The sequence below is a fragment of the Panthera uncia genome, chromosome B4, assembly GCF_023721935.1.
Source record: "Panthera uncia isolate 11264 chromosome B4, Puncia_PCG_1.0, whole genome shotgun sequence".
In the NCBI taxonomy this organism is placed as follows: domain Eukaryota; kingdom Metazoa; phylum Chordata; class Mammalia; order Carnivora; family Felidae; genus Panthera; species Panthera uncia.
Genome location: NC_064809.1, coordinates 54,523,126 through 54,667,304, shown reverse-complemented (window position 1 = coordinate 54,667,304; position 144,179 = coordinate 54,523,126). Strand labels below are relative to the sequence as shown.

The following is a 144,179-nucleotide window of genomic DNA, read 5'->3' as shown; positions in this document are numbered from 1 at the left end:
ACTCTTAATTGCCTTCACCTATTTCACCCATTGCCCATATAGCAATCAAAGCATCTTCCTGAATTATTTCTCTCCTTCCTGGAGCATTTCTTCCAAGACAATTTTAAAATATGGTCTTTATGTGTCAAAACTTCTAAAGCCATGTCATGACTAAAACTATCTTTGTCATGATCATGCATTTAAAAGATAGTTTAGCAAAATATAAAATTATAGTTTTAAAAGACTTTGGAATTAGATCTGAGCTTAAATCCTTATTCTCCCACTATCTGTGTTACCATGAGCAAATTGCTTAATAGCTGTGAGCCTCAATTTCCTCATTTGTAATGAAAGGATGTTAATATCTAACATGCAGCATTACCAGGGCAATGATGATACATGCAAGTTACTGAAATGTTATATTAATCAAGGACTTAATTGCTTTTTAAAAGTACTATAGTTTGAGTCCTTTTCCTTTAACATGTTGACACTATTGTTTCATTGTCTTCTTGCCTCCTATGTTGCTATTGAGAAGTCTACCTTCAATGTGATATTTTTAATTTTCTGGATCATCTTTATATTAAGAAACTTTTATAATTTTAATTTTTTCTCTTTGAATTTGATGTTCTTAAATATCACACCTGTAAGTGTGAGGTTTTCCTTCTTTAATCCCCATGAGGGTAATAAAATTCCACCTCTTTTTCTTTTTTTTAAGTTTATTTATTTGAGAGAGACAGAAACAGCACAAGTAGGGGAAGGGCAGAGAAAGAATCCCAAGCAAGTTCTTCACTGCCAGCACAGAGTCTGTCGTGGGGCTCGAAACTCACAAAACCATGAGATCACGACCTGAGCTGAAACCAAGAGTCAGAAGCTTAACTGACTGAGCCACCCAGGTGTCCCAACCTCCACCACTGAAAGTGAAAGAAGGATCAAAGAATTTGTAAGCATCTTTAAAAATAACCACTGAGGTTATTTTTAAATAACCTAGATGGCTCAGTGGATTGAGTGCCCAACACTTGATTTTGGCTCAGGTCATGATCTTACGGTCCTGAGATCCAGCCCCACAGTGATGGGATCAAGCCCTGCATCACGCTCTGCCCAGGCTCTCTCCTGCATCAGCATGGAGCCTGCTTAAGATTCTCTCTCTTCTGCCCCTCCCCGACTCATGTTTATTCCCCTCACTCTCTCTGGCTTTAAAAAAAAATAAAAGGAAGGAAGGAAGGAAGGAAGGAAGAAAGGAAGGAAGGAAGGGAGGGAGGGAGGGAGGAAGGAATACATGATCTCCCTTGGTCAACATAAGGTGTAACAAATCAAATGTCATATCAAACTTCGGAACTTTCTTTGTAAATTAATTTTTTTTATCATTGAGGTCAAATTAACATACAATGTTATATTAGCCTCAGGTGTACAGCATACTGATTCAACAGTCCTACACATCACTCAGTGCTAACCACAACAAGTGTAGTCACCATCCATCACCAAACAACATTATTACCATATTATTGGCTACATCGCCTGTGCTGTACTTTCATCTCTGTGACTTATTTCATAACCAGAAGTTTGTACCTCTTAATCCCCTTCACCTATTTTACCTATCCATCCCCCCACTTCCCTCTAGCAACCACCTGTTTGTTGTCTATATTTAAGAGTATTTTTTTGTTTATCTGTTGTCTTTGTAAATTAACAAAGAGTTTCAAGGACATAAAAGCAGTATGTCATGACATAGCAAATACTATTCAATCATTTCTCTAAGCCTTTATAATATTGAAAAATGCTGTTTAAAGTTATAAAAATTCTAAGATGTTAGAACTGTTCAGGAAAATTATCCAAAACTTGGAAACAAGGCAAAAAAATGTCAGAATTACTTTTCAATGTCATACTAGAACACTGTCCAGCAGGTCTGCCCAAAATTTATTTAATTTCCTAGGGGATTATATCTTTGACTCATTATTTGCTGTTCATCATAGCCAATATCCTGTGACGATATATATTAATTTGTGGATTTCTGTCTGATTAAGTAATGAATTCTCTCCAATAGAAAAAAAATAATCCTAATGCTTATGGTTATATTTCTCTGTAAAACATAACTTCTTCTGTCTCTTACTTAGCAAGCTTATTTCATCATGCCTTTCATAAAATGACTATATAAATCTTTGTTCCTTGAATTCTTCTTCAAATTAGCCAACTTTACCTTCCACTTGGATCCCTCATTAATGAATTAAATAAATCTTTGACACATTCTTTATATTTGTACGAGATTCATGTTTTTTAACTTTTTGATGAGTATGTTCAATAATTTGTGAGGTTTTCTCCACTGAGATAGACTCATCTGCTGGAGTCTATTCTACTGTATTACCCAAGACGTGTAACTTATGAGTTCTTCCCTGCCAGGAGCATCTCTTCTTGAATCCTGGAGTAAATCCTAAAGACATTATAACTTTTCCTCATTGAGTCTCTGTGTCTTTATTCTTCTAATTTTATGTCTTTATTTTTGTTTCTGGCTGTTCTTTCTGCATTTTGTCCAATTTGTGATTTGGGTCATGTCTTCCTCTACCATGCAGCCCAAGGATTCTCAAATTATGAACCAGTAGGTCAATCTCAACTAGGTAGCTAGAGATCACTCTACATATACATGAGTCTGATAAGTTATTCCCCCCGGTACAGACAGCGATTGGAAACTGATTTTATGGTATGACTACTTTGTTATCTCTGTATATATAATGGCACCTACTTTTTATCAAGTGAGTGACGACAGAAAATCTAGTTTGTTGGACTTTTTCGATTGTTGTTTTGTATACTCTTGAGTTCAACCCAATTAGGAAAAAACTGAAAAGGAGAAAATCTCTTTAAAATCTAGAGTGGTGAGTGCTTTTGTTTCTGTTTACTGTAGACCTATGTCTGTAGTTACAGAGTTGAAGCTGCAAGCTTTCTATGCGTCTCTGTTTCAAAAACTGAGAAAAGTATTTTCCTTTCATGTATGAGCACAAAATATTTTCCTACTTCTGTCAGATATTAATACATTAAACTATAAAACCTCTTAAAGAAGCTCTGTTCTGTTTGGTTATACAAACCAAGTAGGATTTGCATAAATTTAATATTTCTAAAATTCTTACAAAAATAAAGAAACTTAACTTCTAATACTCTGAGTGTATTAGCCTTTAAAAAACAAAAAACTTTTCACAGACACTGCCAGCTCAGAAGTATTTTTATATAATAATTCAAGTTCATGTAATTAAAGTGAATATTATTGGACAAATCACAACAGATTTTCATAATTTTGCTTAAAAAGAGTTTCATGTCAGGGCACCTGGGTGGCTCAGTCCCTTAGGCATCCAACTTTGGCTCAGGTCATGATCTCACAGTTTATGGGTTCAAGCCCCACATCAAGTTCCTCATTGGCAGTGTGTGGAACCTGCTTGGGATGCTCTCTCTTTCCATCTCTGCCTCCCCCCTCCCCGACTCACGCTTTCTCCCTCTCTCTTTCAAAAATAAATAAACTTAAAAACAAAAAAAGAACTTCATGTCTTTTCCCGATTTTTATCAACGTGGAACATAATAAAAGCATACTTTCTAAAAATTTTTTTAATGTTTACTTTTGAGAGAGAGAGAGTACACACAAGTGAGTGCGAGCAGGGGAAGGGCAGAGAGAGAGGGAGACACAGAATCCAAAGCAGGCTCCAGGCTCTGAGCTGTCAGCACAGAGACTGATGTGGGGCTTGAACTCACAAACCATCAGATCATGACCTGATCCAAAGCCAGACACTCAACCAACTGAGCCACCCAGGTACCCCTAAAAGGACTTGTATTTTTTAAGATTTGTATTTACTTCTCACAAAGGAACTAGGAATCTGAAGTTCCTAGACGACTTATACTGATTTGTAAGTTCAGATAAGTTACTTTTCCTTTACATAGTGTTTTAAATTGAGAAACATTATATGTTCAGCTAAAAAGAATTATAATAATAAAGCTGATAAACATTTTATATCAACAGTAACTATGTCCTAAAGTATGTCTGCTGAAACTTGTTATTCAAGATCTTTTTTTAAACATTCATGATTTGGGTTTTGTTTTTTATTTTAATTTTTTATTTGAGAGACAGAGAGCAGGGAGAAGAGCAGAGGGAAAGAGAGAGAATCCCAAGCAGGCTCCACTCTCAGCACAGAGCCCAACACAGGGCTCAATCCTATGGCCCTCAGATCATAACCTGAGCAGAAATCAAGTGTCGGTCACACAACCAATTGAGCCACCCAGGTGACCCAAGATCTTTTTTTAACTTTAAGACAAAAAAAAATTAATATTAAATTGAGTTAATTAATGGCTAATTCTTGGATACCTGTATAGTATCTAACTATTTTTATTGCTTTCTAATTTTTTTAATATAGTTGACACACAATGTTACATTAGTTTCAAGTGTAGCATAGCTTTAATATATGTGCTTTTCTTTCTTTTTCTTGTACATTGTAGAGAGGCTATGCCTCTATGCTCTGTTAACAAATGTGTATATTTTTGCTACTATAAGAGGATATAAAAAGCTGTATGTGACTATCGAGGATGTGTGTGCTCATGAGTTTTGTGGTCACTAAAATAGACAGTTCACAATGAGCTACCTCCAGATTTCCTCTGATTAATAGAAGTTAGTTATTTTGGTTAAATGCTGAGTTGTTGAAGCTATGCTAAAACTATTAGAGCAGAGAAGTACAAATATATATGCATAAAAATGAGATGGGTGTGTTTCTCTTCCAAAGGAAAAAAAAAGTGGTTTTGTTTTAAAGTAAAATATCTTATTGTTTCTGAATATGGAAGGGAATAAAGAAACAACATTTAAATGGATATAGAAAGTTGCAGAAGGTTAGAGAAAATAAGCTCTATTTGCTTTGGTTTTGCATACCGGCAAACAATGAACCTGAAATGAGGAAACGAAATATGTAAAAAGAGGATCAGCAGAGTATGTTTAGTTTGATGAATTCATTCAAAATACAATGCTTTTATGAAAGTTCAGGTCATAATCTCAGGGTCATGGAATAGAGCCCCACATCAGGCTCTGCACAGAGCATGCAATCTGTTTAACATTCTCTCTCTCTTTCTCTCTCTCTCTCCCCCTCCACCCCCTCTCCCACTTGCATGTTCTCTATCTCTCTCCCTAAAATTAAAAAAATAATAATAAAGAATAATCTTTGGAGATTCTTTACAATTGCGAAGGAGAAGTGATTTGTTAAAAAAAAACAAAAAAACTTTTTTTCCAAAACCTGAAAATAAAGCAAAAGGATAACAGCTTATCTTTTCAATGTGACACTGAATGTTACACATTCTCTAATAGGTCTGTCCCAAGTCTATTTAAGAATGTACTTTTGAGTTACTATTTACCATTGATTATAATCCAGACTCTGAAGTTACACACTCTAATTTACAGATTTTTATCCAGCAGAGATACAAATGACTTCTTGGATACATGTTCACTTTATATTTGAAGAAGTGCTATTTTCAATTTTTTGAAATATTTGGCAGGATGAAATCACTGAAATACAATTTTTGAAAAGTCAAATGACCACCCATGAAACTTTGGTTGTAGGCAGAGACTGATACAGAATCTTCTCCAAAGAGCTATTTTGTGTGTTTGTTTTTAGTGGATGATTGATGTAGCCTTAGACAATTTCTTGTAGTTGCTGATTTCATGAGGCAAACAAAACCTGATGTATAGGATTAAATGCTGCTTTATAAATCATTAAAAAGCATCCTAAAATCAATTCAAAAATTGACCAGAAGCCACTGCACTTTGCTCCAAAGAGAAATAACATGCTGAGTAAGCAACGCAAATGCTACTCACTCTTCTCCAAACTGAAGCAACCTGCTGGGTCAGCACTGTGACAGCTAACACCAGTGGACAATGGCAGTAAAAGTCAAAAACAGCAAAAACTACCAAATGAAAGCCAAAATATTGGAAATTTCATTTACTCTGTGGTTAGTAACTATTTTAGTATAAGTTTCTAGGAAAGGGGTTAAGTCAGAATGTGACATAAAATCATACACCAAAAAAAAAAAGTTTTTGAAATATACTAGAAACTGGTGTGAAATATGCTAGAAAGCTACCTCAAAAATAAGAGAAATGCCATCAATTCCCATAAGATAAAATAATCAGTTTTTTTCATATCATCTGTTATTGACCAACAGACCTAAACTCAAATCAGTTTGATGTTTTGACTCCAAAGGTCAGCAGCATACTCTGCAACAGAAGTAGCAGCTGTTTTCCCACAGATTAGGTCTCTTTAAGCCACTGTCGCAAGTCTTCTCCTAAAGTCACCAGAATCAGACATTCTAAGCTCCCATAAACATACTAAGGTCCTGCTGTAATGGTTCTTGGGGCCCTCACGCTATGATGTTACTGTAGATGATATTTATTAAAAGTATCCTTCCAGTGTCTTCAAAGCTTACAGAGTCTTAGTTGAGCTCAATAAATATGTACAATCATTTCCTTTCCTCTCCCCCAACCTCTCCCCTGACCACACACACACACAACCTGAAATAAGTAAAATTCCAGAATATGCCATGTAATAATGAGAGAGACATTGTTAATTGAAGATTAACAATTCCATGCATACATGGAAAATAGTTTGAGAAAGTGGAGAAAAAAATACTCAAAATCTGATATTTTTGAAAAATGTTATGTATTTGCTTTTCTATTTGGGCCTAAGATTACTACATCCAGAAGCTTATCCTAGCAATGCAATAACAGTTATGAAGTGGGAAAGAAATAGAAAGAGGGTAACATTTCAAGTTTGATTTTTTTCTCATAAAGTCCATGGATTATGGAAGAAAAGTAAAAGACATGAGGAGAAAAATATAGCATTAATTAGAGGACATAGTTTTGAAGAAACGGGAAAAAATATGTTTTTTGTTGAGTGTTTTGGGGTTTTTTTTTGTTTGTTTGTTTTATTTTTATAAGCCTGTTATACTATGAGCTCTGTGTGCAGGGACTACGCTTATATCCCCAACTCCTAGCACATGTAGTACCAAGAATTTCTAGGCATCAAGGAGCACCTGGCTGGCTCAGCTGGTAGAGCATGCAACTCTTGATCTAAGGGTTGTGAGTTCAAGCCCCACATTAGGTGTGGAGATTACTTAAAAATAAAAAATCTTAAAAAACAAAGAGTACATAGGCACTCAAATACTTACTAAAGACATGACAAAATTAACCAATTATTGAGCTGTTAACAAGTGCCTATAATGGTTAACATTATTTACAAATCAAATTTTAGTTAGGACTAGATATGAAGAAGTGTTCTGGGCCAGAGCTTCTCAAACTTCAATGTTCACACAAATTACCTGGATATTGAAATGCAGATTCTGACTCCATAGTCTAGGGCGGAGCTGAAGAGTATGCATTTCTAACATGCTCCTAGATGATGCTGATACTGCTGGTTTGTGGACCACATTTTGAGAATCACCATTCTGGGCAATCTAATGCTTCGTGTCAATAAGGAGGCTTCAGAGCAGGGTATCAGTGAGCACCAGTGTTGGGGCAGATGACTATCAAGGGAAGAAGTCTTGGGCTAAACAGGCAAGGCAATAGTAGGAGGGTAGATGACTACCCAAGGAGTATTCCACTGTCCTGTTCCCTTTTCCTCTGTAAAATGAAAACTTTTATGTTTTATCTGAAAAAAAAAGAAAAAAGAAAAGAAAAGAAGAGAAAAGAAAAGAAAAGAAGAGAAGAGAAAAGAAAGAAAAGAAAAGAAAAAGTTTCAAGAATCAGAAAGCAAATGGAAGAAACTATCTTGTAACCTTGAAATCATATTATGTCCATCCATATGGCTTTAGGAATGGAGTAATAAGAAGGCTTGTGAAGTCTCCTCCCATTATGGCACTTTCTCAAGGACTTTCATTTCCTGGAGGAGAAATTGTGGTTACAACCACAGGAGGCCTATTCCCAAGAACTCTGAGTTTAAAGGAGAGTGTTCTGGCACCTCTGGCCTCTCAAACAGATTTCACCAATTAGCTACCCTTTCCCTCTCTCCCTCATTCTACCCACTCTAATCCCACCCACTGTGCTCCAAGACTCACAAACTCCAAAGATACCAAGATGATTCACACTCTGCCCACCCTCTCCCCTGTGTCTGCTCAGCCATCATTCTCCATCATGGCTGTCCTACCAATGGCGGCCACATGCACTCAAGGAGATTGTCCCTTTTCTGAAAACGTTATTGAAGGGTCTGAGAGACTGAATCTATTCACCTAGGTTATTGGCTCAGAAGTTATGTAGATCTCTCATTTGAAACTCCTGAAGTTATCTTTTGAGCTCAAGTTTTATAGAAGCACAAAATACTTAAAGATGATAGAACCCAAAGTATGAAAAAAAAAATATATATATATATGGTTATTTCCTATTTCTCACTCTTTACCAGAGATGTGATGTGTAGTAAGTAGTTTCCTGCCTCCCCTATTATTACAATAGTGTTTATTATTACAATGGTGCCACAAGCCTCACAGCACCAACTAAGAGGCAGGTATGAAGATGGGAAGGAGGAAGTTAAATGCTACTGGGATGCCACTGTTGAGGCAGCCACTTTACACAGTTCCAGGGGGTGTAATTAACACAGAATACAATGTGAAAGGCACCCCCTGGAGCTGCAGGATCCTGTAGCACTAGACGGGACTCTGGAGAAAAGATGACCCACAGGAGAGGACTGTGGAAGGGGGGTGCACGAGGGCCAAGGAAGGGAAAGGAATTCCAGCACTCAGGAACTTTTCTCCAAAAAGTTTCTCCTTGACTCTATATGGATATATATACTGTAATCATGATCATTAAAATGCATATATTGCCTCAGGAAACTATCAGTGGCCATTCGTTATTTGCTAGAGAACTAATGCAGTTATCTCCCTGGCTTTGTAAAAGAAACACAAATTATTATCTCCTGTGTAGACTATTGAGCATTTATCCCTAATTATCATGCTTTACAAGAAGAAGTATGCATAATACTGAATGGGGTAGTTTATATTGTTGGGAGTCTTACTTTATCATAACAACAACCTATAGATTTTATGGACTATATGTTCCTGAACCTAAATTCAGCAAGTGCAAAGGAAAAGAATTAGTAAAATGATCAGCAAGAAATACATGACAAAATGGATGGGCCACCTATAACATAAAGAGAAAAACTGAGTAGTTGAATTTCAGCAGAAACAAAAAACCAATCATGACTCATATGTGCAATCTTATAAAAAATAAGCAATGTTAAATGCATACTCAGTATCATTTTGCTTAATCTAATTTCATCCTAGCAAAAATCCTATTAAATTGGTAACTTATGGTCCCCATTTTATCCCTAAGCAAAGTAAAGCACAAAGAGGATCAGTAACTCACCCAAGGCCGTACAACTGGTAAGGGACAGAACTGGAATTCAAGCCCAGGCAGGCTGGCAGCAGAGCCCAAGCTTTTGTCACTAAGATGTAAATACTCCCTATTACAAGCAACAAACATTTGTTCCTCTCTACCTATGTAATGTTTCACAAACATTATATGAATTATTAACATGGCCATATTTAGTTCTACTTAGGCTAGTCTGAAAAAAGAAACAACATCCAGAAGCCCAGAAAATGTAAGTCTAAAGAAGAAGAATTTCTTAAAATTTATCCAGGATAGGGGCGCCTGGGTGGCTCAGTCGGTTAAGTGTCCTACTTCGGCTCAGGTCATGATCTCACGGTCCGTGAGTTCCAGCCCCGTGTTGGGCTCTGTGCTGATGGCTCAGAGCCTGGAGCCTATTTCAGATTCTGTGTCTCCCACTCTCTCTGACCCTCCGCCGTTCATGCTCTCTCTCTGTCTCAAAAATAAATAAACGTTAAAAAGAAATTTTTTTTTTTTTATTTATCCAGGATAATCCAGGAGAGGCAGCACTCTGGCCAAATGGTGTGAGCAGTCAAAATAACTTGACCATAAGGAAGGATGTTTCAGATCAAGGTCATCCAACCAATTGCTCTTGACCCCATACCATAATTACTAACCTTCTGGTTATAATTCATTTTTATTTTTTTAGCTATTTTTTTCAGTTTTATTGAGATATAATTGACGTATAACAATGTATTAAAGTACACAACATAATAATTTGAGATATGTTATATTGCAGAATGATTACCGCAGTAAGTTTAGTTAATATCTACCACCTCTCATGGCTGCAATAATTTCATCTTTTAGGTTTTCTTTCCCTCTGTAAGGAGAGAATGGAGAAACAATTGGCACCACTTCACAGCTTTCTCAGAGTAAACTAATAAATTGGTATTCAAGCCCATGCAGTTTTTAAAACCAGGGGAAACTTACTTCTTGACTACGGATTTGTTGGCATAAATTCTAAAGTATACAATTTTTTTAAAAGGAGGAAATAAAAGAGAATGAGAAATAACCACTGATTAATAGCCAGTGGTATGGAATCTAAAAAAAAAGAAAAAAGAATAATGAACTCATTGATACAGAGAATAGGTTGGCAATTGTCAGAGGTGGGAGGCGGGAGTGGGTGAAATGAAAAGTGGTCAAAAGGTACAGAACTTCCAGTTATAAAATAAATACATCATGGGATGTAATATACAGCATAGTTAATAATACTCTATTATATATTTGAAAGTTACTAAGAGAGTAGGTTTTAAAAGGTCTCATCACAAATAAAAAAATTTGTAATATGTGGGGCAATGCATGCTAACTCGACTTATTCTGGCGATCATTTCACAATATATACAAAATCAAATCATGTCGTACATCTGAAACTAATATAATGTCATAGGTCAATTATATCCCAATTAAAAATATATGACAGGGGTGCCTGGGTGGCTCAGTAGGTTAAGCATTTGACTTCCACTCAGGACTCAGGTCATGATCTTACAGTTCGTGGATTCGAGCCCCGCATTGGGCTCTGTGCTGACAGCTCAGACCCTGGAGCCTGCTTTGGATTCTGTGTCTCCCTCTCTCTCTCTCTTTCCCTCCCCACTTACATTCTGTCTCTCTCAAAAATAAATAAAGATAGATAGATAGATAGATAGATAGGTATATAGATATAGATATAGATGTCAGAATGAGGATGGGGGTGTGAGGGAAAAGTCAGAGATTTACTTTCCTGGAAGAGTAATTTTTGTTAATGACTTCTCATTTTACTAAACAAGGCTTCTTTTTTTTTTTTAATGTTTATTTATTTTTTAAGAGAGAGAGAGACAGAACACAAGCAGGGAAAGGGCAGAGAGAGAGGAAGACACAGAATCTGAAGCAGGTTCCAGGCTCTGAGCTGTCAGCACAGCTGACACAGAGATAATGACCAGAGCCAAAGCTGGATGCTCAACCAACCGAGCCACCCAGGTGCCCCGTAAACAAGGCTTCTGTACAACAGATCTGGCTACTTCCATCCAATCAACTATACTTCAATTAAGAATAAATGACAGACTTGGTTTTCCTCACATACCATGCTTAAATAAGGTGAGTAGTGTGATAGAATGAGGAAATGAAATAATGAAATTAATAAATAAAGACAGCAGAAGCATTATTGGCAAGAAAGACTGAACAAAAATTAATCATGTTCCCAATAGAAGAAGTTGAATAGAAAGATAATCCAAAGTCACACAAAATCAAGGCTAAATAGAAGCCTCAGAGAAAGTCAGAGTTCTTTGGTCTCTTCCTAATTTCCAGAAAATGCTTTTACAAATGGTCAGGCAACTGAGCATCTGAGATCTAATTGTGTCACGTCTAACAAACTGGTTTGATGTTCTCCTTTTAGAAGAGCAGATGGAGTCGTCTAAAGACTAAGAGAAACCCCTGAAGAAAGATGTGACAGCCTGAGGGACAGACTTAAACTAATGTTTAAAAAATAAATCTTTGATGAATTAGCAAGGATTCTGCAACCCAGATCTAAATGAGATTTTTCACCATTCTTTAAACAAGGCCAAAGTAATTTTCTGATTTTAAGGAAGAAAAGAAGACACAAATTTAAGAAGTTAAATAAAAAGCAGTTGATAAGAAGGAGTTAAACCATGAATACAATATCAAGGAAAGTCACTTTAGATGGTTTCTCTTCATTAAAAATTCCTTTAAAATACAAGGCATTGCAAATAAAAATATAATAAAAGCTATGTATCCACTACCCAGTTTTAATAAATGTTATTATTTTGCCATACTTGCCTCAAATCACTTTTGAGGGATATATATGTTTGACTATTTCTATATTTCCCTTCCCAGTGCAATATTCCTCCCTTTCTCCTAGAAGCAAACATTATTGAGTTTTGATAGGTACTACATCAACTATACATCAACTACACCGACTATATATGTATGAAAACAGATAACACAATACATACATAATATACATATGAAGTACATGCAGTATTAAAATATGAACTGGAAAAACAACAAACTTGTATAGCTCATGTGACTCATGTATATATCTTTTAAATACATATATATATATATATATATATTACTAAAATTGCCTTTAATCTGGGAAATTTTAGAGAATGAATTTCAGAGCTAGTTGGCATGGCTAAAAAACAGTGGTCATTTCTTCTTGGAAAAAAAAAATAAGAATAGAAACAAAATTTAGAACAAGGACTTTGTTATAGTGAATTTGGAAGCTATTTTACAAGCTCTAAGAAGATACTGAGAATGGGAAAGGATTTCAAAGGTGGTAACATGATCAAATTGCTACCAAGAAGCTCTCATTTTATAAATTTGAAATTATAAATGAGACGAGTCCAAAACAGATTTCAAAGGTGAACCCAGGTACTAAAAAAAAGATTACGGTTACTCATTGAACTCTCTTCCATGCATGCTAAACTACTCTCCAGGAGTAACTTACACAGCATCAGAAATTACATTAATTCTTCAAACCTCCAGGGTACTGTTTAGTAAGTTATTATCTGATGTATTAAATTTTCTTAGCACCTAAATTATTCTCACAACATCAGCTATTCCCTGGGTAATCCCAGTCATGGCCTCCATAAACCATATAGCTTTCTGATTACTTAAGAGTTCATGTGACTCCCAAAAGTGCTCAATTTATTCACAGAAGTAATTTAGGCCACCTAGAAAATCCAACTAAACAAGTGAAATTCACTCTGATGCCATTGTGTCCATATGCTTAAAGACAACAGAGTGGGAAAGGTCAATCTGATGTATGCAAACCTATTAAAGACAGAATCTATTAACTGTACAGCCAATCCAAATGGACATTATGATTGGCAAGCAAAGCCAATTAAATAAAGAATAGTTCACTTACTGGTTTTATGTAGTCAGAGCTTTAGTAAGTTATAAATGCTCCATAAGTCTGGCTCTTGGTCAGACTTCCTGGGATCATTAACAGTCTCTTGGTAATTTTATCAAAGAGAGACATATTGATCCCGTATTCCAGCCAAATTCTAATTTAAAGAATTATAGTCTACTCTCCTCCAAATTCCCTCAGATTAAGTGATATTTTCTGAGAGGACAACCACCCCCACTTCTAAGGTGCTTCTCCCAACCTCAAGCCTCTCTTGGGAAAACCAAAACTTCTCTCTGGCCCAACTCTATAGCACAGATGCCTTGATGGGTTCACAGAAGCCTCTTTTCTCATCACCCACTTCACAATAAAGTGTACATTTCTAATCCTTTTTTTAACAAGAGATGTGTTTTTTATCATTACACAGTTGATCTCAACTGAACAGGTCATGGACAAGTATTTATTTACTACTGATTTCTCTACATATCATCCCAGGAGTGATAAAGAGAAGGTAAAAGTGTGAGGAGCAAAGTTGTGAGCTTCAACTCTTCCTAGAAGAAGAGAAAATAATTAGCTTTATTGCTATTCCTCTTGGAAATAAAAATTAGCCTTACTGGTTCATAAATAGAGGTTGGAAAACACCAAACCATCCCATTGTGGTAGCCAACCAGAAATATGATCATTACTTTTTTCATCAAAACACCTAGGGGAGGGCAATCCCTATCAAAATGACACCAGCATTCTTCACAGAGCTAGAACAAACAATCTTAAATTTTGTATGGAACCAGAAAGACCTGAATAGCCAAAGCAATCTTGAGAAAGAAAAGTGAAGCTGGAGGCATCACACTCCCAGGGATAAATGGATAAAGAAGATGTGGTATATACATACAATGGAGTATAACACAGCAATCGAAAAGAATGAAATCTTGCCATTTGCAACTACGTGGATGGAACTAGAGGGTATTATACCAAGCGAAATTAGTCAGGGTAAGACAAATATCATATGACTTCACTCATATGAGGAATTTAAGATACAAAACAGATGGCCATAAGGGAAGGGAAGGGAAGGAAAAATAATGTAAAAACAGGGAGGGGAACAAAACATAAGAGACTCTTAAATATAGAGAACAAACTGAGGGTTGCTGGAGGGTTTGTGGAAGGAGGGATGGGCTAAATTGGTAAGCAGCATTAAGGAATCTACTCCCGAAATCACTGTGCACTATATGCTAACTAACTTGGATGTAAATTTTTTTAAATAAATTATTTTTAAAAAAACACACACCTAGGAGGGGCACTTGGGTGGTTCAGTCAGTTAAGTGTCAACTTCAGCTCAGGTCATGATCTCATGGTTCATGGGTTCGAGCCCTGTGTCAGGCCCTGTGCTGACAGCTCAGAGCCTGGAACCTCCTTTAGATTCCGTGCCTCCCTCTCTCTCTGCCGCTCCCCTGCTCTCAATCTCTCTCTCTCTCTCTCAAAAATAAATAAACACACACACACACACACACACACACACACACACACACACCTAGTAGAGATTATCTATAAGTGAGCATGACCTAACATGGAGCAAAATGGCAGGTCTGATAGGGTAAGCGTGCATGGTGGGCCACCAGTCTGCAGGATAACTTGGGGTGAGATATCACAAACTAGATTTTTTAAATCATCACCAGTCTTACAATTTTGTCAATAGAAAACTAAATAGTTGGGTATTTGTTTGTGTGGTTTCATTTTAAAAATCAGTTAATTCAGTGAGGAAAAAATGAATTACTCTGGTTTGACATCACATAGGCATTAATAGGCATCACGTGGGCATTCACAGGTTGACAGAGTTTTAGTTTCCACATGCATGTTTTGTATCATGTTTGCAAAGTTCAAGCTACCTACAAGTAAGACATTTCTTTGGTAAAAAAGGTAAGAGGCATTGTTATCATGGAAAATAATAAAAATGACCATAGCTCAGAAAGCATTAATGCCATCTCTATGCATTTAAACTACAGCATAGTTGGCTGTGAAACATAAATACATCTAGTTAACACATAAGCACATATTGAGCATCTAAAAAATCATCTTTTCTTTTTTTAAGCAATACTGACACTCATTAGCACCTTTGAATATAATTTCATGCAATATAATTTTTTTATTTATAAAACTGTTTCCAGGTGTGATTATTATTCACCCATCACAAGATATATTTTTAAAAATAAAAACTGACAGCATTCACTTCCAAAATTTATGTATGCTGGTAAAATGCTCTAATTATACAACAAGGTAATTTTGTTAATGTAATTTTTTGGTATCAGTTTACACCGCCTAAAGATGTTTGCAAAGTTAAAGAAAAAAAATTTTTAACTCCAAAGTGTAGGTATTTTCCGTTAATGCTATTCACTATTTCCTTATGGATTACAATGGATTACAGCTATATGTAACCCAGGGTGATGTCTGGCAATTCTTTCTCAAATTCCTTTTCTTAATACGCATAACCAGAATCCCAAGGATGGGGGGAAATAGCATCTTTGATATAACTGCAAACTTATTCTTACCAAAGCAAACTGTGACAGCAGAGTATGAAAGAACTCCTTCAGAAGGAGGGTCCTAAAAGTGAGGAAACTCAGGAAAATTCTAGACAATTCAGATTCACCTAGTTGTGATTCCAGGAAACAAAAGTACAACAAATTACCGCCAGTACTAAAGAACTCCAGAAAGGTATTCCACTTTAGGTAGAAATAGAGTTGTAATTATTTATCCACTCGATATTTATTGAATACCTACTGGATGATAGGTAATGTGCTAGGTGATGAGCATCCAGAAATAAAAAGCATGGGTCTCTGCTCCACTCTGATGGGGGAGACAGATAGATGCACGAGGTGATTTGCCTGTAGTGATTAAGTTTGAGTGTGGAAGATGAGATTCTCCTGGGAATGACGGTTATTCAGGAGAAATATCAGTCAGGTCTACTCTGCAGGAAGATCATCTTGATAAAGAACAACAAAGAACAAAAGGTACCGGCCTCAGGGCTCCTCTGAGCATCAGAGTCTGCCAGCAGGGACCCTGGGGTCTCCCGCTTAAAAGGTTCCCCTTACATTCTGAGTGCCCATGGACAATGTGTCCCATAGAGGGCTTTCCCTGACAACGGGACCTGTTGGGACTTTCTGCTTACTGCATTGTTTATTTTTCCTTTCTCATAATTAAACTTTCTTTAATCCTACAAGGTAATAATATTTGCAAATGAAGAACACCTGCTTATCGAACATGATGAATTTTCCAGGCTTCTGGGGAAAAAGTTGTTCAAGCCAAAGAAATCTAATACACACCTAGAAAGTAACCCGAACCCTCCAATGATAGGAATACATGGGCACAGGAGTTAAGTGTATATTCATACAGAGAAACCATGAAAATTGTGCCTCTGTGTGTGCGTGTATAACCACAGAATTCTAAGCTTGTAGGGTGTGCTTTATATCTATATCATATGTTATCCAGATACCAGTTGTATATTATAAGCTGCATATGCAATACCATATGGACACCATAAAATATCACATGTGTTGTCAGGATAATTTTACATTTAGTGCACGATTAAAATGTCTTATATACCTAGTTTTTCTGTGTATACATGGATTTATCTAACAAACTGCTTTCATTATCAAATTCAGATATAGATCAAAGTTAAAGTCTCTTTACTTAAATTTAATAAAAAGCAATATGGAAACGTGAATACAGTTTGTTTTTCTTCACTAGATTTTTCTGCCACGCAGCATTTAACACTGGTGCAGCTGTCAATACCCATTCATCTGCTATCGGGCAGCTTTTTCCTTTCACTCACTGTGACATTTTTAAAGTGGCAAAAAAAAACAGCTTAAAACAGCATATTTGTCACTTTTTTTTCCTAGTGACCTTTTAAGCACTAGGGAAAATTATATGTACTAAACCTTTTAATCATTACACACACATTTCACAATAGTGCTTTATATAGGGGTATCATTTAATTAAATTTAAGAAATTTACATGGTACGTGCTGCTGTTCATTTAATTATTCAAAAATTTAAACATAAGAAAGCCTCATAGCTCTTAGCTATGGCAACCATGTAACGCAACTATAATTTATATTAAGAATCATTTTTTATAAGTGGAATTTCAGAAATAACTTGTACACACCCGCAGTTTCCAGCTTTTAAGATAAATAGCTATATAAAATACTTTTCTTCAGTAAATAAAAAAGGTATGTGAATGGTTAGGTATCACAAGGAAGGTTTTGAAAAAGAAGATGCAAGAGTGAGTCTCAACCTTATTTTAGATTAGCTGTGTGACCTTGAGGGAGTCACTGTGTATCTCTGATTCGTAGCTCCTATCTCATCATGTACAAAATAAGATACTCATAGCCACTTCTATCACAGTGCGATTATGAGAATCAAATTAGCAAATATTTGTGAAAGTGCAATGAAATCTCTACAAAATGGAAAGTAATACTACTTTTAGCTGAAAAACAAATATTGTGTTTCCTACAAGTAGTAGAGAAATGTAAAATTCTTATAACACATTAGAAAGAAATAAAATTTTCAAAACAGGCTAAAATATCAACATTAGCAATACAATATTTAAAGTTAGTGTCCTTTATAAAAATAGAAACAGAAATATTGCCATGCCTGCCATAGCATGACATTAAAAATTGTAAAAGTTAATAATTCTGGATTCCCCATTTAGTCTCATTTTTGTTCTTACACTTTCACTATAACTGACATATCTTTAGAAGTGACCACGTCTTTTTCCTCCGATCCTCTCTACTCTGCAGCCATGAATACAGAAAGTGAATGGGCTTTACACCCTAAGACAGAATAGCCACTTCACCACTTATGAGTTGGTCATCAAGAGTACTTAGCTTCTCAAAGCACCAGATTCCTCATCTCTTCAAAAGAGATCATAATTCCTCTCGCACAGGTACTTTTGTGGGTCATAAATAGTGTATATTCAGGGCCTGATATGTAATAAGCTCTTGGTTATGGTATTCATCACTGTTGTTCAGGGAAGAAACTCTCTTACCACATTTTGCTCTGACAGCAACAGGGAAGACTTACTGATTCTACAGTTGAGCCAGAATCCTGTCAGGAATCAAGACACAGGCCTTCCCATCCTTCAGGCGGTCCTCTTGGAGCCCTCCTCATTTGGCTTTGGCATCATGGTGAAGCGACAGCTGGGAAGGACAACCCTCCCTTCAAGGTCAAGGGTCACTGTTGGTTTGCAACCTCAGGAGTTTGTTTTGTAACCTGGGTGAAATTTGAAATTGGCCCCCATACAGAGAGGACAAGGAGAGATGAAAGAAGGAGGCAGGCCGCTCCAGACTGGTAGGTGGCAGTTTTAATAAGCAAGGGAATTTGCAGACTAGGCTTATCTTGAGCAATCACAAAATGAGAAAATCTCCACACATGCCCTTGAGAATCTTAGACGTTTACACACAGGCTTTAACTGGGTTTAGTCACACATGCTATCCAGATGATCTTAATAACACTTTATTCTCTCAAGGTTATGTCCAGGAAATAGTTCCTCGTGTGGGAATAGTGGGGTGAAACATGAATTCTAAGGACAGGGGAGGGGGTGAGGACCCTCCAATTATCTGCATCTAGCTAGCTGATCAACCAATAGTCACATCCTTTCAATGAGCAACTCCAACAATCATGGTGTCCTTCTCCCCTCCATGCCAGTCTCTTTATATAGACAGGGAAATGGGGGGAATGGACTCAAGTCATGCCTGGTAGTAATAGGACTGTTCTAATAGAGATCACTAAACACCATAAGAAAGATGAGTATTAGGAGAACTCGAAACCATCATGTCTGGGAGATTTGGGACAACTTGGGCTGGGTCTTAAAGGATGAATGAAATTTGTCAAGGTGGCGGGATTGAGTAGAAAGATTCCCTGACAAAGACAATAGCACGTTCAAATCTCAGAGAAGTGAAACAGTATGAATGGTTCTTTTCATATCACTGAAGCATTGTTTGGGAGCAGAAGGAGATCAACAGTGATTGCATCATCATGGTACCATCTTGGAAAGTCTGTTTTATCCTCTCTTCAGCTAGGACCCAGTAAAGTTTTCAGCAAGGAAGCAACACTCCCAGATTTGTGTTTTAGAAAGATTGCTTTAATGTTTATATGGAAAAGAGGTTGGAAAATATTGCACAATGAGAGATTAAGTAGCAGACTTTAGAACAGTCTAGACAAGAAATAGTGTGATCCTGAGCTAAGGCCGTACGGGGGTAAGTGGGAGAAGGGGGCAACTAAGAGATAGAATCAACAGAAATTAGTGAATGAAGATAGGGAGTGAGAATAGAAAAGTTGAGGGTTATTCCTAGTTTCCTGGTTAGTGTGACTAAGTGGATAGAGGACAGATTACACATAACACAATGAGCTAGATTTCATAATAAAATGAACTTGTGCTAAAACACAATTACACCAGAAGACAAAATGAAGCAATCTCATGTTTACACTTATTTATGATAAATGTCTGGATTTAAGAGACACTGTTTTTCAGTATCTGACATTTTGAAATAAAGCCTGAATAACTGTATTCCTGTAAACTTAAAATCACCTTGAATGTGTAGCAGATGCTAGGCCATCTTATGGGCAATGATATGCATTTCAAAACTGGGACACAATTCTTAGTAAAGTTATATCATGCTCAATAATGTTCTCAACAGAACATGGTATAATTCCCCTTCCATTTACATTGTAGTTGCCTTAGAAAATTCTGCATATGTTTAAACTTACATAAGTACAAACTTATTCATGTTCTTAGGTAAAATGGAATACTTTCTAGGCTTAGGAAATTGTAAACAGCTTTTTTCACCTACATGAATGGCTACTGGGAATATCTGAAGTTGTACAGAATACAGGATAATTCTTTGGGTGGACTGTTCCGGGTAATAACAAAACCTTGAGAATCCCTGCTTCCTCATATGCCAAGTCACTGTGGCACCTAAATCATTGAGACAATTAAAAATCTTCCCAACAAATTTGGGGCGCCTGGGTGGCTCAGTCGGTTAAGCGTCCGACTTCGGCTCAGGTCATGATCTCGTGGTCCGTGAGTTCGAGCCCCGCGTCGGGCTCTGTGCTGACAGCTCAGAGCCTGGAGCCTGTTTCATATTTTGTGTGTGTGTCTCTCTCTCTGACCTTCCCCCATTCATGCTCTGTCTCTCTCTGTCTCAAAAATAAATAAACGTTAAAAAAAAAAATTTAAGGGGCGCCTGGGTGGCTCAGTCGGTTGGGCGTCCGACTTCGGCTCAGGTCATGATCTCACGGTTTGTGAGTTCGAGCCCCGCGTCAGGCTCTGTGCTGACAGCTCAGAGCCTGGAGCCTGTTTTGGATTCTGTCTCCCCCTCTCTGTGCCCCTCCCCTGCTCCTGCTCTGTCTCTGTCTCTCTCAAAAAATAAATAAACATTAAAAATTTAAAAAAAAAAAATTAAAAAAAAAATCTTCCCAACAAATTTACAAAACATTCTCCAGGGAATGGTATCACTCTGAGCCCTTAAGAATGAGTATGCTTAGGAAATGCTCCAGAGAAAACATCACAGTATCCTTTTCCTCGGCATCTGGGAGGACTGTTTCAGCCCCAAAATAAAAAGTCACCTTCCTTAAAAGGAACATTGATCCTACTAATTGAGATCGTCTTAGTTTTGACTCAAACTGTAATGGCCAATCAGAAAGTATGAGAAGGGAAAAGACAGTATCATATCTATTCTTTAGTTTTTAGAAAAAGCCTCCTATCTTTCTCTGAGTGTTTGTGTGACCTTAGACAATGCAGGAACTCTACAGACCCTGCTAGTCCTGGGGTAGAGTGGGGTTAGATACGGAGAATGACCATATCTTTACTTTATGGCTGCCCCTGCCCACTGGCTTGTTGAATCCAGGAGTCTATTGGAGGAATCTCCCACTGGCTTTTGAGAACCAACCTAAATTTTCTAGAATTCTTCGAGCTGGTTGACAATACATTGGCAGCCTGAAATTGGCCATGATTGTAGCATTTAAACTGCAGAAATTGGCAAACACTACAAATCAGGGCTCTCCCTAATACCCAGAGACAGTTGTTAAACATTACTATCCTATAGGAAAGGGAAAGATCGTCACTGAGAAGGCATTTTACAAAAGCCCATCATCCTCTACATCCTGTCTGGCCTCACAGCCTGCTCATTATAACCTTAAATCTTGTTAGTGGTGGACTTCACAATGCTGTTGCTCTGAAGCACCCATGCAAGTGTTTCATGGATGAGCAGTCTCTGTGCCAGCCACAGATATATATATAGGCAACTAAAATGACTCACCCTAAATAGACACTTCTGGGAAATCCTAGCACTTCTACCTGTCAAGGAGTGAATTCCAGTCCTCCCTTAATCCTCGTACAGCAGCTAAGTTTTACTCAAACCTCCCCCTTGGGCATAAAAACAGACACGCTCAGTTGTCCCTCACTATGCTGCCCCTGCAAGATCAAGCTTGGGGAAAAGCCACAATAGCCTCAATGCAACTTGAAACTGACAAATCCCTGAGCTTCAGCCTCTGGGCCAGAAAGAGTTAAGAGTTTTGTCAGCTCCAAGTCACTAGAGGCTTCAGAAGTCAGTCAAATCTGCCCACTCAACACATTTTGCTTTAAATAGGAAAGATGCCAACTGAAGTTGAATGGCAAAGGAGATTTCCAGGCAGTGGTAAAACTAAGAAGAAGGCAGGGAAAGGGAATACGTAATAATAGCAATGATTCTTACTTCGAACAATATGACCTCACTTTGACTAGCTGTTCTGTCTCCTTTCTCACATGTCCTCGAGTTAAGTGTTATTTTGGCCATTTTACAAGTGGCAAAGTTAGAATGGTCAGATAAATAAGCCAATTCCAGAACATCTGGAGAAAACAGAACTAAAATCTGGGTCTTCTGATATCTTTCTCTCAATAATTCTGACCCTAGGTACATGTTTCCCACTTAGTAACAAGAAGATAATGTAACTAAATATCCCTCCAACCACAAATGTGCTTAGGCTTTTATGCACAGGAACCAGTTTTTAAATAGCTGAAGAGTCAAATATCCATTTACTTCAATTGAATTCTAGCATGTTTTAAAAAAAAATCAATATAAACTACAAATAACTCCGTATGCTATCTACTCCTTATATCTTTTTTCTTCTTTTTTAAAAAAGTTTTATTGAGCTATAAAAAGCATATGATAAACACAGTAAGTGTACAATGTGATGAGCTTCGATATATATATATAAACCCATGAAACCATTACCACATTCAAGATAATGAATATTCATCACTCCCAAAATTTCCTTGTGCCTTTGTAATCACTCACCTACCCATCCCACACACCAGGCAACACCTGATCAGTTTTCTGTCAATACAGATAAGTTTTCATTTTCAAAGTTTTATAAAAATAGACTCATACAATATATAGTCTGTATGCGTCCGCTTTCATTCAGCATAACCATTTTGAGATATATTCATGTTGTTGTACATATATGCTGTGTTCCATATAGTTCCTTCCATTTTATTACTGAGTGCATTCCATCGTATGGATATACTACAATTTGTTTGTCCATTCACCTATTGAAGGACATTTAGTTATTTTCCAGTTTGGAGCTATTACAAATAAAGCTGCTATGAGCATTCATATGAAAGTATTTGTAGACATATGATTTCTTTTCTCTTACAATAATACCCTCCAGTGGAATGACTGGCTCATATGTAAGCGTATGCTTAACTTTTTAAAAACTGTCCAACTTTTCCAAAAGTGGCTGCATAATTTTATATTCCCAACAGCACCATCTGAGAACTCCAGTTCCTCCGTATCCTGGTCAACACTTGGTAGGTCAATCTTTTTCATTTTAACCATTCCAATAGGTATGTATCTCATTGTGTGGTATCTCATTGTGGTTTTAATTTTCATTTCCTTAATGAATAATTATATTGAGCATCTGTTCATGTGTTTATTTGCCATCCATATAGCTTCTTTGGTGAAGACTGTTTAAATCTGTTGCCCATTTTTAATTGGGCTGTTTTCTTATTATTGAGTTTTAAGAGTTCTTTATATATTGTTCATACAGTCCCTTCACAGATATATGCTTTGTGCATATTTTCTCCCAGTCTGTGGTTGTCTTTTGAGTCTCTTAACAGCACCCTTTGGAGAGGAGAGGTTTCTAATTTTTATGAGCTTTAGTTTACCAGTATTTTATTTTATAGACTTTGGGTGTCATATCTAAAAAATCTTTGTCTAACCTAGGGTCACAAAGATTTATACTTTCTTTTTCTAGACACTTTATAGTTCTAGGTTTCACATTTAGGTCTATGATCCATTTTGAGATTTTGACTTAATTTTTGCATATGGTAGAAGGTTTGGATTGAAGTTTGTTTTTTTGTACATATAGATATACAATTATTCTAGCACCATTTGTTGAAAACACTATCCTTTTTCCATTGAATTATCTCTGCATGTTTGTCAAAAATCAGTTAGCCATGTGTGCCTGTTTCTATAGTCTATTCTGTTTCAGTTTCATTGATCTGTCTATCCTTACATCATTACCATAGCTTGATTACTGTAACCTTATGATAAGTCTTTAAATCAGGTGATATTAGCCTTCCAGTTTTATTCTTAATTTTCAAAGTCATTTTAGCTACTCCAGGTCCTTTACATTTCCATGTGAATTTTAGGATCAGCTTGTCAACATCACAAACACACACACACAGCCTGCTAGGATTTTAATCAGGTCTGTATTGAATCTATAAACCATTCTGGAGAGAATTGACAATTGTATTTTTATATATGTGCAACACTCAAAAATTAAAAATAATGCCACTTACAATAGCATCAAAAATATGAAATATTTAAAAATAGGTCTGATAAAAGATGTGAAAGACCTGTTCACTGAACAGGTGAACTAATTACAGAAGATCTACAAAACTGGAGTGATATGCTCTGTTCATACGTCAAATACTCAGTAGTGGAAGGATTTCTTCTTCCTTTTAATAAAAGAAAAGTCGTCACCTTGTAGCTTCTCTTGGAAGTAGGTGTTCCCATTTCACTAAAAGTATCTAAGCAGAAGAGATATGTATAATCTCTGGGTCATATCTTTTTCACTTTCTGTTTTTCCCTTCCCGTGGGCTGGTGAGCATGAGGTCAGCACTCCAGGCCAAGCCTCTTCAGTGTGGTTTCCTGACCAGCAGCAACAGCATCACCTGGGAACTTGTTAAAAATGCAAATTCGTGGTCCCCACCCCAGAGCTATTGAATCAGAAACTCTGGAGTTGGAGCCCAGTACTCTGTTTTTAAAAGTGTTTCAAAGGATTCTGACGTGTGCTAATGTTTGAGAAGATCCACCCTCAGAACTGCAAAACATCAGTTAGAACCTGGTTGGCTGAATATCCCCACAGAGCAGAGTTGTCCACTCTTCCAGGATTACCAGCCCATCTCTATCCTCACACATGACAGAGAAATAAACTTCTCTTGCTTGAGACTTTTGTCATAACTGTCTCTCTGTTATACCAATTTACCCCCTCCCTAACTATAACTCCATCTTACCTCTATGTGATAGTATCTTGCCCTTGTGTCAGGGAAGATGCTCTTTTCAGATACACTGTTTATCTCAATGCTGGTATCAAAGGAATCACTTCATGGCAAGGACTGTGTTTGCAAGGATTGCACACTGATGGGTAGACCACAGTAGCAAGTAGTACCTTTCCTATATAAATTTTTACGTTCTGAAAAGTTGGATAGGAGTGCCTGGCTGACTCAGTCAGTTAGGCATCAGACTCTTGCTTCCAGCTCAGGACATGATCTCATGGTTCAGGAGTTCAAGCCCCACATCAGGCTCTGACCTGACAGCACAGAGCCTGCTTAGGATTCTCTCTCTTGCTCTCTCTCTGCCCCTCCCCTGCTCATGTGTACTCTCTCTATCTCTCAAAATAAATAAATAAACCTAAAAATTTTTCTAATAAAAAAGGATAATAAAGTTACATTAGTATGCTACATTCAAATAGATATAATTTGGTGCCTGGGTGGCTCAGTCGGTTAAGCGGCCGAATTCGGCTCAGGTCATGATCTCGCAGTCCGTGAGTTCGAGCCCCGTGTCGGGCTCTGTGCTGACAGCTCAGAGCCTGGAGCCTGTTTCAGATTCTGTGTCTCCCTCTCTCTGACCCTCCCCTATTCATGCTCTGTCTCTCCCTTTCTCAAAAATAAATCAAAAACATTAAAAAAAATTCAAATAGATAGAATTTATAAATTGTCATATATAAGTTAGTCATAAAAATTAAAATAAGAAACATATTTTCTGCCACTTTCCCTTTTTGCATAACTCCCTTTCTTTTTCTCTAACTTTGAAAAGGAACCACAAGATTTTTTCTTCCCCTCCAAAGTGTTTACTCTTTCCAACTCCTTCACCTCATGTAGGTACTTTAGTTGTCAATAGCAGCAAGAATGGCCCAGAAGACTCTTTCAAAGGAATTAAAAAAGGTATGAATAGCCCTAGTTCCTAAAAGTAATGGAAGTAATGCTTTAAATAATATTCACACTTGATTGTTCTAATCAAATCTTCAATCAGAAAAAAAAAAGAGAAAGAATTATGACCTGGAAAAAAATGTATTGTTTTAATTAGTTAGATATTTATCTTTTTATATATCATGATAGATGTATATAAATATATATATATACTTTCACTATATTTGAAGCATCTTTATATTTGTAGAAATGCTTCAAATATAGTGGAAGTACAATCCAGTAACTCTTGGTGGAAACTTTTCAGTGGTTCATCATGAAGCACTTCTTATGATGCTTGAATGAGCCTGTCAAACAACTTAAATATTTCCTGGTGGCACAAGATTCAAGTCTTCACAGCCCATTCAATACTCTACTTATTTGTTAAGTACCTACTCTGTATCAGGCAGCCTCTTCAATTTTTGAACAACTTTAATTGTTTAAAAGTTCTAACTCATACGGAGATTAACAACCTCCTTGTAAATAGCTTCAACACAGCTCCATTGCAGAAACACACTGTGCTTGGAACTGGGGTTATAGATACAACTGCCTTCAGGGAGCTTATAGTGTCATGGGGGTAGGGACAAGTCATTCCAAGATGACTTCCTCATTCATGAACTTGGTACCTCTGTGCTCTTTGGACTCTCCCCTCTGCCACCTTTTCCTGCTCCTCCCAACAATGGAATTAATCTGACAATGAAATTAATAAATGCCAATGCACAGATGCACAAAGTGTTTTGATAAAATGGAGGAAGAAGCCACTAACTCTGCTAAAGGAGTGTTCAGAGAAGGCTCCAGAGAGAACAAAGTATTAGAGAGAGTTCTAAAAAATGAGTAGGGGGACGCCTGGGCGGCTCAGTCGGTTAAGCGGCCGACTTTGGCTCAGGTCATGATCTCACAGTCCGTGAGTTCGAGCCCCGCGTCGGGCTCTGTGCTGACAGCTCAGAGCCTGGAGCTTGTTTCAGATTCTGTGTCTCCCTCTCTCTGACCCTCCCCCTGTTCATGCTCTGTCTCTCTCTGTCTCAAAAATAAATAAACGTTAAAAAAAATTTTTAATAAAAAAAATAAATAAAAAATGAGTAGGAATCAAAAGAGAAAGAACATTGTGGGTATAAGGAAGAGTATGGGGCAGCATGGAGGCATAAGAGAGTATGACATTTTTAGGAAACTTCAAATAGCTCAGTATGTCCAGAATAATAGGTCGTGGGATAAAAGATAAGACTGGCACAAATCTGCAAGAGACAAATTAGGAAGAGACTTGTACATCATGATAAGGGGCTTGGTTCTTTATTCTCCAGGCACTGGGGAATCAGAAAAGAATGTTCAGCTCTGATTAGAACAATTAGTCTGACTGGGGCACTTGGGTGGCTCAGTCAGTTTGGTGTCTGACTCTTGACTTCTGCTCAGGTCATGATCTCACAGTTCATGAGATAGAGCCCTGCACTGGGCTCTACACTGACAGCATGGAGCCTGTTTGGGATTCTCTCCCTCTGCCTCTCCCAGCCTCTGTCTGTCTCTCAATAAATAAATAAATAAACTTTAAGATTTTTTTAAAAAAGAACAATTACTCTAACTGAAGTGTAGATAATGACTCAGAAAAAGGGGAAAATATAAGAAAGCATAGAGAAGAGAACTATAAAATGTTTATAAGTTTCTTCCTGTTTCTTTCTCCTACCCTCTCCCTGTTCCTTCCTTCAGAAATAGGAAATATGTCTAAACCAAGGTTGCAGAAGTAAGGGTACAGATGAACCAACATATTTGAGAGAGAAGGAAATAAGATCATCATCAGGACTTAGCAACTAATTCAGTACTGGGATTGAGGGAGAGGGCTCTTATTCCCCTTGGAGCATCACAAAATTCTTCCCTAGGATCTCTCTTCAGTCATTTGAGAAAAATTATCCCATTCTTTTCCTCACTCACTACTCAAATAAACTAATCCTCATCTCTTCAACCTAAGAACAATAAAATGCCATTCCCCAGTCTTACCACCCTCCAGTGTCTAATTAGGTAAAGAGGGTGCCTTGTATAAAATTTCTTCAACTCAATAATACACTCAAAACTTAGTAAGTTGATAAATTCACTCCTCTTCAGCCTATAGGTATTTACACGAGCCAAAACATCTCCCTCACTGTTCAGTTGTCAAGAAAATATATTAATGCCTCTAAATCAAGAACAAAAATAAAATCACTCAGAAATAAAGTTTAACATTTCATATTTTTGGCACTTAAAATATTCTTCTATTTGTGCTATCCTAACATGAGCATATGACTTGCAAAGTAAGGTAGCCATAAATCAGGCTACTATAACACCCCTCCTCACAGATATTTGTCAGGAAAAAGAATTAGTATACTGGCTAAAGGAACACTAATAAAGTAGTGCATTTCATTTCATTTGGTCCTTATTTAACAACGGCACAAAAGACAAAGAAAATTAGAATTATCATTATCCTGTAACCAGCCCTACTGATGAAACACATTTCTTGATGCTGGCAAAACTCCTGGACCCAATCTTTATTTTTTAACCTATTGATCCTTTTCCATCAGTGACAGACTTGTTCTGCCATAAGAGTTGGGTTTCCAAATTGGCCTTAAGGAGGCATGTGGGTTAGAAACAATATTGTCATTTGCCTAGTTTTGGCAGGATTGGTGGAAAATCAGACAACTGTTATGTTTTGGAGTTGTGGGCTAATAGTGCCCTCTGTTTTCCATTTTTGCTCCCGTCAACAGAATTACCAGATGGCCAAGAAGCCACTAGAATAGAAGTAATGTTCCAATATAGTGGAAAAAGACCAACCCCATAAACACTCTAACATCTATCCAGTGGTTTGAAATAGCAATTTAAATGTTGAAAGGTGAAGAGAAAAAAAAAAAAAGAAAGAAAGAAAGAAAAGAAAAGAAAAAAGCAAAAATTCTGTAACAGGCAGCCCTTTCACCATCATATCTTGCCTTTTAGAGCAATAAATTCATTACATATTCCAGCACTCTCAGAATATCACACCCATCCTCCCAAATGTCAGACCTTATAGCTCAGAGAACCACAATGACCTGAAAGATTTGTAAGATGCCTCCTAAGTCCCCACAGTGGGTCCACAGTGAAGCACAGGAAAGTTTTAAAAATCTTTCCAGGTGATTCTGATGGTCACAGTGGCGAATCATTTAGACGAGTCTCAGGTCTACCTAAAGGAAAAATTTTCAAGTGAGGGTGCTGAACAGGGAAGTCATCAGTTGGGTAGCATGTCAGTTTACATACATCCTCTGCTCCTACCTCCCAATTTCTTCTGTGTCCCCCAGTGAAGAGAAGTATAGTACCCAGGGTGACTGTGGTCCCCAAGTTGAAAACCAATGCTCTTTGGAATGACAAGTCAGGGAACTGCCTGAAGAAACAACAACAACAACAACAACAACAACAAACATTCCTTTCTGAAAGTGTGGACATGTAGAACTAGTAGAATTCAATCATAAAACCACTGTCTTCTTCACTACTGCCCTTGGTTTTGGTTCATTCCATGGAGCTGAGTCTTCCCTTCTGCCTGTAAGAAATTCTGGGAAGATGGAACTGGGTTTTCCAGGCATTCTCAGATAACAAAGTCATTTTGTCTGGAGAAGTCTCATTTTATAATTAAGAATCAATTCAAAACTACAGGGCTTAATGTGAAAATTTTCTTCCTTCCTCATTTCAACCTGCACTCCCAGTTTGGGCCTGCACATTCAACTTTTTCTCAATTTCCTTTCTTGCTTCCCCCTACCCTTCCCCCACTCTGTGGGCTTCCCTTTCTCCATGAAAGACTGAAGGTGGGACTGGGGTCAGGAGAGGGAAGGGAAAAAAAACTAAGGATACAGAGAGAAATGCCTTGCTTGACCAAAACTGATTCAATCTGACACGGTTGCTGATTCATAAAACTGACTCTCACCCTTGAGATGTAAGGGAAGTTTCCTTGGAGGCCCCTGCTCTCACTGAGACTGCTTACCTGAAGAACTAGAAGGATTCATTTGCTCAGGTTCATGACTCACAATTCCTCCCTCCAGCTCCTGACTTCCACCACATGCCTGTAGCCTTTCTTGGACGAGCTTCCCCTGCCTTCTCAACCCCAAAGTACCTGGGCAGTACCTAAGGCATTTTGAGGCCAGCTTTCTTTCTCACATGTGGCCCACCTTTAATGCATGGAAAAGACTCATGTGTCAGTCCCCGTCCCGCCATCAAGACAGGAAACTCTAGCCAGAGCATCTTATTTTTAGGTTCTTCAAGCTTGTCTCAGACACCAGTCAACTGTGTCTCCCAAACAGTAGAGAACAGTATCAGGATATCCACTTTACCCCTTTGAAGCCCATTTTGCTTGACTTGAGGCTTAGAAGAAGCCTTTCATTCAGTCCATCTGAATGATGTAAGAGAATGAGCAGCATACTAAAAACTCTCTCTAAAAAATCCTCTCCTATCTCCAACCACCTCCTCTTGATCCCTCCAACTTCCTTGGGAGATTGGAGGTGGACGCTCTGTAAAATCAGTTCATAGCTACCATCTTCTCAAAATGTGTTTAAGTGATCTTGCACTCACCCTTGGCATGCAGTGTTTCTATTGTCTTCAGGCCTTAGATGAAAAAGGGTTTAAAGAGTCCCATTTTGCAACTGGGTAGCTAAAATCCTAGTCCTTTAGACTGCCAAACTGAGAAGGGCAATGGATTTCCATTAGAGGATCTGAACATACCCTGCATTCAGTTGGCTCTTTGACATTTAAAGTCTGGGCAGACTGGCAGATCCCATTTGCCAAGGAGCAATTACTTCTGTAGTAATTAGGTCTGAAATGATGTTTCCTCTTTGAATCAAAAGCAGTTATCTGCACAAGATAACATTCAACCAGCGCAGACACAGAAAGTAAATAAACAACCAATGTTTCTTCTACCAGGCACAGCACTGAATTTCATAGCAGATAAAGATTCTGAGAGTATTAAACATCATAAGACTATAATCATAAGGATACCAAAGACATTTATTAATTAAAGCCAAAATCTGGAAACATACACTGAAGCTATTATTTATATTATAATAGAAAAGGAACAGAGGGAAAAAGGAGGAGAAAAGAAAAAATCCTAAATGAAAAGCGAAATCATAAAAATTTAGATAAACCAAGTATTCTAAAGATCAACTAGTTTAATTCTTATTTTACATAAAACAGTAACAATAGTAATAGGCAGCCCTAATGAGCATTTATTGTGTTTCAAGTACTTTATATATGTTATTTCACTTAATCATATGAAAGGCTGTGGTAGATTTGATTATTGTTCTTTTTTTAAAGTTAATTTATTTATTCTTTATGGGGGAGGGGGGAGAGGAGCAGAAAGAGAGTAAGGGAGAGAATCCCAAGGGGTTCCACACTGTCCGCGCATGAGCCTGATGCAGTGCTCAACCCCACGAACCACAGGATCATGACTTGAGCTGAAACCAAGAGTTGGAGGCTTAACCAACTGAGTCACCCATGTGTCCCTTGATGATCTTGGGTCTTCATTCTCTCCCTCTCCCTGCTATGGAACCTTATAATGCACTGTAAGGGGAAAGTATAATTTTCCCCCTCATCCCCACATTGATACCGGGCTTGGCCACGTGACTTGCTTTGACTAATTTGTTATTAGCACAGGTAACACAAGTAGAGGAATTATGTGTGTTTGTATGATTTGACTTGTCATCTTGTATTCTTGATATCATTGCTGGTACAGGGAGAATTAAAAAACATAAAAATGGAAGGAAAACTTCCAAACTCTTTCTATGAAGCCAGCATTACCTTGATTCCAAAACCAGACAAAGACCCCACTAAAAGGGAGAACTATAGACCAATTTCGCTGATGAACATGGATGCAAAAATCCTCAACAAGATATTAGCCAACAGGATCCAACAATACATTAAAAGAATTATTCATCACGAGCAAGTGGGATTTATACCTGGAATGCAGTCTGGTTCAGTATCTGCAAAACAATCAATGTGATTCATCACATTCATAAAAGAAAGGACAAAACCACATGATCCTCTCAATAGTTGCAGAGAAAGCATTTGACAAAATACAGCATCCTTTCTTGATAAAAACCCTCAAGGAAGAAGGGATAGAAGGATTATACCTCAAGATCATAAACTCCATATGTGAAACACCCACTGCTAATATTATCCTCAGTGGGGAAAAACTGAGAGCCTTCCCCCTAAGGTCAGAAACACAATAGGGATTTCCACTCTCACCACTGTTACTGAACATAGTACTGGAAGTCTTAGCCTCAGCAATCACACAACACAAAGGAATAAAGGCATCCAAATTGGCTAGGAGGAAGGCAAACTTTCACTCTTCTCAGATGACATGATACTCTGGAAAACCCAAAAGATTCCACCAAAAAACTGCTGCTAGAACTGATCCATGAATTCAGCAAAGTTGCAGGATATAAAATCAATGCACAGAAATTGGTTGCATTCCTATATACCAATAATGAAGGAACAGGAAGAGAAATCAAGGAATCGATCCCATTTACAATTGCACCAAAAACCATAAAGTACCTAGGGATAAACATAAGCAAAGAGGTGAAAAATCTAAACAGTGAAAACTATAGAACGCTTATGAAAGACATTGAAGAAGACACAAAAAAAATGGAAAAGATATTCCATACTCTTGGATAGGAAGAACAAACATTGTTAAAATGTTGATACTACCCAAAGCAATATACATATTCAATGCAATACCTATCAAAAAATGACACCAGCATTATTCACAGAGCTAGAACAAACCATCCTAAAATTTGTATGGAACCAGAAAAGACCCAAATAGCCAAAGCAATCTTGAAAAAGAAAACCGAAGCTGGAGGCATCACACTCCCGGACTTCAAGCTGTAGTACAAAGCTGTAATCAAGACAGTTTGGTATTGGCACAAGAACAGACACATAGATTAATGGAACAGAATAGAGAACCTAGAAATGGACCCACAAATGTGTGGCCAACTAATCTTTGACAAAGCAGGAAAGAATATCCAATGGAAAAAAAGACAGTCTCTCCAGCAAATGGTGTTGGGAAAACTGGACAGCGACATGCAGAAAAACGAACCACTTTCTTACGCCATACACAAAAATAAACTCAAAATGGACGAAAGACCTCAATATAAGACAGGAAGCCATCAAAATCCTCGAGGAGAAAGCAGGCAAAAACCTCTTTAACCTTGGCCACAGCAACTTCTTACTCAACACGTCTCTGGAGGCAAGGGAAATAAAAGCAAAAATGAACTATTGGGACCTCATGAAAATAAAAAGCTTCTGCACAGCGAAGGAAACAATCAGCAAAACTAAAAGGCAGCCAACAGAACGGCAGAAGATATTTGTAAATGACATATCAAATAAAGGGTTAGTATCCAAAACCTATAAAGAACTTATCAAACCCAATACCCAAAAAAACAAATAATCCAGTGAAGAAATGGGAAAAAGACATGAATAGACGCTTCTCCAAAGAAGACATTCAGATGGCCAACTGACACATGAAAAAATGCTCCACATCACTCATCATCAGCGAAATACAAATCAAAACCACAATGAGATACCACCTCACACCTGTCAGAATGGCTAACATTACCAACTTAGGCAACAATAGATGTTGGCAAGGATGTGGAGAAAGAGGATCTCTTTTGCACTGCTGGTGGGAATGAAAACTGGTGCAGCCACTCTGGAAAATGGTATGGAGGTTCCTCAAAAAATTAAAAACAGAACTACCTTACAACCTAGGAATTGCACTACTAGGAATTTATCAAAGGGATACAGGTGTGCTGTTTCAAAGGGGCACATGCACCCCAATGTTTATAGCAGCACTATTAACAATAGCCAAAGTATTGGGGCGCCTGGGTGGCTCAGTTGGTTAAGCATCCGACTTCGGCTCAGGTCATGATCTCGCAGTTCATGAGTTCGAGCCCCACATCGGGCTCTGTGCTGACAGCTAGGAGCCTGGAGCCTGCTTCAGATTCTATGTCTCCCTCTCTCTCTGCCCCTCCCCTGCTCACACTCTGTCTCTTTCTCTCTCTCAAAAATAAATAAACATTTTAAAAAAATTAAAAAAACAACAAACAATAGCCAAAGTATGGGAAGACCCCAAATGGCCACCAACGGATGAATGGATAAAGAAGATGTGGTATATATATATAATATATTATATTAGTCAGAGAAAGACAAGTATCATATGACTTCACTCATATGAAGAATTTAAGATACAAAACAGATGAACATAAGAGAAGGGAAGCAAAAATAATATAAAAACAGGGATGGGGACAAAACATAAAGGACTCTTCAATATAGAGAACAAACAGAGGGTTACTGGATGGGTTGTGGAAGGGGGGATGGGCTAAATGGGTACGGAGCATTACGGAATCTACTCCTGAAATCATTGTTGCACCTAAGTTGGATGTAAGTTAAACAATATGCTACCTAAGTTGGATGTAAGTTAAACAATAAATTAGATATACATCTTTACTGAAAGTCATAATATTTTACTGAAAGGCATAAACTATAAATAAATGAGAGAGGTACCACTTTCATGGGTTATATAAACATATGTATATATTGCAACCATGTTGACTATCACTAATATGTTCTATATATTCAATTTTGTTCCATTCACCATCCAATAAGGTTTTATGAGACATTAAAAGCTATTTTAAAAATCATATGTAGATTAGTGAACGGATAGTTATGTGACAGAACAATATAGTAAAATGTTCATTGTAGCATCTAAGTAGTGGGTTCACCAACGTTAGCTTACTATACAATTCTTTCAACTTCTTTTCATTTTTGAAGCTTTTCATAATGAAATATTGAGGAGAAATCATATGGAAAGATCAAGGGCTAGAATAGGTCAGACATTCCTGAAAAGGAAGAACCAGGTGCTTTACCATATAAGAAAAGTTTGAACAGAAGTTATAATAATTGGGAAGCCTGCGTGGCTCAGTCAGTTAAGTGTCCTACTGTTGGTTTCTGCTCAGGTCATGATCTCATGGTTTGTGGGTTCGATCCCTGCATCGAGTTCTGCACTGTCAGATCTGCTTCAGATCCTCTGTCTCCCTCTCTCTGTCCTTACATTCTCGTGCGTGCTCTCTCTCAAAAATAAATAAACATTAAAAAAAAGAAGTTAAAATAATTAAGAAAGGGTGGCAGTTTGAGAATAGAAAAGTGCAAAATGGAATATAGTAGAATGAAGACATTTATGCCAGATCTGACATTATTGATCTTGGGGAAAGGATGGGCCATTCAATAAACGGTGCTAGGAAAATTGGCTATGCATATTAAAAATTATAAGAATATTAGGGACAAAACTTTAAAACTTATTTCAAAAAAAGTAAATACATCTTCTAAATATCTTTGTAAACGGGAAAGTTTTTAATGACAAAAAAGCATAACCCATAAAGGAAAAGAGAAATGTAATGTATCATAAGATAAATTTTATTACATTAAAATTAAAAAGTACCTGGGGCGCCTGGGTGGCTCAGTCGGTTGAGCATCCGACTTTGGCTCAGGTCATGATCTCACGGTTTGTGGGTTCAAGCCCCGCGTCAGGCTCTGTGCTGTCGGCTTGGAGCCTGGAGCCTGCTTCAATTCTGTGTCTCCCTCTCTCTCTGCCCCTTCCCTGCTCATGATCTGTCTCTCTCTGTCTCTCAAAAATGAATAAATGTTAAAAAAAATTTTTTTAAATAAAAAATAAAAAGAAAGAAAGAAAGAAAGAAAGAAGGAAAGAAAGAAAGAAAAAGAAAATTAAAAAGTACTGTTCAACAAAACATGGCATTAAGGGAGTAAAATATTGAGGTACCTGGCTGACTTAATTAGAAGAGTATGCAACTCTTGATTTCAGGGCCATGAGTTTGAGCCTGTGTGGGTGTAGAGATTACTTAAATAAATAAACTTTAAAAAAAGAGAGAATAAAAGATAATTCCACAACCTGAAAACAGTTACTTTTCAACTCCTATACCTCAGTAATATCCATATTTTATAAGGAAATTGTGTAAGTCTTTGAGGAAAACGACAAACAACCTTATGGAAAAAATGGACAAAAGACACAAATAGGCATCTCACAAGAAACAAAGTACAAATAGACCATACGTATATTAAAACACGTTCAAACCATTAGTTATAGAGGGAATACAAATTAAAACCACAATGAAATGTTTTAATTGGGCAATATGTATGTGAATGTTTATTTTGTTAATGTTTTTAAACTGTACACATATATACAATTTGCTATATGATTTTATGATACCTGTCTCTTAAACAAATATATTAAACATATATGTCTTAAACAAAAATTCAAAATGGAAAAGAATGTTGAAAGCCTAATACGGAAGTAAAAATCTAAAAATCTCATCAAGACGGAAAGAGATAAGCAAACTCCATTGGAAATCTTAAACATTTCAGTACCCTTCGACTTCAACAGAAATAAGGCAAAACAAAGGTGCCACTTGTTTATAATATACTTTAGTAACTTTCCTAAACATTCCATAAAATATAATCTAGAAGCTTAAAAACCACATAGGAATTGATGAAGTCTTATTTATTACTGTCATCAAAATTTATGAATTGTGGTTAAGTATATCTCTGTCCTAGGAAAGAGAGCAAAGGATGGAAACTATGAGCAAATATCTCTTTTTTTCCTTCCTTTCCTTCTCCCTCTTTTTGTCCCTCCCTCCTTCCTTCTCTTCCTTCCTTCTCCTTCTCTCCCTCCTTCCTTCCATCCTTTCTGTCTCCTTCTGTATTCGTTTTCCATTATTGCAGAACAAATTACAAAAAAACAAAAAACAAAAAAAATTAGCAGTTTAAAATAAAACAAAACAATTAGTTCAAGGTTTCTGTGGGTCAGGAGTTTGGTGGCAGATTAACTGTATGCTCAGGGTCTAACCAAGCTGAAAACAAGGTGTGGCCAGGGCTAGGATTCTCTTCCAAGCTCATTCAGGTTGTTGGCCAAATTCAGTTCCTTGTGGTTGTAGGACTGAGGTCCCAGCATTCTTGCCGAGTATGGGTTGAGGGGTCACTGTCAGCTCGTAAAGGCTGCCCTCAGGTTCTAACTACATGGTGCTCCTTCAACAAGCAGCTTACTTCTTCAAAGTCAGTGGGAGAATCTCTCTCATGCTTCAAATCTCTCTTGACTTCTTTTAAGGGTTTGCCTGATTATGTCAGGCCCTCCTAGGATAATCTCTGTTTTGATTAACAGAAATTCAGCTGACTCGAGACTTTAATTACAGCTGGAAACCACAAATTATTTAAGATCTCTGAAACAGAGTGACAGGTGGCAAGTGGGAGAAAGCTAAAGATATAGAGGCTAAGTCACACAGGACTTTGTAAGCCATATATGGAATGTGGCCGTTGTCCTAGCAACAGTTAGAAATCACTGAAGGAGTGAAGGTTTTTAAGAACAAAAATGTTAGAATGGAAGGGTCAGATCTGCATTTTAAAAGGATGGCTCTAGGGAGGAGTAAGAAGGAGAAAAAGGGCAATTGACTTGAGCAAGTATTTGTGGGATGAAGAGAGAACATGTGGCAAAAAATAAGTGTAGAAGCTATTCCAAAACACTATGGCATGCTCTCAGAAATTCTTTAGTCTGAAAAAATTATGTAGCATTTATTCCATGCCCACGAACAAAGCATGTAACCAAAAGAAAAGAAAAGAAAAGAAAAGAAAAGAAAAGAAAAAAATTATGCCCCTTCTCCTCTAGCTTACTACAGATATGCACACATGACTTTTGATAAAATAGTTGAGAGAGAGCAAAAGGCAAAGTGCAAAAGAGAATAAAATTTAGGGGCGAAGATTAGTACATTCCAATTCACACCATGTCTTCATCTATTGTTGCCAGGTAGAGTAAAATTTCATTCTTAAGTGTCCTTGAAGTCAAGGTATGCAGGAAACGTGGTCAGTTACAAATGTCATTGTATCCACAGGATAAACTGCTCAGGAGAAGAATAAACATGCCTGATGGCAAGCTTGAGCAAAACTTTTCCCAAGGATCCTCTGTTATTTTAAGTAATACACGAAGCATTGAAAGAGGTAAAAATAGAAGAGTGACCAGTGCACAGCTGGGTTTGCCAAAAAAGGTCTCCTGATGAAGGAAAGAGACTATGTCCCTACAGAGAGAAGAGGTAAATCCTACTAATAAATTTATATCCATAAGCAGCATTCGCCTGCTACTTATTCGATTTGTCAAAGTGCTTATTTTGTGATTGGAGCATCCCATGTGTATAATAAATTGCTAACTTCATCTCTGACTGATTTGTAAGTCTTGGTCCTTTTCAGGGATTAACTACTTGCTAAATTCATTTATCAAAATTAAAACTAGGTTTTCAGTATGCTGCCCTCCAAATCCCAAGAAACTGTGAAAGATTAACCTTTTGCAGATCCTTCCAGACTGAACACCAGTGGGTGACATCAATGCAAGTGATTAATAGGCACTATCTAAGGTCTGGGGGAGATGCTGACAGACATTCCCCATGGTGACAGCATAAGTCATCTCATAATCAACCTAAGAAAACACACACTCCGATACTCTCCACACTAATGTAACATCTCCAATTCATATCAGAATATCCATAGGCATTCTATTTTGTACTAATACCAGAGGTTTTTAGAAGTATACCAGACCTCCTTGATGCTGTAAAACAATTCATTAGCTCACTCTTTTTTTAATTATTCTAGAAGAATCAGTAGCAGCAGCAGAATGAAACATCAAATCCAGAATGAATTAGTCATAGCTTCTCTGTGATGCCATTCTGAAAAAAGGACACTGGCTAACATTTTTGTATCCCACTGACCCTGAACCATTTGAGTTGTGTAGTCTATGTATTCATCATAGAGAAGCACACTCCTCTTCTGGCTTCTTTCTCCCTTGTCTATTTACAGCCTGCGGTGCTATCTTGGGGCCTTAGAGGCATTTCATCCGAATATCCACATTCACACAAAATGTTCCAACACCTTCCCAGTACAATCCTTGACATTTTCTCTTCCCTCCCTGAGAGGCGCATGCTGTGAGCCTGCTTCTTCTTGCATGTGAAATGGCAGCTGGGCTCGTTAATGGTTCCCTCAGATCCTCTACCTCCTTTATTCCTCTAAACAAACTCTTTGCCTCAGTTCACAACAGGTCTGATGATATCCTAAATAAAGTGCCACCAATACTTTGCTTCCCACTAAAAGGTACAGGTTAGACCCAGTTGGAGATATAAAACGGCATGTGCCCTATCAAAGTATTCCCAGATTCCCTTAATTATACTTCATGGAATTATTCCCTTTGAATCTTCCAAACCAGTTGTGAGTGATCTTTTTTTTTCCCCTTGGGGGTACAGTATATTTTACAGTATAATCACTTGGGTGCAGATCATACAGGTTATGCTAACTCCATTCATTTTACAAGCATCTGTGAAAGCTAGCATTACTGAGCAAGTAAGGTTACTATGCACTGTGTGAAGTGATTTGTATGCATTATTTCCACCAAACTTTACAATTCTGTGAGATATATTCAATTACCAATATCCATTTAAACATGAGGGGACTGAGGCACTGGAAGTGTATGTAACTTGCTCAAAGTCACATAGCTAGTGAGTGGCCAGACCAGTAGTCAGACCCTGGCCTGCCTGGCCCAGAGCTCTGGCCTTCTGATTCACCACCTGGGTGAAGCTCCACAGTAGGTCCTAGAATCACATGGATGGGTGAGACACACGGAAGCAGAAAACAATATTTCTGCCACACCTCCACCTGGGGTTTTAATTCCAAGGAAAACATGCTAGAAGCTATTACAGAACTAAGAACAGTGTGGTGGTCCAGCATGGAGGATGGAATAGATAACTCAACCTGAAAGATTGAAGAAAGCTTCCTGAGATGGATGAGATTCAAGCTGTAAACGTGATGAACAATATTCAAGGCAGAGGAATAGGCAATGATCTAAAGTACAGTGTTAGAAGAGGGCACATACTAGCAAAGTCAAGAAGCTGGACATGACATCAGTAGAGTGGGCAGTGACAGGAGACTAAAAAGGTTAAGTTGGGCCTTAGTTGCCATGCTAAAAAGTTTGGATATTATTTTTCAGGTAGGGGAGCCCATTGTTTTTAAGAAAAAAAAAAAGCATTATTAATGCTGACTTTTATTTTAAGGAATATTAGCCAAGTGGAAATATGGATAATGGAGGAGGCAGTGGAAAGACTAGAAACAAAGGCAGGATAACAGTAAAAAGGAGAATGTAGAGAAGGCCTGAGCCAGACCAGTGGCAGCACCAGTGGAAAGGCCAGAACAAGATACATTTAAAAATTTCTCCACATTATTTGCCATCATCTTTTACACCATGTATTTACTTAATGATTTGTGTATTTTCTGTCTCCTACTGAGTTGTAAATTCCATAAGAGCAGGGATTTTTGCTGATCCCTGTTGCCTAAGACACTTTACCACAGAACCTCCATGGGCATATTTAGAATAAATGAAGTAAATTTAAAAGACTTTAAGAATTGATTGGATTTAATAGATGAGAATGTTAGAGGACTAAAATTTCAAGCTTAGAAAACTGAATGGATGGTGACAGAGATCAAGAATTCACAAGACAGAATAGTTCTGAAGCGGCTGCAGAATTCGAGATTGATAGATGTGCAGGCCATTTAAAGTTGGAGACTGGAGCACAAGAGAAAAATTGAAACTACTTTTAGAGAGTCTGGAGGCATCAGTATAGAATTAGAAATGGTGTTGAAGCTATGGAAATGGATAAAACCAGGCAGAGACTATGAGGGGTGGGAAGAGGGGAGTAGGGAAACCATGAGCAACCACAAAATTTAAGAGATAGGAGAAGCAAGCCAAAGAAACAAAGAAGGAACAGTGAAAAAAACAAGAGGAGAACCGGAAGAAGAGTTGTTCCTGGAAACACCAGAAGACAGAGTCCAGAAAAGCAGACACCAGCACTTTTGGGGATGATCAGTTGTGCCATTAGTTAAAAAAAGAACATGGAAGATGGGTCATTTGTTTTTGACTGTTAGAATCTCTAGAGAGAATAGTTTGTGGAACAGAGGTGAGAACTGAATGCAAATTATTGACATTTATAGAAGAGGTAGGAGCAGGGATACCACTAGCTCACAGACCCCTTTGTGCACATTAGAGGAAAGCACCATTCCTTGCACAGGACACATAGACTAGCACGCAGAGCACCCCCTCCCATGTGCCCAACACCATCAATTGTTTTAGGATACTGAAACCAGAACGCAAGGACCAGTGGAAGAGTCAATCTAAGATGAAGGAGAAAAGATCACCCACCACAGGGTACAGGCAGGATGCAGAAAGAATATGCCTTAGAATTTAAGGAGCACAGTAAAGGTTTGATATAGGAAAATAAAATGTATTAGGGGCAAGAAAAATGACGATTTGGTCTGTATTGATACTCATGCCACAAATTGTGCAGTTGTGTAATTTTTTTCCATTAGTGTTCAGAAGTTCAGCAACAGAAACAAAGAAAACAAATGGTTAGCTTCATCTTAAAATGTTTGAGAAAATTACAAAATTCTTCACTACTCATTTTAAAAATTGACATCAATCATAAAAATCTAGACTGTAGGAAACTACAGGAAAAAGAACTTAGTTCCCTCAACAAATAAACTGAAAGTTGGAAAAGAAAGCAAAAGAAAGCAAGGAACGTATATAGTAAAACACACATATATATACATATATACATATATACACACATATATGTATATATACATACATATATGCACATATATGTGTACACACATATATGTGTATATATGTGTATATATATGAAAAGAAATCAACCAATTACAATGTATGTACTTTATTTGAATACTGATTCCAACAGACAAATTTTTAAATAATATTTAAAAATCTGCAGTGGGGGAGGCATTGGAAATTTGAACATTAATTGGATTTTGTAATATTAAGGAATTGTTAACATTTTTGAAGTAACAGTGCCAACAGTATTGGCATTGATGTTTTGTTTAAAGAGTCCCCATGTATGAAAGATATATACATATATGTTTACAGATGAACTCATTACCGAACTGGAGCTTGCTTCAAAATAATTTGCAAAGCAGTGAAGTGGGTGGAGATACAGGTAAAATAAGATTAGCCATGAGTTAACTTTGCATAAGGAAAATAGGTACATAGGGATTCATTATACCATTCTGTGCCCTTCATACAGGTTTCCATTGTTCTACAATATCCTTTGTTTAATTTCATGACAAAGTTCTATTCAGTGAATAATGGAAAAATTGCATCACTGCTAATGATGGCCAGTTAAGGAGGATACAGATAAGGGAGGATATATAAAGCAGAAAGAGGCAGAAAAATTAAAAGGACTGAAACTCAGAGAAAAAAAGGCATAAATATAAACAGAAAAAGAGGAAGCAAGGAGAGTGAAGGACAGACTTGTGAAATGACATTACCACCTTGTGGTCTTTTAGGATATTGCCCCCAAATATGTACACCGTGATGTTTTTTCACACCTATAGGCATCTGTGGGGTTACTGTGCCTATAACTACACCAGGTGTAACTGAGTTAAAGGCCATCCCTAAGCTTTAGTCTGGAGGTTTCTTACTTGTGACTTAAACTTTCTTGACTCGCCTAATATTTTCTGATTGTACCTCCACTCATTGTCAAAAGGTCCCTACATTTACTAAGCTTTATTGTCCAAAATGTCCCTTTTTATATATTCATGATTAGTTCCTAATTTGGTTTTTCAGGACTTTATGAACAAATCCTTGTTCACTTTATTCAAACTCCTAATGGTTTAATTTTAAAACAAAGGAAAAAAAAAAGCTTTACTGAGTTATAACTGATACACAAAAAACTGGACATACTTAATGTATACCATTTGATGAGCTTGAAGATACACACACACATGTAAAACCATCACCACAATCAAGGTAATAAACATATTCATCGCCTCCATTTATGTCATCTTTTCATCATTTTGTCTCCAGCCTGACTAATCTTAATTTATAACTCTTCTTTGAGCTTTCTACTCACCTTTCTCTAATGTTTTCCAACTCCACAGAAGTTATTTTTCTTGCAGTATATGACAAAGCAGCATAATGTATTCATGTATATGGGGTGGCACCATAAGACAAAGGAAACCAAATGTGGAATCAAAGGGATTCTTTTTTCTTAATGTTTATTTATTTATTTTGAGAGAGTGTGTGTGTGAGCAGGGGAGGGGCACAGAGAGACAGAAAGAGAGAGAATCCTAAGCAGGATCTGAGCGATTAACACAGAGCCTGAAGTGGGCTTGAATTCCCGAACCTCGAGATCATGACCCGAGCCGAAATCAAGAGTCGGACACTCAACCAACTGAGCCACCCCGGTGTCCCAAAACAAAGAGATTCTCAAGCTAAAATGGCCCCACAACTCAACCAGATGACCCATGCCATAACACTCCACCTCTCTCACAAATAACAGCCCAAATAGCCCAAATGCTATATCACCTGTGTTACCTTCTAAACTCACCCTCTTCTCTGTCCACTTTCTTTCTGTGTGAGCACTTGCTCTCCTGAGTGTGTGGACTAATGCACTAGAGTCCTAGCTGGTCTCCCTGCTTCCAGTTGGCAGCCTCTTCAATTGACCTCCTCACTGCCTCCAGTTACTTCTCCAAAATGCAGGTCTAACCATGTGACTCTGTTTAATACCTTCCAGCACTCCTCAACACCCACAAGAAAGGAATCCTAAATGTTGACAGCCAATGTTTTCATAACCCAGTTTGTGCTGCTTTCTACTCTCATTCTTTCTGCCCTTCCCCCAACTTATACACTCTGCTCCAGCCATACCAGGCTGCTTGCTGTTCCCAACAAGCCGCCCAGTGCTTCCCACTTCCTTGCCTTGGCACACATTGTTATCCCTTTACAAAAATCCATTTTTGGTTTGTCTTAACTCTGATGCTGAGTGAACACTCAGACCTAATATTCATGGCAAGCCTCACTTCCCAACTGAATGTTCCCATAGCTCATTCACACTATTACTCTTAACTCATAGTATTGTAAGAATATGTATACTGGTCTCTCTAAATCCCTTCCTTTAGTCTCCTTAAACTCAAATGTAAGGCAACCTGAAAAGTGCTATGTAGTAGTCCTTCCTTACCCACACAAGACACGTTCCAAGACCCCAGTAGATGCCTAAAACTACAGATGGTAATAAACCCTATATACACTATTTTTCCCCCATGCCAATATACCTGTGCTGAAGTTTAACTTGTAAATTAGGTGCAGTAAGAAGTTAACAATAGCTAATAATAAAACAGCAATTATAACAATATACTGTAATAAAAGTTATGTGAATGGTTATGGTCTCTGTCTCTCAAAATATCTTATCGGACTCACTCACCCGTCTTCTTGTGGTGATGTGAGACGATAAAATGCCTAGGTGATGAGATGAAGTGAATGACGCAGGCATTATGACATAGCGTTAGGAACTATTGACTTTGTGCCGATTTGTCAGGAGGATCATCTGTTTCTGGAGCGTGGTTGACCAGGGTAACTGACACACGGAAAGCAAAACTGCGGATAAGAGGGGATTACTATATTTGCTTAAGTATTCCCAGAACTTAGCACAGTGCCCGGAAAGGCAGGGGTATGCAGTAAAGATTGGCTGCCTTCTACTACAGCTATCTGCTGGAATCTAATCTCCAAAATATAGGAGGATAAAAATAGAGTGAGTGAAATGATGGGGCGCCTGGGTGGCTCAGTCGGTTAAGCATCCGACTTCGGTTCAGGTCACAATCTCAGTCTGTGAGTTTGAGTCCTGCGCGGGGCTCTGTGCTGACAACTCAGAGCCTGCAGCCTGCTTTGGATTCTGTGTCTCCTTCTCTCTCTGCCCCTTCCTCGCTCGTGCTCTGTCTTGCTCTGTCTCTCAAAAACAAATAAATGTTAAAAAAAAAGATTAAAAAATAAAAAAATAGAGCAGTTGACCAAAGCTTTAATGAAGAAAAGAAGATACCATTTGGGACTTACTGGATTGAGTTGTGTTTGTTTTTTTTTTTTAAATATGAACACTTTTTTTTTAATGTTAATCTTCGAGAGAGAGACAGAGACAGACAGAGTGCGAGTGGTGGTGGGGGGTGGGGGTAGTGGCACAGAGAGAGAGGGAGATACAGAATCTGAAGCAGGCTCTAGGCTCAAGGCTGTCAGCACAGAGCCCAATGCAGGGCTCAAACTCAAGGATCATGACCAGAGTGAAGTTGGACATGTAACTGACTGAGCCACCCAAGGGCCCCGGATTGCATATTTTTTTTAATTACAATTAGCCAGTGTGGCAAGCATTCTCAAACTCCAAATAGGAGTATTTGTTTAAGTCATCTGGAAGTAAATACAACAAAATATATCAAAAATATGTGCATCATTAGACCCAGAACTCTACTCACAGGGATTGAAATTGCCAGTGTACACAGATTTAGTATTAATACAGTTGCTTTTTTTTTTTAATCAAGAAACCCAAAATGTCCAGAATCAGAGCTTAGCAAAGTAAATTGTGTTATAACCATAGAATGGAATTCTAGGCAGCCATTAAAAATGATACAGTATGAAACTGAAAATTATTCTCCTAGAAAGCAAAAAACAAACACTAGTTATAAAACAACTGTGGTCAATTTTGTGTGTGTGTGTGTGTGTGTGTGTGTCTGTGTGTGTGTGTGTTTCTATCACGGACTAATGCAATAGATTTATGTACATACATACACCTAATAACAAACACAAGATAACCATGCACAATGGAAGCTTTAAAAATATATATACCAAAATGCAAATCAGTTTAAAAATAATTTGTTGACTTCTCTAATTCTGATTTTTCTCCAGTGAACAGGTATTGTCTTTATAATGATAAGGGGGAAAAAAAAATAAGTGGTGAGTTTTTTCAAAAGATGAGGAAGAAGAAAGGAGTCTAAGTCCCCAAGGCCATCAAGAAAGAAGAATATAGAAAGCTGGCCTGAATTTAAAAGAGCATCTGAATCTTAATAACAGAAAGACCTATGGAATTTTACAGAAGGTTAAGCCAATTGGTCATATGTGCTGTAGTGTCAAATACTCAGATCAATATGTTCTTGAGGTCAGTGTCAGTGAATGGAAATGATCTGGAGAGGAGGGAGCTAGGAGGAAAAGGTGATATGTGTCAATATATTGGGTCAGACTATTCACATAACCCTTCTTTCCTTGGTTGCCCCAGCCCTACCCCCCTATCCCCCACTATGGCTTCCTCCTTACTATAGGGATTTGGAGAATACTAGAAACTTACCTTTATTCATGGAGAACAGGAAGGTTACCCGTGGAATTAGTGAAAGAATATCTAGGCCATACACCTGTCCAGTATATCTGGATCTACTTCACTAGACTTGGGCTTCCCTCTCCTAACCAGAGGTTAGTGGACAGACTGATTCTTTCCAAATGCTTGGAAACTTATTTAAGTTCAGGTTTCACCCAAAATTTTGCACTGGTTTATTTACAAAGAAAACCAATGAAGAAACTCTCTGCTCTCACTAGAATGGATATCATATATTCATTTTTAAAACCCTTTTGTTCTGGGGCGCCTGGGTGGCGCAGTCGGTTAAGCGTCCGACTTCAGCCAGGTCACGATCTCGCGGTCCGTGAGTTCGAGCCCCGCGTCAGGCTCTGGGCTGATGGCTCGGAGCCTGGAGCCTGTTTCCGATTCTGTGTCTCCCTCTCTCTGCCCCTCCCCCGTTCATGCTCTGTCTCTCTCTGTCCCAAAAATAAAAAAAATTAAAAAAAAAAAAAACCCTTTTGTTCTGACAAAAAAATGAATAAATAAACTAAAACCATAATAGATGAAAGAGGAAGTTGAAGGTTATAAGGTTATCATTTCAGGTGTTAACTTGACTAGGCCAAGGGATGCCCAGATAGCTGGTTAAGCATTATTTCTGGGTGTGCCTGTGAGAGTGTTTCCAGAAGAGATTAGCATTTGAATTGGTAGACTGAGTAAAGCAAATGGCCCTCCCCAGTGTGGGTGGGCATCATTCAATCTGTTGAGGGCCTGAATAGAACAAAAAGACAGAAGGGAAGAAACGCTCTCTATCTCACTGTTTGAGCTGGGCCATCCATCTTTTCCTGCCCTGATGCTCTTGATTCCCCGGAGTTCAGATCCAGAGTGGAATCAACCCTATTGGTTCTTGGGCTCTGAGGCCTTTGAACTACACCACCAGCCCTCTTGGGTCTCCAGCTTGCAGACGGCAGATCATGGAACTTCTCAGCTCCCATAATCATGTGAGCCAATACATTATTTTATATTTGTTTCTTACTGGTTCTGTTTCTCCAGAGAATCCTAATAAAAAAGGTGAAGAAGTGGACATAGCAAGAGTAAATTAATATTCCAAGAACTTTGGTTATGAAGTTAAATATAGAAGTCTGTAGGTAAAGGGAGGTATTTACTTATTGTTATTTTGTTTCTCTGTTTTAAGGTATGAAACTTCAGTATTTTCATGTCCTATGAGGAAAGCTATTAAAGGGGAAATATTGAACATAAAGGAGAGGACACAGAGGGAGGCACTGGTATTGAACAAGATAAAGGGCATTAAAGCATCTCTACTTCTAAAGCTGCAGAAAAGCAGATGATGAGGATACATAATACTTGTGGTTTTGAAGATGTGATGCAGTGGGACTTTTTGATTCTTTGTTAAACTGGAGGCAAGATCAACTGCTAGAGAGAGAGGGAGGTACAGGGGTGAAATAGTGGTTTTTAGGAGCATGATATATTTTTGGAAGAACCACCACAAATAATGCCTTCTTGGAAAAGACATGTCACAGGAGGTATTCTCTGGAAAGCAGACACAGAGACAGTTGGGAGTACAAAGGATCACTGGAAAGTAACACCTATAAAAGAGGACTTATGCCATTCCAGAAGCTCAGTGTTGTTCTCTTTTGTTGGTTGGATATTCAAAGGCAGCAGATACAACTTCGTAGGTAGGAATTCATGCCATTAAACCTACACATAGCCTCCATCACTGCTAATGTGGCCACTTCATGTACCTATCATGCTAACTCCAGGGTGGCCACTAATAAAAACTGGCTAATGTCAATGGACAAGCCATTTTGTCTACCTGGTTGGTTAGTGCCTCTTCGATGATGGATTGCTATCTGGGGCATGTTAATGTATGATAGAAAGATCTTAACATTTTTGCCCACTCCCATATATCCATCTATATGTCTCTATCTCAGATCTTGTCACTGATTTCTCAGTCTTCTTTCCTTTCATCTCTGACCAGCTTGTCCCTGCTTACTAGTCCTTATATAGTGTAAACTTCCACACAAAGTGAATAGCCTATGATACCATACAGTACTCCCTCCACTGGGAATGTTTTCTTTTACCACTATTTTTCAAGAACACCCTGAGTGGAGTGGTAATTCAGCTGCTGTCCACATCCAGTTTACATCTACATACCAAGCCAACTTGTCTATAAACTAAGCTGAGGCTCTTTCTCCTTCCTTCAGCTGGTCATACAGGACCTCCCATATGACCATAGGTATAAGTTGGAGAAGGGACAATGTGCAAATATGATGACATAGGGAACAGGTTATCTGCTCAGTCTACTTAAATCTTTTGGTACTATTCGTATTTTGTCCCAGACATTCTATTGTCATCAAAAACCAACCTCCATCTTTCAGAGCCAAAATATAATGTGAAGACAGAGTTGGGGTTAAAGAGGGACAATAGTGTTATTGCTTTGCCAGGCAAAGGAGGCTGCAGCAGGCTACAGCCTTCAAAAACTGAAAGCCTTATGTAAAGTCATCTACCTTGTCCAAGGGCCAAACTGGCAAATTAGATATGACAGGATCTACCATTTCTGCATCTTTTAGATCTTTAAGAGTGGGACTAATCTCCATCATATTCCTCAGGATGCAATAATATTTTTTATTATTTTATTGGCTTGGGTGAGGGCAGTGTCAAAGGCTTCCATATGGCCTTTCCCACTATGACTGATATCACCTCATAGGCCAAGGATCCAATATGGAAGTTACTCCAACGCCCAAATATATAAACTCGTTTTTCAATGGTACTGGGAAAATGACCACCAAGAAGTTTTATGAACCTAATAGATCCAATACAGCCAGACTTTGATAAGGACTCCACTTAGAAACTGATCTCCACATGCCCCAACTCTAATGGGGGGGCGGGGGGGGAACCATCATGATACTTCTGTCTCCAGTTATTACTACTCTATGTTCAACAGACCTCAGATTTTCCAGGTAAGTCCCTTCAGATAAGGACTGGAGAATCATTACAATTTTATTTAACTATGGTGTTACAGTTACCATCCCCCTGAGAATCTAGCCAACTCCTTTGTAAATGGATTTCAGATGTGAAAATTGTTCCTGTCTTTTTTTTTTTTTAATTTTTTAAAATCTTTATTGATTTCTGAGAGAGACAGAGCATGAGCAGGGGAGGAACAGAGAGAGAAGGAAACACAGAATCCGAAGCAGGCTCCAGGCTCTGAGCTGTCAGCACAGAGCCCGACATGGGGCTCGAACCCACGAACTGCGAGATCATGACCTGAGCCGAAGTCAGACGCTTAACCGACTGAGCCACCCAGGAGCCCTGAAAATTGTTCCTGTCTAATGATTGGGCAGGAGACTTGTATTAGCAAAACTGCCCTCAGGCTTTTGCTCATCCAGTTTTGCTCTTATTTACATATAGTATGCTCATCTCTTTTGCCCCAGGGAATGCTATTTTCTATTAACCATCTCCACCAGAACCAATCCTTAGGTGCATAGGGCTCTAAGCAAATGTTTTATTGTGGGGTTCGGTCCATATTTTAATTAGATTTAAAGTGTAATACAAGGGGCACCTGGTGCTTCAGTTGGTTGAGCGTCCAACCCTTGATTTCGGATCAGGTCATGATCCCAGGGTGGTGGGATCGAGCCCCACACCAAGCTCTGCACTGAGCATGGAGCCTGCTTAAAACTCTCTCTGCCCTTCTGCCCCTCTGCCCCTCTCTCCTGCTTGCTCTCTCTCTAAAAAATAAAAATAAAAAAATAAAGTGTAATACCAAACTTATAGGCCCATGTGAAGTATGGTAACTTATCAATGAAGATCTAGAATAATAGAGAAGAGGTAATTTTACATATTGTTTTTCTGCCCAGTCAGTGCATATAAGGATTCTTTGTAGTGTCCAGAAACCATCTCTTTGTATTTAGGTCTAGGAACCATCTCTTAATGTTCTTTATTCTCAAATGCACCATGACTGGCTAATTTCCGATCCTCTACTGTAAAAAAAAAAAAAAAAAAAAAAGTAGCAACACTATTATTAATCACAATGTTATGGCTCTTCAGAATGTTTGCTTTGAAACAATAAAGATCTTTTTGCATCTGCCTACAGTTCCTTTATACCATTTATTTAATGCTTGTTACATCATTACTTATGATCCTGCATCATCCTTTGTAGTTTCCATGAATATTGGCTTCCACTGACTCTCTCAAAGTTATTCCTGTGCTTTATTGATGATAACTGCAAATGTGAGTCTTAACCAGAATGCAAGAAAATGTGAACAATAATGTGTTAAATTTACCATTTTGGGTTGTATACCAAAAATATGGAATAATGTATCTTCCAACCACGTCTTCTCTTGGACTCTTTAGGCCGTATCACTGCATTCCAAGAATATAGTCCCTTTTTACTTGACATCACTGTCTTCCATATACTACCACCAGCAGGGAGAATAGATGAAGGATGCTTTAGTGGAGTAAGAACAAGGGTCTTATTTGCAGAAAGAATGTCTATCTTTCATCTGGCATGGCTCAACTGTGATCCACGTTAATCAGAGTCAAAAGACCCTTTGTTATCACAGAGCCATAGTCTTGAAAACCCTCAAAAGAGTTAGCTGCGATCTCCCCAGGAAAATTGCCTATGCTTAAGGAAAGAGTGGAGCGACCATTCTCAGTACGAGTGGGAGGAGAGCTAGCAGAGTAAAGGATGTCTAAAGGCATACCAGTTGCCCTTGTGCAATAGAACAAAGCTAGTACCATGGTCAAAACATACATATTTGAGTCAATGCATGGGCCTACATACATGTGGTTTAGTCCCAAGAGTCAGCAGTAGACCATTGATAGGCCAGAACCCTAAACTCATTCTGGTCCTACATGAGTCAGTCATTCCAAAACCAGCATGTCAGAACTATTTAGGTAGTGGTCTTAAATGATCTGTGATGTGCTAGAGGTGGCTGGTACTAGCTCATGAAAGCCAACTGTTAACATCTCTTCCAAACTCTGCATTCAGTGACATCATGTTAGTAGCTTGAAACTGGCCATCATGAGAGTTATCTACACCTTGGGAATCAGCAAACTCTTCAGGGCCTTTTTGTGAGAGAGCTGGTTGTTAAACATTTATCAGCACACAGCTGACACGATCCCATGAAAAAAATACCATGATGAGTAGTTGTGATCCACTCACCGGTTGGCCTCCTATAACTCAGGCCTGGCCACAGGGCTGCAGGACAACCTCATAAGAATGAGTTCCTGAGCTCGTTGGGACATCTGGTTAACCCCAGATGAGGGAAGGGGGCCAAAAAGCTCTTAAATGGAAACATAAGAACTGGAGCCCAGGGGCACCTGGTCTAGTATTGCAGTATTCTGCCTGGATGACAGTCCTAGCCCCACCTGGGACTAGGCACCAGAGGAAGACTTAAGGTTCTCCAAAACACAGAGCCCATAGTAGGGGCTCTGCTTGCTCACATTTAATAATCTCTGTTAACTCTCAACTCATCAGGCTCCCTTGGCCGCTACCTCATGCTTGTTGTTTGCCTTGGTAATCATGACCACCTCGTTAACCATCACCGTCTGGCCTATACATTAAGGAGCACCATTATCCTTGCTATCACTGAGAAAAGTTCTGTGATAGCTTCTCCTACTATCAACCCTGGCTTCCAGAGAAAGGCCATTACTGATCTTTTCGGTGATGCTGGTAACCCTTTCAGCTGCCCGTTACAGATGTCCTTTGTGAAGGGTGTATCCTCCAAACCTCCCTGTGAAACATAATCCTCCGTTGAGTCTTGTGGCCTCATACATCCAGTTTCAGCATGTATACACTTTCCTGCCCCTTTAGTACCTTTTTCTAACGTCTACCCTGGCAGTTCAGGCATTTCAATCTCACCCACTGCTTTTTGCCTACTTCTAGGAACCACCCTAGCAGCAAGTCTGTATCACCCTCTGGAGCTCTGACTTGGATGTTAAACTGTACACCCCAAGAGAATGCCCGCAAATCAGTCAACTCATTGTAAGCTACCAAAGAGACGAGCTCTATTACTTGACTTGTAATTCCTCTGTTAAGTGATCTAGCTTTTCATTATCCAACTGCAGGGTGTCGATGTAATTTACTAACAATAATCCAATTCTATTATCTTCAGATTTATCATTCTTCCTATTATTTCAAACTCCTGAATGATCACAGTGGCCAATGCATTTCCATCTACCAGCACAGTATCCTATTTCATCATCAGTGAAAGTTTTATCAGTTAGTTTGCCACTTAGTGCCAGGGCCTGTCTGTGTACCACCTACTAGGATAGTGAGTGAACCAGCTCCAAACTCCTATCTTACTACTGCTTTCTTGGACCACTCATCACCAATTGCTACAGACTCGGTTTTCTTGGAAACAAATGCCAAGACAAGAGTTTGACATGTAAAAGACTAATTATTAGGGAATAGCACCTGTGAAAGAGGAAGAAGCAGGATTTGTCAGGGGAAAATTCCAGATGATGAGGCATGCCTGACAGTCTCTGCCAGATCAATGGGGAGCTCCAGGGCAAAGACTCCCCACTGGAAGAGTTCCACACTGGGAAGAAATCATTAGGTCTTTGTACCACTGGCTGGGGGCTGCCCTGAAAGGAATGTGATGTCAGTTTGAATGAGGCAGAGCCTGAAGGAGCTAACAGCTGGAGGCTATCAGCTAATCACACTCCATACAAAGTTTTTTCTCAGAGATCTGAGCACCACATTTCCAAATCTTCCATAAATATACAAATATTGATAAGTTCAAATACTTACCTTGTTAGAGTAAATATATATGAATGTGTTTATAAATTAAGGTTAACCATCTTAAGAATAAAAATAGAACGCATAGGGGCATCTGGGTGGCTATTTATGTTAAGTGTCCAGCTCCAGATTTCGGCTCAGGTTGTGACCTCACGGTTTGTGGGTTCGAGCCCTGTATCTGGCTCTGTGCTGGCAGTGAGGAGCCTGTTTGGGATTCTCTTTCCTTCTCTCTACCCCTTCTCTCTCTCTCTCTCTCTCTCTCTCTCTCTCTCTTTCAAAGTAAATAAATAAGCTTTTAAAAAAATAAAAAAATAAATAGAATGTATCACCTTTAACCCAGTCATCGTAAATTTTATATATACAATAGAAAGTAGGGAGTAAAACAAAACAGAAAGTACAATAAAACATAATATGAGATACTGAGAACTAAGTTTTAATAATTGCACTAAAAGTAAATGTTTTAACTTACCAATTAAAAAAGACCCTCAGAATGAATTTGGTGATACACAAATCGTTGCTTTTAAGAGCCATTCAGAGCAAAAAGACACAGAAAGGTTGAACATAAATAAGGGAAAAAGGTATACCAGACAAATATGAACAAAATAAAGCTAGGTAATCTATAGTAGCAGGTTTAATATCTGACAAGAATATATATTCTTTTGAGATAGATGATGATAGAACGATATAGCTGCAATAGAAATGTTATTCACTGATAAAAGGAACATTAGAACAGTCCAAAGAGCTACCTGGCACTTCTTGATCAGAATAAATATGTGCATACTCTACAACCCAGCAATTCTTCTCCTTGGATATAACCCCAGGAAATTGTTACTCGTGTCCACTAGTAGATATGTAATAAGGAAGTTCATTATTGTATCGCTGTTGGTGGTGGCAGAGTTGGAAGCAACCTGGGTGTCCATCACTGAGAGAAAGGATGAGCATAGTGTGTTGGAGGAGCACCATGAAGTATTATGCAGCTGACTGACACAGTACCTTAGAGATGCATATTCACACAGCTACACAAATTCATCTTTACAATGTAGTACTTGGTGAAAAAGTGAGAACAAGAATGAAATCAAGAACATCAGTTGTGTGAATTTAAAACTATACACATACTGTCAAAGTACATTCAAATAAAAAGGTATATAATAAAATGGTTATTTATGAGAAGTAGGGAAATAGGCATAGAGGACATACCTGAAAAAAAGGAATCAAAAAATTAAACAGCAAACTAACTAGAAGGGCTTTGTTAGGACCAATAATGATAACACAGATTTAGCAGATGAGTACAATAAACTCAGCCCTCTTAAAGGTCCATGCTACATTAGAGATTTTGGAACTAACTGTAGAGGCATCAACTAGCAGAACTGCGTTACCCAGAGGAGGAGTGGATGAGGCACATGGTTGGACACAGCCAAGCCTAAAAATTGGCTGGACATTGGTGGGAGAAAAACAGAGGTGGTCAATAGTTGAGGATGCTTGGCAGGAGGTTCTGAGGTGACATACTAGTATCTAGTCTAGGGTAACTGATAGACCAGAAGAAGGATGTTTGCACAGAAAAGGAAGAGGTCCAAGTTCTGGAAGTTGTAATGGGCTAAATGAAAAGGTAAGGTGAAAGGAAAGGTGAAAGGAAAGGAAAGGAAAGGAAAGGAAAGGAAAGGTGAAAGGAAAGGAAAGTGAAAGGAAAGAAAAAATGAAATCTGGATAAACAGGAAAATGTAGACAAAAATAGTATAATAAAGGTTTTACATTTCTGCGGCACATTTCAGATGATGAATTAGGCACGGACTATATCCATGCAGTTAGGCTGTTCATATGAAACGGAAATGAAGAATACAGAAGTTTGAAGACACCAAAGAACTTTCAGCTTGAGTTACTGGAAGGGATATTAACAGGTACAGTTAAGTTTTCTGTGGTGATGCCAGCAGTAAGAAAAAGAGAGGACTGTGACTCAGATACTGAAGCTCTTCATGAGTAAGGAGGTGTAACCAGAAGAGTAAGAAAGAATAGTAAGGACAAGTTGAGTATGATCTAGTCATGTTTCATGAATTTCACATAGGGCTAGTGTTTGTTGGAGAGAAATAGCAGTGAGGGCCTAAGAAAATATCCTCCATGCTGAGCCCTGGACACAGGGGTTAATGAAAGAATGCACAGCCTTTGCTTTGGGGACTGTGACTAAATGGTACCCTCAGGAGAAAGGTATTCTTACTTAAAGCAAGAAACTACGTACCCTGTAAAACAGCTAATATTTATATATTCTCATCCCTTAAACCCCACCTCCAACATACACACGTACACACACACTCACTCACTTACACCCCTTCCCTTACGTACTTACAACAGAAAAGTTCTAAGACAAGCCATGTTCCTATGATCTGTATTAATTGGTTCAGGCTGCCATAACAAAATATCATAGATGTTGTGACTTAATCAGCAGACATTTACTTTCTGTCTATAGGCTGAAGTCCCTAATCAAGGTGCCATTTGATTTGGTTTCTAAGAACTCTCTTCCTGGATTGTAAAGGCTGTGTGCTCACGTGGCCTTTCCTCAGTGAGCGTGTACTTGGAGAGGGAGGGAGCAAGCTCTCTAGTCTCCTAAGGACACTAATCCTATTCCACCCTTATGAGTTAGTTCATTTACTCTAAATTACTTCCTTAGATAAACTCCATCTCTAAATATAGCCACACTGGGGGTTAGCAGACTACAGCACATGAATTTGAGGGCAACACAAACATTCAGTTCAGAATAATCCAAAAAGTAGGTGGAAATGGCCCCTATTCAAAAAGAACCTACATAATATTTCATAGATCAAAGACTTGAAAAAAGTAAAGCTCAAAGACAGCTCTCCAAAGACAAGATGCCTTCCTGTGGTAGCCAGTGTTCTGATACAGTGGGATCATCAGCTCATGTACCTTCTGAAAGAACAGGGATTTTAAGCAGGGAATGCAACAAAGGAAGAAAAATGATATGCCAAAGTGACAAAGTTATATGAAAGAGTCCCAATTCTTATGTGACATCTTTTCAAAGGTATTTTGGTTATTGTAATGAGAAAATGAAGCCCATAAAACCCATCATCCTTGTTGGGAGTTCCTGCCACCTGACCAGGGTCTTTCCATTACCCAACACTTAACTCTAGTTTCTGGATGTCCCCAAAGAGATACTGAGTTGACAAGGAAAAAGAAAAGCAGAAACTAAATTCCATTCAACTATTACAGTGTCTATTAGCAAACCCCCTTAGCTTTCATTTTTTTATTGCAAAAGATAATTTAAGCTGATGTTGTCAACACAGTATCAGCTAACATAAGAGGAAAGGAAAAAACAAAAAACAACAACAACAACAACAACAAAAAACTGCTCCTTAAACTGAGGAAGGAAACTCACTAGCAACGGGAAATGTGGTCAAGTGGTTACATTTTCTGTCTTGTTTATTTTTCTTTTTAGAATATTTCAAAGCTGGAACTCAAAATCTTTTTTAGCAGGATTGCTTTGGGTTCTTGTTAGGGATGTCACTAAGACAGCCTTTTACAAGGCACCTACACAGCCTTCTGCTTCCATGTGAAAAAAAAAAAAAAAAAAAAACTGCAAGAAGCACAATAAAATTTAAATTCTTTCCAAGTGTTACAAAACTGGGAAAAAAGAGAACAGTTTGAGTTAGACTCTTAAAATGTGGTGAGAAGACTAAAATGGCAATCCTTTATCAACCAATTACTAATACATGTCTTTGTAAGAGACGAAATAAATTTTCAACTATTCAGATTCACAATATAAATAGTTGAGAAAACCAACTAGAGAAATTGCAGTACAAAGTAGGACATTTGGTTCATGATCTTGCATTGCAATTAATTAATTAAAATAATACAGTAAAAAAAAAATATGTCAAAAAGTAGCTTTATACAGATTCCTCTTTTGTGATATCCTGGCTAAGGAACAGAGGACATAATCCAATGCAGCTGCCAAATCTTTAGAAAAAAGTAAACTGTTCCTTGCATAATGAATTATTAATGATGGCCACTTTAAATAATAAAGTTCAAGTACAAGTTGGTGATGCTTACCTTGGGTTTTATTGACAGTTACACAATATTGACAATAACAACTACAGATTTTGACTGAAACTCATGTAAAGAAAAAAATCTTGCTTGTTTCAGTGTTATAGACATATATATTTTTTATTTGTTTTTGAGAGAGAGAGCCCAAGTAGGAGAGGAGCAGAGTGAGAGAGAATCCCAAGCAGGCTTTACACTGTCAATGCAGAGCCCAATGTGGGGCTTGAACCCACGAACCATGAAATCATGACCTGAGACAAAACCAAGAGTCGGACGCTCAACTGACTGAACCACTCCATTTAAAAAAATATACTTTGGGTGGGGCTTGAAAAGCTGCTGGAATGCTAGACTCTATAAGAACATTGTATTCCGGTCTCCCCTAGGCAATCAGTGAGAGTTAACAAAATATCTACATACTTCGGTAAGTTTTGGCTCAAGTAAATAAATTAAAACCAAATCATGCAGAAGTACATGGTAAAAAAAATGGATCTCTAACTTCCAAAGTAGTTAAGGACAGCTTCCCCAATGAAGTAGCTTTTCGTGTATCCTATAAACTCAGGAAAAGTTATTCTAAATCGTCATTTCCAGGGTTTCTCTCTCTCCAAGATCAAATACTGTCTTTACTGATTTTCTGCTTGATTGGAAATACTTCCTATTACTTTGATTCATTCATTTAATGAACTAAGTGAGGTCCTATTATGTACCTAGCACCATGTTATAAAGAAAGCTCATGTTGTTAAGGAACATAAAATCTACTCAGGGAGGCAAACTCATAAACAGTAATATGATGAGGTAAGTTCACTGATAAGCGGTGTTCTTGGGCACTCAGTGAGGTGGAGGAAGAGGACCAGAGGACCATAATGGACAATTCGCCAAACAGAGAGATGGCTTTCTGGAAGGGACACTTCCAAAGGAGTTTGAATTGTTTTTAAAAGTTTTGGCAAGGTAAACATTAACCTGGTCAAGAGGATGAGAAGCATGAAAAATACACAGATATTGTGAACAAGACTGGCAATGTGTGCCAGAACCATAAGCAAATAGATAGGTGTTGCTCTACTCAAAGTATAATGCAGCGGGAGGTGGAGAGGGATGGGGAGGTGAGACGATCTGAAGCTGAAGGGAAGCGACAGTAAGCCAAGCAAGTCTTCAGCACTATGTGTGAGGGCCATTTTAAACACTGAAGATGCCAACAAAAAGCACAAAAAGTAAGATATGTGGCATTAAATATATGGTGAAAGGGACACTTGTTTATGTCAACGGTTTATGACAGTCAAATAAGAAGGCAGTGTCAGCTTGTTCCACCTCAGCTGGGAATGTATATATCAGGCACTCAAATTTTTCACCACTCTGCATATGTGCGTATCTGCAAACGACCACAAAAGAGCCCCAAGAAATGACTTGGGGCTACAAATAAATTTCATAAAATAAGCAAATATGTAAATATGGAATCCATGAATATTGAGGATAGACTGTGTGTCTGTATGTGTAACACCACACCCTGACAATAGAGAATATTCCTTCTTCCCAAGAATGCATGGAACATTCCCAAAAGTGGATCATATATTAAGTCAAAACATCAATAATTTCCATAAAGTAGAAATATTACAAACACCTGGAATAAATCAAGAGATTAAGAACAAAACCAGATATTAAAAATGTCCTTCCACCTAGAAATGAAATAACTTTTTATTAAACTCTTGGGTGCAAAGGAACAAATTACAAAATTCCTGAAAAATAGTAACTAAAACACTGCAAGTTAGAATATACAGTATTCGGTTGAAGATAGTATATAGAGAAAATTTTAGAACATTTCACACCCATACCAATTTAAAGGATCAATTATATTCCCAACCAAAAAAACTAAGATAAAAAGTTCTCCATTGAGGGGTGCCCAGGTGGCTCAGTCAGTTTAGCATCCAACTTTGGCTCAGGTCATGATCTCCCCGTTTGTCAGCTCGAGCCCCATGTTGGCCTCTCTACTGTCAGTGCAGAGCCTGCTTTGGATCCTCTGTCTCCATCTGTCTCTGCCCCTCCCTTGCATATGCTCTCTCTCTCAAGAATAATTTTTTTTTTTTTAAAGTTGTACACTGAATGATGGAGGAATGACTCCTACTGGACCAGGATTCCCAAGAATAACCATAAACTTGGGATATACTATATAAAACTACCTAAAAGCGCTAGCAAATAGCAACTTGTAGCAAAAAAACCCAAAAAAACAAAAAACAAAAAACCAAAAAACCTAGAACAGAATTTACACTTAGAAAAAGGGAATGACATCAAAAAAATTTTTACTAACACTATGCCTGAGGACAAGCCATGAGTCAGAGGTTTGTGGTGTTGCTAAAACTGAGAAAACCTGCACTTTTACTTGAAGAATGAAAAGACAGAATTCAATGCAACCTCAGCAGCTGGAAAGTATGAAAAGGAATTCCAAGAAGACCCAGAGAGAGATGGCCTTAAAATCTGTGTATATCCACTTTGCCCAAATGTCTGACAGACCTCTGATCTATGCATGTGTGTGTGGGGGGGGGGGGATACTCCAAGCAGCCAAGCTAAAGCGAAAAGAATTGAAAATTTTAGCTGCCGCTTACCAAAGAGGTACCAGAGTTTGAGGTTTGAGTACAGCCAAGTTATACTGCCTACTAAAACAAACAAAATCAATACTTTTCAGATGATCATAACAGAATCAAGAGTCACTATAACATATCAATCACAATGTCTGGTATACAAATCAAAACTACTAGACATACAAAGAAAATAGGAACCATACTCAAAAGAAACCTTATCAACAAATAATCAAATGGAGATTCCAGAACTGAAAATAATATCCAAAATGAAAAAAGAGTCACTGGAAATGAGATGGGGGAAAATGTCCATGAAATATGAAGACTGACCAGTACAAATATTCCAATCCAAAAAAAAAAAAAAATAGATATTGGGGAAAAAAATGAATAGAAAATCAGTGATGTGTCAAACAGTATCATACAGTCTTTGGAGACTCACAGCAAAAAGAGAATGAGGCAGAATATGTATTTAAAGAAATGGCAGAAACTTACCTCAAATTTGGTAAAAGATAAATTTACAGATTCAAAAAAGTCAAAACTGAAGCAGGATAATACAAAGGATGCACATTTATATACATCATAATCAAATTGCTAAAAACCAACTAAAATGAAAAACTCTTGAAACCAGAAAAAAAATAACACTACATACACACACAAAAAAAAATGGAGGTGAGAAGGCAATGTTCTTAGGACATACAAGTATTGAGGGGTAAATGATATTTATGAGCACGAACTGCTCTCAAATAATTCACAAAAAATAATATAAAAGAGAAAATGATAAAGAAAAGGAAGTGAAATATTGAGGGACTTTGAAAAAGATATATGGCAGTGTACTGAACTATTATTGTAACTTTTCCTAAGTCTTAAAGGATTTTAAAATAAAGTCATGGGGGAGGAGCCAAGATGGCAGAACAGCATGGAAGTTTTTTTGTGTCTTGCATCCATGAAATACAGCCAGATCAACACTAAAACATCCTGCACACCTGGAAAACTGATTTGAGGATTAACAACAATACACACAACCTGAACCACAGAATTCAGCAGGTACACAGTGTGGAGTGGTGAACTTGGGGAGAGAGAAGCCACAGAGGGCAGGGAGCTGTATTTGCTTGCAGAGAGAGGATGGAGACAGGGCTGGGCGGAGAGTCGGGGGAGATACAGGAAAAGCCCCCCACCCCCCACCAAAAGCAGCTGGAGAGAAAGTGAGCTAAAAAAAGGAGAAAGGAGAAAGGAGAGGGTGTGAATTCCATTAAGACTCTATAAACAAGGAGTGCAGTCTGAAACTCTGCAGCTCAATACCTGGCGGTGCTCTGGTGAGAAGGGTGAATCTCCAGGTACAGAGTGAAGTCAGGGGTCCTCGGGCCACTCAGGGACAGGTGGTTCCCCTGCTGGAAGGACATCTGGTAGTGGCTGTGTGGCCCCCCCCACAGGCAAAGGTGCCAGCAGACCCCGGAGAACAACCACATTCGCTGGTGCTGGAACAAGATCATTAAGCGTGAAGCCTGGTGCCAGATGTGTTTGTGATTTTCCATAATCCCTGAAACGCTGCTGCTACGCGACCGCATGAACATTTTCTGGGGTGGGCTGGCACCCAGCCGCAGTCTCTGGGCATCGGCAGCAGCTAGGTCAAGCAAATGTTCCTGGGTGCGGCCAGCACAATGCTCGGTGAGAGACCCTCCCCCAGGTCTGAGCGGGTCAAAGCCACAGTCCCTCAAAAGTGAGGGGTTAGGAAATACAGCCGCATCTGAGTTAAAATTCAGGAGGGAGGTGCCCCCTGGCAACCTGACGGCTTGGTCACCAACAGTATACAAGCAGGCAATGGAAGGAGGCCAGAGACAAAGGCCGGGTGCACGATTGCTGACCCAGGAGAAGAGAGTTCCGACAGTACACACTAGAGCTCGGAGACGCCATCTTCACAGCCCCCGCGCACGTTCGTGAACACACCTACAAGCGCCACAACAATCCACCCTAGTAAGCTAGGCAGCGCCATCTAGTGGAGAACGGAGCCGTTACACTAAGCCCCGCCCAACTGGATGACCTTTGCTCTTCAGGAACACAAGTCTCTCCGCCTGCTTAGTTTATGGACTATAAATGCTTCATAGTTTGACTCCTAGGGAAAAACAATGTAATTTCAATCATATTTCAGTCTGTTCACTGGTCCATCTGTTCAATTTTATTTTTTCTTTTCCATTTTTCTTGAGTACAGAAAGAGGAAAAAATATTATTTTCAATTTTTATTAAAAATTTTAATTTTTTCTATATTTTTTACTTATTTGTAAATTTTTCAAATTTTATTTTACTTCCATCATTTCACTTTATTCTATTTCATTGTACCCATTTTTTCAAATTTTCAAACATCTTTCTTTTTTGTTCCTCTTTTTTTCTCTAATCTATCAAGCTCTTTTCAAAAACCAGACCAAAACACACCTAGGATCTAGCATCATTTATTTGATTCTTTTGTGTGTGTGTGCTGTTTTTAATTTTTTAATTTTAATTTTTTCCCTTAATTCCTTTTCTTCCTTCAAAATGACAAAATGAAGGAATTCACCCCAAAAGAAAGAGCAGGAAGAAACAACAGTCAGGGACTGAATACAGATACAAGCAAGATGTCTAAACCAGAATTCAGAATCATGATAGTAAGAATACTAGCAGGGGTCGAAAATAGATTAGAATCTCTCTTTGCAGAGATAAAAGAAGTAAAAGCTAGTCAGAATGAAATAAAAAATGCTATAACTGAGCTGCAATCGTGAATGGATGCCACGGCACCAAGGATGGATGAGGCACAGAATAAAGACAAACTACTTATGGAGAATGACGAAGCAGAAAAAGAAAGGGGGACAAAGGCAAAAGCATGATTTAGGAATTAGAGAAATCAGTGAGTGACTCATTAAAAAGGAACATCAGAATCACATGAGTCCCAGAAGATGAAAAGAGAGAAAAAGGGGTAGAAGGGTTATGTGAGCAAATCATAGCGGAAAACTCTCCTAACCTGAGGAAAGACACAGACATCAAAATCCAGGAAGCACAGAGAACTCCATTAGTTTCAACAAAAACCAACCATCAAGGAAGCATATCATAGTCAAACTCACAAAATACTTAGGCAAGGAGAGAATCATGAAAGCAGCAAGGGAAAAAAAGTCCCTAACCTACAAGGGAAGACAGAACAGGTTTTGCAGCAGACCTATCCACAGAAACTTGGCAGGCCAGAAAGGAGTGGCAGGATATATTCAATGTGCTGAATCAGAAAAACATGCACCCAAGAATTCTTTATCCAGCAAGGCTGTCATTCAAAATAGAAGAAGAGATTAAAAATTTCCCAAACAAAAATTAAAGGAGTTTGTGACCACTAAACCATCCCTGAAAGAAATTTTAAGGGGAAATCTCTGAGGGGAGAAAAAACGGAAAAAAAAAAAAAAAAAAGAAGACCAATAGCAATAGACTAGAAAGACCAGAGAATACTACCAGAAACTCCCAACTCTACAAGAAAAATAATGGCAATAAATATGTATTTTTCAGTACTCACTCTAAACGTCAATGGACTAACTGCTCCAATCAAAAGACATAGGGTAACAATGTATTAAGAAAACAAGATTCATCTATATTCTGTTTACAAGAGACCCACTTTAGACCTAGACACCTTCAGATTGAAAGTAAGTGGATAGAGAACCACCTCTCATGCTAATGGTCAACAAAAGAAAGCTGGAGTAGCCATACTTACATCAGACAATCTATAGACATTAAAATACTAACGGTATACAGAAGGGCATTATATCATAATTAAGGGGTCTATATCCAGAACATTTCATCCTAAAGCAGTGGAATACACATTCTTCAATGCACATGGAACATTTTCCAAAATAGATCACATACTGGGACACAAATCAGCCCTCAGCAAGTACAAAAAGATCGAGATCATACCGTGCGTATTTTCAGACAATAATGTGAAATTCAAAATCAACTACAAGAAAAAATTTGGAAAGATAAGAAATACATGGAGACTAAAGAACATCCTACTAAAGAATGAATGGGCTAACCAAGAAGTTTAAGAGTAAATTAAAAAGTACCTGGAAGCCAATGAAAATGGTAACACCACAGCCCAAACCCTCTGGGATGCAGCAAAGGCAGGCATAAGTGGGAAGTATATAGCAATCCAGGCCTTCCTAAAGAAGGAAGAAAGGTCTCAGATACATAACCTAACTTTACACCTTAAAGAGCTGGAAAAAGAACAGCAAATAAAAACCAAAACCAGCAGAAGACAGGAAATAATAAAGATTAGAACAGAAATCAATGCTATCGAAACAAACAAAAAAGGTAGAACAGATCAATGAACCAGAAGCTGGTTCTTTAAAAGAATTAAGGAAACCGATAAACCCCTAGCCAGTTTTTATCAAAAAAATAAAATCAAGAATGAAACAGGAGAGATCACAACCATCACAGCAGAAATAAAAACAACACGAGAGTATTACCAACAATTATATGCCAATAAAATGGGCAGTCTGGAAGAAATGCACAACTTCCTAGAAACATATGAACTATCAAAACTGAAACAGGAAGAAAGAGAAAATTTGAACAGAACCATAACCAGTAAAGAAATTGAATTAGTAATCAAAAATCTCCCCAAAAAACAAGAGTCCAGGGCCAGATGGCTTTCCAGGGGAACTCTACCAAACATTTAAGGAAGAGTTAACACCTCTTCTCTTGAAGCTATTCCAAAAAAATACGAATGGAAGGGAAACTTCCAAACTCTTTCTATGAAGTCAGCATTACCTTGATTCCAAAACCAGACAAAGACCCCACTAAAAAGGAGAACCAATTTCCCTGATGAACATGGGTGCAAAATTCCTCAACAAGATATTAGACAACCGGATCCAACAATACATTAAAAAAATTATTCACCACGACCAAGCAGGATTTATACCTGGGATGCAGGGTTGGTTCAATATCTGCAAAATAATTGATGTGATTCATCACATCAATAAAAGAAAGGACAAGAACTACATGATCTTCCTAATAGACACAGAGAAAGCATTTGACAAAATACAGCATTGATAAAAACCCTCAAGAAAGTGAGGATAGAAGGATCATACCTCAAGATCATAAAAGCCATATATGAAAGACCGAACGCTAATATCATCCTGAATGGGGATAAACTGAGAGCTTTCCCCCTAAGGTCAGGAACAAGACAGGGATGTCCACTCTCGCCACTGTTATTCAACACAGTATTGGAAATCTTAGCCTCTGCAATCAGACAACACAAAGACATAAGAGGCATCAAAATCAGCCAGGAGGTAAAATATTCGTTCACTCTTTGCAGATGACATTATACTCTATATGGAAAACCCAAAAGATTCCATGAAAAAACTGCTGCTAGAACTGATCCATGAATTCAGCAAAGTTGTAGGATATAAAATCAATGCACAGAAATCGGTTGCATTCCTATACACTAATAATGAAGCAACAGAAAGAGAAATCAAGGAATCGATCCCATTTCAATTGCACCAAAACCCATAAAATACCTAGGAGAAACATAACCAGAGAGGTAAAAAAAATCTATACACTGAAAACTACAGAAAGCTGATGAAAGCCCTTGAAGACACAAAAAAAATTGAAAAACATTCCATGCTCCTGGATAGGAAGAACAAATATTGTTAAAATATCGATACTACCCAAAGCAATCTACATATTCAATGCAATCACTACCAAATAACACCAGCATTCTTCACAGAACTAGAACAAACAATCCTAAAATTTGTATGGAACCAGAAAATACTCCGAAAAGCCAAAGTAATCTTGAAAAAGAAAACCAAAGCAGGAAGCATCACAATCCCAGACTTTAAGCTCTGCTATAAAGCTATAGTCATCAAGACAGTATGGTACTGGCACAAAAACAGGCACTCAGATCAATGGAACAGAATAAAGAACCCAGAAATGGACCCACAAATGTATGGCCAACTAATCTTTGACAAAGCAGGAAAGAATATCCAATGGAAAAAAGACAGTCTCTTCAGCAAGTGGTGCTGGGAAAACTGGACAGCGACATGCAGATGAATGAACCTGGACCACTTTCTTACACCATACACAAAAATAAACTCAAAATGGATGAAAGACCTCAATATAAGACAGGAAGCCATCAAAATCCTCGAGGAGAAAGCAGGCAAAAACCTCTTTAACCTTGGCCACAGCAACTTCTTACTCAACATGTCTCTGGAGGCAAGGGAAATAAAAGCAAAAATGAACTATTGGGACCTCATCAAAATAAAAACCTTCTGCACAGTGAAGGAAACAATCAGAAAAACTAAAGGCAACCGATGGAATAGGAGAAGGTACTTGCAAATGGAAAATCAGATTAAGTGTTAGTATCCAAAATCTATAAAGAACTTATCAAACTCAACACCCAAAAAAACAAATAATCCAGTGAAGAAATGACAGAAAACATGAATAGACACTCCTCCAAAGAAGACATCCAGATGGCTAACAGACACATGAAAAAATGCTTAACATCATTCATCATCAGGGAAATAAAAATTAATACCACCTCACACCTGTCAGAATGGCTAACATTAACAACTCAGGCAACAACAGATATTGGTGAGGATGCAGAGAAAAGAGGATCTCTTTTGCACTGCTGTTGGGAATGCAAACTAGTGCAGCCACTCTGTTAAACAGTATAGAGGTTCCTCAAAAAATTAAGAATGGTATTTATCCAAGGGATACAGGTATGCTATTTCGAAGGGACACATGCATCCCAGTTTACAGCAGCCCTACCTACAATAGCCAAAGTATGGTAAGAGCCCAAATGTCCATTGATGGATAAATGGATAAAGAAGATGTGGTGTATATATATATATATATATATGTATACACACACACACACACACACACACACACACACACACACAATGGAGTATAACCCAGCAATCAAAAAGAATGAAATCTCGCCATTTGCAACTACGTGGATGGAACTAGAGGGCATTATGCTAAGTAAAATTAGTCAGAGAAAGACAAATATCATATGACCTCACTCATATGAGGACCTAAGATAAAAAACAGATGAACATAAGGGAAGGGAAGCAAAAATAATATAAAAACAGGAAGAGGACAAAACATAAGAGACTCTTAAATATAGAGAACAAACAGAGGATTACTGGAGGGGTTGTGGGAGCGGGAGATGGGCTAAACAGGTAAGGGGCATTAAGGAATCTACTCCTGAAATCATTTTTGCACTATATGCTAATTTGGATGTAAATTAATAAAAATAAATTAAAGTCATAAGAAGATATGGATAAGGAAATACAGATGTGTTATTTTAGAAATATATACATATATGACCTATATATATATACATATCCATATAAAATTTCCTGATTCTGTCAACTGAAAGAATATAGAAGCAGTAACACTCTCCAGTAACAATGAGCACACCTGGCACCCAGAGCTTAGTTTCTAAATCTCATTCTCTATAAAAAAATTTAAAAAAGTCAGGGCTCCTTGAGGGAATTACTGAATTGAGGGCTGGGGCAGGGAAAGTCCAAGCCTCACCTGGAAAGCCTTATGTTGCCAGAACAGAAGTGCTCAAGGAGTAATAGGAGCATACTGAAAGGAAAGGATGTAGCAACCAACTTAACGGAGCTCTCAATCACCAAATGAACAAACTGAACAACAAAATGATTGTAATGGATTACAGCTTATAGAATTAAAGATCCTTCTGTTGAGATATAGTTAAATAAATAAGTAAACTTAAGGAAACTATAGCTCTCCCTTAGAGTAAAATTCCAATTTTAGAATTAAAATTGAAAGAGAGAAAGAAGGAAAGAGAAAGAGAAAATCAACATTAGGCAAACATCACAATAACTGCTGCAGGCGAAAACTGCTAATGGATGCTAAAATAGCACAAAAATCACATAGTTTCAAAGTATCTCCTCCCACTACTTAGTAATTATAAGTAGAAAATGGGGAGAAACTTGGCAGCCACAACTGTAATGAAATGACCAAGGTTAAACTCACTAGTAATACATATATCAACATTTTATACCTCGTGTAATACAATGAAAAGGGCACATTAATTCTATGGTATTCCTAACAAAAATACCTATATTATCACAGTAAGGAAAAGGGAGAAACAAATATAAAATAGGAAAGGCAAGGGAAAACCGTGAAGGTAAATTAAAAATTGGAAGTGTCAGGGGCACCTGGATGGCTCAGTTGGTTAAGAGTCCAACTTCGGCTCAGGACATGATCTCGTGGTTTCTGAGTTTGAGCCCCACATTGGGCTCTGGGCTGACAGTGAGGAGTCTGTTTGGGATCTCTCTGCCCCTCCCCAACTTGCACTCTCTCTCTCTCTCAAAATAAATAAAACCTTTGACAAAAATTGGAAGTGTCAGTATGCACTCACAATTTCTAAAATATATATTTACGTGTGTGTGTGTGTGTGTTTCCTTGCTCTGCCAGCTAAAAAAGGCCAAGAATGTCATAACCTAGAATTAATGAGCATACCTAGTTCTCAGATTTAAGTTTCTAAGTACCATTCTCCCTAAAAAACAACAAAAATGGCTGATTCCAAGACTCTCAAAGGTTCCAAAATTAGTCTAGAACATCTTATTTTACTATAAAGAATGTGCTCAAAAAAATGTTTTGGTACACCAAAATAAGCCGGAACTAATTGGGCTCCCCTAAGCAAAATCTCATTTTAACATCAATGTAAGAAAGTACAGTAACAGATTATAATCCACTAAAAAAAAAAAAAAAAAAAAAAAAAAACCTAAGGGGGTGCCTGGGTGACTCAGTCGGTTCATGATCTCACAGTTCGTGAGTTCAAGGCCCACATTGGGCTCTGTGCTGACAGCTCAGAATCTGGAGCCTGCTTTGGATTCTGTGTCTCCCTTTCTATTTGCCCCTCTCCTGTTCATGCTCTCTCTCAAAAAATGAATAAACGTTAAAAAAATTTTTTTAAAAAACAGCAACCTAAGAGTCTGTACTTAAAATACAGTCACATGAATGCTAGATGATACACACACACACACACACACACACACACACACACACACACGGATGATTCCTTGCAATAAAATGCTGATACATGTGTACCACATAGCAGAACTGAAAATGACTATTTTGCAGCCATGATAATAAAGATTGGTTTAGACAATTATCAAGTGTTATGGAAATGAGATTTTGACAAGCAAAATACTTACATAATCTTTTTAGTGTTTCTCTCCATAGATTATTTCCCCACAAGGGGAATAATAAATACTACACAGTGAAGATACAGAACATTCAAAATCAACATCAACATCAACAATGAGTTCCTCAGATGATCAAAATCAACATCAACAATGAGTTGATGTGATACTCTAATAAGGATACATCACTTTTGTAGTATTTTGGCTGGTGATAACCTCATTCTAATCATTAGAAAAACCCAAAAGATAACCCATTAGATAAACCCAAATTGGAAAACATTTTATAAGACACACACTGACACACAGCTATTTTTGCTATAGAGAACTGATCTTCATGATTATCTGATGGTAGAGATATCTTTGTATCTCCACTATCACATTACCTGATAATTAAAGCTTAATAAACAATGGTTGAATAGATGGATATTCACTGCCTCTACTGTAAGATGCTAAGTTCCAGACAGTTTATCTGTTTCCAGCCCTCATCAGAGTGAAGATACAAATCACAGTGGTTAGAATAATTAAATTTTAAACTAAGTAAATAGAATTTGTTCATTGAGTTACATAATATCCCACACTCTCATCTCAACCAAATTTCCGAAAGCAAACTTTTTTCAAAACTTTTTAGGGGCGCCTGGGTGGCTCCAGGCTCAGTTAAGCATACATCTTCAGCTCAGGTCATGATCTTGCGGTCCATGGGTTCGAGCCCCAGGTCAGGCTCTGTACTGACAGCTCAGAGCCTAGAGCCTGCTTTGGATTCTGTGTCTCCCTCTCTCTGTGCCCCTCCCCTGCTCGTGTTCTGACTCTCTCAAAAATAAACAAACATTAAAAAAACATTAAAAAAAAAAAACTTTTTAATACTGGGGCGCCTAGGTGGCTCAGTCAGTTAACCATCTGACTTCAGCTCAGGTCATGATCTGGTGGTTTGAGAGTTCGAGCCCTAGGTCAGTCTCTGTGGTGATAGCTCAGAGCGTAGAGCCTGCTTCAGATTCTGTGTCTTCCTCTCTCTCTGCCCCTACCCAGCAGTCTCCCTCTCTCAAAAATAAACATTAAAAACAATTTTTTTAAAGAACCTTTTTAATACTATAAACCAGAGAATTAGAAATTTAAAGAATCACTTCAAATATATAGTTATACAATAACTTTGAAAAGTCTTGTTTTCTAACCCCCCAAAAAAGAAAATCCACCAAAATAAGTTGAAAGAACAACAAGATTTATGGTACACTGCAGTTAGAACCCAACTTTATTGTTACAACCAATTTTTATTTACAGAATATAAATCTCTTCAAAAAGATACATTCCTTCATTTAATCAATGGTAAAAGGCCTTATTAAGCAGAAATAAAGCCTAAACATCACTTATATTCAAACAGAAATACAAACACCTTCATTAAAAGTTTATGAACATACAGCAAAAATGTATTTTTTACGTAAGCAGTTACATGAATGAGGCTGTTTTTTTATTGTCTTCACTGGCAACCCCATTTTTATCCACAGAATAAATTTTACGCTTAAATTAACAGTAGTAAAAATGTAAAAATTAAATTTTAAACATGAAAATATGCAACCAAAAACAGGAAGTATCTCCATTATCAAACAGATTGACAAGTTCTCAGACACTCAGATACTTTCTGAGGCATATCAAAACACCTACATCAAAATTTGCATTCATCTGAGAGGTATCAATACATTTTCAGTGCTGAGACTATTTGTAGCACTTACAGTATATACAAAGCAGCATTATACTACTATGGTTCACATTTGATAAACACAAATTTAAGGTTTATGCCACAATTGCCCAATTCAACATACAGCTAACGCAGTGACAATTACTCATTTTGTTTTTTCTTCTGAAACTCAATAAGGAAATTATCACTTAAGAACATGGAATAATGCCATGTCTTATTTCTTATGATAGCAGTATATTTTAAAATTCAAACACTTCATATCATGGAAACTTCACCCAGCTGTAAAAAGGTTCCTAAATACAGTACAGTTTAACTTTCCTCTTAGCAGATTCTACCAACTGAGTTACTTTAGTACACATAACTAACAGGAAACTTCTTCAGATTATTGGACAGTAAGATCTCAGTGTGTCACTACCTAAAAAGTAGCAGCACACCACAACCATGGCAAGTAAATATTCTTGCCTCCTCCACTGTGTTTCTGGGGTTTTCTCCAGGTCATGAACGCTGGTTTACATGGAGATCAATGGGTCTCAACCTATCTCTGAACATTCCTTTATTAAGAGTTTTGAAATTTAATGAAAACAATTCCAATCAGCAGCGTTTTTTTACCTTTCACTAACTAGTTCAAATACAATATGTAATGTTTTCAATTTTTATAAACATCTTGTGTTTTGTTACAGTAATTAATGGTATTTATACCATTAATGGGTAAGATGTAAACAAAAATACGCCTATATTTAGGGATTAGGAGTACTTTACAGAGCAATTTTTCATAACCAGAAAAGCTGAACGATTCATAATGAACAAAGATTTTATTTTAACCTGCTATCTGATATTATCTATAGCACAGTAAGTGCATTAAGTACAGGAGAAAAAAAAAAAAAGCAGATCTTAGGACAGAAACCTAAGAAGTTGAATTTGGGATGACTGAAACACAAAAGGGAATTTTTCTATAAACACTCATTTTTATCCATTCAAATAATTGAATCTTCTGTCCATTTCAAATTATCCAAAAATGAAAGTTGTTAATGTAATAATTGGAAATATCTAATTCATTATGTAAGATACCTTATTAATTTCAGTTTTCAAGTATTCAAGTAATGCAAACCCAAGCATTTTGTTTTACAAGAACACATTTACAGACTAAGCTTCAAAGATAGGGGAAAAATCATTTAAAATAACTGATATGCTTTTCTTTCCAAAGACCTCTAACCCAAGACATAACACTATAATCACACACGTGATATATATAACTGGGAAAAAAAGGTGGTTCAATAACTAATGTCTTAAAAAAAAAAAAAAAAGGAAAAGAAGCAAAACAGATTACCTTAATATGTTAGTTTCCAATCAAAGGACATTCTAAAATCAAATGAACTAAGGAAGCAAAATCAGAGCATATCAATTCTGAAATAAGGAAAAGGCTGTTTTACCACATACTTATAATTCATTTCCTTTGTGCATATTACTCACATTTGCTTTTTGAGGAAATTAGTGCAAATTGCTCCCAATAACAGAACTCTCGTCCTAGCATAAAGCACTGGTAACTCTGTCTATATCAACTGAATGACTGATTAATATTAGAAGTTTAAGTCTGTTATCACTTTGGAATGCATATAAAATGCTTATTAAAAGCAATTTGAAGCAGAATATCAAACTGATAGTATTTTCATATGTACTATGAAGGAATTTAAAAATGGTACAGAAAGCTTTGTGTAATATAAAAAAGAAAAACCTATATATTTAAAGTGGAACTTTTTAACTTTTCACTGAGAGTGCTTGGGGGAACTTTTTTCCTTTAACTTCCTTTATGAAGTTGAAGTAAATATTTTCAGTCCAGCAAAAATGAAAATAGCACTATGTCATTAAAAGATTACTCATTACTTAGGTCTTTTCTGTCTTTTACAATCCTGTAATGAACAACTTTATATTTATAGAAGCCAACTGAGATATGTTTAAGTTGAGCTAAGAGCTATTATTTATCAAGATCTCATACATACAGGATTTAGATTCACAGATACGTAAAATGTCAAGGTTTGTTTGGGGGTTTTTTGGTAGAAAAAAGCTAACAACCTTGAAAACAGGAAAGGGTAATACTTCAGTCTGCAATCATCACATTATATTTTTAATTTGCTTTAGCTTAGAATCATGACTCAAAGAAAGGAGCTCTAGAGTGTATTAATTTACTGCTTATAGCAATCTAACCTCACAAAAACTAATGGCCAACTAAAGAATGAAGAAAAGTCGTATTAGGCACTGAGAGGCTAAATAAATAAGTAATGACATTGACAAAACCTGATAAACCCTATTTCCAGTTCCTCTTGCTATCCCACTATGCAGCCAGAACTTTTGGCTACTTTGAGTCTAAAACCGAAGAGCTGAATCATTTCCTTAACCCCCCCCCCCCCAAAAAAAAAATAAAACTACAAAAGGGAAGAGAATGCAAAACAATACACAATCTCATATGCAAGATACAATTCACACTAATTTACAAATGTTTATTTACACTGTTTTATATACATTCCAGGCAGACCTAGTTGAGTTTTTGTGCTCATGTTGATCTCAAACGACCATGTGAACAGTATGATTTACTACCACATCTCTTTGATTTCTGGAAAATCAAGTGGTAGCATGGGGTCAGGAGGGAAAAAAAATCAAATATTACTGGTCAGGTAAGATCATACAAGTATGTAAGGAACAAAAGGAAAAAAATGTGGAATTTTGCTTGTTAAAGCATCCAGGCCACTATGGTCTATTGACTAACAATGAGTACACATGAATGCCACTTCTCTAACAACCATTTTCATATTTACAAAATGAACTTACTACCAGCTGAGTTATTAGGTAAGGCATTCAAGTTCCTTAGCTTAACATAAAAAGGCAACAGACATCTCAGCAAGCCACAGGACAAATTTTAGAGGAAGTTTTTCCTTTAGGTTCCCTTAAATGGTCAATAAAAAGGGAAGCAATTTTGAACCCTATTATTAGGCTGCAGCATGATACCAAAAACCTGGGAAGGTTTTGGAGCATCACAAAGGAAGTGGGAGCATCACAACTCCCAAAAATTAGCCATAGAGTGAGGAAAATATCTTAAATATCTTATTTTGTTTCCAACTCCCACTGCACACTCCTAGGGCTAAAGTGAGAGCCTTTATTCCCCTTTACATTCACTTCTAATATGAATCTCTCGAAGAGTACCACAGCTAGCAGCTATGCACAGTCTACCAGAAAAGGCTCAGTGAATCCCTATTCAAAATAGTTTGAAGAATATGGAATAAAGTAGAAAACTGATCTTGTCTCCTCTCATACACACAGTTCTCTAAGTTATACACTGTTGCACTTTAAGAAGTCAGAAAGCAAAAAATCAAGGGTATTACATATTATTCATTGTCCTAAGAAAATGTTCCAACCACAAATAAAAATTCCACCAAAAACAATTTTTCAAGTTCACTCTAACATTATGTAAAAAGCTACTGTTTAATTGGTTCCATTCATTTAGTCAATTAGGTAAAATTCTATTGATCCTTTACTAATACGGTTTAAAAAAACAGAAGTGAACATTTATAACACTGGGGAGGTAGAAAACAAATCTTAATCTAACACTGTTACAGACACAAGCAGATTTTAAGATTCTATTTATGTAACTAGAATTTACCATTTAAAATGGCCTTAAGTGTTTCTACTTACTTTATTAGCTTTAAACATCTTGAGATAATCCAAGTATTTTAAAGCACTTATCTGAGAATATAAGTCATTTGGAATAATACATCAAACTCCCCAGAAGATTTCTTAGAGGATATATTTGTAGTTGCATATTCTGAATATGCAGATTCATTAAGCCAACTTTGTACATGGGCACTTATGTGACCAAAGTGCAAAGCTTGTCAGACTAATTTTCTAAGTTAACCATGACTGCTCATCCCCACACAGGGGCAGTCTTCAAAACTTGAAGCCTACTTATCGCAAAGATCTAACTTCCTTCCATATAATAATTACCACCCTCTCATTCCCAAACAAAATTAAAAAAATACACAAACAAAATCAAGAGAAACTAAAACAAGATGCCCTCCTACCACAAGTATATCTGCTTAATTCACATTTTGTTATATCAGATTCTAAGTGTAGTAGATCAAAGTCCTAACTAAATGTTCCTTATTTCTTTCTTTTAACTGCTTCAATTTAGTTCTCTGAACCTGCATATATCATGTAATCATGTCATTCTAAAGACATGGAGCAACACTAAAACATGAAATGAAATTGTAAGGAATGAATATGCAAAGGTAAAAAAGAATATCTAAATGATATTTTCTTGTTCCCAAGTATGATAACTCTATCTTTGTTTCAAAAATTAGCATTTGTTCTACTAGCTAAACAGACAAAAAACACAGAATATTTCATTAAGTAAAACAAAATTTTTGGTAAAAAACAATATGATACAGCCAAGTTTTAAAAATAAACTAGCAACTTAAATGACCATATTTAGTATGTGAAAACATTACTTAATGCAGATTTTGGTAATACAAAATCATATCTATTCCAGGATTATATGGTTAATATTTATACTGCCAGACTATGTAAGGAAAGGAGAATTTAAAGATAGATTCCACCCCCCCCAAAAACACTATCCAATATTCAATTCAAAAAGATGTACCACTAAGCATAGACAGTAAATGCAGTTTACCCTCATACACAGAAATTTTTCTATGAACACCCTAAGTTATCTATACCAGTATCTGGCATTTCAAGACTGAATGATTCATATTTCTTACAGTGTATCGAGATAAAAAAGTTACACTGAACACTTAGAATGTTTACTAAAATTAATATTAAAGTAAAACTTAAAAAAAAAAAGTTTCTCTGGAACATTTTCATTGCTTACACTCAACCAACAGATGAAAGCAGTCACAGAATTATGTTAAGTTTATAATAAATAATTCACATAAACAGAGATTAAATTATCAAAGAAAGGATTAAACTGACATCTTTATACCTTTTTGCAGATTTAACAAACTTCTAATCCACCACACACTGATAGCAGTAGGTGTACTTCTTGACATCGTTCAGTCTATTTAAAAAATAGATTGGTTTAGAGGCATAATTTGTAAAGCAAGATAACCAAATTAAACAACAGAATTTTAACAAATATTGGCTTTTCAAAATTTCTTAAGATTTCACAAGCATTGTTCAGCTACTTGAGAATAATCAAATCTCTTCTTTACTCAGGCACTTTTAATGCGGTAACTTCAGGCTTCATTTTAAAGTATTGGTTAAAACGAACAATTGCATACCTAGTGAGAAATGAATAACAACAATTAATCAAAGGTGAAAATCTTAATCCTTCCTTCATTTTCCATTCACCTTTCTAAGATGATTTTTTTTTTTAAGTTTTAAGATTTTCAAAGGACATATTTTTGGTTTACTGCACCACCTACTGGACACTTTTCTAATAGAGTATTTAACAGATTGGTATACCAGATTTCCTTGCAAACCAATTATTAAATATATGAAACCTTTAGAAGATTTGACTGAAAATAATAATAACTACAGTGTACCCCATGAGTTCTACACGTACACCAAAAACAAACAAAAAAAGTAGAGACAAATGTAATGCACAGAGCATAATTAAACTTACCCAAGGAAATCAAAGTCAATAGTGGAGTATTTGGCTTGAATCAAAGCCCACAATCCCCAAAAGAAATGAGAAGCCTAAAAAGGAGGAAAGAAAAATCAAGAATTATGGTAATACATTTCTTAATAAAACAACTGTCAAATAATTAATGTTCTTTTTCTTCAACTCCATGCTGAATACAATCTTGATGCTCTGTCTAAAAAACAGCAAATACTGAGCATACAGTTATCTGGATGACTACCTATGTCCACACCAAAAGACATTATAATATGTTTATAACCTCTTAAGAAAATAAAGCCCAATTCCTGTAACTGCTTTGTGGAGACAGAGTTCAGCATCAGTACTAATAGATGTTGGTTAATTATTTTTAATGATTAAAACTGCCAACAGGCTTTTCCTATAAAATACAGGATTATCAAAGGACTTTGGCTTTTTGACATAAAAATATAAACAAAAGGGAAAATCCAAATCTCAAAAATGAAAAATATATTTAAATATGAAAAATGTTCTAGACATGCCAAACATCTCAAAACAATTTTTACTGGCCCAACAATTTTCTATAACCAACCATAACATACTGTAACATGATTTTACCTACGCCAGACAAAAATGGGTCTTAAGACTTCAAGAGAAAAACAGATGACTGTACGAACTATAAAATAACTGCTATGTGTGTGCTTTACAATCTATTTCCAGTTAAACAAGAAAATATCTTAAGATTCGAATATTAACTAATAAAACCTCACTTCCCAAGAAATAGTCAATTCTAACTAGAAATATAGCTAGAAAAAAAGTCTTAAAGGGTTTTATTTCAACTAAATTCCTTATAGTAACAACAAAAGGTATCTCAGAAAAAAAATTTCCTCAACAGCTGTGATCTTGGTATTAAAATAATCAAACAACCCAATTGGGTAGGTAAAGCAACACAATGAATGAGGAAGGATTCTTAATTTGAATTGTGAATTGGGGGGTTTCAAGTCCAGGTTCTGTCACTAACTCTTTTTGCAACAACCTTCAGTAAGTCACAAATTTTTAGTGTCAGAATTATCACTTATAAGATAAGAAACTATTAGCCATTCTGTATTCCACACAGGATTGTTTTAAAGATTAATGGAGGGGGCATCTAGTGTGTAGGTGGTTCAGTATGTTGAGTGTCCAATTCTTGATTTAGGCTCAGGTCATGATCCTTGGGTCATGGGATCCACACTGAGTGTGGAACCTGCTTAAGATTCACTCTGGAAGTCGCCTGCATGGCTCAGTTGGTTAAGTGTCTGACTTTGGCTCAGGTCATCATCTCATGGTTCAAGCCCTGCATTGGGCTCTCTGTTGTCAGCACAGAGCCCACTTCAGATCCTCTGTCTCCCTTTCTCTCTGCCCCTCCCCTGCTTGTGCTCACACTCTTTATCTCTCAAAAATGAACATTTAATAAAAAAAGATTCTTTCCCTCTGCCCCTCTACCCCCTACTCGGGGGCCGTGAAGGAAGGAAGGGAATTATATATATTGTGGGAAATAATCTCACTGACCCAATCAAAGGAGGGACACGGAGACTCGGAGCACAGTGAAGCAAGACTTTAATCAACATTCTTGCAAGAGCAGGTGTCTGACAGACAGGCACACTCGGGGCAGTCACAGCAGACAATTTATCTCCTAGTGTGCAACTTCCTCCTCTGGATCCTCACTGGCTGAGTACTACAGTGATTATAGCCTTACCCCATCACCTATGCCCATCTAAGGCAAAAAGTAGTCTAATTGGAATAATGTACATTTCCTGAGGTGATGCACAGACTTTCAGTCCCTCTGTTGTTCTTTGGTTCATGCTCACTGCAAAACCTGTAAAAGTAAGCCTGCGAAACGGAGAAGGGGAAGAATGGGGAAGTGAAGTGTCCAAGGGTTTGGCACTCATTATGGGGGGAGAGGGGTTTCATATATATGTCCAATAGGTTGTAAACCTACTATTAACTAGACAGCACAGCTTTTATTTGGTATTTCTGAAAAAGAATCATCTCCCTTACTTCATACACACACATACACACACACACACACAGAGATGTCTATGAAACTTTTAACCTCTAAAGATCTCTTTAAAGTATGTTGTTGTAATGATATCCATTTAAAAAATATTATCACACTTTGCTTCTAACTTCCTCAAAAAATCACTAGCAGGATATATAACTTCCCATCAAATACAGATATAGAAAAGAATAAATATTGTAGTAAAGAGTAAACAGCTAAAGTCACATGCATATGAAGTCTAATGGTTAATTAAACAAAATTTAAGAAAAGCTGAGCTCTGGAGTCAAATTGCAAACATTATTACCTATATGACTTTGAGCAATTAACCTCTCTGTACCTTTGTCTCCTCACCTGTAAAATGCAGGTGTGATATGATTTATAATGAGAAATAAATATTTGGTCTTTATCCACTGTCTCTGGCTCACAGTTCCCCAAATCCTTGGAATTTTCTAAGCATAACAGCAATGGGAACATCTTTTTGTTATAATATTTGGTCTTTTATCATAAGTTCCTGAAATAGCTCCAGAACAATAAACATAAAAGGAGTATCTTGTTATTCAAAACAAGTCCCTTTCAACCACACCTGAGTTTTGGAAAGCATCTCTAGATGAGAATTGGTTGCCAGGGAAACCAATGAGATGATTAGAGGGGTGGGCATCTCACAACCTCCAGGGAGGGGAAAGGGGAGAGAGACCAGAGTTCAGTTTTCAATGCCCAATGTTTTAATCAATCTTGCCTATGTAATGAAGGCTCCATATAACCCAAAAGGAGAGGGTTCAGAGAGCTTCCAGGCCTGGTGAACCAGAATATATCCACACGCTGGAGGGTGGTATACACTATCCTCCTCGGGAACAGAAGTTCCTATGCTCAGGACCCTTCTAGACCTTGCCCTATGTACCTCTTCATCTGACTGTTCTGTATCCTTTATAACAAACTGGTAAACATATGTAAATGCTTCTCTGAGTTCTAAATGCCACTCTCGCAAATTAACCGCACCCAAGTGGGAATTTTGGAAACCTCCGATTTATAGCCAGTGGGTAAGAATCACGGGTAACAAATGAGACTTGCAACTGGCACCTGAAAGAGGGAACAGTGGAGTGAAGTGTCGTGAGACTGAACCCTTAACCTATGGGATCTAACACCTATGGAATTGCAGGACACTGCTGAGAATTGGAGAACTACTTAGTGATGTAGAAAAAACACACATCGGAGCCTAGTATATATATCTGGTATATAACAAACATTCAATAAAATGCTAATTACTATAATTATATAAAATTAGGATAAAAATATAAAAACTTTCAAAAATGGTTTTCTGAGGTGCCTAGTTGGCTCAGTGGGTTAAGCATCTGACTTCAGCTCAGGTCATGAGCTCACAGTTTGTGGGTTAGAGCCCGCCATCTGGCTCTGTGCTGACTGACAGCTCAGAGCATAGAGCCTGCTTCAGATTCTGTGTCTCCCTGCTCTCTGCCCCTCCCCAACTTGTGCTCTTGCGCGTGTGTGCATGCACACTCTCTATCAAAAATAAACATTAAAAAATAAAATAAATTATTATAAAATAAAATAAAAAAATAAAATAAAAATAACATAACAAAAATGGTCCTCTTTCTACCTGAGGAAGTCCCACATATTGAGAAATGAATTATGAGATGAGATGTGCTTCCTTCTTTTTAAAGTCTAAAACAGTGGTTGTCAACCCAGGGGAGGTGTCTGAGACTCAAAACTATTTCCTATATGGCACAAAAACAGACACTCAGATCAATATAGGAGAATAGAGAACCCAGAAATGGACCCACAGACATATGGCCAACTAATCTTTGGCAAAGCAAGAAACAATATCCAATGAAATACAGTCTCTTCAGCAAGTGGTGCTAGGAAAACTGGACAGAAACGCAGAAGAATGAACCTGAACCACTTTCTTACACCATACACAAAAATAAACCCAAAATGGATGAAAGAGCTAAATGTAAGACAGGAAGCCATCAAAATCCTCAAGGATAAAGCAGGCAAAAACCTCTTTGACCCTGGCTGCAGCAACTTCTTACTCAACACATCTCCAGAAGCAAGGGAAACAAAAGCAAGAATGAACTATTGGGACCTCAACAAAATGTAAAGCTTCTGCACAGCGAAGGAAACAATCAGCAAAACTAAAAAGGCAACCAACAGAATGGCAGAAGATATTTGCAAATGACATACCAGAAAAAGGGTTAGTATCCAAAATCTATAAAGAACTTATCAAACTCAACACCCAAAAAACAAATAATCCAGTGAAGAAATGGGCAAAAAACACGAATAGACACTTCTCCAAAGAAGACATCCAGATGGCCAACTGACACATGAAAAAATGCTCCACATCACTCATCATCAGGGAAATACATATCAAAACCACGATGAGATACCATCTTACACCTGTCAGAATGGCTAACATTAACAACTCAGGCAACAACAGATGTTGACAAGGATGCTGAGAAAGAGGATCTCTTCTGCATTGCTGGTAGCAACACAAGCTGGTGCAGCCACTCTGGAAAACAGTGTGGAGGTTCCTCAAAAAATTAAAAATAGAACTACCCTAGGACCCAGCAATTGCACTACTAGGTATTTATCCAAGGGATACAGGTATGCTGTTTCGAAGGGGCACATGCACCCCAATGTTTGTAGCAGCACTATCAACAATAGCCAAAGTATGGAAAAAGCCTAAATGTCCATCATTGAATGAGTGGATAAAGAAATGGTGTGTATACATACATACACATATATATATACTATATGTATATATGTACATATACTATATGTATATATATACTATATGTATATATGTACATATACTATATGTATATACGTGTATATATATGTATACACACACACACACACACACACACACACACACACACACACAAGGAGTATTACTCGGCAATCAAAAAGAATGAAATCTTGGGGCGCCTGGGTGGCTCAGTCGGTTAAGCAGTCGACTTCGGCTCAGGTCATGATCTCGCGGTCCGTGAGTTCAAGCCCCGTGCCGGGCTCTGTGCTGACAGCTCAGAGCCTGGAGCCTGCTTCAGATTCTGTGTCTCCCTCTCTCTCTGACCCTCCCTCGTTCATGCTCTGTCTCTCCCGGTCTCAAAAATAAATAAAACGTTTAAAAAAAAAAAAAAAAAAAAAGACTGAAATCTTGCCATTTGCAACTACGTGGATGGAACTAGAGGGTATTATGCCAAGCGAAATTAGTCAGAAAAAGACAAATATCTTATGACTTCACTCATATAAGGCCTTTAAGACACAGATGAACAAAAGGGAAGGGAAACAAAAATAATATAAAAACGGGGGGGGGGGGGATAAACATAAAATACTCTTAAATATGGAGGGCGCCTGGGTGGCTCAGTTGGTTGAGCGTCCAACTTTGGCTCAGGTCATGATCTCACAGTCTGTGGGTTCGAGCCCCGCGTCGGGCTCTGTGCTGACAGCTCAGAGCCTGGAGCCTGCTTCTGATCCTGTGTCTCCCCCTCTCTCTGCCCCTCCCCCACTCTCACTTTGTCTCAGTCTGTCTCTCAAAAATAAATAATGTAAAAAAAAATTTTTTTTTAAATATGGAGAACAAACAGAGGGTTACTGGAGGGGTTGTGGGAGGGGGGTTGGGCTAAATGGGTAAGGGGCATTAAATCACTGTTGCACTATAGGATATCTAATTTGGATGTAAATTAAAAAAAATAAAATGTAAAAAATTAAATAAAAATAAATAGTAAAAAAATTAAAGCAAGCTCCAAACTCTGAGCTGTCAGAACAGAGCCTAACATGGGGCTTGAACTCACGAACCATGAGACCATGACCTGAGCCAAAGTCGGATGCTTAACTAAGCCACCTAGGTACCCCAACGGTGTATTTTTCTTTAACTTTCTTACATGAGTGTTGAATTTTTCAGTAAGGGAAAAAATTATTTGGTTTTGTTTCAGTGCTGTGTCTTCAAATACTGATGATAGCAGTATTAAAGCCCTTACTCTCTTGCTATTTAAAAAAAAAAAAAAAAAAGGGAGCGCCTGTCGGTTAAGCGTCCGACTTCAGCCAGGTCACGATCTCGCGGTCCGTGGGTTCAAGCCCCGCATCGGGCTCTGGGCTGATGGCTCGGAGCCTGGAGCCTGTTTCCAATTCTGTGTCTCCCTCTCTCTCTCCCTCCCCCGTTCATGCTCTGTCTCTCTCTGTCCCAAAAATAAATAAAATAAAATAAAAAAAAATTGTTTAAAAAAAAAAAAAAAAGGATCAAGTATATTTTAACTTTGGTTCTATTTTTGTTTTAATAAAACACTGGATTTAAAAAATATATATTTCTTGTAATACTATTAATATGCTACTTGCCTTCTTGAATATGTTAACATCTGCAATGATGGTTTAAAAGCAATGGTGGGTAAAGCTACTAGTACCTTACAATATGTCAAGGCAGTGTCACCAAACACACACACTCACATCACCACTACACACAGTAAAAGACTAGTCTTGTCTGTGTGAAGAATGTCCTTTACGAAGCCATTGAAATTATTAATTTTATTAAATCTCTACACTTGAGTACACGTTCTAATATTCTGTGAGATGGTGTAGGAAAGTACACATAAAGCAGTCTGCTATACACCCAAAAGAGGAAGGTTGTTTCAAGGAAAAACATTTATGACTGAGTTGTGAGCTGAACTTGCATATTTTTAATGGAACATCATGTTTACTTGAAAGAACAACTGACATTCGAACCACTTATTAGACTTGGGCATTTGGCAGATATTTCTCAGATACAAAAAAGAGCACTTGTCATTTCAATGAAAATAATTGACAGTATTTGTTGCCAATGATACTCTTCAAGTATTCAACCTAAAATTAGAACTTTGGAAAATTTGTATTTGATTCTGTGAGCCTACCAGCTTCTCAATACAGTATTTAAAACTTTTCTGATGACACTGATTGTGATATCAGCAAATGTGATATTTTTATATCATATAATGAGATGTATTAACATCTGTAAGATCTATACAACTCAATGAATCAATATTTCCCAAATAATACTGAATGGTGTTAAAATTACAAAATCATGCACTACTGAAAGAGCCATTCAAAGTGCAAAGTAAATCAATGGATTATAATATAATAGAATACGAAAAATTAATTGATGTTTTCTGACTGCACATTGCAACTAACCTTTAAGAAATAACCACCTGTTGAGTTCTGGTGATGTATCAAAGAGAAAATCCACAATTATCTGAAAAGGCAATGTACTCATTTCTTCCAACACGTGTGTGACACAGAACTTTCTTTGTATACTTTAACCAAGCCAATATATTGCAACAGATGAAATGAAGAAGTAGATATAAGAATCTAATTTTTGGGGCACCTGGGTGGCTCAGCTGGTTAAGCATCCGACTTCGGCTCAGGTCATGATCTCGTGGTTTGTGAGTTCGAGCCCCGCCATCGGCCCTGTGTCAGGCTCTGTGCTGACAGCTTGGAGCCTGGAGCCTGCTTCAGATTGTGTCTCCCTCTCTCTCTGCCCCACCCCTGCTCATGCTCTGTCTCTCTCTGTCTCAAAAATAAATAAAACATTAAAAAAAATTTTTTAAAAAAAGAATCTAACTTTATTAAGCCAGACATTACAAGGATTTGCAAAAGTGTGAAATAATGCCATTCTTCTCACTAAATTGTTTTTTTGTTTTGGAAAAATAGTTATTTTCCATTCAAAATGATGTTTATGTTAACAAGTTTATTATTTTTTACTTAATAAATATTTTGAATTTGTTTTAATTTTCAGTATGACAAATACTGATAATTAACTGAAATAAACAAAAGCTCATAGATGTCTTCAAAAAAATCTTGAGGGATGTCTGGGTGGCTCAGTTGGTTGAGTGTCCAACTCTTGATTTGGGTTCAGGTCATGATCTCAGGGTCATGAGATCAAGCCCCATGTCTGGCTGTGGGCTGAGCATGAAGCCTGCTTGGGATTCTCTTTCTCCCTCTCTCTCTCTGCCCCTCCCCTACTTGCACTTTCTCAAAATAAATAAACATTCAAAAAAAAAAAAAATATTGGGGCGCCTGGGTGGCTCAATCAGTTAAGTATCTGACTTTTGATTTCAGCTTAGGTCATGACCTCATTGTTTGTGAGTTCAATCCCTGCATCAGGCTCTGTGCTTCACAGCACAGAGTCTGCTTGGGATTCTCTGTCTTCCCCCTCTCCCTGCCCCTCTGCCCCTACTCTGCTTGCATGCTCTTAAAAAAAATCGGGGGGCTGGGGGCTCCTGGATGGCTCAAGTTGGTTAAGTGTCTGACTTCACGATTTTGTGGTTTGTGAGTTTAAGCCCTGCATCAGGCTCTGTGGTGACAGTTTGGAGCCTGGAGCCTGCTTTGGATTCTCAGTCTCCCTCTCTCCCTGCTCCTCCCCTGCTTGCACTCACGCACGCGTGCTCTCTCAAAAATGAAACAAAAAACATTAAAAAAAAAAAATCTTGGAAGTGTAAAAAGAAAATCCTGAGATGAAAAAGTTTGAGAACCACTAGTTTAAATCACCTAGCCATATTTAAAGTGATATAAAAATCATCTGTAATCTCTTATCAGGCCAGTTCTGTGAGTAGAAAAGACTGCAATCGGAAAATTCTACACCTAAAAATAACATCAAACCAGCTCTTCCCGCCATTTCAAGCAACGTTCATTCATATACTAGTATAAAATAACTAAACGGTTCTACATTAGAGATGCACTACACACAAACTTCACAAAAATCCCACTTTTTGACAGGCAACACCTTTTGTAGGATGAAAAATGAAAAATTTATATACATTAGACTCTTAAATGGATGAATCGGAAATGCAGGAAAACAGCCCATTCATCATTTCCCCAAAATATCAAAGAAAATACTTAAGTCCTAATAAAATAATGTAATAGTCTATGTGATTTACTTATACTCTTATTATTTCTTTCAAATTTGGAAGTTATAGATATGTAAGTCTATTAAAGGGCATTTTAACTTCTAGGCTATTGTTCTGTATAGAAGTTGTTTGTATGACCTGTCATGCATTTCTGACAGCCTCACAAACACAGTCGGGGGGGGGGGGGGGGGGGACTCAGTTGGCTTATTCTGTATCTGGCCTCAGGATCAGAACTGACGCTTCTGTTCCTGACAACAAGAAGGATTAACAAGCCTCACCTTCCTCCTTGAGCCAGACCAGGCTGGCTCAAGGAGGAATGGATCTGGGAGGGATGAGGAATATGCAGAAGCCCAGGCTCCTAAGATTGTGAGATATGATAAGAGAAACAGAGAAAAACAGCATAGCTCGGGACTGCACGGAGGCAAACTTAATGACTAACCATAAGTCACACAAGGGTAATATAAATTGCCCTGGCAGGAATAGCTTGTTTGAAGTCCCACCTGAGGGGAGGATGCTCTGCCCACAACCTTTTATCAGGACTCCCAACTGGGCTATTCACCACGGGGCTTCCCTAGCAAGAAGGTTGGATGTTATGAGTACCTGACTTGGTGTACTAACCCTTCTTTGTTCTTGTCTATACTTCTCTCCTTCCTTGTGTTTACTATAATTGTTTAATTCCTTATATTCTCTTCCCCTTATAATTAATAAAGTCTCCCTCCACAAAGCCAGAAGTGCATCTAGTGTGAATCATATTACTGAGAACAGGTACCCATCTCTGTGGCAAAGAACAATTCAAGGCTTTATAAGACAAACAAGTAACTAAAATGAATCTTCAAACTGGTTTCTGAAAAAACCTAAAAACTGGTTTCCTAAAACTAACATTTTCTTAGAAACAATCCAAAGTCTGCAAACAATGTGTCTAACAATTAAAAAACCCATATGTATACTCTATTTGATTTTATAATACAAATGCCTACTTTTGTTTACCATCTCAGTATTAGTTAATTACAATAAACAATCAGCAACATATGAAGTCTTTTAATATTTACAAGTCTACTCACGCCCTCAGCAGTAAATATTTAACCAGCCATTCATTAAAAAACATCTATATCCTAATCTTACTCAAACCTCTTTTCTCCACTTATCAAATCAGCTTTGTATATGCTGTCTTCATGACAAGTGATCAAGGAAGGAAGGGTCTCAGAGGAGGAAACAGTATATAAGACACGTCTATAAGGAACAAAAAGAATGTGCCAGAGGATGCAGGGAAAAGGGCACTCTAGGGAGGAAGAAATAACTTACACAAAAGCATATAGGCTTCAAACATGGAATGTACAGAAAACAAGATGACTCTGCTAAAGCAGAAGTGGAGGTGGGAAAGAAGACAGAATTTACAGACTGCTATCATTTGGATTCACTCTGTAGGTCATGGGGAACCATAAAAATGGAAGAGACATACTTATATTCATGAATTAGATCTAGTTATTAAAAAGATTAACTTTTTAAATGTACAGGATGAAATATAGACAGGAGAAACTTGGAGGCAAAGAGACTAGTAGAAGTTGACATAGGTGAGAAATTAATGGCTTAATCAAATGTCACATAATTAAGGAGATATGGCTGGAATTGAGAGAATTTTAGGAACTAAGAGTAACAGAACTTGGAAATAGAAAAAATTGATAATGAAGAAGAGGAACACATGACATAAAAGAAAATTACTTTTTTCCTGATTTCAGAATACAGCAACTACATGGATGATATTTAATTAAATCAAGACAGAAGAATAAATAATGGAACAGAGGACAGGATGCATGAAATAAAATTCAAATTTGGACATACTGTGGTCAATTACTAATGGTATCCTGGATGGTGGCAGATACTGATCTTGAGATCAACAAAGGGAAAAAAAAAAATCAACTTGGGATCATTAATAGGAAGTACAATAAAGTCACAGGACTAGGGGCGCCTGGGTGGCTCAATCGGTTAAGAGTCTGACTTCGGCTCAGGTCATGATCTCCCGGTCCATGAGTTCGAGCCCCAAGCTGGGCTCTGTGCTGACAGCTCAGAGCCTGGAGCCTGCTTCGGATTCTGTGTCTCCCTCTCTCTTTGCCCCTCCACTGGTCATGCTTGGTCTCTCTCAAAAATAAACATTAAAAAAAAAAAAAGTAATGGGATTAAATCATCCAATGGAAGTATTTAAAGTGAAAGGAGCTGGGAGAACCCAAAATCAGGATAATAGGAAACACCAGTATTGTAAGAGGACTGGGAGAAGAGGAAGAAAAGGAGGAGCCAGGGAAAGAGACTGAGTAGGAAAATACAAAAGAGAACCAAGGAAGAATGGTTATCACAAAAATTAATAAAGAAAAATTCTAAAAATCAATGGTAAATACTGTCAAATGATTTTGGCAGAACAAGTAAGATAAACACTGAGAGTTCAAACTGTATTTAGTAATTATGTCATTATTGGTAACCCTGCCACGAATTATTTTTTATTTTTAGAATAGTGAGGGGAGAAGACAGATTGCAGTGGCCTGAGGAGTGCATGAAAGATAATAAAGTAAAAAGACAGAAGGTTTGCTTTTGTTTCCCCCTACCTTCCCAATTATTTATCCATTCCAACACTTGAGATTGCGACAGACGTTTACTTAATTACTGTGGGGTGAAATTAAGAGTTGGTAAGAGAATTATGTAAACTGGGCTAGCTTAAAAAAAGAAAAAAAACTGCAAAAAAAAATCTTGAAAAAGAAAGGCATACAGGGACGCCTGGGTGGCTCAATCAGTTAAGTGTCCGACTCTTGATTTCAGATCAGGTCATGAACTAATGGTTCATGGGATCGAGCCCCCATATCAGGCTCTGCACTGACATCAGGGAGCCTGCTTGGGATTCTCTACCCCTTCCCTGCGTGTGCATACATGCTAAGTAAATAAATATTAAAAAATAAAATAATAAAATGATTCTTTAAAAAATGAAAAGAAAGGCATATACATCAAATCTCAGGAGAATTAATAATCTCAAGTAAGAGGGGCTGTGAAGCCAAATGTGAGCATTCATCTAAATTCTGCTATATTCTTTCTATTCTAAAGATAGCAAGAGAGGCCCTGATGCAAGAAAGTAACCCACCTCTGGAGAGAGTTGTCAAGAACAGCACATAAAAGAGGACTGCAGCACAATTTAAATAAAAAGAGAAATTCAAAACAAAACTGGCTTCATACCTGGTTCTCAATGGTTTCTTAATGAGGAAAAATCGGAAATTGGTAACAGACTCTCAGAGAATAAACTGTAATGTATATGAAAACTAAAGATTATGTAAATTAAGGACATGCTAAATAAGGAATACTATTAAAAAGGTATCGAAGTTTTATGTCTCATTAACCATCCTTCTGTTTTTTCTTGAAGTTTTTATTTATTTTGAGAGAGAGCACATGCACATGAGCAGGGTAGGGGCAGAGAGAGGGAAAGAGAAAATCCCAACCTGTGCTAACAGCACAGAGCCCGATGTGTGGCTTAAACCGTGAGATCGATCATGACCTGAGCTGAAATCAAGAGTCAGACGCTTAACCAACTGAACCACGCAGGTGTCCCTCATCAACCATCCTTTATTCTTTTTCTGTAAGACCTTCTACTGATCATGACATTTCATGAATGTTTGCTGTACATTTCATGTATTCTTTTTTCTTCTTATTCAGGTTAAACTGTGGTGCCTGGGTGGCTCAGTTCATTAAGTATCTGAAGTCGGCTCAGGTTATGATCTCACAGTTCTTGAGTTTGAGACTCGCATCGGGTTCCATACTGACTGTGCAAAGCCTGCCTGGGATTCTCTCCCCCCGCCCCCCTGCCTTTTCTCGTTTGTGCTCGCTCTCTCTCAAAATAAATAAATAAACTTAAAAAAATAAAATAAAATCAGGTTGTTTGTTTAATCAGGTTAAGTAAGTTTCCCTCCAATTCTAATTTGCTATGAATTTTAAACAGGGATGCGTGTTAAATGTTATCTAAAAAGTATTTTGTACATATTATTTGCCCTTCCAAATTGTAAGTACTTTGAAGCAATGCACTGTTGTATTCTTCTTTTAATCCTCCAATCTACATGACCTAGAGTAGTAAGTACTAGGTATCTTATTAATGGGGATTATAAACAACTTGATAATCAAACCAGAAGTAGTTATTTTTCAATACCATGATATATATACAACCGCAGTATCCAAAGCTGTTAAATTTTTATCATCAAAAGTTTACAAAAGAACCCAAGTTAGCTAATAGTAAACAGTGTTTTTGTTTGACTAATCAATAAGCTATGTGGACTTTCTGTGGAAATTAATGAACTCAATGCCTTAGGAATAATTTACGTAAATAGGTGCATGAAAAAATATAAATTATAGCGACAATAATATTCCTCATATTAATATAGACAGTGGCTAAACAGAACTATGTAGGTAAATTTTGAAGTTTATTAAGTAACGTCATGAGAAAGAAAACCCTACATTCTCTACTTTAAGATCATGCTTAAATAAAATAAATGGGAACAGCAGGCATCCTAGGACCAGCTGGAGAGCAGGCCATTAATTTAGCCAACAGTTCACTGAAAATAGATATCAGAACAGAAGATGAGTCAAGTTTCTGCACACCCTCTTATTTCAGATGTATTCTGAATGGCTCTGGGAAAATGCTGCTCTTAAAACAATGCAAAAAGTACACCCATGAGCCATCAACAGGGTTTATTTGTAAAGACAACATAGCAAATATTCCCCATGTGAATTGTACCAAATTGTATTAAAACTAAGAAGAAACAGCTAAAATAACTTCAACCTAGTATTCAATTTAATTGTGTAACACCTTAGCTGAAAGCTCATTCTAATTCATCACACCACTCTCAAAAGATAATTGAACTCTTTTTTAAAAAATAAATGCACTCAAGAGTACAGAAAAGTGGGTCTTAAAAATAATAATAAAGCATTAACACATCAAAGAAGCTGGAAATAACTAACTGCTTATCAAAAGAAGACCAAGACAAAATACTAGGTAAGTTATGAAAACATAATTCTATTCCTTCCAATCTACTTTTATCATCTTAACAGTAAGATGTGATGATTAAATGTACTGTGGAGGGACACCTGGGTGGCTCAGTCGGTTAAGCGTCCGACTTCAGCTCAACTCATGATCTCACTGTTCATGAGTTCAAGCCCAGTGTCAGGCTCTGTGCTAACAGCTCAGAGCCTGGAGCCTGCTTTGGATTCTGTGTCCTCTCTCTCTTCCCCTTCCTCATTCGTCTGTCTCTCAAAAATAAACAAATATTAAAAAAAAATTTAAATGTACTGTGGAAAACCTCGTTTCCCATAAATCTTTCCTTGATTATATGTTTTTTGTAACATAAAGAGAATAGATAGAATATAAAAAACTGCTTCACAATTAATCCTAACTCTAGCTAGAATCCATTCATCATGTAATTACTGAGCACTTACCATGTGGGTAAGGCACTGTTATTTTAGAGGTTAAGAATAAAATAATGAATAAAACAAAATCTCTGTCCTCAAAGCTCCTTAATATGGGAGTTGTAAAAAAAATCATGTTTTGTCCTAATTTTGAACAAAAATACACAAAAGATGATGAAAATTAAAAAGCTTTTTAGGGGCATGTGGGTGGTTCAGTCGGTTGAGCATCCGACTTCAGCTCAGGTCATCTGACAGTTCCGTCAGTTCAAGCCCCACATCGGGCTCACTGCTGTCAGTGCAGAGCCCACTTCAGATCCTCTGCTACCTCTCTGTCCCTCTTCCCCTGCTCCCTCTCTCTTGAAAATGAATAAACATTTTTTTTTAAAAGCTGTTTAAATTATATTAAGAATCTTTCATTGTTTATATTTAAACTTACCAATGCAAACTGATTGACCTGAATGAAGAGTATTTCAACCTCCTTTTCAGTGACTTCAGTCCCAAAGCCTTTATACTCTTTGTAAGCTTCAAGGTAAGAACGCAGCCACTGGCCCTGTAGTTGTCTGTCTGGATAGAGACTATAGTCTACATCACTCACACCTGAAATGGAAAAAAGGAACACTAAAACTTTTAAAAACACGGTATCTCATATATACTTGAATAATTCCTAAAGTAATCCTAAAATAACTAGATGTTAATAGCATTTATTAAAATAAACCAAAAAATCTAACGTACTGAAACTTGAATCCTAATGTATGACCTGTTTCATTATCATAATCAATTCTCATTGCTTCAATTTCTCCTCAAAGTGTGAAGCTTGAACCACCCATATCAGAAGCCCCAAATCTTCATTCTAACAAGCACCTCAGGAGATTCTTAAGCACACTAATATTTAGAGCATTTCCTAGAACTCCAGCTCTAAAAACATTTTTACCATTACTCACAGGGTAAGAAATACATTTTACATTGAAACTTTATACATTCTCCTGGTACTAAGTTCCACAAAACAATATTTACCCTAACTACTCCTTCCAACTCAGATACCTTCTATGTCTTTTCTTTTCCGCTGCTTGTTTTAAAATAATCACCCACCAAATCTGGTTTTAAGATGTGCTATTTGAAAAAGAGTAACCTAGGGGCACCTGGATGGCTCAGTCAGTTAAGCATCCAACTTCAGCTCAGGTTATGACCTCGTGGTTTGTGAGTTCAAACCCCACATTGAGCTCTGTGCTGATGGCTCAGAGCCTGGAGCCTGCTTCGGATTCTGTGTCTCCCTCTCTCTCAGCCCCTCCCCTGCTTGTGCTCTCTCTCAAAAATAAACATTAAAAAAAAATTTTTTTTAATAAAAAAAGAAAAAAGAAAAATGAAAAATAGTAACCTAGAAAATAAGGTTTATACTATTTTGTCTACCCCTCAGTGTTCTTCATGAGTTGGTCCAAACTTCACTTCTCTGGTCTTGTAAGTCCTATATGCTCCTCCATGAGTTTTATATCCTACCAACATGTACACTCACCTTGAAGTTTTATTCCTCCTTCCTGCAGTGCTTTACTTTCTCTTCTATCTGCACATCTCAAATTCTACCTAACTTGCAAACTTCAGCTCAATTTCTTCCTATACAAAATCATATTAGGATCACCAGAGCTTCCTCTTTTATATCTACAGCAGTGATGACCCATTATACTAAGATGGATATGGTGATATCTCATTATATGCACAGCTGCTTTCCCTTTTAATATGTATAGCACATGTGTGGGGATATAGGATGTATATGAAAGGTCTGGTGTAGGGAAATAACTGAAAACACATAAATTAAAACCCTCTCCAACTTCTTCCCAGTTTGCTAAGTATATGTAAATATAAGAATGCATGAATGGTAACAAATACAAATTCAGCAATGAAAAGTTCCTACTAGGTATAAATCATCCAAGAGAATTTTCTAATCTTTAGTTTTAGAGCATTTCATGTTTCTAAATATAGTCATAAAATGTATTTTTAAATTAATTCCTTTTAACATAAAAAAACCTAAACTTTTATACTTGACAGTGATAAAAGATTAATTTTCAGGGGTAAAATGACAAGGCTTTCCATTATTCATAGCCAAAGACAAAATAAAAAACAAATTATTTAGCTTCTTAGTTGTCCAACATTCCAAAGCTCACGTACAAAATGGAAACAACAAACGCTTTTAAAGGATTAAAAAAAAAAAAATGCAAATCTAAGTTCTCTGTATTTTACTGTGACCTTTGGTGAGTTACTTTCTCCATGTGTAAACTGTTATATTGTTGTGGAGGGAAAAAATGAGATTTATGAAACACTCTGCATTATGTCAGGTCTTAATGTTAACCACAATGATTATTTATTATTTTCCTTAAAGGATTAGGAAAGAGTCATCTCTTCTCTTTCTTCTAGTAATAAAGAAAAAACTCAGTAAAGGGTTAAAAAATGTTGTTCCTACTCCCAGGTGAATTTCCCTAAAAATAACAAACAAAAACAATTCTAAAAGTATCATTTCAGTTAAGCCTCTGACTCTTGATTTCAACTCAGGTCATGATCTCACAGTCTTGAGATCTAGCCCCACACACTGGACTCCACACTGAGCATGGAGCCTGCTTGGGATTCTCTCTCCCCCTCTTTTCTCTCTGCCCCCTCAAAATAAATAAACATTTAAAAAACAAAACAAAACAAAACCTTTTTTAAGTATCACTTCAAAGTTATACATGTTGCTCCATTAGTTAAGCCCTGGATTTTACCTGCAAATTCATTGAAATGATTTCCGATATCATATGCCAGGTAGTTGTATCCAGAATATTCATAATCAATGAACTGTACATCACCTATGTGAGACACAAAAAAAAAGACATAAGAAATCATATACAAGATCAGAAAATCCCTATGCTATTTGTAATTAAATAGCTTCCAAAATTTTGTCTCATTGTATGTGCTTGGTTACATGCACTTGTGAGACAATACAGGGTAAGGCTGTGAATTTTATGGCAATGAGCTTTACAAAATTCAAATTACATATCGTCAACAGCTTGTGAACATTAATGTCCACTTTATTAAAGAAAAGTCAAAGTATAATTCTCCAAATTCAAACAAAAGCAAAATATGTCTTTCACCACAAGGGGGCATCGGATACTTAAAAACTCAAATTTAATTAAAAAATAAATACTATCTTTGGAAATTGTTAATAACCTGTGCAATTTTAACAAACCATGATACTCCAAAAGTGAACAGACAAGCTACTTTACATATACAAATCAAATATAAACTTTAATAGACTTGAATTCTGTGAACCCTGCAGTTCTGCTATAATATTTGGTCAATTTAACGATATTCCTAATTAAAGAAATTAGTTGCTATAAACTCATAGTTTCTAGGAATGCTACATAACTAAAATTTACAATAGAATACCTGAGCAGCATTAAGTTGGTTGTTTTATCTTTTAAAAAGAACAAAGGAATAGTTGCGTGTGAACTTTTTTTAATTTGAGAGATTTTTATATAAGCTAAATTCCTATTCTAAATTAATGCTAAATATATATGTGTATTTCATTACATTTCTCCCAAGATAAAAGGCAAAGTCTACCTGTCCTGGGGAAATACTCCTGCTCAGGAACTTTCATTTTTGAGTACTAAGTATAATAGAGGGTTTGTCTCAAAGATACAGGTCTTTTTAAAAGAGAGACGAGAGAAAGTTTTTGAAAGAGAGAAAGAGCTAAAGAAATTAAAAAAAAAAAAAAATCAAAATGGGTCACTGTCGACACCAGGCATCACAAACTCAAAGGCTTAAGGAGCCATACAGTTAAAATGGATACACGCACAGAGATGGTTGTAAGAACAGTTTCTAAGAGGCTTATATTGAGAAAATGCATAGCATATGCCTTAGTTACACTGTCTTTTAAACATCAAACTGAAGTAACAAAACAAACTCCTGGTCCACACACTCTGGAATTTCCCAAATAAAAGAGCTTTGAATGATACTATCTTGATATGGATATGTATGTTTAATTTAGGGGTATATGTTGATCATATTCAAACTCAGAAAAAGAATTACATGACACAAAAATATCATGGCAAATGGCATATTTTACATAAAAGCAAAAAAAAAGTCTAATGTAGCAGCATTTAATATATTAATCCTAAACTTGTATAAGTACTAGTCAGGTCTAGAATAAATTAAGTGAGCATCATCAGAATATCAAAGCCCAGTTAATTAAAATCTATATGCATACTGACGAAATAAATATAAGGTTCTAAAATGTTGGTGACTACAATGAATCACTGCTTTGAACCACCACAAGTATTATAATCTTGAATTCAAAAAACTATCCCACAGAAAGTCTTAAAGTTAATCAAATCACTTTACTAAATTGCAGAATGGGGAGGGAGAACATGTTTTAAAGTTTGTTCTGGGTAACACTGGTAATAAGAGGGTGAATTCCACCATCACAATAAAATACTCTTCAGCCATGAAAAAAAATTTTAATTTTCAAAAATTATTTGATGACCAGGAGAATTACATGAAATGCTACATGAAAAAAAGATACAAAATAGTAAACACAGTGATTCAAATTATTAAACTATGCCTAGAGATAGGGAAAGAACATATAATGCATAGGAGAAAAAAAGATGAATGGAAATTAACCAAAACAGTATGTTTCAGCTGGTTTCATTACAGGTGATAGACAAGTGACCTTTTTCCCTTGTATTTTAAATTCTTTACATTAAACATTACTTTTAGGAGGAAAAAAACCCGATAGTTTAAAAAGATTAAGATGAATTCTCTAAATAAAACTGTCAATAGATGAAGAGACTAAACCCAATGATTTTGGATATACCTATCCACCCAGCCTTTAAGAAATCAGGATTCAAGAAGATTCGACAAGTCGCACAACTGAGCCAACCAAACAGTTTTATACATATTTTTTTTAATTGCAGCTGTTGATTGCTTTAACTCTTTAGACACAAATTCTTGTAGAGCTCATATTAACTCTTACATGCCAATAAAAATACACAGCCCAGTCCTGAAGCTTACTTTTGCCACATAAACAAAAGCTTCAATTTCAATTTTCAAAATTATATTTAGAATTTGGCAAATATAGTTAAAATGGCAGGTAAAAATCCCTGCTTACAAATACAATTTAAATAAGACATAGATCATTTTAACAAAAGTTAAAATCTGTTTCAGTATGAAAATTTTAGCAATGACTGTTTGTAGTAGCATTAATTCATTAAAACTAGCCTTTATTTTTAAATGCAATGTTGAGTTTATAAATAATGAAATTTAAAAAATAAGAAAATGAAGCTAACAAGATACAGATGAGGCTGTTACCAGGCTCCGTGCATGTGAACAAGTGATGCGATAAACCTCCAGTCAGTGCGTTTAAGAAGCACGGGGTGCGCCGCCACATGGCAGCAACAATGGCATACCTAATCTGTAGCAGATGAAGAAAATTTGGCAAACTCACATTTTACAACACACAAAGCTTAAAAGGAAAAAAAATTTTTTTTAAAAATCTGCATTAACTATTCTTTTTTCAAACTATTGCAAACAAAGTGGAACTCAACCTTAAATTTAATATTCTGCAACAAAATAAAATTAAAGAGGCCTACTTCACTTATTTTGGGTGCCAGAAAAATCAAATTACTAGGAATTGCTTTCCTAACAACAGAAAATATACTGAACTTTTTTCTTATATAAATTTAATTTCTGATGTCTAAAATTACCAATTATTTAGAGAAACATCCACATCACTATTAATAATTAATAGTTCACAGGGCATGACTATCTTGTTAATTCTTTAAGACACGAATTTGTAATTGGAGTTTCAAGGGTAGGGAAAAAAAATGAGACTACTCCCTCAAAGTTTTTATAAAATCTTATGTGTATGTTCATTTTCTGAAGGCAATCTCAATCTTCCAGATTCTAAAAGGGATCCCTGACCTCTAAAAAAACAAAGCAGCACTGCTTTAAGGCCTAAGACCATGTATCATTGATCTTTATATAATAAGACACACTGCACATAATGGGTAAAACATAAGATTAATGAATAAAATTATAACCTGGATTTTCAAAAACTATGTTTCTTTTTATGACTTTATTTTTTGTATGGCTTGAGAGTAATAAAATCCATACATTACTCGGTTTAACTGTTCAAATCTCAGTATGGCTGAAAACAGCCAAATTTTAAAGTCCTTTGAAATCAAAAAATTTAGTTCATTAACTAAGGCTATATAATTCACATGCTACATTTGTTTGGATACCTTTATTTTGCTAAGGGGAAAGGGATAAAAATAAAAAGCAAAACAACCAATATGAGAACCTGAAAATCTTTTCAACTCACTCTACTTGCTCTGCAGTGTTAGGTAAGGCAGAAAGAGAACAAAGAGAAAAATAACCATGATTTCCTACTGTTAGCAAAATGCTTCTTCTCTTTTACAGAAAAAGGGAATATTCTGCTCTGAGAAACTTTCCCTTCATCCCTCACTCTGGCGTCCAGTAGTACCTGTGTACACCTTCACCATGGCGCTCATCATTCTGAATGTAAATATCTGTTTCATGATCTGACTCCTCCACTACATGGCATATGGCTTCCTGGAAGGACAATAGGTCCCTTCATCTTTCATCACGCAATCCACAGAGCAATCTCTAGCACACAGTAAGTATTCAAATGCTTATAAACAAAGGTTTGGCAGAGAATGCTGAGACACAACGATTAACATACGTTTAAATGGGAGATGGGGGAGAAGCAATAAGCATGAAACACTAAGAACGAACGAAGCATGGCATTTCTGACCTTCTTATCCAAGTATATGATTGAACATACAGTGGGAATGAATGTATGAGTAAAGAAAAACACACTTATTTAGTAATTATTTTAGGCAGCTCTTCCTTAATAGTTCAGGCTTTTACAGTGCATTTAAGCTTTTTACTGATTTAAGGATATTTTATGCTAAATAGTAATCCAGAATACAAGTTAAAACAAGGTTAACACTATCTTTCATTAAAAACTCCACCCTGGAAAATACAGGTTACCAAATACAAAAATAAATTTGTATTTACTTAAATTTTAAAATAAAACCAACAACAACAAAACTCTATGTCATTAAAATACCAAAGAAACAACCAAACCACAGTATCTTTCACAAATAATAATACACTGGGTAAGATTTAGAGTCAATCAAATGACTGAGAATGGTGCCTCATCCTTTTTCTCTTTACATTGTGTAAAACTCTAAAGAAAAACCTGGTTTACACCATAATTCCCAGGAAGATTCCTTTTTCTTCCATTCATTTGTATTTCTTTAAACAGCTGTAAATCAGCTTCCTGTATTTCACAGAGAAATAATCAATGATTGCCATCACTGAAATTTAAAGTTCTATATTAGATCTTTATATGAGCTTTTATGAAGAAATGGGGGAGAATAAATGAAACAGCCACCAATAAACAGAGCATCAGACATGAGAAAACATACTGAAAAGCTTTAGCAATTACTTCTAAAATAGCAGTTAAAGAGTTAGCTGAAATTAAAATATTAGAATTAAAGTGGGTTAGTCAATAAGCAATATTACAACTTGTTCTACTTCATATAAATTTTTTTTAATTAATGATTAATATAAAATACAACTGGTAAGTCTTAGTTCTGGAACAAGAACCACTGCTATTGGGTTTTCTTATCATGTAATAAATTTTATCATCATTAAGTATTCTTTCCTTACCTTTTTAAGATGTCATTTCACTGAAGGCAAGGAATGGGCCGCTGTTTACCAACCACCTAATTCCTGGCACTGCCTAACATTTCAAAAATCTTGATAGTTACCATCAACTTCAGAAAGGAAGCTCACTCTTCTCCCATGTTCCTGAGTCCTGTCAACTGACATGGTGAGAACAGGTAGAGGCAGTGTTTCTTCCTGTGATGCCTACTATCTCCTGTTAACATTCACAGGTACAAAAAGCCTATGAACTGCAGGGTGCTCATCATCCTGTGTGTGTATAAATATGTACTTATGTATACATACACACATACATATATACATTTTTAAACTTTACTCAAGTTACAGTTAAGACAAAATCTGTAAGCTGCACCTAAAGACAAAGTGAATTGTCATCTCACATCTATGAGCCATAATTACCCTATTTACAAGACACAACCACTAGCTTACAGCAACCACTCTTTTTCAGAATCAAATACATTTTGTAAAATGCATCCTATAAATATAATAAAGGGGTTGGCAAACTACATATGCTCAGGCCAAATGCAACCCACTGTCTGGTTTTGTAAATAGTTTTACTGGAACACAGTCACACACATTTATTGATGTATTATCTATGGCTCTGTTAGAGCTACACTGCAAAGGAGACTATCTGGTACACAAAGCCTGAAATGTACTATCTACACCTTACAGAAAAAGTTTGCCAACCCCTATTATAACAGCAATAGCTGGGAGCTGCTAGGTACCTACTCCAATGCTATACACTTGTATGCATGATCTAAAATCTTTCCAGGAAACATATTAAGTAGATGTTAGAAATAAGTTAGGAATAAGGCAAATTAAATTTCTAGGCTATCAGAAGTATAACACTGCCTGGAAACCCATTTAACATGCAGATTCTTAAGCCCAACTACAGAAATTCTTGTTCAATTAGTCTTAAAGGAGACTCAGAAACATCCATTTTTCCCAAATACCCTGGGTGATTCTGGTGCAGATAGTTAAGTTCAAATATAAACATTTCATAAAGAGATAAAATGGGGACACCTGGATAGCTAAGTCAGTACAGCATGCAATTCTAGATCTCGGGATTGTAAATTAGAGCTCCATTTTGGACACAAAAATTACTTAACAATAAAATTTTAAAAGATAGAGAGAGATAAAACAATGTGTCTAATACCACCTACTTCTGTATGTGACTGAGCAGGGGTGTGAACCTAAGTGTGCTTGGTTCCAACATCTATACCCTTTCCAACTTCTCTTAGTTGTAACTAAGCTTTAACACATCTACTTTTAAGAGTTACTTAGGGGCGCCTGGGTGGCTTATCGGGTTAAGTGTCCGACTCTTGATTTGCGCTGAGGTCATTATCTCACAGTTCATGAGTTCCAAGCCCTCATCGGGCTCTGTACTGACAGCGCAGAGCTTGCTTGAGATTCTCTCTCTCTGCTCCTTCTTCCCTCTCTCTCTCAAAATAAATTAACTTTAAAAAAAATGACTTAGAAATGTTTAATCCAGTGACAATATACAAAATCTAAAGTATTATGGTGAAAAAATACATGTGGAAACTTCAAGATGATCCAGTATCAATTCATGAAGTTTAATAACTAAAATCTGCACTTCTGAGAAATTAAAGGTCTGAAACATACTAGAGATACTAAGCTTGATGATGTCAAAGCCAGTCCCTTGGCTTTCATCTTATTATGTTTACATATTTATATCTCATAAGTGGGTACAAAACACTTAAGTCCTGAGCTCAAATCACATGAATGACTTAAAAAATGGTAACAAATTAAACACACCTATGATAGGATATGCAGCTTAATCACTTATTCTATGTAGAAATTATTTTAATCTCAAAAGACTTCACACTTGGGCTTTTAGATACCATAACAAGGTAACTAGTTAAGATAAAGAACTTTTGCCATCCCTATTTCTAATTTTAATTATCCTCAAGACTGTGGCTGTAAAAATTAATGCTAGTTTAATTGTTTGCTAATTACATTAACTAAATGTATAGAATTTTACAATTTTTTAAGCACGAGGCATGGTAGGTATCTCCTCCTTATAAAGGTAAATATGTCATACAGTCATATTACTTCAAAACCATTAGCTCCTAATTTGAAACAGATAATAATACACAGAACAAACCTCATGCCACACTTTCATGACCTTTAGATTCTACTGAACAACATTCCAACCCTATTTGCTTAATACTATGTATCAACTAATCACATAGCAATTGACTTTTTTTTTTAATGGATGCCATAAAGTCCAAACTTGCCTTCCTAACAGACACTGTTAAAACCACTGGTAAGGAAAAATAACAGAACATATCCATAACTAACACACAAAATATAACCACAAAGACAAGAAGAAACAAATGGTACACAATAGACTTTCTGAAGAGAGGAAAAATAGATCAAAATAATTACATTTGTTGAACTGTGAAATTCATTCTTTCTGTGTAGGGAAGAAAAATTAGGTAACTCTTGGTAAAATAAACAAATGACAACATAGGAGTCAAACTGAAGCATAAAGATTTTGTTTGAAAAATGAGAACTTTTCATATCACTGATCCAATAGTTTAGATAGGCAACTGATTAAATAAAAAAGTAAAAATGCATTTTTTTAATGCCTAAGACAAAGTAATCTGATTTTTTTGGTCCCTTGTATTTTAGTTTCATAAACAAGATTGTTCTGTGAAATGAATATGCAAAAGAAACTTATAAAATAAAAATATGAAAAGTTAAAACTATATTCCACAGGAAATAACAGATTCTCTTTGATTAACTTGCAGTTAAAAATAAAGCTGAGTGTCCACTTCAAAAGTAAGATGAAGTCCCTCACTTGAAATTCCATTATAAAATGTGTTATTTGGTCTTGCACTGAACTAAAAAGCTAACACATTGTTTAATGTAAAACTAGTACTCATGTCTCACAAATGGCATTGAGATTTGGTTACTAGTAATAATGCAGTATATACATGACAAATGACAATTATATGTAATAAATGGACAATATATAATGAAGGACACTGTCAAGTACTTCATGTTTTAGGGTATACCTTAAGTTTTTTTTAAAAATATTTCTACACCAAAACTTCAAGACATTCAAACTAAAGATGTTAGCTCACTGCATTTAAAAATAGAATCTCTAATCCAGATAAAAATATAAAATATAACAGATACTCAGACACGTTTTTGAAAATATGTGCTTCAGTCTACCATCCTTGACAGTGCTCTTTGGTTGACTTTCTTCAAGCTAAAGGCAGTTACAAATATTAATAACCTTTCCATTAGAACAGTCTCAACTTACAATCTAATAAGAATGGTCATAAATAGCAATTTAATAGAATTATGACCATTTAATCAGAATTCTTTGACTTTAGCATCTTCACAAAAACACTTTTGACTTAAAATAATCTTCCAACTATAATGACTACTCTCAAAACTGATTTCCTTTAAAATGCAAGGGTCAGAGTTTCAGACTTTCTGGATTAATACTAAACCTTCAGCCAAAATTATATTTTTTAATTTCAACTTATTACTAAAGGGAAATCTATGCTTTAGCAACCAAACCTCAAACCACTTTATCCAATAATATAATACAACCAAGAGTATCTTAAATATGGAAACAGAGAATTTGAATACAAGATATAAACAATCACAGAAAAACATTTCACCAAAAAGTATCACTGTCTATACCTCAAAAATGTTAAAACTATTTACCAAAGTTTCTTGATTATTACTTGAGTAGGTACAAATTCCAGCAAGTACAAATAACATTTCCTCCATATGTAGCTCTCTCCTTAGCATCAAAATATCTAACAAATCAGAATAAAGAGGTAATAGAGAACCTGGAGACAAATTTGTTTCTAATACTGCTGTCCTCCCCAACACTGAGAAAATTATGTATTTATTAAAAGCAGTGCAATGTCAGTTGGCTTTTCAATAACTCCCATTACAAGCAGGTACATTTTCAAACCATAAATTACCAAATAGGTTTTACAGTTAAATTTATAAACAAAATCATTTTATCATTTTTCATTTAATTCTTAACAAGAACCACAAGCTTTCTAAGAAATGTATTTTATACAACTATATAAAGAATATATTCCTAATTTAGCAGAGTTACCATGACTTTTTAACCTAAAAGAAAGTAAAGACTTCATGAATGTTTTTAATCCTAACATCTGAATTAAATTTATTTACTGATACAAAGATCAAAGGACCATTAAGAACATCAAAGAAATCAACTTTACTTACTGCTAAAGTCAGATACCTACCTTGTTTCTCATTGTAGATTATATTCTTACACAATAGGTCATTATGGCAAAGCACAACAGGTGACCCCAGGTTGGAAAGAATCTCCTTCATCCAAGTCATTTCTTCCTGAAGAATCTGAGAGCTTGGGATATCACTTAAAAACCTTTAAGTTTAAAAACAAAAAAGAAATTACATCCTGTTTATATTAATGACTTTTTCAAGTTTAATTAAAGATTAAAATCTATTTTTAATAAATTCTTTCCATTCAATACCACAGATTCCTGAGTTAAAATAAGCCAATTATTCTAAAAGTTGGAATAAAGGAAAATCTTTACAATGAACTCAATATGAATTAAAAAAAAAAAAAAAAAAAAACCTAAGCAAGTAAAAAGGAAAGTAGAAAAGTAAAAAAATCAATTACTATAAAATTGGGGGAAGAAAGGAATACATAACATATATACATATACTTAATAGCTAACATTTACTAAGCTCTAATTCTAAATGTTTTACATTTATCTCTAAGACACAAAGAGTTCAATAAAAAGAGGTTTAAGTACATTATTTAAAGTTATAAAGACAGGGGAGCCTGGGTGGCTCAGTCGGTTAAGCGTCCGACTTCAGCTCAGGTCACGATCTCGCGGTCCATGAGTTCGAGCCCCGCGTCGGGCTCTGGGTTGATGGCTCAGAGCCTGGAGCCTGCTTCCGATTCTGTGTCTCCCTCTCTCTCTGCCCCTCCCCCGTTCATGTTCTGTCTCTCTCTGTCTCAAAAATAAATAAACATTAAAAAAAAATTTTTTTTTTAAATAATAAAGTTATAAAGACAGTTTATTAAAGAACTAAAACATCTATTTCAAGTTTAGAAGGGTGAATGCTAACTTTACCTATCAAAGTCAACAGGCATGATCCACTATTGATAAACCAAATTATATGATAATCATCAGATATTATCTGTGATAATCATATCGTAGAATACTCCCATTATCTATTACAGAAATGGTCTGAGTAGTGAAACTAGGAAGTAGGGTAGCTAGGGTGGCAAGCAGGACTACAGATTATGGCTTTTGAATCCTACACTCACTCTTCTGTACCATTATGCTATATTTATATTCACTTGATAAAAATAAAACGAAACAAAAATAGAATGCTACCACTAACTCTTCCAGGGTACCATCTGGCTTACAAAATTGCTGTTTACACTTTCTCTTTCCTTAACACTTTAAGCCAAGTTTTCTTCATTCTTCCTTTACAGTCTCTCAAACTACTCTCTTACTTTTCCATTTTATAATAGACTCTCTATCAATTAATTTAATTTTAATGAATCTATCTATTCAAGTGATTCCTGCATTTTCCCACTACTGCCATTCTTCTCTACACAGATTCCAAAAGTAACCCTTACATGCATGCTCTTTTGAAGACGGTGTAATTGTTCAAGAAACTATGTAAAATCTATAGTGTTGAATAGAAATAACTAAAACTCAAAGGATTGAACGTGATAATTACAATCACATACAAACAAAAAGGAACCAAAAAAATATGAAACATACTTCTCATACTTTGTTTTTAATGTTTTAGTTGCGTATTATCTATGTATACAGTATCTATGTATTTTGCATATACTATCTCAATCCCCATAAAAACCTTAAAAGGTAAACATACTACTCATTATTTCCATTTTACAGACGAGGAACAGGTAACAGTTCCAGGTAACAGAACTGCAACAGTTCTGCCCAAAGTTACACAGCAGAACTGTTATATGGCAGAATTAAGGCTTCACCATAGGCAATCTGGACTCCAGAATCTTGTACTCTTAATCCACACAATACTATGCTGCTTCCGAACTCTGCATTATCTTATAAAGTCAAGAAAATCTTACATTCACCATTGCCATCTACTTCGTTATTTTTAAGTGACATTCCCCCAAATTTTTCAATAAAATAGTTATTTCAAAAGAGGATTTTGTGGGGGTTTCTGCTGTCACTTCCTGAATATCTAGCATACTGGACACATTTACAGATGTTTGCCTAACCCGAGTAAAAGGGTATACTGTCCCTATCAAAGTCTGACAAACTACCTGCAAATAAAAACACATACACTGAGTGAATCAAACTAATCTGTGAAATAATCCAACTCACCAGAACAATAGTCATTTTTCTGTAATGAATTATAAAAAGTAAACAGAAAGAAGGAAAGCTCTATAGGTCCTGCCTGCCTCTACTGTCCTTAAAATGAAAAATTCCTGAATAGATATAAAGGGGAAAATAAAATTCCTAATTTTTATACTAGTATTAATCACACTGTATAAAAATGTGTTCATATAACTTAGATTCCAAATACTAATTTACAAGTGTTTTTATATAAAATATAATGAAGTGCCTTACTTTTTGAACCTAGGGAGTCAGTTTTACAAAAGCCAAGTAAGACTCCAGTAATTGAGGGGCACCTGGGTGGCCCAGTCAGTTAAGCGTCCAACTCTTGATATCAGCTCAGATCATGATCTCATAGTTTTGAGATCAAACCCCACATCAGGCTCTGCACTGAGGCATGGAGCCTGCTTGGGATTCTCTCTGCCTCTCCCTAACCGCCAACCCCCCCCCCCCACCTCCTACCCCTCTCAAAAGACTCAAGTAATTGAATTTTCAACCTTATTACCTGGGGCTTAAATTCTCAGTAAACTAAGATAATGCAAACTTTTTCACACTCCAGTATTACTACACTGTAGTAATAAATGTAAATTTCTCCGCCTATTTAAAACAGCTTTTAACAAAAAGAATTCTTTAAAAAAGGGCTCCATGGCCAACTCATTCTATGCAAAAAGTACCCCTTTAGAGCTATCATTACTCTATCCTTCTTCCAAATAAATGTTTCTATATTTGTTTCTTGACTGGTCATCTCTACCATCTACCTACTACCCACTTCCCAGGATTGTGTAGATTGTCTTTTTTGTTCTTGAGTTGGCTGGGCGAGAAAGGCAGTTACACTCCTGTAGTGCCATCTTGAGAGTCAGATGAAGCAATGCTAATTTAATCAAATACTACGAGAGCAACCAAGCCAGATTTTATACACAGAAACCTTGTAAGCTACCTCTAAAACCCTATTATGTATAGCAAAACAAGGTAAAACAATTTCAAATGTAAAAGTAATTTTACCTTTTATTAAGGTCTTCATCTGCAAATCCTGTAGGAATGAGAGAGAAATATTTTCCCATCTTTAGCCATAGATTGGATTTGGGAATCCAGCCATTGTGTGCATGGATAGCATGGATTTTAGCAAGCTGACGTGCTATGAGTCTGTTTTAAGACAAAACAGCATAAAAAGAAAATGTTAAGTATCATAGGTTTTATGTCTACTCGTGGGTAAACTAAAATAACTAGTATGCATTTATTTTAGAACAGGATTTCATTTTTATCTTATGTAAGAGTCAAAATTAATTTGTCAAGGCAACTCTCAGAAGGAGAGGCAAACAAATGATTAAAGCATCAGTAGGAAAAAAACACCTACAATTGATACAGTGAATAAATGTTATATCCAAAAGGGGTTGAGTGTCTAGAAGTAAGTGGTCTATTCTGATTCCACAAACAATGGTTAGGACCAGCAGAACAACAAAAAATTATAAATGATTTCAAGGCTCATATTAGACACTAATCAGCAATACATTTAAATTGCGCTGTTTAAATAAACTTTAAAAAAAAAAAAAGGTCTTTTGATGTCAGAATCAATCTTCTCCATTCAACAAAATAATTTGAAGCTATGTATATGTGTATCCATGCTATCTTTTTATCTGTAGAACCTAGAAGAGCAAACGCTAATATAAGAATAAGCATGCAAAACAAGTTAAGTTACCAAACAGCCTATAAAGACTAGCAGGTGGGAAAAATGACTTAATAGTAAGTAATGACTTAATAGTAAGAACTTAAAACTGGCTAATTTTGAAGATGCTCACAATCTAATGTAATGCTCTTCAAAGTACAAGTTTTAGGAGCTATGACATAGCGCCATCTAGGATGTCTGATGCCCCACCTCAGATCTACTGAATCACAATCTCTGAGGGTGGGACCCTGCACTCTCATTTTAAACAAGATCTCCAGGGGCGCCTGGGTGGCTCAGTCGGTTAAGTGTCCGACTTCGGCTCAGGTCACGATCTCACGGTCCATGAGTTCGAGCCCCGCGTCGGGCTCTGTGCTGACAGCTCAGAGCCTGGAGCCTGTTTCAGATTCTGTGTCTCTCTCTCTCTCTGACCCTCCCCTGTTCATGCTCTGTCTCTCCCTGTCTCAAAAATAAATAAAACGTTAAAAAAAAAAAAATTAAAAATAAACAAATAAATAAATAAACAAGATCTCCAGGTGATCGCAATACACTGTAAAGTTTGAGAAACACTGATATAATGCTCCAATTCCACAGCCTGGCCCTATACTGGAATCAAACTTCAGAAACATACACACATACATACATAAATAAATAAATGCCAAGGTATTACCCTTAAAAATTCTGATTTAATTGTAGTACAGCCAGGGCATCAAGATATTTAAGTTTCTCAGAGGACTCTGATATGCAAAAGTGTTTGAAAACTGCTGCATTAAAGCACACAATACTCTAGCACTGTAGTACTGTGATTAAATACACAGTTTTATTATATTTTTATAGTAAGGTGAATATTCTTATGTACCTAGTTTCTAGTAATAAAAGAGTTCTGATTTTCTTTTGAAGAAATCTCCATTCCCTTCACTTTTAGTTCATGTGGTTCATATAGAGCTGACCTCAATCCTAACCCTGTATCACATCTGTAGCACTAATTTTAGGAGTTAGAATATGACACAGAATTGCCCAGAGCATTCCATCCTTCCATATTTGTTCCATGATGATTGGTTCTGAGCATATTATTCAAACTAAGCCAAAGGGAATTTTCGCTGATGCTTCTGACTGGTTGAAACTATTAGAAAAAGAAGAACTCCCCTGCTCCCTGCCCTCCTCCCACCACTGCTAAACTGATTAGATAGGCCTGTAATTGTTAATAATAATAATTGCCATCTTTTTTTTTTTTAAGGTTTTATTTTTAAATAATCTCTATACCCAACATGGAGCCCAACCATACAACCCAAAGATCAAGAGTCACATGCTCTAATGACCAAGCCAGCCAGGTACCCCTATTACTGCCACTCTTAAGAAAACTTGTAAGACTATAAAGCTAACACAGAATAAAAGAAAAACGTGATACTACCCTAATGACAATGTTAACAGTCCCTGGATCCACCCATGGTTGAACTCAGTATCCTCAGCTATATGCACCAATAAATCCCTCCTTCTTTAAGTCAGTTTGAATTTTCCAATTATCAAGAGTCCTAATATATTACCAAAATATTACACAAATTAGATTACCTAATACATTACACAAAATATGTGCGCCTTGGTTCATCTCTCTCAAATCAGCAAACATTGCTTTACATAAATTAAGTAAGTATTGCTTGACTGACCTTCCCCCAGACCATATATATATATTATATATATATATGTATTCATGTCTATATGAATATACACACAAAAAAAATCTAGTTTTAGCCAATCTCTCACACACACACACACACACACACACACACACACACACACATATACACACATACACACACACATACACATACATACATATAAAGGTAGGCCCAAATGCATATATGGTACTTTAAGCACCAAGAAACTTGATGGAAAAGTCAGAAAACAAAACCAAAACAAGGAAAGTTTTGTATATATACACATACACATACATACCTATATACTTACACATGCACGTGTGTATGTGACACATACATCTTAAGCCCATTAAGAACTGATTTTAAAACTTTAAAGAGGAAAGCCGGGAACAAAAGGCTTGAAGAAAGGTACAATCCATGTTACATAAACTCAAAGGGCAATCTATGTCAACCAAACCTTACGTTCTAGAAATGTTTACTGAACAAAAGAGACCAGTGATTCAGGAGAAGGATCACATAGTAGAACACGTATTTAACACGGACAAATTTTATTTGCTGTGGTGTTTTAAAATAAGTGAATAGTAGTGTCATTTTTCATAGTTTTACCCCAAAGTTTGTACAAAACCCTGATTTACAAAATACAAAATGTAGTCTCAGAAGTTATCCAATTATCAATTATTCAGCTGAGAGTGACTGAAATGACAATTCTACAGTAAATACTTCAAAACTGAATAAAATGTTACCCAAGGGGCTCTTAGAATTTAAGGGAATTTGTTAAACATGAAGAGCTACTAGAAGAGAAAGCACCTATTAATTTTGAGTGCCTTCAAATTTTCTGACAGAAAGGTGGGTAACGGGCTGAGCCAGGATTTGGAAGATTGCATGATGCAAAAGCCAAGCCTTTCTCACTATAGATACCCCCCCACCAGAACACTACATTGAATTAGCTGGATTTTCATTCTGACTCTGCCATTGTTACTTTCGGTCTGAACTTAAATAAGCAAATCATTTCATTTCTAAGTGTCAGATTCCTAATAAGAAAAACAAAATTATTGGGGGGAGAAAGAAAAAAAAAGGTAGAAGCAACCCAAATGTCCATCCATGGATGAGAGGATAAACAAAATGCAATACATACATAAAATGGAGTATTTGACTTAAAAAGGAAGGAAATTCTGACACATACTACAAGACAGGTGAACCTTGAAGACACCCTACTAAGTGCAATAAGCCAATCAACAGACAAAAGTGTGATTCGACTTACATGAGGTATCTAAGGCAGTCAAATTCATACAGATAGAAAGTAGAATGATGGCTGCCAAGGTTGGGGGTAGGGGAGAATTGGAAAGTTGCTGTTTAATGCATATAAAACTTTAGTATTATAAGATGAAAATAACTGTGGAGGCTGGATGCAAAACAATGGGAATGTACTTAATACTACTTAACAGTATACTTTAAAAATAATAAAGAGGGCAAATATGCCTTTTTACTGGCCAGCACCTCCACCAAAAAAAAATTTTTAATTAAATAAATTAAATGGTTATACAGTTCTTAACAAGACTTGATTAGAGCAATTCAGTTATTTTCTCTTAGTAAATTTTACATACAACAGACAAAAAACTACAAAAAAATCTCTTCAATAATGTAATTCTGCACTACTTACTTAATAAACCATGATGTTTTGGGTTTTTTTTGAGAGAGCATATGCGCATACAGGCAGGGGAGGGGTAGAAAGAGAGGGAGAGAGAATCCCAAGCAGGCTCCACATTGTCAGCCTAGAGCATCAATGTGCCTGAATCCACGAACCTGAGACAAAATCGAGTCGGGTGCTTAACTGGGCCACCCAGACACCCCTAAACCATGAATTTTTATTTGTATATATAACAAAGTAATCAAAAATTACCTCAAGATTTCTGATTTTCACTGTCATAGATTGGTCCTTCTTCTACCTGGTCTCAGTTAAGTAAGGCTTCCCTGCACTAATATCAAGGCAAATGCTACTTTAAAACCCCACACTCAGTAAAACAAAACATTTGAAAATTTCAAGGCTTCGGAGAACTTCTTAAATATTCAATAATACTAATTGCTCCCACTCTTGTAAGCTTTCAAAAAATTAAGAGTATTATAAGAATAACAGGAATTTTTTTAATTGAAAAGTAATCTCTAATCTTACCACTCCAATAGAGCTTGTTTCATTTTTACATACTCCCTTTGGGTTTTCACATAAGCAAATTATTGTGTGATTGTAGCAAAGTTCATCTATTAAGTGAATTTTTTCCTCTTAGGCCTGCATCAGCCATTCTGCATTATTTTAGACAATATCCAAAATTATGATTTCAATAATAGTACATTAATTTGTGTTTATATGCCTTGGTTATACCTGACTGTAAGAGTTGTCATGATAGAAACATACTATATAACTTTATTTTATGATTATATATTGCCCTACTGATTTCCAAGAGAACATTACCAATATCACGTATAACCCACAATGTACAATGTACCAGTTCTGCTACAATACATACAACATTGGAAGTGTTTTTTGGTTATGCATTTTGATAAATGTGCAATAATTGATTTTAAACTGCATTTTTCCCATGATGTCTGTTGCTGGGTGGGTTTTTTTATATTTTTTTTCAAGTTTTTATTTTCAGAGAGAGAGAATGAGCAGGGGAGGGGCAGAGAGAGGGAGAGGGAGAGAATCCCAAGCAGGCTCCACATTGTCAGTGCAGAGCCCAAAGAGGGGCTTGAACTCATGAACCTTAACATGACCTGAGACGAAATCAGGAGTTGGAGCTTAACAAACTATCACCCAGTCTCCCCCAAGTGGTTTTAAATTAAACTATAGCCAGGATTCCTAGCAAGAGGCAAGTAAAGTATTAGAGAAACACCTGATGAGAAAATTCCCAAACATCTGTGAATTTTAAAAAATTTTCTGAAGGTCTCTCCAATACTTGTTTGCTAGAAAAGTTCAAATAAAACATGTCATGGTAAACTTCCATAAGCTGAATTACTAGTTAAGCATTAACTTGGTACAACTTGTCTTTATCATACCATTCTCTCACAGCCTCTTCCCTGCTCTGCCTTTTCCTGTAAGGTTCAGTTTAAATGATATCTCAGTGAAACACTGCCGAATTTACCCAAGTATACACAGTAAATTATCTGTACTTTTTTTTGAAAACCTTTTCTGTTTTCTGTGTATACTATTTAGCTTACTTTTTTCCAAGATTATTGTCCGTCACACTGCAAATTACTAGGAGAAAAGGGATTGTCTGAATTCTTTTTCCTTCTCTAGACTAAACATAAATATGTATCAAATTTTTATATTCAAAGTAAATACTCTATTACAATCATAATATACACAAGTGGCAAGTAGCTATGCCTGAAGGAGCCAAAGCCAAGACAGCACCTTGGACTTTTGATCTAAGGCTCAATCAGAACTTACTGAAGCTCTGATTAATCAATCAGTCCAGACTGTTAGCTGCATATCAAGCTTACCTAATAACAATAGCTCAAAATGTGACACCTAACCTGAAATTAGTAATAAGTTCTTATTTAATAAATCAAATCCTTTTACCATAAATATATGAAATTCATTTTCTAAAGGAGAAAAGCTAAATACAAGCACATCAATCATCCCAAATTTACACCCCTAACCTCTTCTTGGGGCTTCAGAATTATCATTTATTCAATTGCTTACTCGATTTTTTTTAAAAAGTATTCCACTGTACATATTTGAAACCAGTAAAAACCATATTCCCTTTTAAAATCATTTATAATTCAGCTATGACCTTCTTTCAATTAACTCTTCTTTTTATATTTTCTGTGTTTTACAGTAATTAACAAAACCTTCTGGGGGTACCTGGGTAGCTCAGTTGGTTAAGAGTCCGACTCTTGATTTCAGCTCAGCTCATGGTAAGATCAAGACCAATGCTGGGCTCTGCACTGACAGCACAGAGCTTACTTGGGATTCTTTCCCCACTGCCTTTCCCCTGCTTGCACTCACTCACATGCACACTCCCTCTCAAAATAAATAAACATTTTAAAGGAGAAAGAAATAAAAAAAACCTTCTGAACACTTATACATACCATAAGAGAATTACACTGTAACTTGAAATAAATTTAATAGGAAAAAAGGTAAATAGCTAGTGTTACTACTTACAGTGTCAACTAGCCATATCCTTACCTGTTATCTTCTTTTGCTTTCTTTTTCAACCTCCATTCTTTTTTTCAAAAATATGAGTCAACTGGGGGTGCCTGGGTGGCTCAGGCTGAGTGTCCCACTCTTGATTTTGGCTCATGTCATGATCTCATGGTTGTGAAATCGAGCCCCATGTCAAGCTCTGCGCTGAGCATGGAGCCTGCTTGGGATTCTCTCTTTCCATCTGCCCATCCCCTGCACACATGGGTGTGCACATGGGCTCTCTTCTCAATAAATAAATGAACATTTAAGAAAAACTATAGGTCAATTCAATATATCATTCACTGCAAGCTAAGTGTCATAGAACTTAATTAAATATATTGAGCACCTGGGTGGCTCAGTTGGTTAAACATCTGACTTCAGCTCAGGTCATGATCTCACAGTTTGTGAGTTGAAGTCCCAGGTCAGGCTCTGTGCTGACAGCTCAGAGCCTGGAGCCTGCTTGGGATTGTGTGTCTCCCACTCTGCACCTCCCCCACAAGTGCGCGCTCTCTCTCTCTTTCCCTCTCTTAAAAATAGACATTAAAAAAAATACATATATATATAGAGAGAGAGAGAGAGAGAGCGCGCGCGCGCGTGTGCTATTTGGTCTCTAACAGCATGGGTTTTTTTTTTAATGAAATGTATATATACCTGCATTAGTATCATACATATTCTAAGTAGATCTAACTGAAAGTACAGGAAAAGGCTTCTATATAGACTTTTTTTTTTAGAGCAGTTTTAGGTTCACAGCAAATCTGAGAGGAAGGTTCAGACATTTCCCAAATGCCCCCTACACTGACAGAAACATCACCTCCTTCAGTATCAACATCCTCTACCAAAGTGGTACATTTGTTACAACTGAAGAACCCATACTGGCATATTGTTATCACCCAAAGTCCATAGTTTACATATGGGTACACACTTGGTGTTGTACTTTCTATGGCTTTGAGCAAATTTATGACAGGTATCCACCATTAAAGTATCATGCAGACATTTTCACTGCCCTAAAAATTCTGTTTCACCTATTCATTCCTCCTTCCCTACTAACCCTTAGCAACCACTGATTTTTTTAGTGTCTCCATCGTTTGGTCTTTCTCAGAATGTCATGTAGTTGATTTAATGCAAACATTTTTATGACATGGCATCAAATACCAAAATGAGCCTTAACAGAAAGTCAGTATTCTTGATCAAAAACTGTAATTTTCCATCTTTCTACTTAAGATTACAATTATGAAAAGCTTTCCCTTTAAAACAGAAATTCTATAATAAGCTTAACAGCAATGATTTAATTATAGAGAATAATCACAAATCAATAAATGGGGGAAGCTGCATTTATTTTCTTCTTGAATCTTTTTCACTTTACTTGTAATAGTTGGAGTAATAAAGGCCTTACTATTTTCCTTTACATTTTATGTTCTTTTCTCGGTAAGTAAAAAGATTAAGTTACTCATTATCTTCTGGGATGTACTTGTACTAGTCACATGACTAATTACTTAAAATCTTACTTTTCTCATCTATTAAAATGGATTTTAATATTATCTATTCCCTAGGATTATTGTGAGTTGACTTTATTAATACACTTAAGGTGTTTTGGGGTGCCTGGCAGGTTCAGTCAGTGGAGTGTGCAACTCCTGACCTTGGGGTCATGAGTTCAAGCCCCCCATCATGCATACAGTTTACTTAATTAAAAAATATATTTAAAAAAATGCATATACATAAGGTGTTCAGAACAGTGTCCAGTTCATATTAAGTGTTGTATCAATATTAGCCACCATCATCACTTTAATATATCATTTCTCCAATTAACAAAAATTATAACATACCTGTTACTCTATTACCCATTACTCTATCTTTTTTAAAAATATTAGTTAAAAATAAAATCTTCAGGGACGGCTGGGTGGCTCAGTTGGTTAAGAATCCAACTCTTGGTTTCAGCTCATGTCATAATCTCACAATTCATGAGTTTGAGACCCACTTGGAGCTCTGCACTGAGAGTGCAGAACCTGTTTAGGATTCTCTCTCCAGCAATCTCTGCCCCTCCTCTGCTCATTCTCCCTCCCTCTCTCTCTCTCTTCCCTCCAAAATAAATAAACTTTAAAAATATAAAGTAAAATAAAATCTTTTTAATGTAAAATGGTCTCTTCAAGAAAGCTAAAATAAAAACTAAAACAAGGGACTACTCATGAGTATTAAGTACCTAAAATCGCTTAGTTGAGAAAGATTCTGAAATCTCCCATGTTCATGAGGAAAGAGTTCCAAGACTGGTTAGTATTGTCTATCACAAACAAGTGGGGGGGGGGGGGTTAGCGACAATGATTACTTGCTATGCTACATCTACATGCTGTTTGCATACACCTCACACCTTAAGGAACAATATATAATGTTATAATAGTACACAAGAGCAAAAAAAAAAAAAAAAAAGTCTATGAAATTTAAAATTCAAAAAATGTTTCTAAAAGCATAATAAAGTTAATTGATTAGTATTTAATACTTCAATTAATGTCTAAGTTCTTAAAAGCTCTCCATAAGTTAAAATGTGAAAAGTCTTGAGGAAAAAAATTGTAATTATAAAAGCTAACATATTACATAGTGTTTAATACATGCCAGGCATTGTTCTAGACTTTTTACATACACTACAACTTTAATCCTTACAACAACCCCTTAGAAATAGGTACTATCATTATTCGCATTTTTTAGGTAGGAAAACTGAGGCACAAAATGTTTAAGTACTATGCCCAATTTCACATAGCTCATAAAGCTGAAGCAGTCTTATTCCACTGTATATTCATAGTGGCAGAGGTATAATGCCATATATAGAATTTCACATGGCTTTTGGGGCACCTGGGTGGCTCAGTCAGTAAGCATCCGACTTCAGCTCAGGACATAATCTCCCAGTTCATGGTTTCGAGCCCCGCATCAAGTTCTGTGTTGACAGCTTGGAGCCTGGACCTGGTTCAGATTCTGTGTCTCCCTCTCTCTCAAATATAAATATTTAAAAAAAAAAAAAATTTCACATGACTTTTGATTGTGTAACTTTCCACGATCACTCAGGAAAAAAACTGTCCTGAGCATCTACTTTCCATCATGAGATTATAGAATAAAGAGAAGTGAGAAATCTTCTGAATATGTACTTCTGACCAACAGACAGTACCCACTGCCAATAGTTCAACAAAAAGTTTAAATTCAGTGTGTTAAAGATAGTTTAGGAGTATCAACATTAAGGCAGTTAAGACGGCAACACCAGGGGCGCCTGGGTGGCTCAATTGGTTAAGTGTCCAACTTTGGCTCTGGTCATGATCTCACAGTTCTTGAGTGTGACCCCAATGTCGGGCTCTGTGCATCTCAGAGACTGAAGCCTGCTTCAGATTCTGTCTCCCTCGCTCTCTGCCCCTCCCCCACTTGCACTCTGCCTGTCTGTCTCTCTCTCTCAGAAATAAATAAGAACATTAAAAAAAAAAAAAAAAAAAAAGAACGCTACACCAGTGGGGTGCCTGGGTGGCTCAGTTGGTTCAGCATCCAATTTGGTTCAGGTCATGATCTCACGGTTTGTGAGTCCATGGGTTCAAGCCCTGCATCGTGCTCACCGCTGTCAGCACAGAGTCTGCTTCAGACCCTCTGTCCCCCTCTCTCTCTTTACCCCTTCCCTGCTCATGCTCTGTCTCTCTCTCAAAAATAAAAAAACATTAAAAAAAAAAAAAAAAAAGACTGCTATACCAGTTAAAGTTGTATTAGCTTTAAGCAACTTTCTTCTTAAATCTCTTGGACAAGGACTCATTATTTTCCTCCTTGCTTTAGTTACTAGTAAGATGGCCCTTCTCTATGGAGAAGAGAACATTATGGGATATACTTTTTGTATCTGAATCTAACTCCAGCTTTTCCTTTGGCCTAATTTATGCATCTAATCACCTTTAATCCTGTTATATTGATATACTTCAGACACTGTGAACAAGCTTAAGGGTTTATAAATAAATTTCATACACATGCACGCACAAACCTAAACACAACAAAAAATGTAACACAAATGAAAAAAGACATTATCTATTAATTGGGGTCCTTCAATAAATTCTAAACAGGGGAGCCTGGATGGCTTAGTCAGAGGAGTGTATGACTCTTGATTTCAAGGCTGTAGGTTGGAGCACCATGTTGAATGCAGAGATTACTTAAAACCTAAAAAAATACATACTAAACATTATACTCATGTAAGGGGGGAGACTCTATCTTGTTAAAAACTGGAGTTTGAATAGATTTCTATACCAAAATATTTTTAAATATTATTTGAAACAGTTATAAAATACATAAATACTGGTCCATTCCATTTTCATCACTGTGTTAACATAGCAACTCTTAAAATATGACCCAGGATCCCTGGAACCTCAAAACCCTTTCAAGTTTATACAGTTAAAACTACTTTGATAAGATATTATTTACCTTTTTCACTCTCTCATGAGTATACGGTATAGTTTTCAAGAAGCTACATGAAGTGGTGTGATAATGTTATCACACTGATAGCTAACAATGTGCAAGTGAGATTCCTGAATTAAAAAAAAAGTTGTTTTAATTTCTAACATGGTAAATATTGATAGATGTAACTCACAAAACCTCTTTGGGTCCTCAATAACCTTTAAGAGCTGTTAAGGGATCTTTAGACCAAAATGTCTGAGAACTTCTGGTTTAAACTATGAATGAATTTGCAGTTTTCAAATCAAGCTCATTTGCTAGTTTTTAAAAGAAAGAGAACTCTAAAAGACAGCAATTTTAGAAAAATGATCAAGCATATGCAAGACGTTATCGTCATAGAAAACATAATACAATGAATTAAAAAGTAATATAACGTTAACAGAATTAAAAGCATCTTAGTAAGCAAAATCTCTGAAAATATGACCAACTGAGTTACAAAAGTTAGTAATAAGAAATGTGTGATGCTTTAATCCACGCACTACTTTAAAAAATTAAGGGGAAGCCTTGACACTCTGTAGCAGGTTAATCCAAAACCACACGTTAGAGTCCTTTCTTTTGCAAAGAGTCAATAACGAGATGGCAGACAGAAAGGATTTTTTTTCTTCTTCAGCAAAGACAGAGTCCAAACTAAAGAAGTTTCTAAATTAACCAAATAATTGCTCAAAGAAAAGGCAATTGCCTTTTAAATATTTAAAAAATATTTCCTGGGGCACCTGGGTGGCTCAGTTGGTTAAGCATCTGACTCTTGATTTCAGCTCAGGTCATGATCTCATGGTTCATGGAACTGAGCCCCACATTGGGCTCCACGTTGAGCACGGACCCTGCTTGGGGTTCTCTCTCTCCCTCTGTCTCTCTCTCTCTCTCTCTCAAAATAAATAAATAAACATTTAAAATATAAATGTAACTCCTTAGTGCACTTAACACTCTTAATCATCAGAAAGAAAAATTTAGAGAAAGTAAATATACCTGAAAATGGCAGGGTTGCAGACATGCTTTGGATCCAATGCTTCTCCCTGTATAAATTCATAGCACAGTCCATTATTGAAGGTACAGTAGAGTTGTGGTGCACAGCCATGAGCCTGCAACACTCGGAAACTCTTCACTTCCTCATCTCGATCAACTAACAGCTCAGTCTTATTGCCATAAATTCGCACCAGGACTACATCCTCCATTGTATTACTCACGTAACAGCCAATAAGTTTATTTGTGATTCCATCTGTGAAAAGCTGCCAAAGGAAAAAAAAAAGAAGAAAGAAAAAAATGAGTGAAAAACCAATTATACACTTCATTAACAAATGAAATAGCAGATAACTTGAAAATAACTGAAACATCTACTTTTTAACATAAAAAAAAACTTTTAAATACAATTTTGCCAAACAGGTCTATAATTTTAATTCTAGATTTAAATAAAAAGGAATGCTACCGCTTAATATGTTGCCCTTAATTCCCATAACATTAGTCTTTTCTCTTGATCCAAAAGCATTAATTATTCAATCTCTAGTACTTCTATACAATGTTTTGATGCTATTGTATCTCAAAGTATACCTTGTACTGCAATCACTATAAATGTGTGTATACACATACAATCTCCTATGCCTAATAGTCCAGAAACTCTCTGAAAACAGAGACACTGCCCTCTTTCAGCATGGCATTTAACGTATAAAGGTCTTTAATAATATTCACAAGTTTAGGGGGTGCCTGGATGGCTCAGTTGGTTAAGCATCCAACTCTTGGTTTCAGCTCAGGTCATAATCTCAGTCGTGAGATCAAACCTCATGTCCACGCTCAGTACAGAGCCTACTTAAGATTTGCTCTCTCTCTCTGTCCCTCTCCCCTGCTCACTCGAGCTCTCTCCCTAAGATACAAAAATGTTTAAATAATAATAATGTTCACAAGTTTAAATATACAAATATAAATCTACCATACGTTACACATTATGGTAAATCTCCAACTTATAAAAAATGAATTTTAAATGCCAATTTTAAAAGGTTACTTAACACAACATGCGTTAGAAGTTGTTGTAAGCATTTAGGTTATAACTTTTTAAACTTAAATACTGTGGCCACAAAGAGAAGTACAACCTTAATGAGAGGAAATGAGAGGTTAAGTAGAAACTTCCACAATATTTTCCAAAAGGGACTTTTGGGACTTTTCAAGAGCTTATGTCAAGTATGTCAAGTTCTTTTTTGTATCTGAGCACAAATGGTACATTTAAAAGGCAAACAGATGATTAGCAGTGTTAGTTCAAGTCTATTCAAAAACTGCAATTTTTATTTTCCTCTTATTTGATACGAAAACTAATTTTTCTATTTGCTCAAAGCTTTTGGATGCTCTCAGGTGGAATAAAGGGACAAGAGATAAAAGTCAAAGTGTAAGCAAGAGTTAAGGACATTTTTTTCCAAGAAAACTGTCAAAAATAACAGGAAAAAGAGCCAAAGGATAAGTTTTAAATGTACACATATTTAGTTAATGCCTGAGAAAAAAATGTAAACGTTTCTATTTCAATATAAGATTATTGTAATGATAAATGACATCTGAAAAGGCTTATATCTTCAGGTGAAAATCTGGAACTGTTTACTGAAGTTAATATAATACACAGCTAACTAGGTTTTTTGTTTTAGTTTTTTTTTATGTTTACTTATTTTTGAGAGAGAGAGCGAGCATGAGCAGGGTAGGGGCAGAGAAAAAAGGAGACACAGAATCCAAAGCAGGCTCCAGGCTCCAGGCTATCAGCACAGAACTCAACTTGGGGCTTGAACTCACAGACCACAAGATCATGACCTGAGCTGAAGTTGGATGCTCAACTGACTGAACCACCCAGTCACCCCAACTAGTTTATATATATATATATATTTTTTATTATATACAAGACTTGACTATTATCCTTATTCACATAATGCAGGTAAATTACATGAGTTAAGTAAAGAGGCTTATTTTAAACACTTTTTCAGGTATGCAGAGACATACAAGTATTGCTTTCCACCTAGATTTCACAAAATTGTATGTAGAATTGACAAGAAGCATATGCACTTACACTAAATGCAAATCATTTTATTAACATCTGTGTTGAAAAGCATACTGTCTACTACAAGGTCATATCAATTCATATACATTATTCTGTAACTTCAGATGTACGATAAAATATTTCAACTTACTGTAACAAAGACTGAGAAACTAACCCCAGCATCCTCTACTGTGCAATAACTACATACTTCCAACGAAATAATAAACCATAAATTCTTGTAAAAAAATAAATACATGAATAATATCACTTCACATCTATAAAAATATTGTATGTATAAATAAGGATAGAAATGTCTGCAAAGATATTCAAGAAAATATTAGGCAGACAGGTTAAATCGTGTTTTTTGTTTTGTTTCTCTAAACTTTTTCCTTTTGGTTTATGTATGTTTTCTCACTTTCATTTTCCTGCAATGAGCCTAGTTTACATTTGAAAAATTAGATTACTAACAGAAAAGAAGCCCAACAACTAGGAACTGACCTGGCACACACAGTAAAGCCTTGAGGTTCTATTGAACATAAATAATTTCACAGAACACCAACATCAGATGAGGCCACTCTGACCACGATGGTTCAAGACAAAAACAAAGCCACTCTGTAATCATGTCTGAATGTAGACAAAATCATAAATTTTTTTCAAACCACAAAAATGACTAAATATCCCCCTATTTTGGCTAGTATGAATGACTGCTCTTCGTTTTCAGTCACAGCTTTGGCCCTGCTTCATTCCTCCAGTCCTTTAGATAAGATTAATATATCCCCAGTCATAGACTTGCCCCCACTTCCTGACAACACCAAATCCAGAGGAAAGCCTAGCCTACTTGAACACTTTCCCAAATCAGCAAACCCAAATCCTATTAAGTCCTTTGTAACATCCACTTACTGAGATCCCTACTATTCCTACCTAGTGGTATAAGTTCTCTCTTAAACCCAACTTGTTTAGCTAAAAGTGTGTTCTTAATGGAGAACACTGGCTTTAAAGATGTATGGATAGGGGCACCTAGGTAGCTCAGTCCGTTAAGTGTCTGACTTCAGCTCAGGTCACGATCACAAGGTTCGTGGGTTCCAACCCCACGTGGGGCTCTGTGCTGAATGCTTGGTCAGAGCCTGGAGCCTCCTTCAGATTCTACGTCTCCTTCTCTCTCTGCCCCTCCCCCGCTTGTGCTGTCTCATTGTCTCTCAAAAATGAAGTAATAAAAATATTTTTTTTAAATAAAGATGTATGGATAATGGTTTTTGCCCTTGGATGGTTCCCACCTCATATATAAATCTACAGGAAACTCAGATGGTGCTGAACCTTCTGAAACATACAGTAAAATATACTAGGTATATACTAGATACATATACTAGATATATACTAGAAATGTAAATTTTCACCTCAATGGAGGAAGGACAAAACTAATACAAATCTCATGGAGCTCCTTTTCTCAGGAACCATATCTTGCACTGTTTGTCAAATATTTAGGATAGTACTAGCTCAGCGAAAAACATTCTGAACTGAATGATAACAAAAACATTTCAAAACTTGTGGATGCTTGCAGGGTCATGTAAATAAAAATATTAAAAATTAAAAAGGCATAAAATTAATGATCTAAGCTTCCAGCTCAAGAAGCTAGATAAGTAATTCCTCAAATATATATATATTAGAAAGAGAATAAAAGGGCAAAATTATCAATAAAACACAAAAATTCAACCATCAAAAACTTATTTTTAAAGATAAGGTTGATCACTTCCAAGCAAAACTATCAAGGAAAAAAAAAAGAAAACAAACTATCAATAAGATATGGGGCACCTGGGTGGCGCAGTCGGTTAAGCGTCCGACTTCAGCCAGGTCACGATCTCACGGTCCGGTCCGTGAGTTCGAGCCCCGCGTCAGGCTCTGGGCTGATGGCTCGGAGCCTGGAGCCTGTTTCCGATTCTGTGTCTCCCTCTCTCTCTGCCCCTCCCCCGTTCATGCTCTGTCTCTCTCTGTCCCAAAAATAAATAAAAAACGTTGAAAAAAAATTAAAAAAAAAAAAAATAAGATATCAAAACATGCCAAGGACATTACAAGAATATTATAAAGACCACTCTCATGAACATAGTTGCAAAAATTCCAATCAAAATATTAGTAACTAGGGACACTGGACTGGCTCAGTTGGTACAGTATACAACCCTTGATCTTGGGGGTCATGAGTCTGAGCCCCACATGGGGTGTAGAGATTACTTAAATAGATACTTAAAAAAACATATCAATAACTAATAAAATATTTAAAAAGGAGAACACATCACAACCAAATGGGGCTTACTCTAAAAAGCAAAGGTTTTCAACATTAAAATTTTTTTTTTAAAAATCAATGTAATTCAGCTCAACAGAAAAATGGAGGAAAATCATGCAATCATCATGAGAAGCAAAAAAAAAGTATACCATAAAATCAACACTCATGTATGGTAAACACATGTGCAACTAAGAATAAAATGAAACTTCCTAGGATGCTTGGCTGGCTTAGTCCATAGAACATGCAACTTTTCATCTTAGGGTCATCAGTACAAGCCCCACATTAGGGGCAGAGTTAACTTTAAAAAAAGAAAGTTTGGGGTGCCTGAGTGGCTCAGTTGGTTGAACATCTGACTCTTGACTTTGGCTCAGGTCATGATTTCACAGTCTGTGGGTTCAAGCACCATCAGTGCAGAGCCTGCTCGGGATTCTCTCCCTATCTCACTGCCCTTGCCCCACTCGTGCTCTCTCTCTCAAAAAAGTAAACATTTTTTTTTAAAGTTTAAAAACAAAAAGTAAAAATGTGGAGAAAAATTAAAGGACTAAATAAATGGGATATACCTTGTTTATGGATTTTGAGACTCAATATTGTTAATGATTTTACTTCTCAAAAATCTATAGAGTCCACAAAGTATCAAACTCTCATCCAGTTTCTTTTGTGAAAATTGAAAAGTTGAGTCTGCAATTTATATGGCAATTTAAAAAGTCAAGAATAGTCAAGAAAATTTTAAAGAACAAAGTTAAAACCCTGTATCATGGACTACAGTAATTATATCAGCTTCCAACAACCATAGTAAAGCCTGAGAGTAATCAAGATAGTACAGTACCAGCGCAACAGATAAAACAGACCAAAGGGACAGAACAACATAACCTGGCCCACATACAATGCAACCTGATTTATGACAATGATGACACTATAATGGGGAAAAGATGGCCTTTTCAATAAACAATAATGAGTCAACTGATAGCCACATGGAAAAAAAATTAATCATGATCCCTTCTACCTAACATCATACACAATTCTAGATCAAGATATAAAATATCAAAACAGTAAAGCTTGTACAAAATGAGGTTGACACAGCAAGAGATCTCAAGACATAAAACAAGCAACCTACAAGGAAAAAAATTGAAATACTGGTTTTAAGATTATCAAATATACTACTAAGAGTGAAAGTGCAAGCTACATTTTGGCAGACAATAATTGTAATATTTATTTATTTGAAAAGGACTCAACTCGAGGCGCCTGGGTGGCTCAGTCGGTTAAGCAGCCGACTTCAGCTCAGGTCATGATCTCACAGTCTGTGAGTTCGAGCCCCACGTCGGGCTCTGTGCTGACAGCTCAGAGCCTGGAGCCTGCTTCAGATTCTGTGTCTCCCTCTCTCTCTGACCCTCCCTCGTTCATGCTCTCTCTCTGTCTCAAAAATAAATAAACATTAAAAAAAAAGAAAAGAAGAAAGAAGGACTCAACTCTACAACATATAAAGAACATCTTCACAAAGGAAAAACTGAAAAATCAGCAAAAGATTTGAACAGGTACCTCAAAATAGAAGACATCCAAATATCCAGCACACACACAAAAAAGATGCCCTTAGCCACCAGCAGAATGCAAATTACACCCATAAGGTATCCCTAATGCCCACAAGAATGATAAAAATAAAGACAGGGGCGCCTGGGTGGCTCGGTCGGTTGAGCGTCCGACTTCGACTCAGGTCATGATCTCACCGTCAGTGAGTTCGAGCCCCGCGTCAGGCTCTGTGCTGACCGCTCAGAGCCTGGAGCCTGTTTCGGATTCTGTGTCTCCCTCTCTCTCTGCCCCTCCCCTGTTCATGCTCTGTCTCTCTCTGTCTCAAAAATAAATAAACGTTTAAAAAAAATAAATAAAGACAAATAATACCAGCTGTTGGTAAAAATGAAACACACTGAAACTATCATATACTGCCATTATGGGTATAACTGGGCACAACCACTTTGGAAAACTGAAAATATGTAGTGAGGCTGAAAATACTTAAGCCAGATGACCTAGCAAGTCTAACTATTCACCTAACAGAAAGGGTCATTTATATTCACCAAAAATATATATAATTATGTTTGTAACAGCATAATTTTTAATAGTCAAATACTGAAAACATCCCAAATGTCCATCAACAGTAGGAAATAAAGAAACTGAAGTGCATTCTCACAATGGAATACGTTATTGTAAGAACTATATATACATGAATAAATCTCTCAAAATTTGAACAAAATCCAGCCCCAAAAACAAAAAAACAAAAATAGTCCACATGATTCCATTTTAAAAATTCATAAACAAAATTATGATGTAAGAAATCAGGATAGGAGTAATCTTTGGCTGGGGAGAGAGATGATGAATAATGACTGCAGGGGAACATAAGAAGATTCAGGGAACATAAGAAGATTCAGGGGTACTGTTTCCCCAAATCTGTTTCCTGACCTGGATACTTATTACACAGGTATGGTCATTTTGTAGGAAAATTCATCAGGTTCTACACTCGATGAATTGTGTGCTTTTTATTATGTGTATCACTTATCAACAATAAATAGACTTTTATTAAAAAGAGTTAACACAATATTCAGAGCGGGAGGAATGTATTTTCACGTTAATCTTCTCATTACCTTCAACGATTTTCCAATTTTACAAAGGTGTAAAAGCAATACACATTTGGAAGAAACCATACTTTGAATATGAATTTTGGGCTGGCAATATGCAGTTTGATCCTCTCATGATGATAGTTAACAGCAGCTGCAGCTCTCAGTCAACCACATGATCATGACAATAAACAACCAATGCACTTCCAACCATTCTGCACCCAACCATTCTGTTTTTCACTTTCAGTACAGTATTCAATAAATTACATACAATATTCAACACTTTATTATAAAATAGTCTTTCTGTTAGATGATTTTACCCAACTGTAGGCAAATGTCAGTGTTCCGGGCACATTTAAGATAGGCTAAGCTAAGCTATGATGTGCAGTAGGTTACATGTGTTAAATGCATTTTCGATTTGGGGGATTTTTGACTTACAATGGGTTTATCAGGACATAACCACATCAGAAGTCAAAGGATACATATATATGAAATGAAATAAAATTTCTTAGTCTATTACATGCATTCTCAACACAGATATCACCAAAGAAGCAAGAAAAAGCTATTACAATGGTTTGTGGCTCAATACTACCTGACAAAATCCTATTCTTTGGTATATAATTTCTGTTAGATAGAAATCAACAAAGCTTTTAATTAATTTCATTTTAATTTTTGTTTCGAGAATAATTATTAAAAGGATTGAGAAACAATGGCCTACAACACAGACATATTCAATAAATGTTTGTTTATGTATAGACTGATTGTAAAATACCTCAGAAATGCTCAGTTTGTAGAATGAGAAAATTATGGCCGACATAAATTCCCTTACTTATCCAAAATCACACAATGGAAGAACAGGTTAAAAGCTGGTATTATGACTATTAATCTGTTCCAAGGATATCAAATTTGCTAGCATGATCCTAGACTCAGTGTAATATTGCTAAAGCATTTTGGGGGGAGAAAATAAAAGGCGTTAGAGGCTAAATCCTTGATGCCAGGTGTTTGCCAAATCACCCACAGTACCAAACAGCAGGCGTGCTGCCATCTGTTACAGGAGGTAAAAGTAAATGAAACCTAGCAGATAGATCCAACCTGAGAGGAGTTTCATCACTGAATCTACAATAAAATGCAAAATAATAAGAAACTGGCTAAAGGCACAATTCCCTGGCTATTGTTAGCATACTACCTAGAACAGAAAGCTAAAGACAGTTTTAGGGTGGGCTGTGATGTTAAATAGAGCCAGATTCCAACTGATCCAATCCAACATCGAACTGCTCACTTCAAAACCATCACAAAACAGAAAAATCATACTGAGCAGATTTACAGCTGTTTACCAAAATGATTCAGGTAACGAAGAGATAAAGTCAGGAAACTACTGAAACCAGGGGAGATAGCGTAAAAGTTGTCTTATTTAGTGGGGTCAATATAGCTGGTTCCCTGAAGAACCTTTATTAACATGGCTCATAAGAATGGTTAAGTTAGGAGCAATCTATGAAGACCATGCCATGTTTGAGCTAATGCAGGATCCACAGCTCACTGACAGTCCTGAATGGCAGTGACTAACCCAAACAAGAGTGCCAGCCTGGTACAATGAATGAAAGTGGCTAGAAAGTTGTTTATCCTGAGAAGGGGAAGTGTTCTGTCCCTCCTTTGCATGCAAAGTGGAATAGTCCAGATGAAGTGGCTGATATGCTATATATACAGACCATACTAGATTTGCTTTCCAGTGACCAAGATATTCAGTATGTCTCACCCCCAGGTCACTATGAATACTGTATGATAAAGATGGCTTCTTTTATGGGGCACCTGGGTAGGTCAACTGGTTAAGCGTCCAACTCTTTGTTTTGGCTCAGGTCATGATCTCATGGTTCATGGGTTCAAGCCCCGTGTTGCGCTCGCGATGTTGGTGTGGAGCCTGCTTGGGATTCTCTCCCCTTCTCTCCCTGCCCCTCCCGTTTATTTATTATTAAAATAAATAAATTTAATAAAAAAAAAAAAGATGGCTCCTTCTATATGGGTCCCCCATGTAACTTTACTGTTACCAACACAAGAAACCATTCAGGATGCTATATGAGACTTGCTGTCTAAAGCTTCCCTTTATGGGTCTTAGGAATAATACCAAGAAAATTAGAATGGTTCACTAGGAAGTGGAAAGATAAGACAGATGGCAAATCTATTTGCCCCAACACAATGGAAGTTGTGAGGCTTTTTTTTTGTTTTTTTTGGTTTTTTTTTGAAAGACAGAAAGAGTGAGAGCACAAGTGTGCAAGCAGGGAAGAAGCAGAGGGGAAAGGAGAGACAATCGTAAGCAAGCTCCACACCTAGTGAGATCATGACCTGAGTCAAAATCAAGAGTTGAACACTTAACCGACTTAGCCACTCAGCTGCCCCAAGATTATGACTTTATTGACACCTTAAAAGCTACAGTGGTATTAATAAACTTGAAGGTCTTCTTTAGACCCTCAAATCATAATTCAATACTTCTTTCAATATTTGACACTGTCCTGCAACTACAAACCCTGAGATGGTAAAAATATTAAATTCTACATATCAACTATGAAACTCCTTTAGTCCTAATGATTTAATATCCCAAACAGGAAACCTGTTTTGACACGTATTTATAGTCTAGAATGACCAGTTAACTACTGAATTTAAATGAATAAACTCTCATGCCAATAAAACAGTAAAGGCAAGTTTCAATTATTAAGCTAATGGTTGCTAAACCAACTAAAAAGCCTAGAAAGGTGGAAATTAATACGTATCAGTTAATTGTTTTGTGGAAGAAACCCTTGGATTCCATCGTCTTCTAAAGTAATAAAATTAGAAGTAAAATAATAATACCATTTTCATGTATCCCACTGGCAAAAATTTTTAAATTCAGTATCAGGGATTGGACAAGGTATAAGGAAAATCGTGTTCTCCAACACTGTATTGAGAAGTATAAATTAATGCAACTTTTGTGACAATTTGGTAATACGAAAGTGAGAAACAGCATGACAGTTTAATGAGTCAACTAGGATTGGCTGTAATACCCACTTATTCAAACACTAATCTAGATGCAGCTGTGAAGGTACAGTAGCTACACTTAACCTGTACAATCAGTTATGAGGGTGGGCTTCATCCAATCAGTTTAAGATATATAAAAATAAAACAAGTTTTAAGTTTTCCTGAAGAAATTCTACCTTAAGATGACAGCATCAACTCCTACCTAAGTTTCTAGCCTACTATCCTGCCCTGTATTTCAGACTTACCAGCCTCTACAAGTACATGAGCCAATTCTTTGAAATAAAGCCCACGTACTATACCCGTAACTGGCACACAGTTTTTAACTTTTTAATTCCACTAGTAAGAACTTATTCTATGGATATACTTAGAAAAGTTATCCAAAACATATGTATAGGAGCAGTTCATGCAATACTACTTTAACGTGAAAAAAATAGAAATGATTCAATGTTGTTTAAAAAATATGAGGCAGGGGGTGCCTGGCTGGCTCAGTGGATGGACCATGCAACTCTTATCTCAGGGTCATGAGCTCAAGTCCCATGTTGGGTGTAGAGATTATTTTTAAAAAATTTAAAAAAAAAAGGTTAAAAAATATGAGGTAGATTACATATACTGACACAGGAGGATGCCTAAGATATATTATTTTAAAATCCAAGATATAGAATAACTCTGTTGCATTACAAAAGGGATATAGTTATACTTACTAATATTTATTAATATAGGTAATATGTGCCCGGATAAACCCATAATCTGATTTTTTAGAAGTTCAAAAAAACTGCTCACAAAATTACTTTGGGGAGAATGAATGGAAGTTGGAAGTTGAGTTTACTTTTCATTTTACATAGTCTTGTATATTTTTTAAATATTTTATTAAGAACATATTATTTGTTTTTTTTAAACAAAACCAACACGTTTAGACAGTATATGAACCTTTCTAATTTTCTAGTTTATACTCCTCACAATTTATGTTGGTTTGTTTGGTTTTTATTGAGAGAGAGAGAGAGCGAGCGCGCACAGGGGAGGGGCAGAGAGAGAGGGAGAGAGAGAATCTGAGGCAGGTTCTGCACTGACAAGCAGCAATCCCGACTGGGGCTCGAACTGAGGAACCGTGAGATCATGACCTGAGCTGAAGTCAGTCACTTAACTGACTGAGCCACCCAGGCACAGCTCTTCAAAAATTTTTAAACTTCATTTTAATAATTCAGGAACATGATGTTCAACATGACCAAATATTATATTTATGGCTATCAAAAATTATAGTCAATATCATACAAACACGGGAAAGTGAAAGGCCGCATAAAAAAAAGGACTACAAAATTATATACTTGGTATGATCCTAACTATGCAAAAGAAGGTAATGAAAAAACAACTGATTTTTTTTCATAAAATATGGATCAGAAATGGTTTTTCTCCCTATTCAAACTTTCAATACTGTGATATATCTTTGTAGTAAAACTAAATTATTTCACATTCATGTCCCTTATAAAAGGAAATTCATACACTCAGTATATTATTTTCTCATAGTACTGACTTGCAAAAAAAATTTTTTTTCAATATATGAAATTTATTGTCAAATTGGTTTCCATACAACACCCAGTGCTCATCCCAAAAGGTGCCCTCTTCAATACCCATCACCCACCCTCCCCTCCCTCCCACCCTCCATCCACCCTCAGTTTGTTCTCAGTTTTTAAGAGTCTTATGCTTTGGTTCTCTCCCACTCTAACCTCTTTTTTTTTTCCTTCCCCTCCCCCATGGGTTTCTGTTAAGTTTCTCAGGATCCACATAAGAGTGAAAACATATGGTATATGTATTTCTCTGTATGGCTTATTTCACTTAGCATCACACTCTCCAGTTCCATCCACGTTCCTACAAAGGGCCATATTTCATTCTTTCTCATTGCCACGTAGTACTCCATTGTGTATATAAACCACAATTTCTTTATTCATTCATCAGTTGATGGACATTTAGGCTCTTACCATAATTTGGCTATTGTTGAGAGTGCTGCTATAAACATTGGGGTACAAGTGCCCCTATGCATCAGCACTCCTGTATCCCTTGGGTAAATTCCTAGCAGTGCTATTGCTGGGTCATAGAGTACATCTATTTTTAATTTTTTGAGGAATCTCCACACTGTTTTCCAGAGTTGATTTGCAAAAAATTACTAAAGAAAAACAGAAAAGAAAAGAAAAGAAACTGCTATTGTGGAGTGCCTGGGTGGCTCAGTTGGTTAAGCATCTGACTTCAGCTTAGGTCATGATCTTGTGGTTTATGAGTTCAAGCCCTGCCTCTAGCGCTGTGCTGACAGCTCAGAGCCTGGAGCCTACTTCAGATTCTGTGTCTCCCTCTCTCTCTACCTGTCCTCCACTCATGCTCTGTCTCTCTCTCTCAAAAATAAATAAACATTTAAAAAAAAAACAAAAACCTGTTATTGTGACTACCACTAGAGGGAGGGAGAGATTAGGACCAGGAAGTAAAATGGAGATATTCTGGGTTGCTGATATTTTCTTTACCATGGTTTGGGTTACACAGTATTTGTTCTACAAAAAAATTTACGTTTCATAGATTTTTCTGTATGTTTATTATATCTCACGATTTTTAAAAGGATAAAAATTTATTTACAGCCCATCTATTATATCAAAGAGCAAAATAACTTCTCAGAAGACAAAATATTTCTCAAGTGAGATATCTAGCCTCTGATTCCTTAAGTATAGGTCTTCTATTACCTCCCTATCTTTGTCACCCAAAAAAAAAAAAATCCTTAAGCTTCTCTGTTCCCTCACCTGCAAACAAGCAATTAACTCCTTCGTATTTATTTTCCGGAATGCCCAATCTGCCCTTTATTTTCATCTCCAAGGCCACTGTCCTTATTTGAGTAGCAGCAACTCTTGTCTGAACTAACAGTCCTCCTAGGTTAAGTTTTTCTCCAACATTTTTTAATGTGATACTCAGACAAAAATATATTTATCATCTAATTTAGTACCATACTTTCATATGAAAAAAGCTTCACCTTATTATTTGCAAGACTCTCTGATCTATCCTATTGCATCCTATTTTAACTCATCTTTTTAAACTGTAGTAGTTTCAATCCACTCTGCTGACTTAGCGTTCTATTCATATGGGGTAACCACTAGTTTCAAAACCAATGTCCTAAGTGGATCATTTATTCCCCAATTCAAAACATCTCATTCAACTACAGTTGCCTTCAATATAGCCTGCTATTGCTTTTAAAAAATACATGCTATAACTCACCTCCTTAAAAACATTCAATGGCTTCCATTATGTCCTAGATAATAAAATATCACCTCCTTAATGAAGCACAAAACCTTCGTATCTAACAACTCCCTTTCTCAAAAATCAGTCCTACTTTTCTTGTTCACACTCCACTTGGCCCAAAATATTCAGTCTAGCTTTGTTCTTTCCCCCTTATAGTCTAGCTTTGTGAAAGTAGTTTTTTTCATTGCCCAGAAATGCTTCCCCATTCCATCTGACCACATATTTCCTTCAAAGCTCAGTTCAGGTATCCCCTCCTCTAGGAAGCGTTCCCTTCTACATTTTCCCATGCCTACCTTTTGTTAGTTAGTTGTACAAAAGGATGCTGCTTAAAGTTAATATCATGCTAGGGCTGGGGTGGGGGGCGGGGGGCTGAATCAGTTAAACGTCTGACCCTTGATTTCAGCTCCAGTCATGATCACGCAATACATGAGTTCGAACCTCACATTGGGCTCTGTGCTGACAGTGTGGAGCCTGCTTGGGATTCTCTCTCTCCCCCTCCCCCGCTCTCTCTCACAATAAACAAACTTGAAAAATATTTTTAAAAAAAGGTTATAAAATAGCATCGTGCCTGTTACAAAAAATGTATGTCAGAATTACTGAATTTTAGGGGCGCCTGGGTGGCTCAGTCGGTTAGGTGTCCGACTTCAGCTCAGGTCATGATCTCATGGTCCATGGGTTCGTGCCCCGCGTCAGGCTCTGTGCTGACCACTCAAAGCCTGGATGGAGCCTGTTTCAGATTCTGTGTCTCCCTCTCTCTCTGACCCTCCCCCGTTCGTTCATGCTCTCTCTCTGTCTCAAAAATAAATAAAAACATTTTTAAAAAATTAAAAAAAAAAAAAGAATTACTGAATTTTAGGAGCTTACAATTCAGATGAATTATTCCACTTACAAATGGGGGAGGGTGCTGGGGGAGATGGGAGGGGAAAAGTTGGAAGCACGTAGTACTAAAATATACCACGCAGAACTTTATGCATTTCTTAGGATATTCTATTAGTAGTAAAGTAGTAAAAACTGGTGCTAGTAGTAAAATTACTATTAGTAATAAAGTAGTATTAAGTAGTAAATTCTACTATTTTCTATCAGTCTGCTGCTTTCCAAGGTAGATAAAAATCCTGTTTCAGAGATTTAAAAACTTGCCAAAGGTTACAAATAGCTGGTATCAGGATTCAAAAACCATCCTCTTTTTACCACATTATGCTGAAGCCCCCCAAAACAGGTCAAGTTACTTGTTTAGTCCAAATCAGACAGCTGTTAATACCTGAAAATGAACTAGCGTATTAGGCTTCTGACTTTTTAGTCCCATCTTAATAAAAGACATGGGAGCCTATCAAACATTCATCTTTGGGAAGCCTAGCTGGCCCAGGGTCTCTTGCTCTCAGAGTCATGAGTTCAAGCCCCACATTGGGTGGAGATTACTTTAAAAAAAAAAAAAAAAAATTAAGGGCTCCTGGGCGGCTCAGTCAGTTAGGCATCCAACTTTGGCTCAGGTCATAATCTCACGGGTCATGGGATGGAGCTCTGCGTCGGGCTCTGTGCTGAAACCTCAGAGCCTGGAACCTCCTTCACATTCTGTGTCTCCCTCTCTCTGCCCCTCCCCCGTTCACACTCTGTATCTCTCTCAAAAATAAACATTAAAACAAAATTTTGTTTAAATTACACATCTTTGATAGGAGCCTATCAAACATCATACATCTCTCTTAGCCACAGTCAACAGAGTCAACAGAGTCTTAGGGCCTACCACCCATCAAATACTTTACTTTCTCTACCCCATCCTGGCTCACACTTGCTCTCAATACAAACTATCTCTCCTTCTCTCAAAATAAATGCATACAATAAAAAATAAAAAATAAAAAAATAAAAAAATAAAAAGCCCAGGTGGCTCAGTCGGTTGAGCGTTGAACTCTTAATTTCGCTGAACTCTTAATTTCGGCTTGGGTCATGATCTCACACTTCCGTTTGGGAGTTCCAGCCTACTATGGGACTCTTGTGCTGATAGTGTACAGCCTGCTTGGGATTCTCTCTCTGCCCCTCCCCTGCTTGCACATGCAAGCTCTTGGGGGTACGTTCTCAAAATAAATAAACTTAAAAAAAAAAATAAAAGAAATACCTGAAACTAACATAACATTGTGTGTCAACTATACCTTAAAAAAAAAGGGGTGGGGGAGAATTAAGTTAGAACAGTAAAGACACAGCTTAATAGAACTCTCTCTCTCTCTATATATATATATATGTTTTGATTCTTCATTTAAAAGAATACTAAATATCAAATATTGATATTAAAATAAGAAGGCTTATAGATTTTTAATAGACTATTTTAGTAACCATTTCCAACATGGCTAGATAAAGAGAAGAAAGGGGATATGGAAACTGCTATGTAGCTACAAACCAAACACAGCACTGGTTTCCAAGACAGTCTATGTATGCTTAAAAAAAGGGGGGGATTTCAAAACTATGCATCCAAAAACATGGAAAAACTTGTAGTACAAAAGGGAAAAAACCGTATGCTTTTTAAATGTTCTTCTGTAATCTTTGCATATTAATATGAATGTTCATTCTAAAAACACTACATTATGACTTTATTTATCTTCCCCATCTGACTAGGAATTTCAGTAAAATATTATGAAATAAAAAGCACTGACTGGTATTATTGTTTCAAATGTACTCTATCTACTCTAGGGCAGTACAGTACACTCCAAAAAGCTCACCACCCCTTTTATACTTTGTTCTTTCAATTTTGTATGAATAGGAAAACCAAAAACTTAACTTGTTAAAATCCCATCTAAAATGAGATACAGCATTCCATGTGTCTCTTAAGTTCTGAGCAAAGACTGGGCCCTATATCATTTTGACTGCATCAAAGTCTTTTTTGCTGGCTTCTGGATTTTCCAATATATTCTGAACAGTTCAGCTGACATGAGTAATCGTCAAGTAAAGTGTTAGTAGACTTAGCCTGTAAGGTATGTTTAAAGCATATTTTCATTACATAAAAATTTTAGAAAAAAATGGGCTACATACCAGTATTGATCTGTTGACCATATGATACATACTTCCCTTCTGAAATGTGAATGATTATCTTTATACTTCAAAGGAAATAAAAGCAAATCTCGAAAGAAATATTCCCATTGAGATTTACTAAAGAAATCCTAAAGCATCATAAAGAAGAGTTTAGAGGGGCATCTAGCTAGCTCAGTTGGTCACTCTTGATCTCAGGGTTCTGAGTTCGCCCCACAATGGGTGTAGAAATTACTTTAAAATCTTAAAAAAAATTTTTAAAAAGTAAAGAAGAGTTTAGAATGACGGAATATGGGAGTCAGATTTTCCCAGGTTCAGAAACCACCAATAAATAACCACCAAGTCAGACTTTCTAATCAAAAGAGTTGTTTGCTCATGGAATGATTATATTTCTAATAATCATCCTTACAGCAAAGTAAGTGGTAGTATTTACCTTTTTTTTTTTTAATTTTTTTTAACATTTATTCAGTTTTGAGAGACAGAAACAGAGTATGAACAGGGGAGGAGAAGAGAGAGAGGGAGACACAGAATCTGAAGCAGGCTTCAGGCTACGAGCTGTCAGCACAGAGCCCGATGCGGGGCTCAAACTCACAAACCAAGAGATCATGACCTGAGCCGAAGTGGGTCACTTAACCGACTGAGCCACCCAGGCACCCCTGGTAGTATTTATCTTCACTGACAAGTATATTAGAAATTTGGATTATGAGTGCAAAGGTCTTAAAGTCTAAAGTTGCTATGTAGATAAAAGGCAAGAGTCAATCCCAAGTACTTTCCAATAACCAAAAAGTTCCCATTTTGTCCCTTTTTTACCTATACCCTGGCTTTATCTCACTAATTCCACCTAAAAAAAAAAAGAAAAAAAAAGTACCTAATAGTGTTGTTTGTAGGATTAAGTGATAAAATATATAGATCACCTAATTCACAATCTGGAACACTGGTACCACAGGATAGCTATTTTTACTGTTCTACAGACAAATACACCAACAGAAACACGAGTCTCAGGCTTAAAACTTTAAACTCTCTACTTAAAAAGTAGCATAGTTTGCCAGCACCAAAGTTTCCCAGGAAGCAGCACTGTCTTTAATTCGTATGCTTAGTTTATAATTGACTTTCAGAGTATAAATCATTTTAATAAATATAAAAATTTTCTGTAATAAACTACAAATAAGTTAATAAAATAAGGAGTTCTGAGTTTCAATTGGAAGGTTCAATTTTGGAAGTTTGAACTAATTTAACTTTTTTAATTAAAGGAAATATAGCATATTAATTTTTTTTAATAACACATGAAAATCATTTTGGAGTCACTATGTCCTGTTTAGTTGGCTAACGCTCCCTTAAAATTTCAAAATTCCGAATAATTGTTTTCCTAAAACACATGAGTCCTTTTAATCTGCTCAAAACTCTTCTAGTCAACAAGAACTGAAACTAACACTCCTGAAAGCCCAAGTGTCAGGAACTGTTCCGGGGCCCTAGAGCACTGTTCATGTTTTATTCATCTTTGTATAGGTGACTACTTTAGCAAAGAATCTGAAATACTGTTAAGTCAATAACACTAATGAATAAATTAGTCAACAAAACAAACCAGATGATTTGGCTACCTCTTAAACAGATCTGAACAAATTCCAAATACCTCAGCCTTCAAAATCATTGACTTTCATGTGTGTATGCAAGGAAAATGGAGGTTCGTTGTCACAGATCCCGAAATTCTAAAAGTTAAATTAATATTCAAAATGTCATGTATACTAAATCATACCTTATTAGAAATAAGTTATTAGAAAACGCCTAGATCTCTAAAGATTTTTCTCCCAATTTTTGTCTACCAATATGACACACTGATCGACCTAACATCAGACATTGCTAGTTTTACTAAGACGAATAAAAAAATTCAGAAACACCGATTCAAATAAAATATGTGTAGAGCTACCTAAGAACTCAATCGAGTAATGCCTGACCATGGTTATTACTCTGAAATCGAATACTCTCGCCATTCCGAAGGTTCGAGACGATAATGCAGGGTGAGACCTCCAGGGGAGTTATCCGCCAGGAGGGGTGGCAGGCAAAGTGGGGGGAGGGAGAGGAAGGGGGTGGGGGAAGGGGAACGGGGTGGGGGAGGGGGTGGGGGTACGGGCGGGGGAAAGGGGGTGGGGGGAAGGGGGAAGGGGGTGGGGGGAGGGGTGGGAAGAGGAAGGAAAAGACCAGATGAATTAATTAAAGCATTATCCAAGTAAGGAGAGAAGGTAACTAGAGACGACAGAAGAGGACCCCCTAGCAAGGGGAATGGAAAAGGTTCCTTTTGCAGTTAGAAAGGCCAGGGGAGTGGGAGGAGGGGCAACTATCAACAGGGATTTTCCCGGTGTGAATGGGTGCGTCACTTACGTAGCTGCTTCCAGAAAGAAAATCTGCCCTAAGGACAACCTCGCTAAGCAATTGTGAAGGAAGGGGGAGTGACCTTCCCAGGTTTGATGGAGGAAACACAGGGTCACTTCCCAGAGGACTGAGGAAAAAGGCGTTCTCGGGTCGACAGAGAACTAAAGGGATTGTGAGAACCCCCCGGGGCCGAGTCTGGGCAGTGAGAGACCCCGTACTGAGATGTGGGCGTTACCTGCAGGGTCACCTCTTGAGGGTCCCAATGCGGCCGCAGGTGTCGCAGGAGGCTGAGGGCCCCCTCCCGGCAACGCTGCTCCTCCTGATCCTGAACCGTGACGTCCAACTTGGGCACCTCCGGGGAGCCGGGCGGAACGTGGATGTAATTGGCCATGGCCCAGGCGACGGCAGAGACTACCACCACGACGACGGCGACGGCGACCACGAGAACGGCGGGCGCCGACAGGCTGGTGGATCCTTCCGTCCCGGGGCGCCCTCGCGGGAGGGCTAGGGGCGCTCAGACAGACGGGCGAGCGGTAGGAAAACGGCTGGACACGACACTCTCACCGACCCAGGTCTGAACAGCAGCTGAACTGAGCCGGAGATGTTCACGGGAAAAATTCCGCTCGTCTGCTCTCCACCGCCGGCGGCCGCGAAGCATGCCGGGACTGGCCTGACGCTAGCGTCACGCGCAGGGCGGGGCCTCCGCCTGCGTCAGTTGGCTGAAGACGACTTTTTAGCCCCAAGCACAATGGGCGACTGCAGCTAGCTCGGTACCTAGGTCGTCTAAAGCTCGTCCCGCTAGCTTTTAATCTGAAAACGCAGGCTCCTCTTCCGGAATGCGCCTGAGCTCTGCGAAGACTCGAAAGGCTGTGAAGCTTTAGATCACATGATCGGGGGCTTTTGGGGTCTGAATTTGAGTTATGACTGAGTTTTTCTCGGAAGCGAGGAACGTGCCCTGAAGTAACCCCCAGATCAGCCTTTGAATTTGGCCGGAATATGGGCATGGGAGATTAACTGGCTCGCCTTGATCTCGAAGCCGCTCTGTCCTGGCGACCACACAGTTGGGTGAGCAAACAGTATACAGAAGTCATGGTATTTGGGACAAACTTAGATATTTGTGTAAAGACGGCAACACTTAAAGATTTATTTTTGATGCCAGATGTTTAACCATACTGAGAATTATTCAGAGCCAGGAAAAACAGGTTATAGTCTAGGATGAAGATGAAAGGTTAGGGAAGAAAAATGGTTTTGAGACTCAGCACTTACAGTGGCTCCACGCCTGTTTCAGGGTATTCCTGCATGGACCTTACAATAACTACCTTAAAACTTTTAGCTTCAAGTTTTATAGCAGCTATTTCCTCTGTTAAGATAATATTGGAAACTGGATAGTCCACAATTTATTGGGACCTCCAAATCTTCATTATGATTGAGAAAAATGATCTGAGATATGATCTGTTAATCTATGTCTTCCCTGAAACATTTAGTACATGGTGAATATGTTTATTAGTGGTAAATCAGTAACTGGATTCAGCTTAATTAACATTCAAATGTTTACCTCCTTAACATGAGTTTACAATGATTGTTCAGAATGAACCTATTTAGCTTTGTAAATCACAAAATAAATAGCTCACTGTCAATAAGGGTAAATTCATAAAAAGAAGAAAAAGAAAATAGCACTGGGTGTTATATAGAAGTGATGAATCACTGGGTTCTGCTCCTGAAACCAACACTACGCTATATGTTAACTAACTTAAATTTAATAAAAACAAGGGGGGCGCCTGGGTGGCTCAGTTGGTTAGGCATCTGACTCTTGATTTCGCCTCAACATGATTTCATGGTTTTATGAGTTGATGAGTTGGAGCCCTGCATCAGGTTCTGTGCTGGCAGTGTGGAACCTGCTTGGGATTCTCTCTCCTTCCCTCTCTCTCTGCCCCTTCCTCACTCACGTCTCTGTCTCTCTCAAAAATAAAATTTTTAAAATTTAAAAAATAAAAATAAACTGAAAAAAGAAAATACAGTATTATAATACAGCAAGGGAGTTGAATCCACATTTTCCAGATATTTTTTTAAATTATGTACTACAATAAACAATAGATTATACGTTCCAAATTGGGGAGAAATAATATACTAATACTAAAACACATATGTATAAAAGATCAGTAAAACCTGAGCCAGATGCTCAGCCTTTGGAGGTGACTCCACTGGGCCAGCACTGTTGCGAAATAAACAGTTTTCTGATTCCCCTAGTGCTTGTTGCTTGTGCCTTCCTGGACGCCAAGTATTTGCTGTAACAATACTTTCACATTTTATTTTTTATTTTATTTTATTTTTTTTTAAATCTTTATTTCTGAGACAGAGAGAGAGACAGAGCAGGAGTGGGGAAGGGGCAGAGAGAGAGGGAGACACTGAATCTGAAGTAGGCTCCAGGCTCCTAGCTGTCAGCACAGAGCCCGACGTGGGGCTCGAACTCACAAACTGTGAGATCATGACCTGAGCTGAAGTCAGTCGCTCAACCGACTGAGCCACCCAGGCACCCCTACTTTCACATTTTAGATGGTATCTCTTTTATTTTTGTATAATTTGTATTATTTTATACTGATATAGCGTATATAGTACATATAATATATACTATACAGATGAAATTTTAAAATGTTTTAAACTATACTTTGAATTGTAAAATAATTTACTAGCAAATTATAAAAAAATCATTTTGAGGGGCACCTGGCTGGCTCAGTTGGTGGAGCATGCAACTCTTGATCTCAGGGTTGTGAGTTTGAAGGTTGTGAAGAAATGTGATTTCTTCACTACATTGAGTGTAGAAATTACTTAAAATCCAAAGAAAAAAAATTATTTTGAGAACTGCACAAGTTTGTAATTTTTTTTAATGTTTACTTATTTTTGAGAGAGAGAGAAAGAGACAACGTGAGCAGAGGAGGGACAAAGAGAAAGAGGGAGACACAGTATCTGAAACAGGCTCCAGGCTCTGAGCTGTCAGCAGGGAGACGCATGCAGGGCTCAAACCCACAAGCCCTGAGATCATGACCTGAGCCAAAGTCCAATGCTTAACTGACTGAGCCACCCAGAGGCCCCATAAGTTTGTAATTTTAAAGAAGCATCCTTTCACAAGAAAAAAAAATATTATGTACCTAAGAATAAAATTAACAAAAGATGTGCAAGTCCTTTATGGATGAAATTATATCAATGGAGAAATCTTTTCATAAAAAAGAAAAGATACTTATAAAGATCTTTGTTTTGACTCAACTAATCAATAACTATAATGCAATTATAATTAAAATCTCAACAGGGTTTTTCACAGAACTTGTTTAAATGACGTTAAAATGTATGCCAAACTTTGTCCAAGAAAAGCAGCTATAATTTTTTTGTGGGGAAGGGAGGGCTGCAGAATAAGTTGAGAGAACCCCTCCTAGTAGGATTTATTATATAAAGTTTAGGAATGGGCAAATAGACCAGTAGAACCTAATACTGATTCCAGAAAAATACCTAAACATATATGATAACTTTGAATATGACAAAGGTGGCTTTAAAAATTAGTGAAAAAAGGGGTGCCTGGGTGGCTCAGTCGATTGAGCATCTGACTTCAGCTCAGGTCATGATCTCACAGCTTGTGAGTTCGAGCCCCACATCAGGCTCTGTGCTAATCACTCAAAGCCTGGATCCTGCTTTGGATTCTGTGTCTCTCTCTCTACCCCTCCCCTGCTCATGCTCTGTCTCTCTCTTCTCAAAAGTAAATAAAAACATTAATTTTTTTTTTTTAATTAGTGAAAAAAGGATGGGCTAGTTAATAAATGGTACTGGAACAATTGCCATTCATATGGGAAAATTTTTGATCCCTCCTCATTATGTATAAAAATTAATTCTGGGAGATTAAAAACCTTAATATTAAAACCAAAACCCAAAAAATATATAAGAAATGTCAGTTCTTATCAACTTGATCTATACAGTGCAGTTCCAATGCAAATCCCAACAAGTTATTTTTGTGGCTTTTGACAAACTGATTCTAAAGTTTATATGGAGAGGAAAAGGACTCAGAATAACCAATTAAATACTGAAGAAGAACAACAACAAAAACAGGCACTACCCAACTTCAACACTTACCATAAAGCTACAGTGATCAAGACAGTGAAGTATTAGTAAAGAATTGACAAATCAATGGAACACAATAGATAGTGCAGAAATAGATTCACATGAATATAGTTAACTGTTGAAAAAGGAACATAAGGCAATTCAATGGAGAAACGCTATTTTTTTTCAATAAATGGTGCTGGAACGACTGGACATCCACATATAAGAAAACATGAATCTAGACACAGACTTTATATCTTTCACAAAATTAACTCAAAATGGGTTATTGACCTAAATGTAAAACAAAACTATGAAGTTCTTAAGTGAAAACATAGGAGAAAATCTAGGTGACCTTGGGTTTGGCAATGACTTTTTAGATACAACACCAAAAGCACAATCCATGAAAGAAAAATTGGTGAGTCAGACTTCAGTAAAATTAAAAACTTCTGCTCTGGGAAAAACACAGTTAAGAGAATGCAAAGCCAAACCACATGACTAGGAGAAAATATTTGCAAGACACACACATATCTGATAAAAGACTTGTATCCAAAATATACAAAAGAACTCTTAAAACAATAAAGGAAAAAAATTTTTTTAATGGGCAGAGGATCAGAATCTCACCAAGAACACATACAGATAGCAAATAATCACAAAAACATGTTCACACCATGTGTCATTAGGGAACTGAAACTTAACAATGATACCACTACGCACCTATTAGAATGGCTAAAATCCAAACTGTTGACAACACCAAACTTTGGTGAAGATGTTGGGAAACAGGAACTCTCATTCATCACTAGTGGGATACAAAATGGTATAGTCACTTTGGAAGACAGTCTAGCAGATTCTCATAAAGCTAAACATAGTCTTACCATGTTATCCAGAAATCATGCTCTTTGATTATCCAAATGAATTCAAAACTTACAGCCACACAAAAACCTGTACTCAAATGTTTATAGCACCTTTACTCATAACTGCCAAAACTTGGAAGCTACCAAGATATCCTTCAACAGTTTAGATTTAAAAAACAAAAACAACGAAAAAGTGTTACATCTACATAATGGAATTTTATACAGCAATAAAATGAAATGTGCGATCAATCCATGAAAAAATGAAAAACAAATGAAATAATCTTAAATGCATAGTATTAAGTGAAGGCAACCAATCTGAAAAGGCTATATACTGTATGATTTCAACTATATGACATTCTAGAAAAGGCAAAACAGTAGAGACAGTAAACAGAATAGTGGTTACCAGGTGTTTAGATAGAGGGAAGTAGGGATAAAAAGATGGGGCACAGGAGATTTTTAAAGCAGTGAAACTATTCTGTATGATACTGTAATGCTAGATACATGACATTATGGGTTGTCAAACCCATAGAACTGTACAGCACAAAAAAATGAACATAAATGTAAACTATGGACTTTATATTTATATCTTTAGTAATCAGCATCCTGCCTTACTATAGTAGTTATGCAAAAAATGTAAATGAATGAATAAAAAATGTATAAGAAAATATGGGATCAGATCCCTACAATTATAAGTGAAGGAAGGATGTCCTAAGCAAGACTCATACAGCACTCAAAATTTTAAGAGGACTTCAAATACCTCCATTTTGACCTCAAACATTCTCACTGATTAAGTTCTTCTTTCCAACTTGTCTCTTAACTTGGGCAAAAAACCATGGGGGCAAAGCATCCTCTGATGGGAACCAAAACAACCCCATCAAGCAATAAGGACTGCTCTGAGCCAGCAATACTTCACTCGTGACAATGATGACCTGATCTTTATTGCCCACCTGCATGTACCCATGGGTCTTTGTCCCCCATTTGCCTTATATAAATCCGGAAGTAGTTTGGCACTTTGGAGACAATCTTTGAGACACCAGTCCTCAGTCTTCCTAGTGTTGGCCTCACTGAACTAAATTCCTTTCTTATTTCACCACCACTCATTTCTCTGCCTTCGGATTTTGTCAGGACAAGTGGCCAGATCTGGACTGGTCCCAAATTGGGACCCCTGGAGCCAGGTACTCTTGCACCCCTGTGCCCCTGCACCCTGTGCCCCAGCTACACAATGAAAGAAAAGGACTGATAAGTTTTTTATAATATAACTGCATATGTATATGATCAAAAGGGAATTACTGTTCAGAATACCACTAATAAGAAAGCCAAACTGCTCAGAAAAATAGGCAAAGAATATCAATTCTCAGAGATGAACTCTGAATAGCCATTAGGCTTATGAAAGTAATCAAGGCAATGCAAATTAAAGCAACAGTGAGATACCATTTTATATCCATTAAATTGAAAAACAATTGAATTCCTGTAACGTCAATTGGATATTATTGATGGGAAGGTAAATTTATTTGGAAAAAAAAAACTTTGAAGTGCAATATTACACTATTTAATAAAGCTGAAGATAAGTATTCATTACTACCCACAAATTTCAATTGCAGGTATACACAAAAATCCCCCACATATACATGAGAAAGTGTGCAGGAATATATACTGCAGTCTTGTTCATGATAGCTAAGTGTCAACAGCCTGTCTCTCATTAGGAAAATGACTGGATGAAGATAGATGAGTAGATAGGTAGGTAAGTAGGTAGATAGATGATAGATAGATAGATAGATAGATAGATAGGAATATCCTACAACAGAATAAGGATGACAGGTGGAAAATATGCATGTATTTATGCATATATTCAGGAGACAATAATGGCACTAGAAGTCAGAAATCAAGCTATAGCAGTTGTTCTGGGAATCCAACAGCACCTCTGGTTAATTGAAAACAATTGGCTTCTCTGTCTTTTCTCTCTCCACCTGTTTTTATCTCTATTGTGCTCCTAATTATCTGTTTTTGCTTCCTTGTGATTTCTGCCTACTGGTTTCTCTCCATGTATGTCTCTATCGTTCGTTCAGGTCTTACCCAAAAATTGCTCCTAGGGTGGCCTTTCCACTGCTTCCTACACAAGCTGTTTTATTTTTTTTGGGTATCAGTTATTACCTATGTAAGTTACTTTAAAATCAACATATTTACTCTTTTAGAATCTATGTTTTGTACTACAGTGTTAACTCCAGGAGAGCAAAGCCATAGTCTATCTTGTCTATTGCCACACCGCCTGGAATAGTGCCTAGAACTTAAAAGGTACCCAATAAATAAATACTTAAGCCCACCTAGTTAGCTCCTGATAGTCTGCCAGTCTCACATAAGAATAGCCTTCAGTCAAAGGTTGTATTTGCTCATCTCCCTAGAGTACTCTGATTATGTTGAGCTGCCCTACTGATTACTTCCTAGGCCACAGGCCAACCCATAAATTATCTCTGGCTTTGGAGCAAAGTCTTAGCTGTAGGGTATCATTAAATCTGCTCAGCACTTTGCAACATGTCTAGAAGATAGAAGATAGTTATGAAGATATAACATCAATATAAAATGTCCATCGTATTTTAGTCCCTTTTCTGTATTTGGGACATTGGGGTCACCAGTACCTGCCTCCTATCTTTGCTTCTTGAAACCCCACTCATCCTTCAGAGTTTAACTGTACAGCAATCATGTTCATGGAGCTGAAGGGGAGCAGAATTTACCATTTCAAAATATGTCACTTTGGCATGAGGATTATTTTGAGCTAAAGACGATCAAAACCCAGCAGATTCAGGAAAGCTCTTTACCTCCCCCTCAATTGCCTAAATTTACATTGGAAAGGGGACCTGTACAGGAAAGAGAGCCATTCCAGAGGTACCTTTTTCTCTAAGAAACTTATCTGCATAGTAGGGTAAGCTTTGTTTTGCAAACATCCTCTGTGACTTCCAACGAAAGGTCTTCCTCCTTTTTGTATCCCCAAACCACTACCCATTTCCTTAGCTCAGGATGTTGCATAAGCCTCAATTACCTGGATGTTCCTTGAGTCTTCCAATCTTTACGGGGCTCCCTTATGCACAATTTTGTTTGTTTTTCTCCTGTTAATCTGTTTTATATCAATTTAATTTAGACCAGCCAAAGAACCATAGAAGGGAAAAAGGGAAACATTTTCTATCTCTATAAAGCCTATTTGGATTTTCCCAGTCCAAATTTACTTCTCCCTTTTATACATCTGTTAGAACACCTAACAAATTCTGCCATATGCCACCCACATTGTAGATTTAAGTCATAAAGATTGTGCTACACATAAAAGACTAGTAAAATGTTTATAACTTGTTACATAATGAGCATTATATATGAGGAAATGAAAGGATCACTGAATGTAAATCCAGAGGCTTTGGTCATAAATTTTTTAATTACAGTGGAGTTAACTTTAGTTACCAGAGTAATATTGTAAAGAATTTACAGAAGAAAATATTATGTGTAACAAGGTTATGTGGTCATGTCTAATAGCTAGATTGACCACCAAACTGA

At 36.9% G+C, this 144,179-nt stretch overlaps 1 protein-coding gene across 2 annotated transcripts; it reads right to left on the bottom strand.

The window, feature by feature from the left end:
- Window positions 1-69,677: 69,677 nt before the first annotated feature.
- Window positions 69,678-136,415, bottom strand: ETNK1 (ethanolamine kinase 1). Of its 2 annotated transcripts, none has more exons than XM_049625188.1 (8): window positions 135,944-136,415; window positions 117,138-117,397; window positions 105,221-105,361; window positions 102,095-102,237; window positions 92,846-92,929; window positions 90,535-90,695; window positions 75,774-75,847; window positions 69,678-75,206 (listed from the first exon to the last, which is right to left on the bottom strand). In XM_049625188.1, exons 1-8 carry the CDS (start codon window positions 136,097-136,099, stop codon window positions 75,155-75,157), a joined length of 1,071 nt encoding a protein of 356 aa, XP_049481145.1. In that variant the 5' UTR covers window positions 136,100-136,415; the 3' UTR covers window positions 69,678-75,154. The 2 variants fall into 2 exon arrangements, with proteins under 2 accessions (XP_049481145.1, XP_049481144.1); XM_049625187.1 differs by having other exon boundaries at window positions 69,678-75,429; window positions 135,944-136,409.
- Between the last annotated feature and the right edge of the window lie 7,764 nt (window positions 136,416-144,179).

Excerpts from the sequence above, each read along its gene's own strand:
- ETNK1 (XM_049625187.1), bottom strand. The coding sequence starts at position 136,099 with ATGGCCAATTACATCCACGTTCCGCCCGGCTCCCCGGAGGTGCCCAAG. Across the intron at positions 117,398-135,943 it reads CTCAAGAGGTGACCCTGCAG|CTTTTCACAGATGGAATCAC; the intron begins GTAACGCCCACA and ends TTCCTTTGGCAG. Across the intron at positions 92,930-102,094 it reads AATCTACAATGAGAAACAAG|GTGATGTACAGTTCATTGAT; the intron begins GTAGGTATCTGA and ends TGTCTCACATAG.